This window comes from Elaeis guineensis, chromosome 6, assembly GCF_000442705.2.
Source record: "Elaeis guineensis isolate ETL-2024a chromosome 6, EG11, whole genome shotgun sequence".
Classification (NCBI taxonomy): domain Eukaryota; kingdom Viridiplantae; phylum Streptophyta; class Magnoliopsida; order Arecales; family Arecaceae; genus Elaeis; species Elaeis guineensis.
Window position 1 is genome coordinate 3,986,325 of NC_025998.2, and position 143,876 is coordinate 4,130,200.

Consider the following 143,876-nt stretch of genomic DNA (forward strand, 5'->3'; position numbering starts at 1 on the left):
TATATATATATATAATTACATCTCTTCTTATTATAACGGTTTGAAGAGAAAATACATGAAGGTTAATCCAAAACTTTGGTTGCCTTATTGCTCATCCGTTTCTACTTCCTTGCTGCCTTATTATGTGCCTAGTGGTTCTTGGTATCATTTCCAGCTCAGGGTTCAGGATTGTTTTGCAGATTATCAATATTTTATTCAAGCTTATCCAACTAAATATGATAGCTTTTCCTCGAGAAGACGGTTCAATATTTTCTGGTTTACTATCAAGACATCGCTGCACGGTTATTAAATTACTTCATATTTTGACGGTCTCAGTTTATTACTGTTGCTGCACAAACCTCAGGGAATCTGATGGCTCTGGGTGACTGCTTCCTTAGGTACCCCTTATGTTCCAAGGTTCCGCCACTTTTGGATGTTGGTTTTTTATGATGTTATCACGTAAAACCTTAGCTTTTAGGCCTGTATTGGTCTGCATTTCTATTTGTATTAAACTCTGTTATTCAACTCTCTTTATATAAATGAAGCTTGCTCTTTAGGAAAAAAAAAAAAAAAAAGTCATGGAGAGATGAGAATATTTATGCTTGGCTTGATTATCTAATTTTGTATGTAATGCGACCATATGGTACACTACCAATTGTTGAAACCAAATCATTGATGGTCTGCTTGAAATTACAAGATGACTCATCGAAGGGAAGCATAATTCCTGCAAGCTGATATAAGTGGCGCTATCTACCTTTTCTTTATATCGACCAACAAATCCACGAAGAATCCGTTCATGTTGCTTCTCTTTGGGATACCTGTATTTGTGGAGAGATGAGAGTACATATGCTTGACTTGGTTATCTAATTCTGTATACAAATGCGATCATGTAGTACATTTCCAATCGTTAAAACTGAATCATTGCTGGTTGCTTGAAATCACGAGGTGAGCCATCGAAGGAAAGCATCAGTCCTTTGAGCTATTATAAGTGCACCATCCACCTTTACTTTATATCGACCAACAAGTCTACCAAGAATCCGTTCGTGTTGCTTCACTTCGGGCATTTTTGTTGCACCCATCTTGTTACTTTTTGTTGGTGGATGTCTGATCAATGCGATGCAGCAGAAAAATAAAATAAAATAAAATAAAATAAAAAATAATTAATTATGTGGATCAATTCAAAAAGAGCTCGGGATATGTAATTTTATAATAAAATAAAATATTATAAAAAAAATCTCATCCTCAATTTTCCTACATCTAATTTCTTCCTCACAAAAATTTTTTCCTCACAAAAGTTCACTCTTTAGAAAAACTTCCTTGAACCCCTGAAATGATCGCTGTCTGCTGTCCAGGAGCCTCCCTGCTTATTCTTTTCATAGTGCCTCAGCATCTCTCTCTCCACGGGCTCTTTTCTCTGGTTTCTTCTCGAAGCCGTCCGTGCCACCGAGACCATCAAGCCACCACACCCTTTTTTGTACACAAACAGGGCCTTTATAGGCCTTAAATCCATGTTAGATTAGGGTTAGAAGTCCTAATCAAACCCAATTCAAGTTCTGGACTGTTGGATCATGATTAGGAATTACCCATGCTCTTCGATCGCATGTCAGTTCGTGAAATAGTATCGTGGACTGCGAAAATGCATGGAAAATATCCACGTAGTCCATGCGGCTTTCTGTGCACCACCTGGTCCATTGTGGATCGAGCTGCAAGCTCCCAACAATGCGCTTTGGCTTGGGCCCGCCCGCACGCGCTGACGCGCCTGAGCTTGGGCCGCATGCTGCACGATGGGCCGCACCGCTGTCGCTCCGCCAACCCGTCGTCGACTGCTAACGATCCTCCTCTGCTTCGGATTCTGTATCGATTTTTCTCGCGCATATCTTTTTCGTCCGAGCTTCATTTGAGGTGATCTTGGTCTCGTTGGACTCCGTTTTTCATCACGAATCTCGCTGTGGGCTCAATATGGATCGAATATCGAGGCATCAAATTCTAACACTTCTCCAAAAAGCTTGGGACAATGTTCCATGGCAAATTGCTTATAAAAAACTGGAAGAAATTTTTACCAAGAAAAAAAGATCATGCGGCAAATTAGCATATAATGATGGTTCTTTGTGTGGCTAAACCTCTGACCCTCTCTACGGTTCCTTCATCGTAGCCGCTGCTTCGAGGGCATTGGAAAATTTCAAAACTCATAAAAGGGAATAGCATTAATTCCTCTCTGCAGCTATTTAATCAAGATTTAAAGCCATCGAAGTCCACAAGATAAACCATATATTATATATCTAGATCAAGAATATGAATATGTAACAACGAAGAGTGAATTGACTATAGAAAGATGTGTTTGGTTAGGGAGAGTGGAGATTTGGAACTAGAGTGGGAATGAATGATTTTCATTCCAATCGTTTGGTTGGAAGGAGTCTCATTACGATTTCGATTTCAGAATGGAATGAAAATGATTCAATCTATATGGAACTCAATTCCTACTCTTCAAATTTCTATTTCAATTTCGATTTTGGTTACAAATTAAGCACTTCAGGAGATTAGATTATTTTGATTTTAATTCTAAGCCATTTCGATTACGAATCAAGTATCTTCAAATTCGTGACCAATATCATGATTTTTTTTTTTTTTTCTATTGAAAGGTGTTATCTTTTTTTCATAGGTGCATGACCGACTCTCCATGCTGATGTTGCACATTGCATCAGTGTTCCAATGGATGAGTGCTGGTTTGCATGCAGTGCTTATACAGATGCCGTGGGTGAGACCTTTGACTAATCAATTATGCATAATAAGAGTGTGAACTATTGGATTTGGATTGTATACTTCATGTGGAAGAATGGTTAGTTTTTTTTTTTTTTCATGACATCAACTACTTTATTGTATTTTGCATAGATTTTAAAATATTAATTTTTTTTTTTTCATACACTGCATAAATCTCGAAATATGTTACAATAGAAGATAAATCTTTTCTGAACCCGTGGACTATCAACCGCAAGGTAGGTAGTCACCCATAACTAATATTTACATGACTGCTACCTTCGAGAATTTTTTTTTTTTTTTTTTTTTTTTTTTTTTTTTTTTTTTTAAAGGAGCACGCGAACGGAGGGAAGACCTACCCCGTCAAGGTGGCGCGAGGTATGTTTGCAGCGCCCAAAAATTATTTATTTATTTTTTTAAAGGAAAGAGAACAAAAACCTATTCCCGATTGCTCCATTTTTGATGAAGGGAGAGTAGAGGTCTTAGGAGGAAGAGACAAAAGGAGGCTTTGGCGTGGGTACTTAATCTCCTTCTCCACCTATTCTCTCCATCGCAATTCTTATTCCCCTACTTTTCTACCCGCTTCGCCACGCTTGCAACGCCTCCGGCGTAGGAGATAGAGAGGTATAATATAAATTATAGATAGAGAGCGAGAGAGTTTCGCCGCCTCCACCGCTCATACATCTCTTGTGCTGTGTTCTCACTGAGCTCTCGGCTTCTCTTGCCGCCAAGATTCTTAAACTCTTTCTTCTTTTCTTCGCTTGATTCCAATAATCTTCTCCTTGTTCGTGGCTTTGCCGTAGAGAGAAAGTGTGTGAGAGAGAGGGGGCAAGAAGGGAGACAAGATGAAGTACGTGTTGGTGACTGGGGGAGTGGTGAGCGGGCTGGGAAAAGGGGTGACGGCTAGCAGCATTGGAGTCGTCCTCAAGGCGTGCGGCCTCCGTGTTACGTCCATCAAGATCGGTATTTGCCGTGTCTTTCTCTTAAAAGTCTCGTCCTTTCATGGTTCTTGGGTTCTTTTCTGGAAAAATGTGGAGTCTTTCTTTCCATTAAGATTCCTTTGCGGGTATAGAGGCCTCACCTTCCTTAAGATTGGTTTTTGTTTTATTTTTCTCTTTGAAACCTACATGCTCAATGACCCTTCTGCTCCTTTTTAAGAAAAGAATGCGTGTTCTTTCTAATGAGTTCGTTTTTACTGCTATAGAGGTTTCACCCCCATCAAGAATGGTTTTTGCCTGACCTTTCTCTTTGAAATTTATGTCTTGAATGACCTTTTTCTCTCTCTTTTCTCCAAGAAAAGAAAGAACCTTCCTTTCAAATTAGTTCTTTTTTAATGGGCAATATTAGTTTTAGTCTCACCCACTTCTTTTGTAATCTCTGTTGGAAATGATATATATATATATATATATATATATATATATATATATATATACACTTTTTATTTCTGTAGGGAATGTAATCTTTTTCGGGTACAGATATTATCTGTTTTCCGTCCTTTTTTTTTGCGATTCCTATTTCGGATTATCTTAAACTCTTCTTTATTGAGAGCAAAATGGTTTTTCTTTCTAATCAGGTCCTTTTGCAGTATGAAAGCCCTAAAAGGAGAAACTAGTTAGTTTTCGCCGAATAATCTCCTTTAATTGTTTAATGGAGCAGAACTTGCAAGTTTCTTTTTTGCAGATCAGATCTATCTTTTGTCGGGGCATTACAAATTTTGGTTTTTATTGCCACTGTCTTGGATTTGTACTCTTTAGGTTAAGAGGCGGTTTGTATTTTTTGGGATTTCCTTATATTTCACGTATACGTGGTGGCAGTGGTTCCGTGGAACTTGATGCTGCACAAGCCGAGGTGAAATATGGCATCCTTTTGATTTATTTCTTTTTAATAACCCTAGGTTTTGGCTTCTAATACTTTTTTTTTTTTTTTTGCCTTTTCCTCGCAAAAATCGTTGCTGTTACTTTTGTTTAGTTATTTTAATTTATACTTTGTCCACAAATTGGCATTTAGAGTGCCGCTTCTTTTAAAATTAGTTTAACTTAACCAAAGAAAAGAAGGGGCAAAAGTAGGCGGCTTTTTATCCATTTATTCTTCCATATGCGGAGGAATCTGCTGTTATGGTGCTTTGAATCATCTTTTGTCTCAGTGCTTGCCGCCGCCGCTTTTAGGTCCTTTTGCCTATCCTGACATGAATTGGAAGCAAACATTGGTTTTGATTTGTCTTAGACATAGCCGCTTAATTTGTTCAGTTATAGAAGTTCTTTTCTCAAGGTGATTAAAATAATTGTCCAATCTTCTTTTCCTACTGTTGTTCTGTTGATTAAGTTTTATATTCTTTATAATATAAAAACATATCTTCATTGATTCGTCAAATTGAATGGATTATGTGCTGAGATCATTATGCCTTTTCTATCTGTTGTGTCAATGTCCAAACCACTGTGGGTTGGTGAAGGACTATTACTTGTTTTCTTTTGTTTTGACGAGGATGACTGATGCTTGGTGTACATCAAACACATGCAGATCCATATCTGAACACTGATGCTGGAACGATGTCCCCATTTGAGCATGGGGAAGTGTTTGTTTTAGATGATGGCGGTGAGGTAAAGAATGCTTCTGAACCTTTCTATGTTCTTCCTTACTGTTTTAGATTTCTGAAGGTCTACTTCCCTTCCATTTTGTCATAGTCATATTAGTATTTGGCTGAAGATGTCTGTTGAATGTGATGTTTTGGAATCAATCATGGTTTGATGAGGATTACAATTTTTACCTTTCAGTTATGTGATTTTTCTTTTTTCAAACTCCCCAGAATAAAATTTTGGAATATAATCATTATCATTTAAAGTTTCTTAAAACTATGGGTTGATTGCTTGACTTTAAAAAAAAAGAAAGAAAAAATCAAACCCAATGGCTTGTAATTTAAACATTTTAGTTGCCTTAAAGCCATCCAAGTAAGCTTTTTCTCTTGCTTCATTCTTTCACCATGTTTGGGAAATTCTACGGTTTTGCCTGTTGGTAGTAAGGTTTCAGCTATGATGCATTGAAATTGTTGTGCCTTATGTGCTTTTTATATTGAAGGTGGACCTGGATCTTGGAAACTATGAAAGGTTTCTAGATATCAAATTGACTCGTGATAACAATATCACCACTGGCAAGATCTACCAGGTATTCAGTCAATCAGGCTTTCTAGATGTAGATATATTACATTTTAAAGTTACTCTGAAATCTGAAGTATGATGGACAATATAATCAGAAAATTTTGAGGTCAACTTTTTTTTTTTTTAATAAATTTTAAAATTTCAATTTAATGTCTAATCACTCTGGCCTTCCATTTTACTTTTGGGGGATCTGTTTCCATTTTCCTTTTTCTTGTCTTTGGTGATAGTATGTCCTTGACAAGGAGCGGAGGGGAGACTATCTTGGGAAAACAGTGCAGGTGTGATCATATGGCCAGCATCTTTTTTCTTGATCATTTTGTCAGTTGGATGGCTCATGTTTGTCTATATTTTTTTAAGAATTCTGAAGCTCTGTCATCATTTTCTTCTTAAGGTTGTGCCACACATCACAGATGCCATACAAGAGTGGATAGAACGCGTGGCAGTGATACCTGTGGATGGCAAAGAAGGACCTGCTGATGTTTGTGTCATAGAATTGGGTGGAACTATAGGTAAAATGAACTTATAAATTGCTGTTTGTTATAAACGAGAACTTATAAAACAAAATATTGGTGCTTTTGGAAATTACTGTTTTAAGAATTATAATTTGCATAATACTTCCCACAGTAGTGTGAGTATGTGGTGCAGGAGCCACAATCTATTCAAGGAATAATGACAATGGAATTCTGGATGCAGGGGATATCGAATCGATGCCATTTATCGAAGCATTGGGTCAATTTTCTTATCATGTAGGTGAGTAGACTGTGCAGGCACCTGTTAAAAGATGGTCGGTTTTAAAATCATCTTCCTTTATCATACCCTTTGTAACGAGATTTCTCCTTTTGGTTCCTGTTTCAGGTCCTGGTAATTTCTGTCTGGTTCATGTCAGTCTTGTGCCAGTTTTGAATGTAGTTGGTGAACAGGTAAGTTAATTTAAAATAGCTGTGCACTCTCTAGAAATTATAGGACTCAATTTATGTACTCTTTACTAAAAATTAGCTCATATAACCAGTCAATATCCAACTCTTCATCCTTTTAATGGGATATTCAGTTAGGATAATAATATTCTTTTATATCCTTGCAGAAAACAAAGCCAACCCAGCATAGTGTTCGTGGCCTAAGAGGACTTGGGTTGACACCAAATATTCTGGTTTGTCGCAGTGCTAAGGTCTCACTCCAATTTTTTCTTTCCTTCCTGCCCTTCCCTTTTTCTTTGTTTTGATTCTTTTGTGGCACTTTATGACTAGTCTGTTTGAATTCTTTGGACAGGTGCTGGATGAAAATGTAAAAGAAAAACTCTTACAATTTTGCCATGTCCCGGTATGGTAATCAGCTTAATAGTTGTTGTATACTTTCTGCAATTTATGTGTTTGGAGTAACCCCCATGTTAATCAATCAGCAACATATTTGCAGGCAGCAAATATCATTACTCTTAATGATGTTACAAATATATGGCACATTCCTTTACTATTAAGGGTAGAGTATATTTTCTTTTCAATATAGTGAACTCTTTGTTTTGCTGGGTGATAAAGCTTTTCCTAGTTTGTTCGATATCTCATTTTAAACACTTTTTTTCCCATAGGATCAGAAGGCGCATGAAGCTATTTTAAAAATACTGAACCTTCAAGGGTTTGTCCAATGCATTCAACCCATTTTATGTTATTTCTGTTAAAAGTCAGCATTCTGATTCATTCGTTCGGGATATCCAATCTGTATAAGGCACTAATAATTGCTTCGTTGTCTGGTTGCTTTATCTTTTATATTGATGTTTGTAGAGTTGCTCGACAGCCAAAATTGGAGGAATGGACGGATAGAGCTAAACTCTGTGATGCATTGCATGATCCTGTGAGTTGCTTCATTCTCTCTCTCTCTCTCTCACACGTGCCTGCTTGCTTGTTTATTTGCTTGAGGGTGGTGGTTGGTTTGGCTGGTGATTTATAATCTTTTCGGTAACTTTTCAGGTTAGGATTGCCATGGTTGGAAAGTACACTGGTCTTTCTGATTCTTATCTCTCTGTATGGAAGGTGATTGTACATGTCATTCACCAGTTCATATTCTTTCTCCTTTTATGTTGGTGAATTGATTGGCTCGAACTTAATCAGGCATGGTTTCCACTATTTATGTGCACTTGTCTTTATTCCATCTATTAAAGGATATGAATAGAGACTAGATTGGCCCTCTCTCTCTCTCTCTCTCACACGCGTGCACACACACACACACAGATGTTTTCCACTTTTTCCCCCTTCTAACCGACTAAAAGCAAAACTTAACTGTTGTGTGCTAGTACTGGCACATGCATGCTGTACTTTTAATGCTCAAGACTATCATTTCCTTTAGTATGAATTATGAGGGTGTTTGGTTCATAACCGAAATTGAAATGGGAATCGGAATGGCTTGGAATCAGAATCGGAATGGTCAAATCCTTCGAAGCATTTGGTTTGTGACCGAAATCGGAATCGGAATGAAAATTTGAATCTATAGAGAAAAGTAGGGATTGAGTTCTATATAGATTGAGTCATTCCCATTCCACTCTGGAATCGGAATCGGAATGGGACTCCTCCGAACCAAACGGTTGGAATGGGAGTCACTCATTCCGATTCCGATTTCAGACCCCCACTCCCCCCCAACCAAACATCCCCTATGAGTTCCAATACCTTGCATGATTATACTATACATGTGATGGATCTTGTATTATTTTATTTTAGTATTTTGTTGTATTGGGTGTTTTAAGTAGACTATTTTATCTACCTGCTTGGCTATCACATAGTACAACTGCATCATACATGCACCAACTCCAATGCTGCTCTGCTTAGGACCATTTTACTTCTATCCTTAGCTTTATAATAAGCTTTGTGCTGCACATGTTATTGATGTGCACATGAACCACCAGAAAATCTCCAGTATTCAGCCCGTCTCTGTCAGTTAATTTGGTCGACTGTTGGAGAATACACCTCATGCAAGTGCTGTATGTTTTATTGTATGTAACAGCTGTGTTTTCCCTGTACAGATTTGAGTTGCAGTAGATTCAATGCTTATTTTTCCAAAATAGCCTGGCCAATTGGCAATATGTTCTTGCTGGCATGCATGCGCACACTTGCAAATATGGTTGCCATTTTTTTTTCCGCACCATTTTTCCATGGTGCTTTTTATCCGCTATCTGTAATATCATTAAATCTTGTTTCTGTACTCCGAACCTTGTGTGATGGATCCTCAGTGAGTCTTGCACCTACTCCGATTCATGTTTCCATATAGTTTACCCATTTTGTCAGATAACATTTCTAAGTAGCTCATATTTATCAAATTAATTATAGCTGTTGATTCCTTGATTTGGATAAGTTATTTTAGAATTATTCTGCAAATGTTTATGAGAAGATTTTTAACAATCAAGCGCGCACCCCTCTGTCCCATGCCAAGCAGATGCACTGTGAAGTTCATTGGACATTCAACAAAAGTTGTGTTCATGCTGTAAACCTAGTTCGTGTCCTTTCTTCCCCTGTCTCGAGGCCTTACAACTGAGCAACTCCTTTTGATTTAGTTCCTTGACATTCTGAAATGATCTTTTGATGAGATTTTGTTTTTCAGTGTACTAGATTCAGATAGTAGAATTATAAATCTAGTTTCCAAGGATTCAATTTTGATTAGGTAGCTGCCAGCTCAAAGTACACCTAAATAATAAATTATCACATAATTACTCTTGTAGATGGTTAATTTTAGATGCACCAAGTATAAGAGGATGGGGGGCTATTCATCTGTGGATTTCATTTTGTCAAATCTAACTCCACTTCAAACTAGCAAGCCTCAATTCTTATGTACAAAATTGGCTTTATGGATTTAATGATGACTCATTGGAGTTTGAGGATGCATCACAACAAACTCAACCTGACATCAACCTTCCAAACTACTGCTGAATTATGGGCTAATGCAACTCTGTGCAAAAGGGGAGAGAGTTATGCCACAAAGCCTTTACCTTATTAATTACATAGTTTAACTTCATGCAGCTGGAAATGACCCTGCAAGGTTCTTCAACACCGGAAGACTCTGAGACAAAAAGGGTATGAAGTAAGGTTTGACATAGGGAACTTAGTTCATATCTTAGGCAAAAATTATAAGCTGTGATACTAAAAGCAAGATCTTACATTCTATGGTCTTTTCTCTTTTCACATTCTTAAACATTTTTCAATTTTCCTTCCCAAGGTTTGGCAAGGGGAGGGTATCAACAAGAAAACTGGGAAACAAAATCAAATTGTACAACATAATTGTAGCAAGAATCAATAGATGGGAGGTGCTTGTTGGCTATTCTTATTCCTTTTAGTATTATCGGCATTGTCCTTGATTTTTAACTATAAAAGTGCTTATTAGGCAACTAACTTACGCAGCCAAATAATTCCAAGTTGATTTAATTTCCAGAACAATTTGTGTTAGACCTTTAATAATAAAAGCACCCCATGCACCTAAGAACATAGCCTATCAATAGTGTTTTTTTTTTCCTTTTTCTTTTTCCTTTTGGTCCCAAGTCTTGGTTATACCTGCAATTTTTGGGAAAAAGAGAGAGGAGTGACGAAAAATAGAGGTTGCTGGATTTACTTTTTATTGAAGAATGAGATTATTAGGACTTATCATGTATATTAATTGTTTATGTTTTTGGTTCCTCTATGTTCACATACATAAAATGCAATATTGACTAAACATAAAAGTAAGGACGTATTGAATGCTGATATATCTCTTTTTTATGTGCTTTTGAGGTCAACATGAGTAGCTATCAGTTTATGCACACTCTTATGCATGAACAGGTGCATTTATTGATTTATCTGATATTTTCAGATGTTTTGCTTCTCGTAGTTCATATATGGTTGTTAATTTATTCTCTTCTGAACCTGGTTGCAGGCTCTTTTGCATGCTACAGTTGCTTGCCATAAGAAACTTGTGGTGGACTGGGTTCCATCCACCGATCTCGAAGACGATACTGCAAAAGAGGTCAGTCTATTACTTAAGCTCTTTCCTTTTAGTGTTCTGTATCAAAGATTAATAGATGTTTTCCTTATATAGGCACCTGATGCTTATAAAGCTGCTTGGAATCTATTGAAGGTGATCACTGTTTTTGTGGCACTTGTCTTGCATTCAAAATAACACAAATTATTAAGATTTCTTAACTATATCCAGTATTTGAATTAAGTCATGTGGCTTCGCTTTAGTCATCTGAATAATTTCTCAGTTCAGGGTGCAGATGGCATACTAGTTCCAGGAGGTTTTGGAGACAGAGGAGTGCAAGGGAAAATTCTTGCTGCGAAATATGCCCGTGAGAATAATGTTCCATACCTTGGCATTTGTCTGGGCATGCAAATTGCTGTGATTGAGTTTGCTCGTTCTGTTATGAACTTGCGGGATGCAAACAGCGCAGAGTTTGACCCTGATACAAGAACTCCATGTGTTGTTTTTATGCCGGAGGTAATTAATTTTGTGACCATCTTCTGCTGTTCTTGGTCAATATCTTTGCCCTACAAATCCTTGAAATGGCATTTGCAGGGCTCCAAAACTCACATGGGTGGGACGATGCGTCTTGGATCAAGGAGGACATATTTCCAGGTTACTGACTGCAAAGCTGCAAAGTTGTGAGCACCATCATATGCCCTGACCTTTAATCATTGTGTGATGTGTGATTTTGAAGTTCACCTATTGTTTTAATTGGGGTATTTGGTTCTTGATTTGCATCATTTCTTGGTTAGGTATGGCAATGTTAGCTACGTAGATGAACGACATCGACACAGATATGAGGTTTGTTTAATGAAGTTTCTTATTATAACAATAGGTCAATTTTGTTATGAGATTATTAAATTCTGTTAAGCTGCAGATGTCCCAGTGCTTGTCCTTATGTTATAATTTTTTTCTTTAATGATCATAATCATTAATTTGTTCACAGGTCAATCCTGATATGGTTCCAGAATTTGAAAGTGCTGGCCTTGCATTTGTTGGTAAGGACGAAACTGGAAAACGTATGGAGGTATGCACCTGCAAATCTTTATTCTTGAATTTTGTAATTTCTTTCTCACCCAAATTTCCAATGGTTATCTTTTATGTTGTATGTTGTTGCAGATTATTGAGCTGCCTGCCCATCCATACTTTGTAGGTGTCCAATTTCATCCAGAGTTCAAGTCCAGACCTGGACAACCCTCAGCACTTTTCTTAGGTAATGCTTCATTTCAAATGTTGTCAACTTTCTGTGATGCAATGTACTTATCTTGCTCTCTGATAGTGCAACCCACGAAATCCTGAAGAGTTCTTATCTGACTTGTTCTCTTATGCATTCTTTAACTTGCATTTAAGAAGTCTACCTATTCTTGGTCTAATGTTTTTCCTTTTCAGGTTAATGCCTGGTTGATATTTGTGTGTGTGTGTTTGTTTGTTTCTCATACTTTATGTGAATAAGCAATCCTAATCTTTAAAATGTTCTTGTTCCTAAATCCCCTTCTGCTCGTTTTTATTCTTTTTGCTTTGTCCTGTCTTCTGATATATAATTTGTGGCTTTTGTGAACATGTATTTCCAATTATGTGCTTGACGTTGATAGATGCACCACTAGTATCTTTTTCTCTGGTTGAGCAGTTGATCGTTGAAGATGCTTGGTCGGATGCTGCTTGTTTTTTTATCATTACTGCTGTGAGTGCCGTATTGGCTGGTTTGCTGCTTCCCATTTAGTAAGGCTGTTGCATATAATAGTACCATGTCTTGCTTAAGGATTCTAGGCAATAGTCTCAAATTTATTGAACCACTCGAGTCTTCTTCAAGGCATATTGCGGTTCCTGATACTCTCCATTTTGATCATGTCAAAAGGCAAGATGTGCTCTAAACATGCAGAATGAAGTTCATTGCCTTATGAATGCCTTAATACAGTTAGAATTTATTATGAGCCTTGGGTTCAGAGTTGTCTATGTAACAGTAACGAGTTGAGGCTGTGCATCACACATCCTGTTGAATATAACACATCTTTTCCCCTGATCTCAACATCTTATCAATCCCTTTTCCAACTGATCTGTTGGACCTGGTAATGATACCATGTAGACCTTTTTTTAAAATTTTGAATGATAATCTTTATGAGTTTTTTTCGTTGATGTGTAGCTTATAGTGCAATTTCTTTTTTCGTTGTTATTGATACACTAGGTTCCCTTTGTAAACACCTGACAACCTGTTACAGTTCTGTTTTTCATATGCATGCTTGCTTCTGAGTGTTGTTTCAAAGGTCCAGTGTGCATCTTTTTTCACAACTGATGTTATATTCTTTACATGCATTATTTTTGGTTATGCCTCTGTTCTGGGTTGCTGCAGATGAGTATCAGGACTTTTTTCAACTTAAAACTGCGAATATGTAGGATTACTAAATTTCATCTTATGGAACCATTGTTTCTTAAATACCTGTAATGGAATATTCTACAGGACTAATAGCAGCCTCATGTGGGCAATTGGATGCTTTGCTGCAAAATCCCAGCCACCTTAGCAAGCCCATCCCAGGAAGAATTTCAAGCAATGGTGTTTTCTTACCGAAGGTCTATCAAAATGGACATCAAAAAGGACATACACACATGCCTGCCAAGAGCCTGGTGAATGGAAACTACTATTCAAACGCTAATGGTGTGCATGTCTAATGCCGGCCAGTTGACATGGGTTTTGTGTTTTTTGCTCTCGTGGTTTTCTTGTCAAATTTGCTTCTTCTGGATTGGATTTGCCTGCAGTCAATCGAGAAGAGAAAGATTTAAACTCGAGAGACTGCTGCAAGAATTAAGCCTGTTCCAGGGTTTTAACAAGGAACAGTCTTGTATTTTCTTGCAAACAACTGGGTTTGAGGGTGTTTTTTTTTTTTGTTTCATCTCTTGATAGGTTGAGAAATGCTGGATCTTGTTGGTCGGGACTTTGCTACCTTAACATGTACATTGAGAAATACTTTATGCATTGTCTGCTTATATTTCCTGCTACAGACTTCTCTGACCTGTCAAATTGAATGGCTGCATTATATATGCGGATGATGATCACCAATCTGGAGTATTTCATGATTATTTTTCTTATGAAATAGGTTAGGGAGTTGGCTTAAACTCGAACCATTTATGGAACAGTTTGGGACTTCAGCTAATGAAAATTCTACAGTTGACTTTAGCTTCAGTTAGGGATGAATTGATACCCAAGAGGTGGTGGAGACCGGTTAGAGTGTGCCTCTGGTTGCATGTAAATTGTATCATTGGTAGAGTCAAATGGTCAAGGCTGCTATCCACTGGTTTTTTGTTTTGTTATAGCGACAAACAGTGCAATTTCAGTTTCAGAACATCACAAAAGCTACCCCACGGTTTAGAACCAATAGTATTTGTAGGCCAGCGATAACTTTAATCCTGTTTCATTCAGAGCCTTGGGTTGTCTGGGATCCAAACCTGCAGACCTGGTATGGGTTTCTCCTGGTATGAGTTGGTGTAGCTGCATACATGTTCATATATAAAGTCTTGTACTTGTACCCTATATAGTTTTGACAAAGATTGTTCTTGGTGAATTGCTTTGCTTCTCTTTTCCAAACGTTTCATTCTTTCTTTTTCTTGTCATGACAAATTGCCATCAATTTAATCTAGCTTTCAAGCATCATAGGACAACTGACTATCAGATTTTTTATTTGTTAAAGAAAGCCTTCAGGGACCATTAACTTTTCCATCAGTTCAAGAGAAAGACCACCAACACACGATCATTTATCGGTGATGCATGGAGATAATTCATGGATGGATATTTTTGAAGATGCCACCTTTATTAAATCACCATCCTATGGATTTTCCTCTTTTAAATTTTTCTTTCCCTCCACAAGATTACTGAATACAATATATGTGGTATCTTTAAGTCCTTGCAACCGAGATATAACCAGTTAAATTTATAGCCTTAAAACCCATGATAAAATTATACAGGAGAACTTTATAAATCCAGGGAAGTAAGAAGATGTTCCTTCACTGCTTACATGTCTAAATCAACTTTTTTTTTTCTCAATATTCCTCTTTGCTCGGGGCATTAAATAGATTATTTTTGAAGGGTTCATTCTTTAATAGATAAATATCATAAGAAAGTTGGTCAACTTTCGTATTGATTAACTTATTCATATTTTTGTATTTTTTAAGGGAGATAAGTTATTTTTTCATAAATAATATTTATCTATAAAATGATAAAAAATTTTATTTGAATGGCTAAATTATTTTTTCATCGATTAGTAAAGTATATATTTAATTTTATTTTTAAGATGTCTCATCTTCATTTCTAATATCTTCATCGTTCAATACTTAATAACTCAATCGCTGCTTTCTTCAAATTTAAAAAATATAAAAAAATATTATAAAAAATATGAATAAATTTTAGTAACTTATTTAAAAAAATAATAATATAAAAGAATATAACAATAGATTTCAAAATAATTTTTTCATATGTAAAAAAAATATAGATAAATTATTTTTTTATTTAAATATTATCTAAAAAATATTTACTTTCTGATAAATTTATTACCCATAAAGGAACGGACTCTAAAGAATAGGATGGGAGAGTGCGTACTCTGTAAGCTACCCTTCGCTGGCTTCATGGCAATAGCGTCGTCTTCCTTCTTTCCGACCAACATACTACTCTATGGCTTCGAATTCTCTTCTAAACCATCGACCGCTCTCATTCATCCAACCATCCAATCATTGAAGGAATAATCAACCATCGTCCTCACTTGGAAATTTCCAGGTGACGATAACAGCCATAACCCAAGAGGATTACGATTCATTTGACCAACCCAAGACCCACAGCAGCATTGATGGAGACGGAAGAAGAGAAGATAAATTGTGACTGGTTCATGTTGGCCGACCTCTCTGATCGTGTCATGGGGATTGATATCGACCAGATACTAAAGGTCAGCAAGAGCTAGGATGTCTTCGTCTCAGCCAAGGTTTCGGAGAGAACAATAAAAGTTAGAAAGATGATTTCGACGTGGCAGGTGAGCCTTGACCAACTCTGACAATACATGCCAGGACAATTGGTAGGAGATGGGTACAATCAACTTTAAACGGTTTTAGATACCAGTACCAGATGATCACAAATTTCTGGATACAAACTAGTAAGGACGAAGCATTGCAGGATAATGATACCTACCAACTTGGCATTCGAGAATAGTATCAGATAGCAGTCGCAAATGTGTATTATGAACTAGTTTATGAGATCTAGTCCCAAATAAAAAAACTAGTGGAGGGTGGATGGATTGATATATGGACGAGTTGAACTAAAACATGACGGCTTAAGTTTCTAAGTTGAATAAGATTCTGATATGCGTTCTTAATTCACAGTGATATGCGGCGGGCAAGTTCTCAGTATCAGCGAGGGCAAGAAAAAGAAAAATGTGAGATTCCAAAGGGTGACCAAGATAGATGCATAAGTACGCACGCACATGTGTATATATATATATACACACACAGTATCGGAGCCTCACATCAAAATTGGTAGGACAAAATAATAATTTATTAATAATTTTTAAATAAAATATTTTGTAATAAATAGTAAAATAAAGATATATATATATATATATCTAAAAATATTATAAAAATATCAATAAATATTTAATTTTATGTATAAACAAAGATAAGTAAATAATATTATTTTATGCAATCGCAAAATGATTTTGATTGTGTAAAAATCTCAATAATCTCTTCTATATTAAAAGTTGAAAAATAAATAAAGATTTAAATGATAAATAAACAACTATTTTTTAAAAAATAATTATTATTTTTAATAAAAAATTAATATATAAATTAATTATATGATTTTTTTTTTAATTGATGGACTCATAATGTATGTAAGACTAAAATTTTGAGAGAACCATCATATATATATATATATATATATATATATATATTATATATATATTATATATATATATATATATATATATATATATATATATAAAAGTAAAAAGTATTTTAAAATTTTTTTGGGAGTGGGGCAGTGGCACACCCCCCCCCCCCCCCCCCAACTCCGCTACTATATATTATATATATGGGTGTCGACGGCATACACACCTATGCATACAACCACATACACCAAACTACCAAATCTCCTTGGGTTTCATATATACCTTCTGCTTGGAACCAAGCTTGCATCGGTTCCATTCAAGCTGCCAGTGCTCGTACCGATGCAGCGCGAAACAGACCCTTTGGTGGTCGGTAGGGTCATTGGGGACGTGGTGGACCCGTTCATTAGGGGCATACCACTTAGGGCGACATATGGCTCAAGGGAGGTTACCAACGGAAGGGACTTCAGGCCATCGCAGGTCGTTAGCCAGCCCAGGGTCGAGGTTGGAGGCAATGATCTCAGAACATTCTACACCCTCGTAAGACCTTCACCAGATTTTTCTCTGGGGGATGTTCTCTCTCTCTCTCTCTCTCTCTCTCTCACATCCTGTAGTCTTAGTTTTTGCACTGCCAGTGCAACTCTCCTACCAACTGTCGTTCTATGCATATTAATTTGATTCAACGTCCATAAGATATGTTCCTTTCTTTTCATCGTCGTCTTTTTTCTTTTTTTCTTTTTTTTAAAGATCAATTTTACTGGATGCTGCAAAACAATGCAATCCTCGCACATTTTATCTGCTAATTAACCAGTGAGAGTACTAATATGATCTGGTGATAATGTCATTTAAGATAGCAGCAAGCAATTTTGAACACGTAATTTTAGAATAACGTGTAATGAGATGCCAACCAACATGTTTGGCTAGTCTTTTGGTAGTTCTACCAAAGACCTGGGATGGATCCTTCCTCTATCATGGTGGGTAAAGGTTTGAAAATAGGGAACACTGGGAGCTACTATTGAAGTATTGATGCAGGGCTCAAATTGCCGAGGAACCTTATCTATAACACACATTAAGAAGAAAGAAAGAAATGTCACGTGTGGTCTCTTTTGTTTTGCAAGCACTTGACAAAAAAGTTACAAGAGAATCTGGTTATGAATGGTGCAGGTCATGGTGGATCCTGATGCTCCAACTCCAAGTGATCCAAGGCTTCGGGAATATTTACACTGGTAAGCACTTGATGTCGACTTCTATGTTACATGGTTTTGTTTCCGAGGAATGGCCAAGGAAAATCGAGGTCCATCTCCTCGATTATCTGTCATTTTATTTGTTCTAATTGAAAATTTTATCCTTAATTAGGATCTTTTTAACATTGTTTTTATTTCTTAACATTTACTTTAAAACATAGCACAAAAATCAAGATAAAAAATTCTTGCTTTTATCATTTTCATTAACAAGAAATTAATGTTTCTTGTTATAACAAATAAAGTCTAACAGTGAATTTTAATAACACCCGATGAAAATGATTACTATAAATACTCTTTAGTAATAACTTCAAGACATATTTTATAAGATATTTAATGCTGTGGTGCTTTATCAAAAAATTTATTAAAAATTATTATATAGCAATAATATCTTATTAAATTTTTATACTATAATAATATCTTATAAGAACAATATTTTTTTATTAAATAAAACTTAATTGATGATATATATAATTTTTTTTCTAAAATATTAATTATTTATTAATGAAATAAATTTTAACACCTATGATACAGTCGCTTCCACCACACTATTGCTAAAATATTGCTGCCATCGCTACCCAGTTATATTTATATTTTTAAAAATAATATACTATCTTCAAATGAAAAATTTTGAAGTAGGATTTCTAATTTTTCCGGAAAATTGAAAAAAAAAAAAAAAAGGCTTTTCTTGGTTTGATGGCTATTTAGTGTCTGTACGTCTGACAGGCCTAGCCGTGTATAAAAACAGAGACTAGTTGTGTATAGAGTCAGGCCTAGCTGTGTGTTGGCACAACAATGGAAAGGAAAAGGAAAGAAGGGATCCAAGAGAGTTTCCTTGTATTGCCAGAACAAGAGGATATACATACGGTACCATGGCAACATATATATCTAGACAAGAAAAGCCTTCTTATACAAAAACTGTACTAATGGCTCTTCTTCCATGCCTCAGGCTAGTCACGGATATCCCGGCAACCACTGGGGCAACTTTTGGTGAGCTTTATTATTACTATAAAACAAGCCTGCCTTAAATCCAAGAAGAAACCTTCTCCATTGAAATGGTAATGCTCCATGGCCTGCCTTATCTCAGGACGAGAAGCCATGTGCTACGAGAGCCCGCGACCGACCATGGGGATCCACCGCTTCGTCTTCGTGCTGTTCGAGCAGCTCGGCCGCCAGACCGTGTACGCCCCCGCGTGGCGCCAGAACTTCCGTACCCGGGACTTTGCAGAGCTCTACAACCTCGGCTCTCCGGTCGCCGTCCTCTACTTCAATTGCCAGAGGGAGTCTGGCTCCGGTGGCAGACGCATGTACCTCTAAATCCTTTCATCGGATGATCACTAAATAATACTACCCCTGACCATCTACTAGCTAGTCTTCTATGAGTGTGGCATTCGCCCTGTATCACAGCTTTATAATGTCATTTATAGGGTGGAATAATATGTTAAACTATAATACCTTCAACTACCTTTTTTTTTTTTTGGGGTAACATCTACCTTTATCCTTTCCCATTAAAAAAAAAAAAAAAAAGAGAGTCTACCTTTAACTTCCTCGAATAGTATTAGAGTGTTTTTAGTACTTCGGTTTTTTTTTTTTTTTTTTTAATTAATTTCGCCAACACAGTACTTGCGGTTTGATATCGCTTTCGATATGAGCTCCTGCATGGCTTGGTGGGGCGGAAAAGCGAAGTCGATGGCCTTCGATTTTGCCCTGTGAAATCTGACCCACATGGCAATATGCTTTTGGCTGTAAAGAGAACAGCACGGTCGTAAAGTAGATGCCAAGGTTGGGGTGAAGCGGGACCACCCGGGCTTGCCGCAATAGTTCCCCAACACCTGAGACACAACCCAACCTTGGGAATGGAAGTGGACGAATATCCATTTAGATCCATTTTTATATTTAAAATTATTATAATTATAAATAAAAATTGAGTATTATATCCACATCTAACGAAGAAGAACATATATGGATATGAATAGATAACTACTTAATTCATATTCGAATATTTGATTGTATTCATAATTCTATTTAATTTTATCTAGCTGTTATTAGCTTTTAAGAAAGATAAACAATCATACTAAATTCTATTAACTTAATTTATCTTCTACTTAATAATATTTTTGATTCTATGATAGTAAAGTTTAACTATCTAATTTATATTCATACTTATATTTATACTTTCAGTATTTGATTCATATTCAAATCTATTTAAAATAAATATAGTTGTAATTTTTTATGTTTGGCTAGTGTCCATATCCATACTTGAATTTATCAAGCAAAACAAATATGTATATAAATATACTAGAATCTGATCTGTATTTGATTCAATTTCAGCACTACCAACTTGAGGCCAAAAGAGGTTCCATGTTCCATCTTAGTATGTGACAGGAATAATTCTTCTATCTTTCTTAAAATAATATATTATACCTTCATTATTTGCCCAGACTATACAATGGGCAACATGGGATTTCAGCATAAAATCTTTTAAGTCGGTCATGTTATATGCAATATGTAACAGTTATTTTTACTTTCTGTTTTCCATTCTTTTCCCTAAAAAAGCAAGAAAAGGGAAGGGGACAATAATGTGAGGTTAACAGCCAGACACAATTCAATTTAAGTCATAATTTTCACATAAGTATATAGTTCACAATTTGTGTTTGTGATGACATTGTTCATTAACTAGATAACTAACAAATGATACTTTAGGAATAACCTGGATGCTAGGATCAATTCGAACAAACCCGTCTTTCTCTGTATGAAGGTTCCAGGAAAAAAAAAAAATGCTATTTTTTGGTTGCCGTAGTGAAAAAATTCTCTTCGACAGCAGTACCTGTCGATTGCTCTATTCGTGCGAAGCAAGGGAAAATATGCACATGGCATCATGTCCAAGGAAATGCATGACATACATGGCAACCCACGCGGATAAGCAACCATGCACGCATTCAAGTACATGGTGCAAACTTTACCCAAAAAAGAGTACATGTTACTAACAACAACTCAGGGACCCCAACACCCACCTCTTATTTCTCAACAACAAATAAAAAAAAAAAGGGATAACAACGCCCACCTCGATCATAGATCCTTTGCTCAATTGTACATTTTCCGTTGTTCACTCATAGCAACACGCGAGGCCCTGTAGATTTCTTCAAAACATATGATCCTCTTCAAACACATACTTGAGAGCTAATTCACAAGGCTTCCAAGTTCTAACACAATAAATTATATATATATATATATAAGAACATGTAGAGAAGTTTAGATTTTTGTTTTCCCCCACAGAAAAAGCAAGACAACGGATGACCATAAGTCTGCAGCAAAATATTATGGTTAGAAGGACTAGTTTGCCAAAGTTCCTGCGTATAGATCCCCTCATTTTCCCTGGTAATGGTGCAGAGCGCCGTAGACTGCTCGCCGTCAGTTTGCCCCAGGCCGGATTCGAGAAAAGAGCAAAATGGAAGCCCCGAAATAACGTGGTCTTAAGCCCAGACGTACCCGAAGCTGGGTTTGGGTAAGACTCAGGCAGTCAGTGAAACCTCTTTCAGAGCATCCAAATGAGGTTGCAGCTTGAGAACTATACCTTAAGCTGATTCCCACGTGATGCTTAGACATGGTTCCGACACAGGGTCTCTAGCTGGATACGATTCTACGTCTGTCCGCAATGTATGGACTTTTACAACCTGGCAAGCATATGCTGAGACCATAAATTGATGAAGCCCAGAACCAAGGTCAGCTGTTACATGTCAAAGCTGGCAGAATACCGATTTGGTGATGAGCTTTTCAACAGAACTTTGTCAAGTTCAACTGGTCTTCTCTGTAAAAATTTTAGAAATAGGAATCTAACTCCCAAGAATCTGATGAAAAATCCAAGGAAGGAGAGATCAACTCACAATACGGCCTGTGATAATTCAAAGTAAGCTAATTCCGTCATATCAGTATGGAGTACAGAATTCTCAGAATGGTAATGGTGGATAAGAAAGTCCCTGCAACAAGGCAAGATCGAAGGACTCTATGCCGCCGCCTTGGAGTTAGCCAGGTGATGTAGCAAAAGCTAGTCTCCAGAATAGATTCCCCATCCAGAAAATATACCTATAAAAAAATGCATGTTTAGAGAAAGCGGTATTAAAATGAATAGAATTGTGTACGTTGTCATCCTTGAGACTGAGAGATGCGCTACAAGAAACGATAAGAAAATTTGAAATTCATGGATAAGCTACAGCTTTTTATAGAATTCAATAGGTGAAACAACTTAAATAAAGTGACATTTTCCAACACAATGAAATGGTGGAGCTAAATCTAATCACAAGTTAGAGGTTCACAAGTAAAGACAACACATCTGACTGCTGAGAAAACGTGAAAGAAAGACGGTGGAAGCCATTTTGCACATGTTAGCTTTCATATAGAGGACTTTGCATTACAATCCACTTAAATATTGGTTTTGCAAGAAAAGATCAGAATTCAGTTTTTTTTTTTTTCTCAGAATGATTCAAATTTAGAGTCTTTCCAATGATTTTGCTCTTGGATTTAGCACCAAATGCACCATAGTCTAAACAAATGAATGTTGGATACTCAAGATATGCGGATCAGGCATTCAATTAATGTGTTTTCGACATTTTAAATTTGTGTATTGCCGGTTTTGCACTTAGACGAAAAAAGGGTATCTTAGGAAACGAAGCTCTCACTACTATGAGATCTAGCAGGGTTAGCTGAATGCAGCCTTACCCTCATGTGTAGAGAGGTTATTTCCATGTTTCACACCTGTAAGACTTAAGACCTGGGAACAACAAGGGACTCCTAAATGTGTCTTGTTTGGCAAAAAAAAAAAAAAAATCAGGCCTTTTCTTGCAAAATCAATAACTAAGTTGATTTTTTAAGCAAAATTCATTTGTATATATAGTGTTATTCAGCAAAAACATATTTCCTTAAGGGGGAAATATACTATTGCTAACATAAAAAATTAGCAAGGGTTTCTCATGTATTTAATAAGTGTCATTCTGCAAATATAGCATATAATGTAGAAAGAACAAATAATACAAATAAATTGGCAAAACAACCATGATGCACGAGAATTTTCAGAAAATAGACATACAGCACTGTGACTTACCGGCATGCTATTTAGTAAACCCAAAGTTGCAGACACATGGAAGGTACAAGCCGAAACCTTCTCCAGCACATATGGTAAATATGCACTGAAAATAATTGATGCCCATCGAGGCTGATATGCTGATAATTGAATGGAATATGCCAATGAGGACACATCACCAACATATACAAAAGAACCTCCACATGAAGTTGATCCAGAAGAATCAGTAGATGATAAATTTCTTCTCTTCTGCAAGCATTCTGTGGAATATGGGCTTGAATAAGAGATCTCAACCCATGACAAGCCTGGTATCTGAACAGGTGCCATGCAAGATTCTTCCTGTTGCCATCGTACAAATAAATATGATTAGATATACTATCAAACCACACTAATGAAAAAGATAATAAAATAATTTTATGGTAGTTTGATAGGTGAGAAAAACCACCAATATTTATATATTGGAAAGAGACCAGGATGCATTTATGCTCAGAAATAGAGATAATAAAAATGAAAATATGCATTCACGAACCCATATGGTTCTTAAGGAAGTAATCGATTTTCATTTGAAAGATGCTTGATCCAATTACCAAGCAACCCGAAACAGTAAATTTTAAGATTTATGCCAGCTTGAAAAGTAAAAATACCTGGATGAGTTGGTCCTCAGGTGGTAATCTACATTACGTAAAAGTTTTCATACCTCTGAACATGCGCAATGGCTTCTATCATTTCCAGTCAGTTCCCATTCATCTCCACATTTTTTTAACTTGACAACATCTTGAGCAGTCAAGCACTGTCTATCTTCTACTTTGTTCTTGTCACCATCTCCATGGATGCTCCTAACTAACAAGCTTGAATTGAAGCAGGGTATGCTCACAAAAGCTGTAAGTCCATCAGGACAAGAAAACTTGTCATTTCTGCTATTTTCTACCCAAGAATTAGGTATGCAATATCCTTTTCTACCACTAACAGCCTGAGAATGTAGAGGCTCTTCCAGGTCGGTAAATTTAGGAAGTATTTGGGCATTAACTTGAGCCATCTTGTTCATCCATTCTTGAGGACTTTTGATGTTTGAACCATCCAACGATATAATGACATCATAAGGAGACAAATATCCAGATAGGGCAGATGTTTGGGCCACCCCCATAACCTGTTGCAACACAATGATTCAGAAACAAAAGAATATCAGTGGGAATCAAATTACTAATTATGAAGGGACTTACCATGGGGCCTTCATTGTGTATGTAAAGAGGATGCAACATCAGAGGAAGTAAGAACACTGTCAGCAAACAAACTGCACAAAACTAGAAACAAGACATACATAACCATTGCTGTTTTAAATATATAAGGCAGTGTCATGACAAAAGGCAAACTGATGCAACAAACTAGGAACATGTTCCCCATACATTTAAGTCATGACAACCGCATATGGTGCATTTTACCAGTTAATCTACCTATAACTACATCAAATCTGACAGGTATAACATAGCAGCTAGGATATTGGGTTAGAACTGACATACAGTTGCGGGAAATTTACATTAAAATATAACTCACCATTAAATTATGCCAGATCCCTGCACAATATATTCGAAGGGCGGCAAAATGAGGTAAACTCTGTAGCATATCATAGTTGAAAGCAACCAAGGCTCCAGGAAACAAGACTGCTAGGAATATGGCAATGTACTCTATTGGAAGGCCCTCACTGTTTGTTCTTGAAAATGCATATGGTAGCAATGAGAAACTAGCCATCAGAAGCTAAAAAAATTTATTGAACCGACAGTTCATAATGGACTCATTTTTACTTGTACAATCATGATGAGAGTCATTTATAAAGCATCAGAATCACCATTAAAAACTGAAAATTTAAGAGTGCACAAGCATATCACAAATATAGTATAATTCAGAGTGCTAATTTGTGTTTGTGGCATTCTACATTCAAACAAATATAAGTGCTTACAAGTTTATGTTAACATCATTTGCATCGTGCACTTCTCACAAGCTTGATCTAAATTAAGCTTCAACATCTTCTGCATTGCAAGATTAGAAGAATGAGTTGCATGTTAAGAGTGTTCAATATGATGCTTTCCTGCAATCTTCTATAATTCAAATGTTAAGCACTGTAGACGGTCAAAGCACACAAGATGGGCATGGCAGAGATAAGAATGTTGAGGTGTGTCAGCTAGACGAAGAGTATAATAGGAAGTACGGAAAACACATGGAGTGAGAATTAAGTTTTCCATGAAGTATAAATGAAGTACTCAGTTTTCATCCGAGGGTCCTGTAAGGGAAGGAAAAGAAGTTTAAGATAATACGAAGTAACAGATTCGGGAAAGATTGCAGTGGCATCAGCAGTAACCTAAGAGGATTGAAAGGCGAGAAGGTAAAAGAACTGATACAATATAATTAGGACAGTGATTGATGGTTGATGGCAATGGATGGTTACCAAGAATAAAAGATCCAAAATCCTTAATTATTACATAATAATTTCAATTAGTAAATGCTTGACAATCCACAAAATCCAAGGTTTGCTTCCATGCTAAGTGCAGGATATCTGAGGCTTGTCAGGATTACTGAACAGGCTTCAATTTGTTGCTTCACATGAAGCAGTTCATTACTCCTCAAGAACTACAAATTCTTATTAACAGATTCCATATTCTTTATGCGGACCAGCTTACCATTTTCAGCAATATAGTATCGTTTTTTGAGGAAAGTTAGGCAAAGAACTGCATAATACAACAACAAGAAAAACATCAAATGAAACTTCCCTTTGATGAGCATGGCTCTGTGATTATTCCATCTAATTTTCTCGAATCATCAGCATAATCCTAAGTCAAACCACTGCTATTTGAGAAATTACTTTCTGAATTCATCACACTCACATTTATATTTTACATTGCAGTATTTCTTTCATGCCTATGCAATCACTTGTAAGTGACAATTATATCATCAATATGTGAGAATCTTGCTTTAAAGGAGTGGTCCAAGGCCTCTTGCTGTTCATAATAATAGAGCTGATAGATCTGATGTGAACATGGTTCAAATCATAGTCCTCTTGGTTTCTTGTATTCTCGCTTGTTTACCTTCCTTTTGAAGACAAATCAGATTCTGGATACATTGACCTCATGGCCTTGTGTGGAGATAATTTATGGATTTAAATTAAAGCAACCATAGTTTGACATCATTTTCATGATTACCTGTATATTTGAAAACAATAAGGCTTTTCTTTGATGCATCCAGTTTTACAATCTAAATAATGATCTCAAGACACAGCAAATATGACACCCATCACTAGTAAAATATTTTCATCATGTAAAGCGGAAAGAAAGCTAAAATTTTGTACAGTTGTTATCCAAGATAAGTTGCAAATCAGGAGTTGCATCTGATGTTTACTAACAAAATTACAGCTTAAACCAGCGAGAATAAGCAGTATCTTGGTATCCTGCTTCTTTCAATAAAACAATATGTATCAAATGGCTGGAAGACTACACAATTAGTTAAAGGGATGGGAATGACCTTGCAGCAGCAACAGCATGTCCAAACTCATGTAGTGCAACAGACATCAGTGTTGAAACTATCATAATGCCAACATCCATTATTGATAAGCTCAATCCAGGTACCTATATAAGTGAAAATAAATAAATATTCCAGCATTTTTCAGACATGCAGACTCCATATTTTCAACTAATACTAACCAAACTGGAGAACCCAAACAACCAACTCACTGAAAGACCATTAATCCCCATATCTCTGCTTTGGAGATGATAAGGCCCAGCTGAACCCCAGAGTAGCATCTGCCAGTCATATAAAATAAATAGCAAGTGAATCAGGATTGCTTAATTTTGCCTCCAAAAATAACTGGTAATAGTTCATGACGTGAATTACCGAGGAAACTACATTGAACATGGATCATTAGACAAGGAACCAGTGAAAGTCACACTTTGAAGCAAGATAAGGATCCATATACACCATAATATTGGTATACCAAACTATAGAAGTTCTTTAAAAAGTCTTTATCAAAATAACACAATAAATTTGCAAAAGGGTGAAAGAGGTTTAGTTTGCATCGTGCTTCTTAGGTCATAGTTTGAACTATTAAAGGCTGTTAATAATAGGCCAGCCAATACAGGCTCTGGGACACAACCATTGACCTTGTGAGTCAGCTGGTGTTGTATGACACTTTGACCTAATAACAAACAATTTCAGTCTCCGGAACTATCAATATATTCTGCCATATGATGCTTTATCCAAAGCTTATTGGCAGTTCATTGATTCATTAACTTATGTATAACCCTGTTTTGAGTGCAGAAGGATGATGAGTCTTAGATCCGTAGAGAACATATAATTAAAGGGTTTACAGATAGTTGGTTTCAATGGTACATGAACTATGCAACAAATAAAAAAACCATCTCTAACCAATGAAACTCCAAGTAGAGCAATGAAACTGAAGGCAACTCCCACTGTGAACCAAACATGCAGAAATCTGTTGAATAAAAAATTGTGCAATCAGTAAAATCAACAGGCCAAGTTCTAAACGACAATGTAAAGTACTCAAAAGCTGCATGCAAGAGAATATGATAGCAAAAAGTAAACATAAGTAGAAAGAATGAATTGTTAGTGAAATTAGGTAATGTAATGTCATACAGCTTAATGAATAGACATAATAAAGTTGGCCGACCTCCTCTAGTGTAATGTTTGACTTGAATTCTTTTGCATAAAGAGTCAGGTATTGGAATGGAAAGATGTTGTGATCATGGCACAATCATATGAAATAACAAGGTGTTCTACAAGGTGTCATGAATTGTCCAAGAGTCCTGAGCATATGACACATCAAAAGACCTATAATATTAAGTGTGTAAATAATAATGGGTCAAAATTGTGCTAAGCAAAAAGATTGTCATAAGCCATAAACTTGCAAAGGATGAAAAGGGATAACCTAGACTCATAGATACTCTAACCATCACTAGGTTCAGAATTTATTAACAAGCAATCAATGAAAACCTTACATTATGCATCTCAAAACTGGTTTAGCAATATTTGATTTCCTGAAACTTTGAACCTCTGCTGGTCTTCACTTTTCCCCTCAAACCGGAGTTTTCCCAGATAAAACAGTAGAAGTGGGTGAGTAACCTATGATGTAGACAAACAGACAACATGATTTCATAGGGAAACATCAAGTGAATTTGTGGATGACAATGTCGAGTAAGGTGCTCTGACAAATTAGCTACTAAATAGTTAATGCTAGCTTTTCTTTCTTTCTCACTTCTTTTTCAGAACTTGAAACAAGCTTGTTCATTTTGCACAGGCCAAAACAACAATATATGAAGTATAGACCATATATATCACATCTAATATAAAGAATGAAAAATATGAAAGGAAAACAAGCCAGAAAAAATTTGCGAAGGTCAGTAACCTGGCATATCGGCGTCCGAAAGAGAATATATGTTCATTGAGGTTATATATCTTAAAATCACAATACCTGAAAATTAATGAGATTCAATTCAATAAGTTGCATAGAGAATATTGTGACAGAATAAAATATTAAGATGCAACTGCTCTAGTTTAGTAAGACTGAGGTAGCAATTTTACAGCCAAGGGATTAGCAAGTCACCCAATTGTTATAGGCAGTTGCCTATGTGACCGCCTAGTTGGTAGCAAGCCTCAAGACATTTTGGGAGAGAAAGAGGAAAATACCAGTACGAGATGGAGCTGGATGGATGGCTGATGTGCAATGGCAAGTGGGTCTGCACCTCTCTGCGTCTTCTCGCCCATCGGTTTGCCATTTTTAGGGTTCTTCTCGCTGGTGGGAGTAGATGGATGATTCCAAAAGCTTCCTGGGTGTGAAAGAGACAGAGTTTCTCTTTTTATGGATGATTAGGACTTTGTCCCTTGCTACTAGCGAAGTAATTTTAAGCACTACACTTTTGTGACCTAAGGAATCATAGAGTCAGAGCAATCCTAATTTCTATGCACGTTGGCTTTACAGCTCCCAATCAAGAACCTTGCAAGGATAGATAAAAGAATCAAGGTTAACTAATAACATGAAATAAGTATCCAACTTAAATGTCCAACTTCTAGGAAATTATTGATGCATCCAGATAGAGCAAGGATCCGCAATGGCAATAGTCACTGACCATTAAAGTTTAAAATTTTTAAATGAACACAAGCTAGTAACGACAAGTAGAGTTGGTTAGGCATTTCTTCAAACAGCGAGAATGCATCTTACGCTCCTCAAAGAAAGATAGAGCATGTGGTGAAAGATGGTATGGCATCTTGATTAACCGATGGCTGAGATAGAGCTAAAACAGAGAGAGACGATGTGCGCGTGAGGAGACGAGAACGAAGGTAGGAAAGGAAGGAAAGAACCACTGTGAGGGATGGATGGAGAAATTGGAGGAGAAATGCGAAAACCATAAGCCGGGAAAACTCATTAAGGACCGTTATGGTCTTACCAGGATCAGGAGGACGGCGAGGTTTTAACGTCGATTGGAGAGGCCCAACTCTCTGCCATAGAAATGGAGATGAGGAGAGCTGGTTATAGAGTAGTAGATTTATTTACTTCGGAAGAAGCTTATACGACAATATTTACTTCGTAACGGGTTTTCCGTAAAATTGGTGATGTTAAGTTGACTAATGTCGTCAATCTTCATGCCGATATTAGTTCATACAGGTGTGGGGGGTTGGTTATGTTGAAACGTGAAACTACGATGCACGTGACCTCACAACCCATGCCCTCGGCTCTACGTGCGCGAATGGAGACACGGTGCAGTTATGTGAGCAAATCAGCAGCGCGACGAGTTCACCGCATTGCATGGGCCCCACCGTAGAGACCAATCAACATTTAGCATACGGAGAGAACCACGTTTTATCAGCCGCAGACGATCACCCAGACTAGTTTTTAATCATATTTAACCCATCTTAAGCTATATTGGATCATCCCGCCTAAGTGGCGCTTACTCCCCTGCTGGCCTTTACCCTTTCGCTCTATTTTCTTGTTTCTGCTCGTCCCCCTCCTTTCTCTCAGAACCCTAGCTTTCGTCTCGCCTGGCTCTCGCCGTCAATGTCTAACCAGATCTATAACTATGGCTCGAGCTTCGGAGGAGGCGGTGGGGCCTCCTCCCTCTACTCGCGTCGCGCCACCAATTCCTACCTCTCCGACGGCGGTTCATCCAGGCTCTCCAGCGTGGACCCATTCGCCGCCGCGGACACGGTCATGTACTCCGATCGGATGTCATCTCTGTATTCGAAGGCGGGAGATGGATCCTTGAGGCTCCACGGCAGTGACATCGCCGGGTTCGGCGCCGCCGGGAGCTTCTCGGCGGCGGGCAAGATCGGCGGAGGCATCGGGACGGCGTCGTCGGCGGCGTTGTACGCGAGTTCGGCTTTGGATCCGTCCGCGATTGGTGGTGCAAAACGGTCTGTGGAAGGTTAGGTTTTCAATGCCCTTGCCCTTGGTTTTGTTGGATCGTTTTTGTGTTGTTTCTAAGAATGTTTTTTTTGAGGCATTGTGAAGTCTGATAGGCTTGTTGGTTTGAGATAACACTCGATGGCAAAAGGCCTATCATCTGGACTTGAATCAAGGAGTGGTGTTTTGGTGGTTATACTCTGGGATGATGCTGAGAGGATCTTTGAGATCGCTCTGAAAGTTTGGATGGTTTGAGATTAGTTTTTCTTTTTTCTTGAATAAGAGGGTTTTGACTACGAACTAGAAATGATGGCAAAAAGGGCTTCGCTGGCCTTATTTAATATCTCAACTAACAATAAGATTTTGTTATTTCACATTGATGGTAAAAGATTCATGATATTTGTTTCTAGGGTTTATTGATCTCATGCTTTTTTCAAGTACCTTTTAGGATTTTGCCTGTTATTTCTAACTCTCTTTGTCATTTGGTATTATCATATTAACTCGCTTTTTTTAAGTATGTTGATTCTCACTAACATGGCCTTTTCTTGAGCTTGCACTGCAAAATTCTTCTGGCCGGTACTCAACTTTTGTTTTGTGAGGATATTCTCAAGTAGCTTCAACAAATCTTCCATTTGTCCTGCTCATATCTGTGAGAGCAATTTTCACATTGTGAAAGGTCGCATTATTAAAAACAAAAACTTTAAATGTGTTCCACAAATTGTTTGTGGCAGATATGGTAAGAATATGTAGACACTGGGAATTATCATAAAAATATTGAAGGAAATATTTATTAGAAAAAAATTGCATTCTAATTAACTTATCCAATAAATGGTGCCAACTGCATCAAGTCACCAGTTGTTAAAAGAAGTTCACAAGGGCAACAGGTTGGTGAATGAAGAGTCAAATTAATGGTGATGGTATTCACATGACTACTAATGATTTGGGGTCTTCCTGGCACATTTTATTGATATTTTCGTGATTGTAAGAAGAGTATTCTCTAAATTATCTGATGTTAATTACGGTAGTCAAATAATATACATATTGTTTAATGAGGTAACATCATGGCTTTTAGGAAATCTGCTGCAGTTCTCAATCAACTAATGGGCTAATTGATTGGGAACTTCGGCAAAAACTTGTTTTTGCTGTTACTTGGTAAAGAAACAGAGTTCTATCAATCATCATATATGTATATGTATGCCCCCTACTCTCAACGCTGCCCCCCCCCCCCCCAACACACACACACACAAAAAAACCCCACCCCAACAAAAAAAAAAAAAAAAAAAGAAAAGAAAAAAGCACTACTTGCCATGAGCATCTGCAGGACTTCTTTGTAGGCAATCGTTTTAGTTTATTGCTCCTGGGGCATGCTTAGTATTGCTTGAAGGAAGTACTTTTTTGACTTTTAAAGTAGAACAAAAAAAAAAAGGATTTCTTTAAAATATAAATGTTTTGTAAGTTTTTTGAAAAGTATTTTTTGTAAGAAAAAGTCAGAAAAGCACTTTTAGGACAAGCTAAAAAGATGGGCTCTGTCTTCTCATTCTCCTGTTATAAAACGGAAGCAACATCAAGCATGCCCTAAGTAGCAGTATCTCATCTTATATATTACTAAGTGAATCTCCATTTCCTCCACCTTTGGATCTTAGGGTCCAAACAAGTATAAGATATTTTGGGCAACTGATGACCCAACCTGAGTACAAAGTCTTCTTACTTAGATTTAATCTGCTTCACATATTTTTTTTATGTAATTTACTATTATTGAAATCCAATTATGTACATACGTAATATGGTTGTTTTGGTTTGTTGGTATTTTATTATGTACAATAACAGTTTGATTACCTAGCTTGTATATTACTATGCTGTGAAACTACTGAATTAGTGTGATCGGTGACTGCACAACTACTAAAGTAGCATGATCAATGACTTTTAGATGGGTTGTTATTCTTTATATTTGAATCATATGTATATAGGACGATTTATTTTGTATCACTGTAGTCAGATCTTCTATGATATTCTGCATTCAGGTTCAGTACTATATTATTTATTTTCAACGTATGATTTTGTAATATAATCTATGTATACAGCAGTTTTATAATTTTTTTTGTATTATCTACATATAGCTCTCTACAATCAGAGCATTCTGGGAAGCCATAACACTATTGGGCAAAGTGATGCTTTATTTTCTTCAAATTCTTTGGTCAAACGCTCTAGACTTGAAACTGCAAGCAATCTTCCTATATATCCACAGCGACCAGGAGAGAAGGACTGTACTCACTATATGTTGACAAGAACATGTAAATTTGGAAATTCCTGCAAGTTCGACCATCCTATTTGGGTTCCTGAGGGTGGAATCCCAGACTGGAAAGAGGTGACCATCTATTAATGCTATTTCTATATAGTGGGTACTAGTTACATGGTTGATTTATTAGTATATAATAACGCCATAAATCATATTTAGTCTTTATTTTACATGGACCAATGCAATTTGGCTATTATTTTACACTATACTGGTAATCAAAAATTTGTCTGATCTTTATTTTATAAATTCTACTATGTTATGATTACAATATTTAAATTTCCAACATATTTTGCTCAAGAGGATACTGCTTAATATACATGAATATACGTATCTATTCGATAACTCATAATGCCTTTTTATAGCATTTTGTGTTGTGTCCTGGAAAGCTAACACTTTCGTAATTATTTTATAGTAACAATTTACTTTCATTCTGGAAAGAGTCTTTCAGGTTATTTTCAGCACCATAATACATAAGTGATAGACTAAATTTTGCTTGAGTAGAGAGTGGGTAGACTCTTAGCATGGGATTTGAACTTCTGTCCATGTCTGTTGTCATAAAATATATCTTGGATCTATTTATTAGTGCTGGCGAGCTTTGAACATCCTTTGCCCATTTGTTTCCTATAGAATACTATTTCATGGATGTATTTAGGAATAACTCTTCCGCATGCAGAATGCAGCCCACTACAAACTTCTAAATCTTTCATCTTAAGATTTTATGGAAGTGATAGGAAGAGATGTGAATCACTTTTTTTCAGAAATAATTCTGGCACAGTCAGGAGCACTCCTTTCCAAAATCATTCCTACGACATTGATTCATACAAGTTAGTGCAGGCTATTAGTTCTCATTTCAAAGCTGAATTTGAGGATATCAGCTTTTGTACTTTTTGGTAGTCATGATGCTCAAAAACTGGGTTAAAGTTTATCCACAAGTTAGCTCAGCTTGAGTTTATTAGCATAGGCACACGCACACACATATATGTTTTTGTGTGTGTGTGTGTAAAGAGCACCACTTGGGTTATCCATCTAGTGCGTAGTTCAGATGGGTTTAAATGTTTGTGTTAGTGGCTTTATATGTATGGTACAGACACAAGTATGAATTTAGAGAAATCATCTTTAGTTGTGAATTAATATTCTATTGGGAGACTTTTGAAAGCATAAAATGTATGCCTTGTTTTGCATTTTCTTGTTTGTGCTTGAAAGGTGGTAACTTGTACTAATATATGTTAGTCAACTCATGAGTTGGTCTGTGAAATGTGATTTGTCGAGTTAGAATTAGGAGACATTCACTATTATTATTCTCAAGTTTTCCATTCAATATCTTAATAACCATTTATATGATAGTATTTGTAATCAAGGTTTGCTGCAAAACCAACCCAACCCAAATTGGTGCAAAATCGGATTGGTTTGCTGGTTTGGTTTAGGACTCGGTCCAAATTGAGCAGAACATTCTACTTGGTATAACTTTGTTTGAGTTGGCCTGAGCCATCACATAAGCAAAAAGGAAGGAGAAGGCATCTTGATGCCTTTCTCCTATCTTTTCTGCTGAGAACATGACGGGAATTGTGGAAGGTGAGGAATATCAGGGGAGAAATTTTTTTGTGGTTTTGAACCCCAATCCAAGCTAAGATCTTACATGTTCCCCTTACAGTTATACCAAAACTTTGTATTTTGGCATGATTTTATGATATGTTGTATTTTGGTCCTGATTATAAATGAGATCTTGACATCTGTGAGTGGCATAGACACTCCATGAGGGACTAGATGTTGGTACATATTTGGTAATTCAATCTATTTGATATTTGCATTTTCAAGATAAAAACTATGAATTGTTAATTTTTGTTTATTATAATTGCATCGATCAAGCAATCATATGATCTTTGGGATCAATAAGAAATCAAGTAACATTGAAACAACCTTAAAATTCATATTTCCAAGATCTCTAAACCTGAAAATAATCATAACAACCAATAAAATAAAAAATAAAAAATGAAAAAATAGTGAATCAATATTGAAATTTTTGTAGTCCAAATGCTGATACGACACGAAACTGTACCATACCAATTCAGTACTGAAATTGCGATACTTGATTATATTTTTCAAGCAATTTCTGTACATTTAAGGAATAGTTTGCTTGTAAGTAGTGGCTGTCCTATGTTTCTATCAAATCAGACTTGCACCCCTATTTATTTTGCATAGATATGATCAAATATGCAATGAATAGCTAATAAATGATATGAAACTCATTGATATTCAATATTTTTTGGTCTAAATAAGTGAAAAGATTCGCAGTACTGTTACATACCACTCTGTATTAGGGGTACCATACCGTATTGATATGGAACTGACACTCGATGTGGGGTGCATACCGAGTGTTGATGTGTTGAACCAACCTTTTGGGTGTACCGACATTGTATTAACATGGTACCGGTTTATGCCAAGATTATGAACCTTGGATGAACCTGTCTAAAGTGGCTCATTTTGCAGTGAGGAAGTTTAATATCACAATTGTCAAGGAAAATGTTCCTCTACTTTTTTTGTGAACAAATAGATAAGTGAAGGTGGTGCAAGAAAAGTTATCTTTGAAAAAGATGCTAAAGATAAACAAAATTCTTATATTTTGGGACGTCTCATTCTTGTCTAAGCAATGCGTTAAGGTTTTAGACATTACTTTCTCAAGAATCATTTCCTAGTCCTTTGTTTTATTTTTCTTTTCTAATGCACCATCTTTTTTCATGAAAGGAACTATTGTTAAAGCCTAGTTTCGTGGACTAGCATGTATCGTTTACTTGAATGCTATTCTAATGTCGAAGAAGAGATGGAAAGAACACCTCATGAACTTTCCTCTATTTGGCAGCTGGAACAAGGACTGGTATGACTATAGACGAGGCTGCCGTTCAGGTGTCATAATTTAAAATTATGATGATATTAAACTATGAAATTTAATTTGTCACTGTATAATGTTTGTACTCCATCAAGTGGATAATGTGTATGGATTGCTAAATATGATGGGGTCATTCACACCTCATCGAAAGTGCCTGGTATTTCTTTTGAAGAATTCAAATCCACTGTGGTCGACATGTTAGGTTTTGCAGACTTTTGCATAATATAATAAGATTCTGGCAGATATGGTAATATACTTATGTTTTATTATATGAGGGGGGCAACCACTTTAAACTACAAGGCTTTTTAGATATTGGAATGCACTGGGTGCATGTACTTTCTATGGAGCTAGAAAGTCTGTTAGGCCTATCTGCTAGAAGCCTTTTTTTGGGATTATGGAAACTAAGAAGTTATACAATATCTAACTATATGTTCCAAGTTGGTCATATTGTTGATAAGATTTTTTTTTTTTTTTTAGGGTTCAGCTGGCTAGTTACTCTCTAATATTATTAATGGCATAATTGAAAGTTGTAGCTCTGAGTATTATATGTCTCATTATGTTACTGTTACAGGTATGTATCACCGGCATGGATCTACAGAAGATGAAAAAAGTGGATATTGATGGCTGTGCATACAAATTTAGAAGCTCTTATTAGATTATATGAATAATCTATATTTCTTATTTAGGTGACATTGTGTAAGCTATAATAAGCCCATGGCCTTGAATTGACCTGGTTTGACTCATTTCATGAAATACTCTGTTGCTACCAGAGTTTTAAAAAAATGCCAGTTTGTGGCTGTGGGGAAGGATGCGTTAGAAAAATATTTGAGTATATGTGGAGAGAGAAAGAGAGTGGGTGTTTAAAAAAATTACTTTTGCATATAAGGGCAGTTTGTTTTAATATTTACTAAAACCAATCTGTATAATATTTACTAAAACTTTTGGAGTTCAGATGTCTATTTGATATCCAAATCTAACAATATTCTACAACTAGAATGAAAGAGCTGGTAAACAATTTGTTCAAGCAATGAGTACTTAGTACTCATTGACAAACAAATTGTAACACCGATGACAGACACTTCTAAATAAATATGTCAAGTCTAAAACAAAACAATATTGTAACATGTCGATAGCATTCAGATTTATGGACCTAACAGCTTCATTAGAACTTCCCATGCCAGATTCCTTCAGACACCAGCATTAGAAACCTGTTTCATGTCCAGATCACATTATTTACCCTATATGTTTAAAGATGACCTCATTTTGTTAGACTGTAGTAAGCCAGGCCAGATTGCCAAATTTTTGAAGAATCTGGGCTATGAGCTCAAATTGCTGCTTTTTTTTTCCAATATTAAACAATAAACAGTATGATCTTCTGTCTCATTTTTAAAAACTTCTTTTTCCTATTTTTTGCAGGTCCCACTTGTCCCAACAAGTGAATCTCTTCCTGAGAGGCCAGGAGAACCTGAATGTCCTGTAAGGAGTTTGATTTATTCATATCCTTTTTGTTTGTGTTGCTTGTTCCATGAAGCCCTCTGTTTTTTTGTGTATAATTTGCATTATTGTTCCTGTGATATCTAGTATTACATGAAGACTCAAAAATGTAAATTTGGATCACGATGTAAGTTCAACCATCCGAAGGACATATTAAATGCATCTGCTGGTGAAGTCGGTGGAGAGGTAGGCTCCTGGTTTCTGCTTCATGCACCTACTGGTTTTCCATCCACCCCTACCCTCTTCCTCTTTCTTCTTTCTCCAAATTTATTTTATGGAACTGCAGGGGCCTGATAACTCAGTGTTACCAGAGAGGCCATCAGAGCCATTTTGTTCGGTGAGCTGTTCAGTTTTTTTGCATTCCTTTGTGGGATTACTTGTTTTCTTCTTGATGTAAACTTAAAATATTTTGCAGTTCTATATGAAGACTGGGAAATGTAAGTTTGGTCCAAATTGTAAATTTCATCATCCAAAGGATCTTCAGATACCACCAAATGGAGAAGATACTGGTAACACAGGGCAGGTGGAATCTGAGAAGGATGATGGTGCCGCAGGAGATCCAAAGCCAGCAAATGGGCATGTTCCAATCACCCCCGCTCTGTTGCATAATTCAAAGGGACTTCCTATACGACCGGTAAAATCATATAAATGTTTGTTGGCATTTGTCTGGTCATGTTAACATGTAAAGAAACTAATGATTCAAAACTGGCAGTTCCCTTATGGCCTTATCACATAGAATTAATTTTGAAGGAGTTTGTTTGGGATTCTATATAGCAATTGAAATTGCTTGCTTTTTTTTCTGAGAAAAAAGAGGGCGTTATGGCCCGTCCTGCTACCTGGATGTAGGTGAGATTTAATCCCACGTCATTGGGTACCACAACTCAATGACTTGATTAACAAAATTGTTTGCTTGTTTGGTCATAGCATTGCAGGCAACTATGTGATATCTGAATATTGTCTGAGCTCAGATGTTTTATATTCTGTTTATCTGGCAATTAGAAAATTTCTTCATATACCATCATTGTTCTGCTTTGCATCTCAGTAATTTCAGCAAAGAGATTTCTAGAAATGATTGCTATGTAATCCCAGTAATACGAGTCAGTTGATTTGCTTAACTAATTAAGATTAACTGTTTTTGACATGCATGCAGTAAATTACATTTGCTTAAGTAATTAAGATCAACTGTTTTTGATATGCATGCAGCAAATTACATTGTTTTACATCTTTTATTGTAGGGTGAAACAGATTGTCCATTTTACCTCAAAACTGGCAGGTAAAACTTTCTGCAGGATTACAAGTTTGACCGTTTAAGTCCCATTCTTTGTCTATGGTATTTAGGCATATTTCACAACCTTACTTTCTCTTTGTTATTCAGCTGCAAATATGGTGCTACTTGCCGATACAACCACCCTGACAGAAGTTGTATGTTATTTGTAGTTAATTGTTGCATGCATGTTGCTTTCTGGATTCAAAATGTTACTGAATTTTCAACATTTATCTTTATACCTTTTAATAGCAGTCATTTGGATGGGTGTCTTATGCAGCAATTAATCCACCATTGGCATCTGCTTTAGGTCAAGCTGTTATACCTTCTCCAGCAACTAATTTGCCTTTTGGAGTATTAAATCCAGCTGCTAGCCTTTTACAGAATATAAATCTGCAGTCAGCCCAAGCATCAGTAAGATAATGAAATAGAATAGCTATCATGATGATGATTAAATAGTGTTTTTGGATGCACTGTTATATGCCAAATTGCATATAATTAGCAGGTGTGCTTATACCCCTTTTGCTGATGCAGCTTGGAGTAGTTCCTACAATCTATCCGCAAAGGCCTGGAGAAATTGAATGTGATGTATGTTATCAATAGCCTCCTTTTCATGCTGGTCTACTTACTGCATCAAAGAGCCCATTTGACATTAGGACCAATTACAAGTGTAGCCAAGAATTTGTCTTTATATGCTGGTCTATTTATGGGATACTGATTTCTAAATTATCAATATGTTACTGAGATCCACATGCAACCATATCAGATGCTTTGGAGTATCTGCTACTTGTACGTCCCATGTTTATGTGCCCATATGTATAGCCATACACTGACTATTAGCAATAGCATTTTAACCTGTCTTAGCTATAACATAATATTTGTTGTCATGTTGGACAAAATCAAGTAGTAAACTCCTTGATAGTGCTTACAGCATAAGATTTTTCTCATCTTATTCAGATGGCTTTTCTATTTCATAGTATATAATGTCATTTTAGGATTCGACTACCTTGACCTTGTTCATCAAACCAGTAATCCTTCTGTGCCCATATTTATGTTGTCATGAGTTTCTCCCCCTCCTCCCTCCCTCTCTCTCATGCTTGTTTTGATAGCCATGTTAATATAACTAAGTCTCAAGGATGCCTGTTTGCTAAAACATTTTGATAATTGTTGTTTACAATTGAGGATGCAGTTCTATATGAAGACTGGACAATGCAAGTTTGGAGAAAGATGTAAATTTCACCATCCTATTGACCGGTCAGCACCGTCATCAGATGTAAAGCAGTCTCTTCAACAGAATGTCAAGCTTACCCTTGCAGGGCTGCCAAGGAGAGAGGTAACATGCCAAAACCATTTTACATTTGTTTAATAAGTTGTCTTTTGTTCATGGGATTAGAAGTTAATCCACTTAGGGTCCATTCTTTTGTGGGTAAAAATTTTATCTGGGAATCTATATTTTTCTATGTAAATATTTTCTAGGTAATATTTAGACGGGAAAATAATTTACTCATGTCCTTTAATGTATGGGAAAGTGGTTTTGAAATTTGTTACCTATATTCTTTTATGTTACTATTTTTCTAGGTAAGTTACTAAAATTTATCTATATTTCCCATAATATCCTTTATACTTTTTAAGTTTGGAGAAAGTGGATGACTAAGTTATTGAATATTGAATGATGGAGGCATTGGAAATCAAGATGGGGTATTTTAGGAGTAAAATTAAATAGCTATTTTACGGATCGAGGGGAAAATAAATTAGCCACCTCCTAAGTGGGTAAGATTTACCTTCCATTTCATGAGTAAATGTTATCCATGGAAAGTAATTTATCCATCTTGAAAAACGTGAGAAGATGGGTAAGTTGGTCAATAGGAAAGTTGACCAACATTCTCTTAATCATTGTATAAGTCTTTTTTCATGTTGATTCTGCCCATCGATTTTTTTCATGATGTGGTCTAATTTGGTACTTACGGTTTGTTTCAGCTTGCATGTCCTTTATGAATTTAAATGATCTGAATTCTGTTGTTTATTGTATCTGTATATGTGAGGATCCCTGATTTTGCATATTTTTAAGTACACTGCTGGGAGAATATAAGGCATATCATTATTGAATTTCTCACTGGCGCCACCCTTATACCTCACTTGGATCTCCAATGTAAATATTATTGCACCACCCAAGCTGGTACTTCTGAGTTGCTGTATATACAGTCCTGTCTTTTTGGCTGGAGCTGTGGGACACGGTAGTGAGTACTTGAATCAAGTTTTGGATGTCAAAATGGATATTTCTTTAGCTGTTGATCCAAAAAGTAGACTTACCCTGAAAGCCCGGTTATAAAAAGTCTGTTCACAGTCCGCTGCTGGGCTTCCATATTGGAGATTATGTACTCTATTGGATCATAATTTTGCTTTATCTAGCATTACCTAGAGCAAAATAGTTATTTCTCATCTTCCTAAAATTGACAGGATACAATGAAATTTGTTCAGCTATTGAAAGACCATAAGGTATCTCTGGCAATACCAAATCCAACCTCCAGGATGCCTCTCCATGTGTGCATTTATGAATTATTCATGTTGACTTTGTACAACTATTTCCATCTTATACTAACACACTCCACTTTGTCCAATCCTTGCTCTAAGAAAGAGAATAAGTGCACTTACCATAACTGGAAGTGTATATATCCAATTGCATTGACAATAAAATGAAAAACCTCAATCAAATTGGTGGCTCACATCCATGTATGCTACCTGTCACATGCATTGCATATGCTAGACTAGTTACATCCTAATGGTTCATCGAGTGCAAACATTGCAGCACTGTTGCAGAACTCTAATTTCATGTTCTGGTGTTGTTTATGCGTGAAAAAGAATGCCGTATGGTATTTTTTTGATACAGTTATTTGTTCTAATTGAAGTAATATTTTATCCTACGTGGTGAAAATCATATTAAAAAATCATATAGGAGTAGAAATTCATCAATGGCTCCTCAATGGTCCAGCTACATATTCAATTTAAGGTATGCAATACATTACCAAACCATGCGGTATTAAGCATACCATATCATATCGGTTCGGTGCCGGTATGCAGCATGGGGGCATACCGACACTGGGTATGCTGAACTTGCCCCCATACCGAGTGTACCGACACAACCGAGGTGGGGTACCTTGATTTAATACATTACAAGTTCCACTGTGAGATACAAATACTGTTCTGTAGAGAGGCATCGTTTTTTGTTATCGTTTGCAGTAACCCACATACTGTTAAAATAGCGAGGAGTTTAAACCACTAATCAAGAAACCACTGTTACTGCAGGGTGCTGTTATCTGTTCCTTCTACATGAAGACAGGCACATGCAAATTTGGTGCAACATGCAAGTTCGACCACCCACCCCCGGGAGAGGCCATAGCAATGGCAACTGGAAGTGGGACTGCAACTGGTGTCTCTGCTACTGACGGTGGGGAGAACAAGGCTGCTGCTGCACTGGCTGAGGGACTGCAGTAAGAGGACAATTTCCACATTGTGTGTGAGGGTAAACTTTTCCTTTGGGCGTCACTAGGTTTTAAGGATTGTCACATATTGAAGACAATGACTGCTTTGCTTGATTGTCTGATGAACTTGATTTACCTGCTGGCTGTTTTCAACCAGTATTCCTGCTTGATCGTTATAGTGTTGAGAGTGTCAATATTGGAGCATTAAAAGTCCAACTCATTCGTACTTGGAAGGCATGCAGCAAAACAATCCGTTCATCCTTTGCAGCTTCAGAAAGTTCATCCAAGAAAAACTTAATGCAACATATAACTCAGTGGTAATTGATGATTAAGAGTGTGAACGAAGAAGGCATTCAGCAAAACAATGTGGTAAATGATGAGAGGGCATAAATATAAGGTAACATATAAGTGGTCTGTCGTCAAAAAGTTCATCTAAGAAAACAATTGTATGGTGTCAAATCCTTTGCAGCTTGCATAAGTTTGCATAAATTGGAGGCGTCTCTGCATTTGCAGGGACTGGGAAGAAGCTGAAATGGAGCTTTGAAGATAATATCGACCTAAGAAACGTATTTGATGTATGCATTGCAAAATATGTTGGTTTTGGTTCAACTTCTGAAAGAGTGTTTGGAGGGAAAACTTTTAGGCTGTCTCGCTGCGTCCTACTTTATCCTCTCTGGTGATTTAGCTATTTCTCCTGTTTCCAATCGCTATCTTTCGTCCCTTTAGGGGTTATGGTGCGGTGACAACGATGCCAGAAGCAAGGGGTCGGGGATCTGATCGGTCCTTCTAAGCAATGATATTCTCCTCTATGATCGCGCAGGCGAGAGCCAATGCCTCTTCCCGCTAATGCGAACCCCTACCCGCTACCCGACGGGTGACTGGCCATAAATGCTCCACATGATTAAAAATCTTCTTTTTCCCTTCTCATGGCTCTCTAGACAATCTAAATCACCAAAAGTGAAATTATTATTATACTATATAATTCACGTTCATGAACTGCAACATTCTCCCTTAAGCCTTGAGAGAGGAAAAGGCGAGGGTACCTATAATAAAATAAGATATAAGGCTATCCTCACTTGGGAAAACTCACTGTGGCCCAGCACGCTTACCATTGTTCCGAGCTGATAACTGGTGGCTGGAAAGCAGCTATGGCTAAATAAATATCAAGTTCCTTTCTCTTTTTCCGGTAGAATCAAGTTCCATATTTATGTTGCCAGTTAATATACAGCACAAGTCCTTTGTAAGCAAACTCAAACTGTTATGGATCTCTAGCAAAAATATCCATGAAAAGAAGAGGCTCTGGCATGCAGTTCGTGGATATCACAGCATCCTACCGAGAAGAGGTCACTTACAAGAGTTCTCAAAGAACAATATACCAAACACCATCAGAGCATCAGACAATTGCACCGTCCACTTGGAGTAACAGACCAATTCAATGATGAAGTTACTGTCTGTAATTGGAAGAGAGGAAGTGCTGTTGAATAATTTCTGAAATTGCAGCAAAACGTTAAAGCAGAGAAAATTCTCTCCAAAATTTGATAGTTCAGCTTCATGAAACAATGAAGGCTGACGAACGCTTTTCTTATTCATTATCAAAAGTCTTAATCACACAATTGAAGAATCATTCTCTGCATTCCGGCCCTACTCACGCCTGCAACCAATACGGAGCAGCAGAAAATCAAACAACATTAGATGGGGATAGCATGAAGGCACACTCAAAAAAACACCAGAAGCAACAATCGTTTTGGTGACAAATGAAAAAATAGCATGCAAAAGTGACAAAAATCTGAGTTTGCTCAGTAGGATTTACAAATTTCATTTGCTCAGGAGTCTTGCTCTCAGCTCCTCTGCCACTGCATTGATGAACTCCTCAGTGTTCAGCCACTGGTCTCGAGTCACCCTGCAAGAGATGAAAAGGCTCACATAACATCATCTATTTTTGATGGTTTAAAATAGAAGAAAGCTGCCATTTTAGAAACAATAATAGTGACATGAGAGACAGATGGTACTTGGGCCCATGAATGAGGAGGGCAAGATCTTTGGTCATCTTTCCAGACTCCACAGTTCCAATGCAAGCAGCTTCCAGTTTCTTAGTAAAATCAAGTAGGCTAGGATTGCCATCTAGCTTTGCTCTGTTGAAAACCAAACATATTGTGGGATTCAGAATTTTCATCTAAATGACATCGGGCTGAAACCTAGGAAACCATGGTGCTCATGAAGTAGAATACTGTTATTTAATTGGGTGACTCTTAAAATATTGATATGCAGATAGTTTCTCTAGCACAGACAAACAAAACATGAAGACCTTACAAAGTCTTGAAATACATATTATGAAAAACATACAAACAAATTCTTGAAATACAAAGTAGGTAACAGAAATAAAAAAGAAATCTCTCCAGTTCGCGCTTGCAGCTACAACCACCACAATAATCAAAAAAAAAAGCCAAAGATACCTGTGTGCAAGCCCTCGTGACCAGGCAAAGATTGAAGCAATGCTATTTGTACTGGTTTCACCTCCTTTTTGGTGAACCCTAAAATGACGGGTTACTGTGCCATGTGCAGCTTCAGCTTCAATAGTTTTTCCATCAGGGCACACCTAAAAGAGATAAAAATTTCCATCATACTCTAGATTAGCATCACTTCACAAAAAACTAATCCTGAGCATGACGTGCTTCTGCATAATGACCACATAGAAGACATGAAATGTACAAATTGTCCAATTCATGGAAAGTTCGATATTATCGGGTTCATTATGTTTCAAAAGACCAATGCATCCGGATTACTTTGGGGATAATTTGGTTCACAAAAATAACTAACTCCATGAGATGCCCCCTGAACACAGAAGTCACCCCGCACAGATAAGACCATGAAAACCAGTAATCTGGAACTCTATCAGGGCTCAACTGAAATTGCTTCTTCAATCAAACAAACATTAGATATGAACAGCATAGACTATACAACAATGGCATCTGCATAGAGAAGACAGCAGTTTTGGAATAAAGACTTAAAATAGTAAACAGCTAAGGAATAACAAAAATCAGTGACAGAGAAGTTGCGATAAAAACTACCACGAAAGTTGATAACTATGCATTGATGTCCTGAATTCAGAATGCATGATTTCATTTCAACCAAAAAAAGGCAACCTGTTTTCTATTTTACAGTGCTCTAGAACCCTCAATACATTAAAGAAACACAGTTTGCAATCTATATTCTATAACTACCACGTGTGCTCTTCCTACCATGAATAGATTTAAATAAAACCAAGATCCATACAAAAATATAAAGACATATTTTCCACAGACAAGCAACCAGATTTGCTAGAAGGCTACATACCAGTACTGATGTCATCAGACCAAGGGATCCAAAACCTGGAAATACAGGGGAAAAGAATTTGGTGATTGAGACAAACTAATCCCTAGCTTTGGTTTTCAAAAGCCAACAGCAAATAGTTTATAAAAACTGCTTTTCACTTTTGCACTAAGAACACATTCTTTTTAAAACAAAAGTGCTTAATGTGATTATGATGGATGGTGAAAAAGTTCCAACCTTGAGCCAAGAAATCACTCTGTACATCTCCATCATAATTCTTGCAAGCCCATACATAGCCACCTTCACTCTTAAGTGCATAGGCAACCATGTCATCAATGAGGCGATGTTCATACCTGTTAAATATTGCATACCATAAGATACAAACTACAGGGATTTGAATGTACCAATAACACGAAGCATTTAGAGAGAGCTCACCAGATTCCTGCAGCCTCAAACTTGGATTTCCATTCAGCTTCATACACCTCTTGGAATATGTCCTTAAACCTGCAGGATGGAATAAATATGCAACAAAAATAGTGAGTACCAATAACTACTGCAGATTTAGAAGGTGATAAACAATAAGGCTAACAGTTGGATGATCCTTTGATAAACACAACAAGAGATGCTCGCTATGATCTGTACCTTCCATCATATTTTTTCAAAATAGTATTTTTGGTGCTAAGATAAAGTGGCCACTTCTTCTGGTAAGCAGTAGCCATTGAAGATTCAGCAAAGGCACGAAGTGACTGTACAGAACATGCAACAGAGAACAAATATCAGTAGTGACAAGATACAATTCAGTTAATATCATCAGTGAATAAAAGGTCACATGTTCACCTCATCAGTATTATACATGGATAAGGCAACTCCTCCAGCACCAGTGAAGTTGAACACCTCTAGTTCAACCTCCTCTTCTTTTCCCTCTGGAAGAGCACAAATAGGATAAAGAAGTTACTGAAAATAGTAGAGGGCAGTAAAAGAAGAATAGTCAAAGTGCCACAAAAATAACACTGTAAAATTCAATAAGCTGTGGCATTTTTTTCCCTCTCTTGAGACACCCCTTCATCATAATAATACATAACCCATAATTGCTCATACCAAAAACTAGTTTGAGCTTGCCAGGCCCTTTGATAACTGTATCAGTTGCTCGGTACTGATCACCAAATGCATGCCTTCCAATGCATATGGGCTTTGTCCATCCTGAGAACAATAAATACCAGGTTATGCAGGTGTATATGGTATGGTTACCCAAGTTTAAGACATGGCATCATATTCTACAATACCTGGAACGAGCCGTGGAATGTTTTTACAGATAATTGGCTCCCTAAACACCGTACCTGCAGCAAAGACAAGTGTTTAGACAAAAACATAGTTGCCCATGCACTAAGGACATTTAACATGCAATCATGCAAGATTGTCTAACCATTTAGGATGTTCCTGATTGTCCCATTTGGACTCTTCCACATGGATTTCAGGTTGAACTCCTTGACCCGAGCTTCATCTGTCATGTTTTAACAAGTTTTCCAACAAAAAATATTAGATGCAATCATGATTAATAAAATACATAATTATGCCATTGCTTCTGCATGTAGCATGATGTTAGAGATGTCAACTTTACCAGGAGTAATTGTTGCACATTTGATTGCTACATTATATCTGCAATCAAATAACACAACTTTGAGTCCAATGCGAAGACATAAAAACTATGAGAAGAGAGAAAGTCACAAGAATATAGGTTTGCTGACAACGTTAAAATGGTGAACAATTAAAACACCATCTGGTGCGGACACCAGAGCCATCAAAAATCGGCAACATAATTTAAGGCCATACTTGGATTTGTCCACGTCACCTTTGGAGCCACCATTCTCCACATGCCAAGAGAAGAAATATGCATGCCAGCATGTGCCGTGCTCATGCCAAGTTGTGTCAAGCATCAAGCACCCACATGGAGTTTCATTTCTTCCTTAGAATTCCTTAAGAGTTCTTGGCTACTTACTTATTTTGTTGAAGGCTGATTTCTTTCCTATGGTAGATTATAATGCTTTATTTTTTTGTGGAGGGTTGATTTCTTCCTTGTAAAGATAAGAGATTCCTAAACAAATAAGATCCTTAGAGTCCTATATAAATTCTTATATCTTTCATGAAAAAAAAAAATGAATGATTTTACAAACTCCACAAATACCTGTGTCAATCGCTCCGAAAGGGAGAGGGTGTGAGACCCAAAATCGCCCCACAAGGGGAGGGTGTGAGGCCCACTTTCTATCCTATTCCTTCTACTTAAGATTCAGTGTTCCTACGACTCTGATCGACTCCACTATCTACCCACGCAAGCCTATTCCGTCAAGAGAAGATCTGTCTCCTCCAGAATTTTCATCTGTCGTGCTGAGAGAAGGAGTGATTTCTTATTCTACAGATCATATGCTGTCAAGGACCTTCGTTCCTTAACAGTTGATCTTTGATTTTTTTTTTTAATCCGATGTTGGTAAAGACCTAGTTCTTTATCGATGGATCTGTTTGGTTAAAAGATTAAGAGCCCTAATCAGAGTAGTTTCTTAACTACCACGATCCGGATTCTTATCATCTTCTTGGATTTTCTTACAGGTTTAGTGTTTTATTTTCTCTCGTTCCATTCTTATTTCTTTTTTTGCATTTACTCGTGAGCATGTTTAATTTCTGCTATCTGTTTATGAAATTTTCTATTACTAATTGTTTACTGATCTCTCGAATGGCATTCGTCTGTATCATTTAGATTGATCTCGCTTTAGTCTCGTATCAATCAATCACGCCTCCTGAGCAGAGTATAGGCAACTATACTGTCTGTCCTGGGAATAATGAGCCCCTGACCGGACGTGATTTGTTGTTGATAAACAGAAGAGAGCTTGATTATTATGATTGATTTTCTTTTTTTAGGATTGTCCCGCATCAATTTGGTATCAGAGCCGGTTGATTAGGGCTTTAGTTTAAATTCAGCAATTTAAATTTTCGCAAGTTAAATTTTCGCACTCTAAATTTCATACTTTACTTTCAAGCATTTTAATTTTTATTGCACCTTATTTTTGCATCTTAGAGTTGCATGACCACTAGATCAGATACCTGGTACCAACATCCTACTTCCCCACCTAACACCAATATGGATCCCAATATAGCAGCCATCATTAATGCTCTGACTGAAAAGTTTGATGACATGAAAAATTTTATGAAAGCCATGGATGAGAGAATAGTGGTATTAGAAGAAGCTAGGCAGAAACAACCTGAACCTGAGTCTCCCCGACTACCTATAGGACAAAGAGGTAGGAATCTAGAACTTGATCGACCTATAGGGGCACGTCCGCACCATAACCAGTTCGATCAAGATGAGCATATTCTTAGGAATGTGAAAGTCGAAGCCCCAAGTTTTGATGGTTGTCTAGATCCGAGAGAGTACCTAGATTGGGAATCAGGTATGGACCACTATTTTGGATGGTACGAAATGTCTGAAGCAAAGAGAGTTAGGTTTGCTAGGATGAAATTGGTGAGGCAAGCCCGACTTTATTGGGAAAGTGTTGAGCGTCTTCTCAATCAGAGAAGACAAGATCCGATAGAAACCTGGGATGAGATGAAAGAAAAACTCAGAGAGAAGTACCTCCCCACCTCTTACTAACAATGACTTTTAGATCAATGGCAGAGGCTTACTCAAGGGAATAGATCAGTCACCGAGTATATCACGAGATTTGATGAATACCTCATGAGATGTGGAGTAGCCGAAGATAGAGTTGTTACCTTATCTAGATTTAGAGCTGGATTACGAGAGGATATTCAGCGTGAGCTCTTTCTGCGAAAGGTAACCACGTTGGAACAAGCTTATCAACTTGCCTTAGATTTTGAAAGATTTTCTACATATTCGACTCTCCGTCGTCCTGAACCCAACCGAGTAACCCCTTCTGGATCGAGACCTAATATTAATCAAACTCCTAGTAACGGACCTCCACTTACAAATCCTATTAGGAGAAAAGAAGATAAAGGAAAAGGAGCTATAGGAGAGTTATCAAAAGGAAGTAGTTCTCGATCTCATTGCTTCAAGTGCCATGGTTACGGTCACTTTGCTGCACAATGCCCCAACCGATCATTATTCGTAGAAGAATTAGAAGGAGAAACTCTAAAAAATATTGAGGAGGAAGTTTATGAAGCTGATCCAGATTTAGCCGAGCAATTTGAGAGTACTGAGGACATCCTAGGTTATGCCACACCTGAGTCAGACCTTAGACTTGGAGTCGTTAGGTATGTCCTAGCCCAAACTAAGGAAAGTGAAGACTGGCGTAGGACCTCTATTTTCCATACCTTCATAAAATTTGGCGATAAAATTTGTAAGGTGATCATTGATAGCGGTAGCTGTATCAACGCCATCTCCACCGACACGGTTAAGCGATTAGGATTAACTCCTGTAGATCATCCCAGTCCATATCGTGTGTCTTGGATTGATTCCTCCTCTATTCCCATCAAATTTAGATGCCGTGTGCCCATCCAGCTTCATTCCTATCAGGATCATGTGTGGTGCGATGTCTTACCCATGGAAGTCGGAAGTATCATATTAGGTCGGCCTTGGTGATAAACACTTAATTTAAGTCATTTAAAGCAGAAAATCATATTTAATTTATTTTATTTATTAAGAATTTGATGCTTCTTTTTATGTTTTACAGGAAAGATGATCGCCGATACAAAGAGTCCGATTCATAGATCAAAAAGACTCAAGTTTGAAAAAATTTGGATTTAAAATAAAATTAAAATAAAAGAAGGATGCATATGGTATTATAGAAAATGAAGATACTATGCAAGGAATCCAAAAGGATATAGATGTCATTGTGAAGAAACTTTTGTTTCTTTTTGGAATATAAAAATATTTCACGTGAATGCAAAGGTTCTGGGCGCATGAATTCAAAACAAAAGAAGAAAGGATCTGGGCGCGCGTTACGTGAATTCAAAAGAAGAAATACGTGAATTCAAAAGAAGAAAGCACGCGGGCAGGACGAGGCGCGTGGACGCGGGCAGGACGCGGCAAGGACGAGGCGCGGACGCGGCGAGGACGCGGGCACGGGTGCAGCATCGCGCGGGTGTGGGCGCACGTCAAACAAATACTTATTAAAGAAAAAAAATTAATATTTAGAAATATTTTAAAAAATTTATATTTTTTTAGTCCCACATCGGAAAATCATGTAAAACTCCTCCCTCCTAACACCTATAAAAAGACTTTTGTACTCCCATTGGAGGGGGAGCCCAGAAATTCTTCTAGAGCCTTGCATAGAGGGATAGAAAGGGACTACTTCATGAGCAGCTAGGCTAGTAGTCTCGGGAGTGGAGAAGAAATTTTGTAACGACACAGAGATGGTTTATTATTCTAAACTTTCCTGTATTTCTTTATATGCAATAAAGATTATGCTTTTTATTTAAATTGTCATGAGTTCTTTATTTGCTCCCTTTCATATGCTTTTATTTATGCTTTCTTGTTAGATTAATATTAGGAATAACTTTTACTTTCCGGAGACGCGCCGTGATCTACGGATACGGAGCGTGCCGAGGAAAGAAGAGTTGTTTACCTAGTACTTTCCGGAGATGCGCCGTGATCTACGGGTACGGAGCGTGCCGAGGAAAGACAGGTATTTTTTCTAAGATTAATCACATCTATTTAGTTAAAAAAGAGATACAACTCTGCTAGTGCAAATTAATTCAAAACTCCCAAGTTCTTTATTTTCTAAATACCATAATTTTAAGATAATTTATTTTCTAAATCAAAAATAACGTTTCTTTCTTTTATTTTGTAATCTCAACTTAGCCCAAGGTCCCTGAGGATACGATCTCGACTCATCCTACCTACGTAGTGAGTAAAGTTATTTTTGGTGCTATCAACGACTACGCATCAAATTTTGGCGCCGTTGCCGGGGATCTTGTTACGGTTGAATTAAAAAATTTAAAAAAAAAAATTTTTTTTTAAAAAATACTTTTCAGTTTTTATTTCTCATTTTAAATTTTTTTTCAGTGCTTTCTAGCTTGATAATCTTATTTGCATAATTACAGAATTACCTTGCATAACTAATTTACTACTTAGGAATTTTGCTGCTTAGAATAATTTGCTACTTTTTATAGCCTAGTGATTTATTGCTTTTTAGACTTAATCACTTAAATTTATTTTCTTGCAAAACAAAAAAAAAATTTAAAAAAAATATATAAAAAGTTAAAACTATAAATTAAAAAAAAAAGCCACTGACATTTCATAACACTTAACTAAAATAGCGTAACCTCAAATATAAAAATTTCTAACTTGATTGGACATCTTGTTTCTTTGCATTGCATTTCCATAATTAATCTTAAGGGCAATAACCCATTAACCAGATAAGATGGGATTTGATCACCCTTCCTTGGCCCACAAATCACCCCCTTGCATTTGCATAACCTAGACCTTAATCTAAAATCAACTAGACGTCAGCCCTAGGAATTTCGAGCTTAATAGGATAAGAAAGCTCTAGAGTTGAACCGAGTGCGGATTGGTTAATTGCTCGGTGTCTAAGGCAAGTGGTTAAAGAAAGTGGTTTTCAATTGGTTCCGTTGACTGACCTGGCCAACTCAGTTGGTGTCTAAGGAAAGCAACGAGCAGGGAACCTCCCACATCTTACGCTTACCTGGCTGAGTCAGTTAGTCAGTCTTGAGCTTGGAGTGCTCAAAGGCGGTCTTGAAAGTTAGGAGCTGTCTAGATCTAAGTTAACCTTAGGATAGAGAGTCTATGATTGTTTAAGTTGATTGCAATTAACATCTAAACATTAACTAATTTCTTCTTTTCATAGATTTAAGATTCTTAGGTTCTTCTCTTTAGATTTTCTTCATTCTTTTCTCACTTTATTATAAAAATATATATTATAAAAAGAAAAATTTTCTGTGTTTGCTCTACAGTATAATTGTAAGGTGTATGCTTGGCCGTAGATCGTTACGACCAAAAATCCAACCTTTTGATCCAGAAATAGAAAGAACCTTTAGAGCCAACAGACGTAAAAACATGGACCGAAATCAGGAGAATGATCCACCCAAGCAATTGAAGGAGTACTTTACTCCTTCTACATATACCTACTCTCCTTGTATTCAAGTACCCCCTGTGGAGGCCACTCAATATGAAATTAAATCCAGTATAATCCAAATGTTACCTTCATTTTATGGACTTAGTAATGAGGACCCTTATAAACATCTTGAAGAATTTCTTGAGATATGCTCAACTGTCAAAATTCACAACTTCTCCGATGATGCTCTTAGGTTGAAATTATTCCTTTTTCACTTAAGGACAAAGCCAAATACTGGCTACATACTTTGGATTCCATGACTATATCAACCTGGGACCAGCTGCAAGGAGAGTTTCTCAAGAAATATTTTCCCATAGGAAAAACTAATCAAATAAGGAAAGCCATAACTAGTTTTTCCCAATTAGATGGAGAAATGTTTCATGAAACATGGGAGAGATTAAAAGACCTTATTAGAAAATGTCCCCACCATGCTGTACCCAAGTGGCAGTTAATCCAATGTTTTTATGATGGGCTCTCTGAAAGACATCGACAAATGGTCGATGCATCATGCGGTGGGACATTTATGCTGAAAAGTGAGGATGAGGCATGGCAACTGTTTGAAATTTTAAGTGAAAATTCATTACATCATATGTCTGCCTCTATTAGAGATAAACCCATGTTAAACCCAAAAAGAGATGGAATATATGAAGTAGGAAATGCCATAGATATCCATCAAAAGGTAGATGAACTGTCCCAAAAATTAGATCGTCTTCTAAATACTGGACAATCCCCGATTCCACCTAATCCAATCCAAGAAGTTTGTGCATTGTGTGCAAGTCCGAACCATTTTGTTAGTGAATGTCCAGCCGCACCTCAATTTCCTGAGTTTGTGCACGAGCAGGTTCAGCAAGTCCAACAAGCTCACAGATCAGGAAACGATCCATATTCGAACACTTATAACCCCGGCTGGAGAAACCATCCAAATTTTTCCTGGAGACCACAACCAGTGGTTGGTCCTGCCACACCTCGACCTCAATATCAAGATCCAACATATAGGCATGGATCATACCATCAATTTCAAAATGCTCCTCAACCATCTACTACTGGTCACAGCTCAGCTTTTGAGGAAAAAGTTCTGAAAGCACTAGAACGATTAGAAGTCAACACTCAGATCCTTAACTCCCACACACAATCCATTGCTAAGTTAGAGACCCAAATAGGTCAACTAGCGACTGCATTCAGTAGGAGGAAGAAGGAAAATTACCTAGCCAACCCGAGAGCAACCCAAGAGGGCAATTTGTGATTGAGAGTTATAATACCCCAGAAGCTTTTTCTGAACATGCCAAATCAATCATGACTCTGAGAAGTGGGAAGGTCATTGAACACACTAGTAAAACCAATGAGACTAACCCTAAACCTCTAACCGAAGTCAAATCACCCAAAAACAAGGAGGACCTGAAAATAGAGAAGGAACCAACTGCACCGGAATCATCTTACTTGCCTAAAGCCCCATTTTCGGATGCCTGAAAGCCCCTATTCCTGCAGATAAGAAGGGAGAAAAACTCGATGAGATATTGGAATTGTTTAAGCAAGTCCAAATTAATCTTCCCCTTCTAGACGCAATCAAACAGGTCCCTGCTTATGCCAAATTTTTGAAGGATTTGTGTACCCAAAAACGTAAATCTAGATCACAAATCCCAAAGAAAGTACGTCTCACTGAACAGGCTAGTTCTGTCTTCCAGCATGCCACTCCTCCAAAGCTTAAGGACCGAGGAGCCCCCATCATTTCCTGTGTTATAGGAGATTATCACATTGAAAAAGCTCTTCTGGATTTAAGGGCAAGTGTGAATCTTTTACCTAGTTCGGTGTATGAACTTTTTGGATTTGGAGAACTGAAACCCACATCAGACACACTGCAGTTAGCCAACAGATCAATTAAGGAACCACGTGGAATGCTTGAGGATGTCTTGGTCAAGGTAGATGAGTTTTACTTTCCAGTTGATTTTCTGGTTCTCGATATGGAATTAAGTGGCAACCCCAGACAAATTCCCATTATCTTAGGACGACCCTTCCTAGCTACGGCGAATGCATGCATCAATTGTAGGACAGGAGTCATGGACGTATCGTTTGGGAATAAGAAACTGAGACTGAATGTGTTTGGTGCTTCCCAAAGACCATCAATGGATAGTTGCTTCGAAGTAGATACACTAGAAGACATTATAGAAGATGCAACACCCACAATTCTAGCACCTGACCCCTTAGATACTTGCTTGGCTCACTTTGGAGTGTATGACTTTAAGGGATATATGAAAGAAGTTAACATATTGTTGGATACACCACATGATAAAACCACTCCTCCATGGACAATCAAGTATGAGCCATTGCTCATCTTTTATTGGTTTTATTGCATATGACGTCTGGCTGAAGACGTAAAACTTAGCGCTTTTTGGGAGGCAACCCAAATTTCTTCTATTTTGTTTTAACTGATCATCATTTTTTTTAAAGAATAAAGGACCACTCTGTATGGAAGAGTCTGTTAATAAACTTGACGTCTGGCTGAAGACATAAAACTTAGCACTTGTTGGGAGGCAACCCAACGATTTCATATTTTTTACTTTACCGCAGCTGCAGGAATTTAGAACAAGAGCCTATTAATCAATGAAGCTATCTTCAACTTCCGAAGTAAAATTATCCCAGGTGCACTCTCTCCTTTTATTTTTTTTGCTTTCTTACTCCATTGAGGACAATGTAGATTAAGTTGGGGGGGAGAAATTAATCAAATCCTCGAGTATGGTCAGAAATAATTAGTTTTGTGTATTCAAATTTTATTTTGATTAAGAGTCAATTAGGCATCCTAATAAATGAATGATTAACGGTCAAGATAATTTTAGAGATACTGAGGAATAAATTATTAAGAAAACCCAATGAATGGTAGGGTTTGAACTAGACCAAATTTTAGGAGTGATTCTACAACCCTCTTCTTACTGATCTCAATAAAGAATTTGCTTCATGAGAAATTGGGTGGAAAGATCGAGGTATGCAAAAATTCTCCTTAAAAAAAAAAAAAAAAAAAAAAAAAGAAAGAAAAACAACATTGGTCTCCTACTGAGTAACCGGGCCCTTTCGCCTAAGTAAGCGTTGTGGTTCGCGTAAAAAGGTAGGCAATGTTATATATAAATAATAATAATAATATATATATATATATATATTAAGGGGACTAAATTGCAAGAAGATAATAAACCTCCTTCTCATTAAGTTAGAGGATTTAAAGAGTAAAGTGGGAAGTTGGTGAAAGAAAAGCTCTGAAATTTCTTTAGTTAATACTCAACCACTAATTGGGTCAAATTGATAATCCAATGAAATATCTCTTTAATGGTCTGACCAAGTATCATCTACCTTTTGGGATGCCTAACCTAATTTTTGATTCAAAACCGAGTCGGTACACAATGCTGATATATCTATTTTACTCGAGGACGAGCAAAATTCATGTTGGGGTGTGATAAACACTTAATTTAAGTCATTTAAAGCAGAAAATCATATTTAATTTATTTTATTTATTAAGAATTTGATGCTTTTTTTATGTTTTACGGAAAGATGATCGCCGATACAAAGAGTCCGATTCATAGATCAAAAAGACTCAAGTTTGAAGAAATTTGGATTTAAAATAAAATTAAAATAAAAGAAGGATGCATATGGTATTATAGAAAATGAAGATACTATGCAAGGAATCCAAAAGGATATAGATGTCATTGTGAAGAAACTTTTGTTTCTTTTTGGAATATAAAAATGTTTCACGTGAATGCAAAGGTTCTGGGCGCATGAATTCAAAACAAAAGAAGAAAGGATCTGGGCGCGCGTTACGTGAATTCAAAAGAAGAAATACGTGAATTCAAAAGAAGAAAGCACGCGGGCAGGACGAGGCGCGTGGACGCGGGCAGGACGAGGCGCGTGGATGCGGGCAGGACGCGGCAAGGACGAGGCGCGGACGCGGCAAGGACGAGGCGCGGACGCGGCGAGGACGCGGGCACGGGTGCAACATCGCGCGGGTGTGGGCGCACGTCAAACAAATACTTATTAAAGGAAAAAAATTAATATTTAGAAATATTTTAAAAGATTTATATTTTTTTAGTCCCACATCGGAAAATCATGTAAAACTCCTCCCTCCTAACACCTATAAAAAGACTTTTGTACTCCCATTGGAGGGGGAGCCCAAAAATTTTTCTAGAGCCTTGCATAGAGGGATAGAAAGGACTACTTCATGAGCAGCTAGGCTAGCAGTCTCGGGAGTGGAGAAGAAATTTTGTAACGACACAGAGATGGTTTATTGTTCTAAACTTTTCTGTATTTCTTTATATGCAATAAAGATTATGCTTTTTATTTAAATTGTCATGAGTTCTTTATTTGCTCCCTTTCATATGCTTTTATTTATGCTTTCTTGTTAGATTAATATTAGGAACAACTTTTACTTTCCGGAGACACGCCGTGATCTACGGATACGGAGCGTGTCGAGGAAAGAAGAGTTGTTTACCTAGTACTTTCCGGAGACGCGCCGTGATCTACGGGTACGGAGCGTGCCGAGGAAAGACAGATATTTTTTCTAAAATTAATCACATCTATTTAGTTAAAAAAGAGATACAACTCTGCTAGTGCAAATTAATTCAAAACTCCCAAGTTCTTTATTTTCTAATTACCTTAATTTTAAGATAATTTATTTTCTAAATCAAAAATAACGTTTCTTTCTTTTATTTTGTAATCTCAACTTAATCCAAGGTCCCTGAGGATACGATCTCAACTCATCCTACCTACGTAGTGAGTAAAGTTATTTTTGGTGCTATCAACGACTACGCATCAAATTTTGGCGCCGTTGCCGGGGATCTTGGTACGGTTGAATTAAAAAATTGAAAAAAAAAATTTTTTTTAAAAAAAAAAATACTTTTCATTTTTATTTCTCGTTTTAAATTTTTTTTCAGTGCTTTCTAGCTAGATAATCTTATTTGCATAATTACAGAATTACCTTGCATAACTAATTTACTACTTAGGAATTTTGCTGCTTAGAATAATTTGTTACTTTTTATAGCCTAGTGATTTATTGCTTTTTAGACTTAATCACTTAAATTTATTTTCTTGCAAAATAAAAAAAAAAATTTAAAAAAATATATAAAAAGTTAAAACTATAAATTAAAAAAAAAAAGCCACTGACATTTCATAACACTTAACTAAAATAGCGTAACCTCAAATATAAAAATTTCTAACTTGATTGGACACCTTGTTTCTTTGGATTGCATCTCCATAATTAATCTTAAGGGCAATAACCCATTAACCAGATAAGGTGGGATTTGATCACCCTTCCTTGACCCACAAATCACCCCCTTGCATTTGCATAACCTAGACCTTAATCTAAAATCAACTAGACGTCAGCCCTAGAAATTTCGAGCTCAATAGGATAAGAAAGCTCTAGAGTTGAACCGAGTGCGGATTGGTTAATTGCTCGGTGTCTAAGGCAAGTGGTTAAAGAAAGTGATTTTCAATTGGTTCCGTTGACTGACCTGGCCAACTCAGTTGGTGTCTAAGGAAAGCAACGAGCAGGGAACCTCCCACATCTTACGCTTACCTGGCCGAGTCAGTTAGTCAGTCTTGAGTTTGGAGTGCTCAAAGGCGGTTTTGAAAGTTAGGAGCTGTCTAGATCTAAGTTAACCTTAGGATAGAGAGTCTATGATTGTTTAAGTTGATTGCAATTAACATCTAAACATTAACTAATTTCTTCCTTTTCATAGATTTAAGATTCTTAGGTTCTTCTCTTTAGATTTTCTTCATTCTTTTCTCACTTTATTATAAAAATATATATTATAAAAAGAAAAATTTTTTGTGTTTGCTCTACAGTATAATTGTAAGGTGTATGCTTGGCCGTAGATCGTTACGACCAGAAATCCAACCTTTTGATCCAGAAATAGAAAGAACCTTTAGAGCCAACAGACGTAAAAACATGGACCAAAATCAGGAGAATGATCCACCCAAGCAATTGAAGGAGTACTTTACTCCTTCCACATATACCTACTCTCCTTGTATTCAAGTACCCCCTGTGGAGGCCACTCAATATGAAATTAAGTCCAGTATAATCCAAATGTTACCTTCATTTTATGGACTTAGTAATGAGGACCCTTATAAACATCTTAAAGAATTTCTTGAGATATGCTCAACTGTCAAAATTCACAACTTCTCCGATGATGCTCTTAGGTTGAAATTATTTCCTTTTTCACTTAAGGACAAAGCCAAATACTGGCTACATACTTTGGATTCCATGACTATATCAACCTGGGACCAGTTGCAAGGAGAGTTTCTCAAGAAATATTTTCCCATAGGAAAAACTAATCAAATAAGGAAAGCCATAACTAGTTTTTCCCAATTAGATGGAGAAATATTTCATGAAACATGGGAGAGATTAAAAGACCTTATTAGAAAATATCCCCACCATGCTGTACCCAAGTGGCAGTTAATCCAATGTTTTTATGATGGGCTCTCTGAAAGACATCGACAAATGGTCGATGCATCATGCGGTGGGACATTTATGCTGAAAAGTGAGGATGAGGCATGGCAACTGTTTGAAATTTTAAGTGAAAATTCATTACATCATATGTCTGCCTCTATTAGAGATAAACCCATGTTAAACCCAAAAAGAGGTGGAATATATGAAGTAGGAAATGCCATAGATATCCATCAAAAGGTAGATGAACTGTCCCAAAAATTAGATCGTCTTCTAAATACTAGACAATCCCCGATTCCACCTAATCCAATCCAAGAAGTTTGTGCATTGTGTGCAAGTCCGAACCATTTTGTTAGTGAATGCCCAGCCGTACCTCAATTTCCTGAGTTTGTGCACGAGCAGGTTCAGCAAGTCCAACAAGCTCGCAGACCAGGAAACGATCCATATTCGAACACTTATAACCCCGGCTGGAGAAACCATCCAAATTTTTCCTGGAGACCACAACCAGTGGTTGGTCCTGCCACACCTCGACCTCAATATCAAGATCCAACATATAGGCATGGATCATACCATCAATTTCAAAATGCTCCTCAACCATCTACTACTGGTCACAGCTCAGCTTTTGAGGAAAAAGTTCTGAAAGCACTAGAACGATTAGAAGTCAACACTCAGATCCTTAACTCCCACACACAATCCATTGCTAAGCTAGAGACCCAAATAGGTCAACTAGCGACTGCATTCAGTAGGAGGGAAGAAGGAAAATTACCTAGCCAACCCGAGAGCAACCCAAGAGGGCAATTTGTGATTGAGAGTTATAATACCCCAGAAGCTTTTTCTGAACATGCCAAATCAATCATGACTCTGAGAAGTGGGAAGGTCATTGAACACACTAGTAAAACCAATGAGACTAACCCTAAACCTCTAACCGAAGTCAAATCACCCAAAAACAAGGAGGACCTGAAAATAGAGAATGAACCAACTGCACCGGAATCATCTTACTTGCCTAAAGCCCCATTTTCGGAAGCCCTGAAAGCCCCTATTCCTGCAGATAAGAAGGGAGAAAAACTCGATGAGATATTGGAATTGTTTAAGCAAGTCCAAATTAATCTTCCCCTTCTAGACGCAATCAAACAGGTCCCTGCTTATGCCAAATTTTTGAAGGATTTGTGCACCCAAAAACGTAAATCTAGATCACAAATCCCAAAGAAAGTACGTCTCACTGAACAGGCTAGTTCTGTCTTCCAGCATGCCACTCCTCCAAAGCTTAAGGACCGAGGAGCCCCCATCATTTCCTGTGTTATAGGAGATTATCACATTGAAAAAGCTCTTCTGGATTTAGGGGCAAGTGTGAATCTTTTACCTAGTTCGGTGTATGAACTTTTTGGATTTGGAGAACTAAAACCACATCAGTCACACTGCAGTTAGCCGACAGATCAATTAAGGAACCACGTGGAATGCTTGAGGATATCTTGGTCAAGGTAGATGAGTTTTACTTTCCAGTTGATTTTCTGGTTCTCGATATGGAATTAAGTGGCAACCCCAGACAAATTCCCATTATCTTAGGACGACCTTCCTAACTACGGCGAATGCATGCATCAATTGTAGGACATGAGTCATGGACGTATCGTTTGGGAATAAGAAACTGAGACTGAATGTGTTTGGTGCTTCCCAAGGACCATCAATGGATAGTTGCTTCGAAGTAGATACACTAGAAGACATTATAGAAGATGTAACACCCACAATTCTAGCACCTGACCCCTTAGATACTTGCTTGGCTCACTTTGGAGTGTATGACTTTAAGGGATATATGAAAGAAGTTAACATATTGTTGGATACACCACATGATAAAACCACTCCTCAATGGACAATCAAGTATGAGCCATTGCTCATCTTTTATTGGTTTTATTGCATATGACGTCTGGCTGAAGACGTAAAACTTAGCGCTTTTTGGGAGGCAACCCAAATTTCTTCTATTTTGTTTTAACTGATCATCATTTTTTTTAAAGAATAAAGGACCACTCTGTATGGAAGAGTCTGTTAATAAACTTGACGTCTGGCTGAAGACATAAAACTTAGCGCTTGTTGGGAGGCAACCCAACGATTTCATATTTTTTACTTTACCGCAGCTGCAGGAATTTAGAACAAGAGCCTATTAATCAATGAAGCTATCTTCAACTTCCGAAGTAAAATTATCCCAGGTGCACTCTCTCCTTTTATTTTCTTTGCTTTCTTACTTCATTGAGGATAATGTAGATTAAGTTGGGGGGGGAAATTAATCAAATCCTCGAGTATGGTCAGAAATAATTAGTTTTGTGTATTCAAATTTTATTTTGATTAAGAGTCAATTAGGCATCCTAATAAATGAATGATTAACGGTCAAGATAATTTTAGAGATACTGAGGAATAAATTATTAAGAAAACCCAATGAATGGTAGGGTTTGAACTAGACCAAATTTTAGGAGTGATTCTACAACCCTCTTCTTACTGATCTCAATAAAGAATCTGCTTCATGAGAAATTGGGTGGAAAGATCGAGGTATGCAAAAATTCTCCTTAAAAAAAAAAAAAAAAAAAAAAAAAGAGAAAGAAAAACAACATTGGTCTCCTACTGAGTAACCGGGCCCTTTCGCCTAAGTAAGCGTTGTGGTTCGCTTAAAAAGGTAGGCAATGTTATATATAAAATAATAATAATAATAATAATATATATATATATATATATATATATATATTAAGGGGACTAAATTGCAAGAAGATAATAAACCTCCTTCCCATTAAGTTAGAGGATTTAAAGAGTAAAGTGGGAAGTTGGTGAAAGAAAAGCTCTGAAATTTCTTTAGTTAATACTCAACCACTAATTGGGTCAAATTGATAATCCAAAGAAATATCTCTTTAATGGTCTGACCAAGTATCATCTACCTTTTGGGATGCCTAACCTAATTTTTGATTCAAAACCGAGTCGGTACACAATGCTGATATATCTATTTTACTCGAGGACGAGCAAAATTCAAGTTGGGGGTGTGATAAACACTTAATTTAAGTCATTTAAAGCAGAAAATCATATTTAATTTATTTTATTTATTAAAAATTTGATGCTTCTTTTTATGTTTTACAGGAAAGATGATCGCCGATACAAAGAGTCCGATTCATAGATCAAAAAGACTCAAGTTTGAAAAAATTTGGATTTAAAATAAAATTAAAATAAAAGAAGAATGCATATGGTATTATAGAAAATGAAGATACTATGCAAGGAATCCAAAAGGATATAGATGTCATTATGAAGAAACTTTTATTTCTTTTTGGAATATAAAAATGTTTCACGTGAATGCAAAGGTTCTGGGCGCATGAATTCAAAACAAAAGAAGAAAGGATCTGGGCGCGCGTTACGGGAATTCAAAAGAAAAAATACGTGAATTCAAAAGAAGAAAGCACGCGGGCAGGATGAGGCGCGTGGATGCGGGCAGGACGAGGCGCGTGGACGCGGGCAGGACGCGGCAAGGACGAGGCACGGATGCGGCGAGGATGCGGGCACGGGTGCAGCATCGCGCGGGTGTGGGTGCACGTCAAACAAATACTTATTAAAGAAAAAAAATTAATATTTAGAAATATTTTAAAAGATTTGTATTTTTTTAGTCCCACATCGGAAAATCATGTAAAACTCCTCCCTCCTAACACCTATAAAAAGATTTTTGTACTCCCATTGGAGGGAGAGCCCAGAAATTCTTCTAGAGCCTTGCATAGAGGGATAGAAAGGGACTACTTCATGAGCAGCTAGGCTAGCAGTCTCGGAATTGGAGAAGAAATTTTGTAACGACACAGAGATGGTTTATTGTTCTAAACTTTCCTGTATTTCTTTATATGCAATAAAGATTATGCTTTTTATTTAAATTGTCATGAGTTCTTTATTTGCTCCCTTTCATATGCTTTTATTTATGCTTTCTTGTTAGATTAATATTAGGAACAACTTTTACTTTCCGGAGACGCGCCGTGATCTACGGATACGGAGCGTGCCGAGGAAAGAAGAGTTGTTTACCTAGTACTTTCTGGAAACGCGCCGTGATCTACAGGTACGGAGCGTGCCGAGGAAAGACAGGTATTTTTTCTAAGATTAATCACATCTATTTAGTTAAAAAAGAGATACAACTCTGCTAGTGCAAATTAATTCAAAACTCCCAAGTGCTTTATTTTTTAATTACCTTAATTTTAAGATAATTTATTTTTTAAATCAAAAACAACGTTTCTTTCTTTTATTTTGTAATCTCAACTTAGCCCAAGGTCCCTGAGGATACGATCTCGACTCATCCTACCTACGTAGTGAGTAGAGTTATTTTTGGTGCTATCAACGACTACGCATCACTTGGCTATTCGACAATGATGTTACGATTTATGGCCGTACTAACTCCTGTAGCTTTATTCATCAGGATAAGAAGATCACGATTAATCCTTCCCCACCTAAGGCTACTAATAGAAAGATAGACGATGGACCAAAAGAAAATCTTAAGAAGAGAAGCCTCAATCTGATAGGTGCTAAAGAATTAGAGATGACCATGAGTGAAGGATCACCAGTTTGGATGCTTGTTGCTAGAGAAGTTCGTGAGGATTCTAAGGTGGATTATCCTAAGGAAGTAGCTAGCCTTCTTACTGAGTTTCATGATGTCTTTCCTGAGGATCTTCCAAATTACTTACCGCCTATGAAAAACATTCAACATACCATTGATTTAGTTCCTGGATCTACCCTACCCAACTTACCCCACTATAAGTTGAACCCTAATGAGCATGCCGAAATACAAAGACAAGTTGGAGAGCTGATAAAAAAAGGATTTGTGAGGGAGAGTTTGAGCCCTTGCGCGGTTCCTGCACTACTGACTCCAAAGAAGGATGGTACATGGAAGATGTGCATAGATAGCCGTGCCATTAACAAGATCACCATTAAGTATCGCTTTCCCATCCCTAGGTTAGATGACATGTTAGATATGATGGCCGGATCCACTATCTTTTCTAAGATCGATCTTAAGAGTGGTTACCATCAAGTAAGGATTAGACCGGGAGATGAGTGAAAAACTGCTTTCAAGACAAAAAATGGTTTATATGAGTGGATGGTGATGCCATTTGGATTATCTAATGTCCCTAGTACCTTCATGAGGTTGATGACCCAAGTACTACGACCATTTATAGGAGTATTTGTAGTCGTATATTTTGATGATATTTTGATCTATAGTCGAACTAGGGAAGACCATTTAGATCACCTCCAAAGAGTGTGTCAAGTTCTTAAAACAGAAAGCTTGTATGCTAATCCTAAGAAGTGCGCTTTTATGACAGACCATATCATCTTTTTAGGTTTTGTTGTTACCCCCAATGGTGTATCTGCTGATCCTGAAAAGATTAGAGCAATAGTTGAGTGGCCGGTGCCCAAGAGTGTGCATGACGTGCGGAGTTTTCATGGATATCAACCTAGAAAATCAATAGACCTCATCTCACTACCCATGCATGCTAGGATTTTCGAATCTGCAGAGTCATTTGCACAGCATGTCAAGAGTCTGCATAAAGAGATCAGTAAAAAAATTAGTATGAGTAATAAAGTTTATAAATAGAATGCAGATTCTCATCGACGTGTTCAAGAGTTTGCAGAGGGAGACTATGTGATGGTTCGATTGAGGCCTGAACGGTTTCCCCCCGGAACCGTGAAGAAGTTACATGCCTGAGGAGCAGGTCCGTTTAAGATCATAAAGAAAATCGGATCCAATGCGTATGTTGTGGACCTACCTTCTGATTTTGGAATTAGCTCTACTTTTAACATTACAGATCTTGTCGCCTATAAAAAACCAACTCGGATACCTAGTGAGCCATTTGAGCCTGAACCAACCTTTGAGAGCGAACCTATCCCTGAATGTCCACCAGCTAAAATGTCAGCAAAACACGATCAGATTGAGAGAATTTTGGATGAGTAGATCCTTTCCACCCGGAGTCGAGGCTATCAGCGGTATCTGGCCAGATGGCGAAGTCGACCGGAGTCTGAAGATACCTGGATCACTCGAGAAGAGCTGCAATGCATTGATCCCGATCTACTTGAGCGTCACCAGAGCGGAATCGACCCACACTCGACAGGGTCGAGTTTTTCCCACCCCGGGAGAATTGGTGCGGACACCAGAGCCATCAAAAATCAGCAACATAATTTAAGGCCATACTTGGATTTGTCCACGTCACCTTTGGAGCCACCATTCTCCACATGCCAAGAGAAGAAATATGCATGCCAGCATGTGCCGTGCTCATGCCAAGTTGTGTCAAGCATCAAGCACCCACATGGAGTTTCATTTCTTCCTTAGAATTCCTTAAGAGTTCTTGGCTACTTACTTATTTTGTTGAAGGCTGATTTCTTTCCTATGGTAGATTATAATGCTTTACTTTTTTGTGGAGGGTTGATTTCTTCCTTGTAAAGATAAGAGATTCCTAAACAAATAGGACCCTTAGAGTCCTATATAAATCCTTGTATCTTTCATGAAAAAAAAATAATGAATGATTTTACAAATTTCACAAATACTTGTGTCAATCGCTCCGAAAGGAAGAAGATGTGAGACCCAAAATCGCCCCACAAGGGGAGGGTGTGAGGCCCACTTTCTATCCTATTTCTTCTACTTAAGATTCAGTGTTTCTACGACTCTGATCGACTCCACTATCTACCCACGCAAGCCTATTCCGTCAAGAGAAGATCTGTCTCCTCCAGAATTTTCATCTGTCGTGCTGAGAGAAGGAGTGATTTCTTATTCTACAGATCATATGCTGTCAAGGACCTTCGTTCCTTAACAGTTGATCTTTGATTTTTTTTTTTAATCCGATGTTGGTAAAGACCTAGTTCTTTATCGATGGATCTGTTTGGTTAAAAGATTAAGAGCCATAATCAGAGTAGTTTCTTAACTACCACAATCCGGATTCTTATCATCTTCTTGGATTTTCTCACGGGTTTAATGTTTTATTTTCTCTTGTTCCATTCTTATTTCTTTTTTTGCATTTACTCGTGAGCATGTTTAATTTCTGCTATCTGTTTATGAAATTTTTTATTACTAATTGTTTACTGATCTCTCGAATGGCATTCGTCTGTATCATTTAGATTGATCTCGCTTTAGTCTCGTATCAATCAATCACGCCTCCTGAGCAGAGTATAGGCAACTATACTGTCTGTCCTGGGAATAATGAGCCCCTGGCCGGACGTGATTTGTTGTTGATGAACAGAAGAGAGCTTGATTATTAGGATTGATTTTTTTTTTTTAGGATTGTCCCGCATCACCATCTTCAGCAACTCTATTTATATTATGACATAAAACAAGGGGAAAAACTCTAAAATATTGATGATCTAATACTAATTCATGATGAAACCAGTGAAATTGAATTTCTTGCATGCCAAAGTTTACATTTTAAGTGAAGAGCTGGAACAAATCAATGCCACAATCACTACCATCAGCAAGACAAAATGAAGTGATTACATCCATATGGAGAAAGGAAGTTCAATTTTTTGTCAATATGCATTAGTTTGAAAAGTATGGAGAGAAAAGTTTTAATTCAACAGTAGATGAAACGACTGAAAGTTTGATGCCTCCTAGCTTGAAAGACTTATGCTTACCTAAGAGTAGCTTCTGCACTCTCTACTGTAACTTTATCATCAGTTGCATCACGATGGGGAAGGCCTAAGTCAAAGTACTTTACATCCAAGTCCAGGAATGGAAAAATGAGCTGCAAGATTCATCAAAGTATCAGTTACAGTATAAATTAATGTTTAAAATAATTGTTACAACAAAAAAACGTCAGTATATCATTCAAGGACAAATGAATAGAGAAAAGGTGCAGAATGCAGAATACAGAATGGATAAAAAAAATTTAAAAAATAAAAATCATAGATCACCTTCTCTTTGATTGATTTCCAAATAACTCGAGTCATTTCATCCCCTGTATCACAGAAATAATAAACAGTGATGTCAGACTTAACTAAATATCTAGACAAAAACAAGCACATCAAATAATTGGACAGATAACAAAAGCATCATTCATCAGGATCTTCTAGGCCTCTTTCTTACTGATCAAAAGAAATAGCTTTGCATAGTAATGGTGATCAATGTTTTTCTTCCTGAAGGCATGTGCATGGTGTTCGTAGCATATCAACAGTTTGTTTAAATGCCATAACATTAGGGGTGGCAATCAAACGGGTGAGGTCACATACAAGTTAGGTCAGATGCAAGTTGGGTCAAAATTTTATCAACTCAAAGATGACCTATTTATTAAATGGGTTAAAAACTCAAGTTTGAAACCGACTTATTTATTAAACAGGTAATCCAACCTGACTCATATAACCCATTTATTAAACAGGTCAAGTCAGGTTATACATGTTAAACAGTTTAAACAAGTCAAATGGATCAGATTAAATAGGTCGGAAATAAATTAAGCAGATTTTAAACAGGTTAAATGAATTGGATTATCATCCGATCCATTTATTAAACAAGTCAAAATATGTTAAACGGATCAAAAGACTAAACCTGAATGCAATCCATTTAATAAACAGGTCTAGACAGATTGACTCTCTTATGACCCAAAACCATTTATGTCAGACCCAAACCTGCTCAGAGTAGGTCGTTCACAGGATGGATTGATAGGTTGGATCATAAATTTGCTAGCCTTACATAACATACATCATTATTTGTATCTTCCAAAGCAGTAATAAAAACAATAAAGTGTCAAATTCAATGATTGGCAGTTCTCCTGTTTTAGTAAAATCCTGAGGAAATTTATGTCAATCCAGAAAAAGAAAAGGCTAAAAAAAGAGATCAATGGTCCAATATACTATCAGACAACAAGGTTTAGGCGCCTGGAGTTTTTTTTTTTTTTTAAATGATGAAAAGCAAGTATGAAGATTTTAAAACTACCTTATATTGGTTCCTTTCATGTGCATCTTAATGTTATTGTTCATGTTGTTAACCACTTCAGTGATCTTGCTACTCTTACCATCAAATATTGACGTGAAGAGATGAACATATTAGTGAAATCACAGCAGGGAAGTGAATGGAAAACTGCCTTGTTCTCCTCGTACAAGTAAAAACCCAATTGATTCATGCAATGCTTTCTAGATTCCCTTTTTTTTTTTTTTTTGCTACGTGAGAGCCCACTCCAGATCAGCTACACAGTGAAATGTGGACCACACTGACTTGCTAACAATCCTCTCCCAACAGCAAGGCCACAAATGTCTTAAAGAATGATCATTTTACAGCCCCCTGTCTCCATTTTGCAAGAGAAGTCTCCTAAAAACTCATTCTCGCTTCCAATCGATCTTGATATCCATTTCCCGGACTAAAATCTATTACAGATCCAGCAGCCTAAACCCTTAACCCCGTATAGCCAATTGGAAAAGCAACTGAAAATTAGATGTCACAACCATAACCATATAAATCTGACTTCCGAAATCAAGTAACCAACCAAAAAAAAAACAGCTATTTGCGATCTCTCAACATCAGATCAACCCCTCCGAGTTTTTAAGATATCACATGAAACCTCAGTTCCGACTGTGGGAAAAAGTTTCAAGCGATACCTAGCGAGACAGACGGCTTAACAAAACACAGAGATCACGTATGCATTAGATTCAGTAAAAACCGCTAACCGAGATCGCTTATGAACCTTAGAATCAAACATCTAAAAAAAATTATAAAAAAAAGCCGATCAAAAACAAATAAGCCTGACAAAGCTACCACCATCCTACATCAGGCAAAAACCATAAAGTCAAACAAACACGAATAACATCGAAATACGAGAGAGCATGGATACGATGGCGAGTGATGCTGGAATCCGTGCATCAGGGAGTCTAACATGAATCGGATCGAAGAAAGAACGAGGGAAAAATGCAGTATATACGAAGAGGAGAAAAAAGAAAAAAAGAGTGAAGAAATTACGACAGGGAACGGTGAAGATGGGAGATGAAGGGAGAAATGAAGGGTTGCTGACCGTCCATTTCGACGATGGGGTTGGCGACCTTGACCTTATCAAACGCCATTTTCCCGAAGGTAGTGGTGCGGCGAGGGAGAGGAGAAGCCGAGATCGGAGTGGAAGGAAGATGGGAGCGCGACAAAATTATAAAAGTCTTAGCGCCGGAAAGGGCTGACCGGCTGAGTGGGGTCTGTTGCTTGAAAAAGCGTCGGAGCGGTTGAGGACTGACTTTTTAGTGAGATAGGCAACCGACAGGTGACGGTTTCTTTCATTATGTGCTGCACAGTGGTCTCTTCTGAATACCCTTGTTTTCTTTTTTTTTTTTTTTTTTGATAAACTTCTGAATACCCTTATTTATTGTTCGATTGAGAAACTCTTTGTGCACCGGTGCAATAACACCGCACCGCTCCTTTTCATTAGACCACGTAGCCATATTTTTTAATACAAATTAAATATATCAGTTATATAAATTAAATACATCAATTTTATCTTTTTAATTTAAAATTTAAAATGATAAAAAATTTATAAATTTTTTAATAAAAAAAATAATTTTTTTTCTTATGATTTTTTATTTTTAAGAAGTCATGATATGTCTTCAAGATATCGTAACAGATCACGGGAAGTCATAAATAGATTACGAAATATTATAATTTTTTTAAAATAGAAAAATATTTTTATTGTTTAAAATTTTAAATCAAAAAATAAAACTGTAAGTATTTAATAAGCATTGAAAAATGGAAGCTAAGTGGTCCAATAAGATAGTACGGTGTACTCCACATCAATTTTATTATACCACACATGGTGCACAACCATTTACACATGCGTCTGGCTTTGTTTTGTTCATTTTTAATTTTTTTGTTACGCAATTGGCTTGATCGGCCGCCTTCGTCTTTGGGCTTTGGTTTCTAGTGCAAGGCGCAAAATTTACACCATCCAAATGGAAAATTCTTTGTATACCATATACAGTGTAGAAAAAATACATCATTATATAGGATTGGATCATATAGTTATCATTTTTTAATATACATTTAATGTCTATAGTTTTGTTATAAATTATGATATCTTATGGAAAAATTATTACATCCCGTGCAAGAAATCATAATTTGAGCACAGGATATCATAATTTTTTCAGAAGATGAGAGGTATTTTCATCATTCAAAATTTTAAATAAAAAAAATAAAACTGCATACATTAAATATGTATTGGAAAGCGATAACTATGTGACCCAATTAGATTAGATAGTGCATTTTTTCTACACTAGGTGCGGTGTACAATGAATTTCTCCTGATCGAATATGTGGACACGATTGCAAAGGAATAAATTGGTGCGTTGCATGCGCATGTATGTCGAAAAAGACAAGTAAAGTTTATGTGATTAATGCCAGGGTGCATTTGGCTTGCGACCATTGTAGTGGATTGAAATTAGGGGTGGAAATGGATCAAAGCCAACCGATTCATGAGTGATCCCAATCTAATTTAATTTTTTGATTGAATTTTGATGTTAGATATAGATCCAACCCAATAAAAGATCGAGTCGAGTTAGATTAGATCTACAAAAAAAAATTTCGATCCAACAGATTATTTGGGCCAGATCAAGTCTATGTATAATCTAGTACCATTTTGATAAATTTGAATATGGATTAGGTTTGAATCAAGTCAGGTCATAAATAGCCCACCACATTTTGATTGTCATATTGCCAATTTTTATTAACTACACTAAATATATAATAACTAATATTATTTTTAAAATAAATTAAAATATAAAAATAATTTTAAATTTATTTTTATGTTAAAGATATTATTCATATAAGTTTTAAATCACAACATAGATACTCAAACTAATTCAGATTCGAATTTGATTAAGTCGGATTATAAAATAGAAAATCTAAAATTGATGCAGAAATTAAATAAATTAGATAGAATTGGATCAAGTACATTTGTGCAAAACAATATCAATTATCATAATTTATAGATATTTTATTAATCGAACTTAGGATATATTTGATTTATGATCCGAATTAAAATTATAATTAAAATTGATTGAAATAAAAAATGGCCATATCTCCTAATTTATTTGATTTGCAATTAGAATTGAAATAAGATTCTAACACTATAAAAAATAAAAATTAGATTTTGAAAGATTTAGATATCTCTATTCTCCCTTTGAATTGAGGTGAGAGTATAATTATTTTTAATCAAATGGTTAAAATGAAAGTGTCTCATTTCATCCTTAAAATCTAATTTTCTCGAATCAAATGTACCCTTAATACACGTGCGAAAAAGAGAATACCCACCTAGCTCCGCACCCGAAACAAAGGGTGCTTTGGTAATTTGAGGAGGACCGGCCGCCCATGCGTGCGTCTGCTCCACCTAACCTAACCAACTCCGCGACCGGCGACTCCACGTGAGATCACGTGGTTGGTCCACGCGCTGGATGCCAGTAAGGCAGTAACCTCCGCCACCTTCAAGTTCGGCGCACTAACTCCACCATGCCGCGGTGTGATCGAGGGCACTGTCCGTACGATCCAAATCGGTCGACAGGGAATTTTGCCCCAAGATACGGGTCTGATTGCGTTGTTGTCATCCGTCCGGAGCCAACGGACAAGATGGATTCTGCGGTTGCAGACGGAAAATATAGCTTGTTTTCATTGACGGAGCTTTTTCCTGTTCTTGAGGCGAGGCCGGCATGTGGGATATCCGGTAAATTCTGAGTATTTAGAAAATGTTGAGATATTACTAAACGCATGCAACGAATAGAAGAGGTTCGGAAGAAAGAAGTATCCAATAGAAGTATACATTTAACAATTATAACAACCAATGAAAATATATTTAATAAAATTTAATAAAGTATTATTGTGGGTTGCCATAAGTCGCATGCCAGGACATGCATGATATAAAAGGAATGATGATGTGAGGGATGGTGGTGGTTTGAAAAGAAATGTTCTGATGGGTTGATATGAGTTAATTGATTCAAGTTAGATTTTTTTCATTTTTTTTATATCTGTGTGAATTGATGCACGTTTCTTACTCCAAGTTTCACAATTTTTAAGGGCTTTTTCTTTACCCGTTGCATCTTACTTTTGGGGGAATACCAACCTTTTATGGCCGCATGGTATTGTATTTTCAAAGAAATTAGTAGATTTATATTCTTATTTATTTTTGGATAATGATCTTCTAAAAAAATTTATTTATTTTTTTATTTATTTTGTAGGTATAATTTTTCTGATTAAATAAGATTGCGAGATACTGCATGAAGATTACAACACTACAACAATATAAATAGTCCAAAATAGATCGTTTTAGACTAAACTAGCTAGCAATCAATAATTAAACTGGTTGATGCTCTTTTCTCTATAGAGAAAGCTCTAGTGATCACTTTAGACAAAGCATAAAATGAAAGGTTATTTTGATTCTTCAATCTTGCTCCTTGCAAAACTTATAAAACTTTGCACTACAATTATATAGTTCAATAATAATTATGAAAACAATCTTGTTTTAAAAGATCTATTTCTACCATTTCAAGTAAGCATATATATTATTCGTATTGTTGCCATACAAGATACTGTGAAAACTCATGTAGATATGTATTTAATTTATATAAATTATATATTAGAAAGACCTTATGTATTTATATAAAGTCAAAAAATTGCTATATAATTTTTGAGGGATGGGGCCTTCAATTGCGATAAATAATATAAAAGCAAACTTGCTTCACAACCTATGCGAAGAATTGAGGATAATGCAACACCGCAACATATGATTTTTTTAGGATATAAAGTTGAAGCTCTGGATTCCATATACCTAAAACGGTGTACCACAAAGTAGTGGGCAATATATTATTTGAAAAATTCATAATCAAGCAAATATTTAAGTGTTTTCTCTCTTTATGCATTCACCTGGTCTCTGCCACTGTCCTTTTCCAAAGCCCAGATGGATAACATGGTAACAGGACCTGCTATTAATAATTTTTTTTTTCTCACAATTGACACACAATTGTATGCTGCCTAGTGTCTATTCTTTGGTATTGTCTTTTTTTTTTTCCCTTTAATTTTTATAATAAGATGGAAGGATTATATTTATCGAGTGTAAATGCATCCAAAAATAAAACAAAATAAAATAAAATATCACCTACCATCGCTCTTCAATGGGCGGCCTGGAGACGTCCCAATTATGAACACGGTCTTACTCTCTTCATTGACAAGATGGTCCTCCTCCTCCTGAACCAGCTCCGACCTTCATAACACGGCTAGCTGGAATTTTATGTAGGGCCATCCATAGCCGCTATCCGGGCGCTGCATCATGTCCTTACCACGTTTCTAATTGACGCTCTCCCAGCCGTTCGTTTTCGCCGCTTCCCTACCCTCCCTGTTCTACCCTTCACGTTATTTCATACCTTGTACCCTTTATTCGCCGGAATGCAGCCATGGAAATCAAACATATTGTAGACCGACCACTTGACTCCCTTCGATTGGATGGTGGAGATCTAAAGGCATTATCAATAAAAAAATATATATAATAAAAGCATCATATAAGAACCTTTGCTATGAGGGGAGGGGTTGGGATTTGAAGGGATACTATAGATTCATGTCAGCAAATCACAAGCCTTCTTCTGTTGTTCGGTGTACGATCCATCTCACACAAGCCGGTCATCAGAATGATCTGCTTTGTTGCGGAGTTGCCAGGCCTGGAAACTAAACTTGCGTCTCCCAGATGCCAAAAAGCCATGGAAAGGAAATTGCGAAAAGAGCTAAATCCCTAGTCCAGGAGCCAGCCCTTTTCTCCCTCTTTTTAGCAAAACAAAGCCAGCCCATTTCTACCCTTCCCAAGCTCACCAGAGTTCTAGGTCCGCAGCAGGTAGCTGGCTTGTATAGAGTTTCTGGTAAAAATTTTGCAGGCTCATGCCCAGAGAAGAGCTGCGCTAGTCTCCATGCTCACATGCTTGCGAGCCAACCTTGTGTCGCTGGATTTCCATCCACAGTCTCACATACATCCGCAAGCAATTTGCCCAATAGACACTGCCAATGTTCTCCGGAGGCGTGCCAAGTCCGAGTTTGCTCGGTTGCCCAAGTTGCTTTAGAGAACACGATCTCTTGGTAGGTGCCCCATCACCATCGCTTGATCGAGAGAGAGAGAGAGAGAGAATTGTTTATAATTTCTTATAGATGCCCATGGGTTCTCACAGTAAAATGAGAACCTTCTTCAACGGTTTCTTCAGATCAATACTCAAAACACTTCCATATTCGGATCTCCCAATTTAATGTCCATCCACATCCCAACAACAACTCAAAACTAAAGCTCATCGGCAAGTACCTCCCAATTTCCACACACCAGGAATTCCCACATGGAAGGATGCCACTTGGGAGACTCATGAGGCTGGCTCGAATCACGTCAACAAGGTGGCTACGGTGCGAAAAAAGAGTCGCCGCCTGACTACCTTCCGTACTTCTCCCCGGATTTTAAAGCTAGACTAGATGGTGAGTTCCGGGGAAGCTCCATCCAAGATCTTTCCATGGTGGAACCCCTACCGGCGCCGCTGTCGGAGGATTCCGACCAGCATCGCAAGCTGGGAGTGAAAGTTTTACCCTCGAGACCACCATGGCTACCGTTCTTGTTTACCCAAAACCGATCTATGACATCTCCAATTCTCCTGGCTTCGTTCATTTCTCAAGCATCAATTCTTCGTTCGTAGCTTGTTCAATAGCTCTATTCGAAGAAAGATTTATGGAAACAAAAATTATCAACCGTGCACTCATCCAGAAATTGGCCTCTAAATCAAATTTCCACTCGTAAGACTGGATGTTCAGTGACATTTGGAACGAGTGGTGTCGTCTCCCACCGAAAAATAAATAAATAAATAAATAATTATCGAGTATCAAATTTTCAAAGAAGACGACATCCAGAATCACAATAGGAAAAGTACAAAAATCCACGAATCCTCTTCCGAGCAACCCAGATCTTGTGCAGCCTAAAAACTCTCCTTCCACGCTAAAAGTACCCCGAACCAGATGAAGCACCGAGTACAACTTGACCAGGGTTCGTATCTCCCATCACCGGTCTCCCTCTCCCCGATGGGTAACGAGATCGCCTTTCCCCACCATCCAAAAACGCATCCCATGAACACATGCTTTGCCCCGGACTTCTCTTAGGGCGAGCACCCATAGCGAAGAATTGGAAGATGGAAAGCAACCATCATGCGATCTTTGACGAATCCTAATCGCTCACGCAATCGAGAGATGAACACATAACATCAAAACATGGAAATTAACATGCACAGTTTATAGCTGCCATCGACATAAGCCCAACATATATCAAAGAAAAAATTCAAAAAAAATATATATATAACGGGCAGAATTTAAAATTCCGCTCCCATTTCTTTGGAGCAACCCAACTTTTTTCCTATAACTTTTCGTCTAAATGCTCTAGTGTCGAAAACAACCTAGATCAAAGAAAACTAGCAAATACGAATTGGATCGATGTTGAAGAACTTAAAGTGGTTAACGATGAACTCGAAGGGGACAATATATTCAAAGAGGCATCATCTCTACCCACCACCACCAACACCATCTCCATCATCACCTCCACCACCTCCTAGCTAACCAGAGCCCATTGACACACGAGGAAATATTACATAATAAAGACATGCATTACAGCCATTGCACAATGCTCGCCTTTCTCTTTTCCAATTCTCAACCTTGGAGACCATCACAAGCTACCTCGCCTTTGACTGGACCGTGCCAGAATTATAAAAAAAGGAATCCTTCCCACCCTCACGGAAACAACGCCACCGCCCATCTCTCTTTCTCCCTCTAAATTTCATCAGGAAAAAGTGCAGGTTACACCATATTTACATCCATAAATACGAAAAAAAAAAAAGCCTCCCCATCATCACATCAGAAAACTATAGAAGCCGACGCCAACAACAAAAAGAAAAAAAAGTACAAAAAAAAAAAAAAATGTAACGTCTATTTAATCTTAAATTTTCGATAGCAGTTGGGAGCCCATTAGAAGAACAGAGGTCTGACCACCCGATTTCAACCCCGCTCCGATAAGCTTTTGCGAGTCCTTGCCCCCAGTTCCCCCAAATCTCTTCATAAATTAGGGTTTCTTTGTTCGCTCCGTTCTTTCTTTCTTCAGCCCTCGGCGATTCCGAAGATTTGTTTTGGTCGATGTAGATCTCCGCGTCCTCGATCTCCATCGAATTCTGGGGTTTCTCCGCGGAATTTAGGGCTCCTCGTCGCCGGCGAGATGATCATAAAGCGGAGCCAGAGGGCGCAAATTCCGACGCTGAAGCGGTGCAATGTGGAGGGCGCTGCCCCCGGGGAGGACGACGGGGAGAGGCGGCGGAAGAGGCGGCGGGAGAATGTGTTCTTCCCGCTGGAGGTGCTTGGGGATGTCTCCGCGGCTGGAATCCCGATATTCCCCTTTGGCTTCCAGCGGCCGAGCGGGGACGTGCGAGAGCAGATAAGCAGCGCGGCCCTGGCGTCTTCTTGGTGCACCGAGGTCTCGTGCTGCTCGGGCGAGGTGGAGTCAGAGTCGAAGGATGGAAGGCGGAAGGAGAGGGATCGGCTGCGCAAGGTGGTGGCGCCACCGCCGCCCGCCCGGCCGCCGGTCGTCCGTACATCCCGAGGGCGCGCTCAGGTGCTGCCATCCAGGTTTAACGATTCCGTCCTCATTGACCCGTGGAAGAAGGAGAAACCCAAGGCGAAGCCGCTCGACCCCGATTTTGAGATCAAGACTGTCCTGGTGGAGCCTAGCAAAGAAAGTTTCAGATGTAAAGATTCCAACTTTAGCTCAGTTTTCCCCAATTCAATCAGATTGTTCCACGAAGAAGAACGGTATCGGGCATGCAGAAATTTGAAATTCAAGAAGTATACTTCTTCTCGTAGCACTCTGACGTCTCTTCATGAGAGTTTTGCCGGAGCTGAGGAGAGGTTGCCGCCGGTTGTTGATGTCGAGGATCCACTTGGTTATGATTATGATTCTGATCCAATGACGGTGGAAAGAAGGATGCTGAAGGAGAATGCGGAACGAAGGGAGGATTTGTATTGCCTGGAGGAATTTGTTCCGGGTGATATCGTTTGGGCTAAGTTAGGGAAGAAGTATCCTGCTTGGCCAGCGACCGTGGTTAATCAAATGCAGCAAGCTCCGGAGGCAGTTCTGAGGTCCTCCATTCCTGGAGCCATCTGCGTGATGTTCTTCGGTTACTCCGGAAATGGAAATGATAGGGTAAATTAAATCGAATTCCATCCATTTTCCTCTATACAATCCCACTCTCTAATGTTATGTGCTTCTATGCTTTTGACTTATTGATGCGTGCCATCTCGTCATCATCCTACCGTTGTTACTATTGTTATTGTAAATTAATTATGAGCATTTGTTGGGGAACAGGAGTACGCATGGGTGAAGGAGGGGATGATCTTTCCTTTTTTAGACCACGTAGACAGGTCGGTTTCGTGAATTGGAAATTTTTGACATATTTTGAGGTGCTTATGCTAAAACTTTGTTAGTTCCACTAGGTTTCAGGGGCAGACAGAATTGTATAACAGCAAGCCTAGCGAATTTCGGTTGGCTATAGAGGAGGCCTTCTTAGCTGAGCATGATTTCTTAGGAGTGCAGGTGGGTGGCATGGATGTGGCTGGGCAGCCTCCATATTATCAGTCCTTTCCAAGAGGGATCCAAGAGGCCACAGATTCGAACCATGATCAGGAGTGCCAATCAGTGATCCAGGTAAGTTGGTTGCAAATTAATTTATGATATTTTTGCTATTATTATATTGTGGGTGGAAGGTTTTTAGCGGCCACATTATGGCCTCCAAGAACATCATAGTCTGTCAGTAGAGAAGTTGTTGACAATGTTAGGATCAACACATTTTCTGTATACTCTTCAAGTGAATCTAGTGGACCATTAAGAGAATTCTTTGCTTAAAATTTGTTATCATATTTCTTAGTTTGCAACAGAAACGGATAGTCTGGTAGGACATTTGTTACAAAAACCTGCATTCTATATTTAAATTCTATAAGAACATCGGGACTTGTTTTACATATTCATCAACTAAGTACATGTGAAGTCTGAGTGTTAAGTTGAAAACACATAATCTAATTTATAATCATTTATATTATAGTGGGAATACTTGGCTGAGTGAGGCCCAATGCCAAGGTAGTGAAACCTGCATGTATTATCCCGCTCTCTCGAAATTATGTTTTACATGCATCTCAGAAATCCCCACATAATGAAGGAAAATGAAGGGGTGACACAGCAATTCAAGTGGGACTCTTTTTATTTTGTTTTATACCCTTCTTATTTTTTCTATGGAATTTGATATTGCAAGTCTGGTAAAGGAAGGAAGCTGAAGTGTCAGGGATTTTCTACATCACAGATGCCCGTCACTGGTGTATTTCATGTACAGCACAAGATATAAACTACCATAAAATCAGATACTGTCAATTTAAGGATACTTTTGTAAAGGGGAACATTACCATTAGATTTAGATCCACTATCTTTATCCTTGTTCATGTCCATCAGTCTATGCAACAGCTTCTGAAAAGCTGGAGTAGGCACCATTACCTTTTGCAACACTATATCTACATGGACTGAAATTAAGAGGCGTCTTGTAATATTTGTTCCTCTTTTAAGCACTCTGGCTTCTTTACAGTTCAAGGAACAATGTATCAATCTGCTTTCTGATCAGAGACTTTTTTTCTTTACCTCTTTTCCTTATTGAGGGTCGCTGTACTTTACCTAAGCATCTTTAATGATTTCTCCTCATCCTTATCATTGTTCAGAAAAACAAATGGAGTTACTGAATTGGTGGTGACTGCTAGATGACTCGAGTCCCCTTATACATTTTGCTATCATCTAGCAGATGGAAAGGGGTATACTAGGACATTTTGTCATGTCGCCTTCTATTGCGGTATGTTCATTTCCATGTAAGTGAACAGCCTGAACTGTTCTGGGGTGGGAACATTTACTTCTAGGCATTTGTTTTTCTGACATTCAGCCCAATGTGAGGAACTTGGTTTCCCACACAAGAAAAAAAAGGGCCTCCAAAGACCAAAGTGATTTAATGCCCTCCCACCGAGGTTTGGAAATCCAACCACAGACCTATAATGAGGATTTGTGGAGGACTCTTGAACATGAATGCAGTTCTTTGTGTTAGGTACGCTTTGTCTCAGTATCTTTACATCGTGTTTTGGAGAGTGACACAACAAAATAAATTCATTTAATGCAGTTATCAAAATAGTAGAAGTATAGGTATCATCTTACTTTGTGCTATGCATTGCTGTTGAAGTCTTGTTGCAGAGCATGCCATAACGTACTGCCGAAATCAGCAAATGATGATTAGATAAAATGGCATAATGTGGTTTGTGCTATATCAATACATGACCACTACAGCACAGTATTTTAAACCTTGCCTCCCTCTCACTTTCCCATTACAGGTGGGTCACTTAAGCAGTATTTAAATAATAATTATCATTAAAAAGAACTCAACAATTAATGCTCGATTTTTTTTTTTCCCACTTTGTACTGACTTCCTCCAAAACAAATAGAAGAACCCAACTTCAAACAGTAATAATACTTATGTGAAAATGAAGTCACCCTTAATTTTGCTCCTTTGCACATGATGCTGGAGGATTGATGTCAAATGATGCTAAGTGACCCTAATTGTATTTCTAGCAATTTACACACTGGACATATGACCCATCCTGAAAAATTTCTACATGCAAACATCTTTGTGAAGTTATAAGGCTTACAATTTACTTTTTGCAAGTTGAGTTATTATTTCAGTAATGCAATATAGCAATTTTGTTATGAGCTTATCCTATTTTTGGGTGATTGTTGTTCATATGCATGCTATGAAGTAACTTAATCTAAATCAAACTTTTTGAGAGGACCAGATGAGTTCATAATAGCCTGATTACTTTTGCTTCAGTTGTTCATAAGAAAAGAAATTCATCAGTTGAATATATTTTTTATGCTAGATGTTTTATTTTGTCTTCATAGATTTCTTTCTGGGGATCCTTCTGGTGCTACTTATAGAATATTCCATTCATCCAGAATTTTATGCACAGCAGCAATTTTAATCCTCTGATATATGGTTTCCCTGCTAATATAGAGTATATGCTGATATAAAACAAAGCTTCTCATGAGCTTTTTTTAATTCATTTCTTTTATATGTTTATTCATTCTCTAGGCTATGAATAAATCAGGAATACATTGCAAGAATTGTGGATTGAGCCTTCCAGTCAAAAGTGCAAAGAAAATGAAGCAGAACTCTGAACAATTAGTGTGTAGACATTGTGCTAAGGTTTGAACACGCCAGATCCATGGCTGCTTTAAATTTCTCTTTCTTTATATATGTATGTATGTATGTATGTATTCACCAAAGCTGATGTTGCCATAACCTTTCTTCTTGATCTTCTCATGTGCTTGTGGTTGCATCATTTGCTGTATTTGCAGCTTTTAAGTTCAAAACAGTATTGTGGAATATGCAAGAAGATTTGGCATCATAAAGATGGCAGGAAATGGGTAAGAGGATCTGTACACAACTGCAATTGTTGTTGACTTCTTATTTAAAGTAAGGCTTATATTCAATGTCTAATACTCGGGTCTGAATGTCAGGTTCATTGTTGTGGATGTCAAACTTGGGTTCATGCAGAATGTGATAAAGTATGCAGCAACCTTAAGGTTCAGCTTAATCTTGAAAGAATTATGTGTTGTTCATGATTTCCTGATATTATCGAATCGAGTTTAAGTGATGTTGACCGATAGAGTGTCTTTAATGTCAAAGGATCTGGAAGACTCTGATTATTTCTGCCCCGACTGCAAGGCAAGGTTAAATTTTGAATCATCAGATACAGAGAAGAAGCACTCAGAATTTAGGTATGCCTAAGTTCTTATTGAGTTGTTCCATATTTACAATTTATTATTTAGTGTCTCCCTCTATCTTAACCTTCTAAGCAGATGCTATAATGACAGTTGGCAAGATGCAAGATTCAATAAGATTACTGTTTTTTGTTTCGGCATGGAAGGGGTTTACCTACCAGAGCAACATGTGTAAGTATAGAAGCTTGCGAGTTTGACTAAAGGCAAAATTTGGTAAAAGTAGTCATTCTTACTACCTTATATTATTCAGTTTATCTGCTATTCCTCATATATTGTGTCTAGTGAAATAAATCATTAAAGAAGATGATCAATTTTGTTCTTTGTGAGGAAAGACATGGTTTTAACCAAAACAATCACCAAAAAATTGCTTTCTATTCATAATTGTTCTATAATGCAATATTTACTTCTACGGCATATAGAAGACTAAATAATCATAAGTTGTAACTGACTTTACTCAAAATGTCAGAGTTGGGCAATCAGATAGATTTGCTTGACAGAACTTATACACTAATTGTGACCACAACAATAACCAGCTGTTTTATCGTTGGATTTTTTTCTAAATTTTTCTTTGACTTCTAAAATCCACCCTAGCATGAGTGCAATGTGAATATAGTATTTGTTTCATATCTTTGTTGTATCTTTACAGTGTTTCTCAACATTCAAGAAGGCCTGTAAGAAAAGGGGCTCACTTTTTCTTAACTTGTTTGGAAAGATGATTCAAAGACCATTGAAGCTAGAACACCTTGATGGGAGCAATGAGTAGGAGGAGTAAGAAAGTTTGAAGGGGTTTTCGTTAACATCATATTTAGTTTTTTTGATTGGAAGATATACCCAAGATGATTTCAAATAAGGATCAGGGAGACCTTAGGGAACCTGAGTGAGCCAAAGGATCTTGGACAATATTTAGCTTTTGACTTGATGAAATAGTGAAATGAGTTTACTGATGCACAAGTGAAGGATTGCTGTGGTTATGATTACCACTCTCATACTAACAGTCATGATCTGTATTTGAGCTTGTGGTCTGGAATAGGTTGTTCTTTGTTGACTGTTACTTGAACAGAACCATGTTCTTCCCCTCATTTTTATCCTTCTAGACAAGGGAGAGTTTTGTAAAGCATTCCATTGATTTTGCTGAACGATGCATCAGTCAACCTGATCTTCATCCTTATCTTATTTTGGCCTTTTTCTCAAGCTCATGTTTTATATAGTCTGGTTGTTTATTGTTTTTCAGGTGTATGCTGATTATGCTAATTGAATTTTGTGAACATGGACAGAATCTCATGTCAATGCGGCTCTTGCAAGGGGCAGAAAAAGTTTATGCTTACTGAATGGGAGCGACATACTGGTTCTAAAACTAAAAACTGGAGGTCCAGTGTTAAAGTCAAGAGTACAATGAAGCCATTGGGAAAATGGGTTTGTATTTGATCAAGAATCTTTTATTTTTAAGCAATGATAAATTTTATTGTAGTCTGTTTCTTTTTGTGTAGCATATTCTGCTTGAACTTACTGAATTTATTCTGTTGATTATTTAAAACACTATTTCTTTATGAGTATTTTGATTATTCGAAATCAGAGCTCTGACTAGTGGCTGTACATAAGAATCTTATGTAAATCTCTTTAACACTTAGCATGCTTGTTTTTCTAATACTGGATGTGGTTCATGGGTTCAACAGTTTGGCTGCTGCATCACTCTGATTCACTTACATGTTAGGCATTTATCTTCAATACTTACTACATTCCATTTTGAATATATAGACTTCTGCTGCAATTAATGATGAAATAGATTAATGTTAAATCTTTGCTGTATGGTTTAACCATTATTGTTGCTAACTTGCAGGTAGAACGTTATCAGGCTACTGTGGTTTCTGCAAACAATTCTAAACGTCCATCTCCAAAAGTGAGGAAAGAAAAGCTACTTGCTTCCTTGCAAGGTAATTCCATTTCTGTAATATTATCTGTTCTTTGATGGATACCCCATTTGGCAATTGAAACCAATGTGCTAGTCCTTGAATTTATTATGATAAATATAGTGCTTATGCCTTATGGTTTTATTTTTGACAGAATCATATGACCCAGTATATGTTAGATGGACAACAGAACGATGTGCAATCTGCAGATGGGTTGAAGACTGGGATTACAATAAAATCATTATATGTAACAGGTATTTCACACAATCATGTGGATCCTAAACCTATTACTGAAGCACCTTACTGGATGCAGATTTAGTAATTTTTGCGGCCTGGAGGCCATGCTAAAATGAAAGTAAAAAAATATTAGTCATGAATAATTAACAATCAGTCACATAAATATCCAGGTGTCAAATAGCTGTCCACCAGGAATGCTATGGAGTGAGAGGCAAACAAGATTTCACATCTTGGGTTTGCCGTGCTTGTGAAACCCCAGAGCAAAAGCGGGAGTGCTGCCTTTGCCCTGTAAAAGGTATGGTCTCCATATTTTCTCAGAGATGCACTATTTGCTCGATTGTCATCCCTTGTGCTTCCTGATGAAGATTTTTACTAGTCATGTTACTGATTTACCTAAAGATCTCAATCTACAAGCTGAACAGTTCAATTGAATTGCTCTTCTAGTTTGCAAATTCAAAAATAGAATTTACTTTATCCTCGGCTAATAAGAGTATAGATAGTTTAAGACATTAAAATAAGGTCTTGAATTGTTAAACTAACTTCTTACTTTTTCTAGTTTTTTCCCCCTTTTCTGATGTGAAATTGGTGGTTGCTATTTATTAACGTTATAAGATAATCCAGATCTTAGTGATTTTATAATGTTTACCCTCAGGTGGTGCTTTAAAGCCGACAGACATTGATAAATTATGGGTCCATGTCACGTGTGCCTGGTTTCAGCCCCAAGTTTCTTTTGCAAGTGATGAAATAATGGAGCCTGCTGTTGGCATAGTGAACATTCCATCAGAGTCTTTTGTGAAGGTTAAGACGTCGTTATGAACAATAACATATTGAGAACTATGTGATGGACCTGAAATATCTCTGCTATTTTAAGATCTTTCTTCCAATTTGGAAACTGTTATTTTTTATATCATATTTTATAATATGCATAAAATTAGAGACTTAACTGATAAATTGTTTTTCCATGTGTCTCCAGGTTTGCGTCATATGTAAGCAAATGCATGGTTCTTGCACACAGTGTTTTAGGTGTTCCACTTATTATCATGCCATGTGTGCATCAAGAGCAGGATACCGCATGGAGGTAGATCATTGATAATAACAATAGCTTTGATTTCTTAATAGAGTTTGATTGAATTTATTAATCAGTAGCTTCTAGTATTGTTTAAAAATTCCCATCAGTTCTAATAAAATGGTTTGACTTTGATATGCTGTTGATGTATTGCAGTTGCACTGTTTAGAGAGAAACGGGAAACAGATAACGAAAATGGTTTCATATTGTGCGCATCACCGGTAAGCTTCTATTGTGGCAGTTACTAATAAAATTGTTTTATACTTCTTGATGCCTTCCTCTATTACCATTTGTTCCTTTGGAAATTGCTTGAGAAACAGTCCTGTGAACTTTAGACTTGAGAATTGGAAACAAAACCTGCCACCGAGCAAATTATCCCGTGTCTTGAATTGCGGTCTGTTTCTCAACTTTGAAAATATAAATTATGTCATGCTTAAATAGCAGTAGTCTAGCTAAACAAAATGTTAGAGAGCATGCCTTACGGATGCTAATTCCAATGTATGTCATATACCTGAATGCAGTAACATTTGTTATCATCAAGGTTAACAATGAGGGAGACCCCTTCTTTTATCATGTCTTGCTGTGTTATACTCAGAACCTGCTTCTTAAGACTTTTCCAAGAACTTGCATCAATTATTTTTTGATTGAGATAACTCAACTACGGAGTTTCTATTTTCTGTGCAGGGCTCCAAACCCAGATACAGTTTTAATCATACATACCAAATCAGGTGTATTCTCTTCCAAAAAGTTGCTCCACACTAATGAAAAGCAGAGCGGGTCAAGGCTGATCAGGAAAGACATCCCTAAAGTTCCAACCTTACTTTCTCAATATTCTGAAACCTCATCTGTTGCAAGGTGTCTAATCTATAAAAAAATAGAAACTAAGGTATGATAGACATAGAACATTATAACTGCCTTTGATGAAAATTTAGTGCTTATGCAATCAAATAATCAAGCATGGTTTATTTGGTGCTATCCTTGCAATCTGCTATGCTTAATAATGCTTGTCCCATGTCCAAGGCCTTCAAGCACTCTTCCTGGGATTGTGGGACTTAATATTCTGTCTGAATCTTGGCCTAACTGTCCTGAGAACGTTGATTGGACATGAAAATAGTGCATCTCCTCTAATGTAGCATCATTATAATGGCAGGAGAATTTCTTAAATACTGGTGTTTGTAGATTTTATGTAGTCCTCAAGCCTTTAGTTTGTTTTTGCTTCTAGTAGGGTATAGTAGTTGTTATTTAGTATATACAAATTTGATATGGACAGAGCTTCACATTTTGATTGCTTGTACCTTAAATTATCCAATCATCCATGATTGTAATAATTATATGGTAAATTATTGGTTTGATATATAACATTCAGTGCAGCTGGTGGTAACAATTTATGCTTTGTACGCCACAGTGCTGTCTGGATAGAAGTCATCTTTCAGCCATTGGATCTTTAGTCCTGGCCTCATTCTCATATTCTTTTTAGATTGCTAATCATTTCTGCTTCATGGAGATAAATTTCTTTCATGTAACACCATGTAGGCCTGTAAATCATTTCTTACTAACTTTTGTTTGCTATGTAGAGAACACAAGAAGAGGCCATTGCCCACCAAGTGATGGGGCATATTCATCATTCTTTGGATGCAATTAAATGCCTTAATAAACCTAGGGTACTTCTCTTGTTCTTCTTATGCTAGACAGATGCGCATGTTTATTTTTAGAACTCGATGCTACACAATTGGAAATTGATGAGATATGTTACATTCTTGTTAAAAAGGATGAGAAGGACCCCGAATCATTTTCTACATTCCGGGAGCGTCTTAAATATTTGCAGGTAATTGTTTATCGCATTATGTTGCCCTATGTTGTTGCATATTAATTTCAATATCCTCATCAGGTCTATTGTCTACGAATGCTTCTAGATGACCGAGAATAGCAGAGTTTGTTTTGGTAGATCTGGAATACATGGATGGGGTCTTTTTGCACGTAGGAACATTCAAGAAGGAGAAATGGTACTTCTTCAAACTATAATGTTCTCACTTATGTTTTTTTTTTCCTCCAAGAATTTTTATTTTGTCTGTCTAGATGTACCTGCTAATTCATCATTTTCTTCGATGGCTTCAGTATTCCCCATGTATGGTTACAGTTAGTGACAGAATGTATGGTTATGTAATGCATGATTTGCTGTCTAGATTGATAATCCACATCTTTTTTACAATATAAATGTCACCAAAATGTAAATTTTACAGTATGGTTATATTCCAGAATGCATGATGTGCCATTTAAATTGACAGTCCAGATCTTTGATTACAATATAAATATCAAATACAAATTTTACAAATTAATTTAATGCAGATATTATCTATGGACTACAATAAACTCTTTCTCTTGTTACTGAAAATTATTTATCGTGTGAGCACTTGTCGAACGGTAAGAAGACCCACAATATCTTATTTCTTGATTTCTAGGCATTTTGGTTGATGTAAAACATGATGAATAGGAATGTTGTCAATTTTGATGGTTAAACATGCATTTTGGCACCAAGGCATTTCTGTGACAGTCAGGCATTACAAGCATCAAAAACCGATGCGTACATATACACAAATACATCAATATATCTATGCAGGCATGCAGATATGTTAAATGGAGATATGTGACAATAATCAAGTAATAATTATTGATTAGGATATAACATGGATTCATGCAGAAAAATGTGTTGCATATCTTTTGTTCTAAGCCATCTATTATTAATTTGTTTGTGTGCTAGATCATGTGTCTTGTTAGTGTCTAGATTTTGGGAGGATAGCCCCCAAAAAAAGGCTAGAGCATCGCTTGTATAGAAATTGGTTATACAGGATGAAAGGAAAATCTTGTTTCAAAAGCAGATATGACAGTCTGAAACCTATCACTAGGTCATTGAATACCGCGGGGAGCAGGTCAGGCGCAGTGTTGCAGATTTGAGGGAGGCACGCTATCGGTTGGAAGGAAAAGATTGCTATGTGAGTCATCTTTCTGTGCTTATCCTTGATTTTGTTCTTATATTAATCTGCTGATGATAATCACAAGAAAACCAAGCCTGAATTAGGGCTTCCTTTTTCGTGAAATTTTCTTAATTCATGTACAATAGATCGACAAATTAGCAATAAGTACTACTGAAACTTTACAGATGCTCATGTATGATCTAGCTTTGGTAAATTTGTTTGGTTGTCTTGCTGGAAGGTCTTAACTCTTAAGGAACTCTTCTTTCCACCAAAAAAAAAGAAAAGAAATTCATTAATGCTAATATTCTGCGTGTTGAATTTTGTAAAATTGGCACCTGGAAACATATCAGAATTGTAGAATTGAAACTCAATGAAGATATTGGCTTTTGCAAAGGCTATGATCTGTAATGGAGTAGTTCTGATTACTTTTGTATATTAAGGACATACTTTACTCCAATATTGACCCGTATGTTTGGAGTTTGGACACCACCTTTATTTTATGCTAATTTCTGTAATCTGGTAGTATTAAATGTATATTTTCGTATGTCTGTGCTAACCTACAAATTTCTATGTAATAATGCTTCTGTTAGCTAATATTCTTGCGACCTATTTCAGCATATTTATATACGGACTTGACAGTTTGTCTTTTAATGCATCTGCGCTAACATATAAATTTCTATGTAATAATGCTTTTTGATAACAAATATTCATGCAGCCTATCTCAACATTTGTTTATACAGGCTTCTGCATTCTGATGTTCTAACTGATGCTTCTTTTAAAGGTTATCTATTTAAATCCATTCTAATAAGTGGATCAATAATTGCTACCTCAGGATTGAATCAATATATCTGCATTTGGTGTCCTTTTTTTTTTTCAAAAACTTTAGACCGAAGATGATCAGAAGTTTCAATTTTATTAACAATTTACTATGATGAAGCAACTGTGAACATGAATTCTAGCATGTGATAGAAATGTCAGATCAATGCTGCCCACTTACAGGGGTATTTAATACTGTCATCTATTTTTATACCCCTTCAGGGCTGCTCTCAAGGTGTCATTATAGCTAACTAGTGGGGATCTTTGAGTGTTGACATGTATAGGCAAAAAAACATGGAGTTTAGCATGTTTCATCGAATGCCTGAGATCTACGGCAGCCTTAGGCATCCATATGTTTAGTTCCAGCTCTCCACAAATAGGTTTTGCACACAACTACCTAACAAGTTAGAATCTCTGGATAGTCCATATCTTTCTTTATATTGAATTTTGACAAATAGAAAAGGGTCTTCTATAGATAAATACCTAGTGCTATTTTTGATTGTTTACAATGTGACAGAAAAGTTGGTCAAAGGGGAATATTTTTTTCCAGTAGTTGAGCAACGAAACAACATTTAGGAGAGAGATTGTTGGGCAAAAAATAATGGATGTTGACATATTAGTCCATTTGCAACCATCTGCAAATTAGTCCTTTTCCTGGTTAGCCCCCACCCCTCCTTTTCTCTTCATTTTTTGTGAATGGGGACAAAGTAGTCCCTTCCATCCATTTAGTGTTGTTCCTCTCCCTTTATGTATCTTCAATTTTTCCTTACCATTATAACACAAACTCCTTGAGTGATCCACATCTCAATTCCCCTTGTTTATGATGGCCATCAAAGTAGGATAAACCTAAGGTCGTACTTGCTATTTAACATAAAGAATTTAATGAACTTAGTTTGAAGTTAACCTGGAGAGCTTTGGGTTTTGGATGAAATTACAGATTTTGAATACAGGGCTTTGATATATGTATGACTGTAAACTCAGTTAGAAAAAGTGCTTGTACAAGTAACTAATTATTGGCCATGCCTAAGAATACATTTTCAATTACATGTTGTATCCTCCAGTTCTATGTGATCAAGAAATTTTAGTTTCATCTCATGTTGACTAAATCCTCATTAAAAGGAAGTTTTTTCTTAGATCCTTTATTTATGTGGTTGAGTCCTTTGCTTTGAAATATATGTTTGGTCAGTGTAAACCGAACCACTTGCGAACAATTTTTATTGAAGTTGTTAGGTACATTGTTTAGGGCGGGTGATTCTTAGGGTACTGGCTTTTTGATCTAGTCTATGTGTATTATCACACGTGCTTAGAGTGAGTAGTGGTATGCATGAGCAGAGCTGGGTTTTAATAAATGAAAAAAAAAAAATCTTTATTTATTCTGCCTTTCCTGTATCCCTATTCAAGATTTTTCTTTGTACTTGTACATTGAATTGGATTTGGATTAGTAATATGCAATCTTATGTTTTCTTTGTATGTTGCAGCTTTTCAAAATCAGTGAAGAAGTAGTGGTTGATGCTACAGATAAAGGGAATATAGCACGTTTAATTAATCATTCTGTAAGCAGTTATATTCAATAAAATTTCCTCATTTTCTTCTTACTGCTTATATGGAGAGTGCTGCCTATACTGATGAAATACTTATAATTCTTTATGCAGTGCATGCCCAATTGCTATGCAAGAATTATGAGTGTGGGTGATGATGAGAGCAGGATAGTTTTAATAGCTAAGACAAACGTTTCTGCTGGAGATGAGTTAACGTATTGTTATTTTCCGCTCCTCTCAAATTCTGATTTCACTTCTGTTGAATTTATTTGTCTTTTCTTTCACATGAGTTGAGGTTCATTAATGAGTTGAGGCTCATTACGTCACCAAGTCTTTGGTGGAATCTTGCATCAAACTTTTCTTAGTTCTCAAAGTGATGCATGATAAGGTAGAATTTATGAACAACCCAAAGGAAAATCTTTTCCCCATGGAAGGTTGCCTAGCCAATTTTCGAGGCTATGATGCCCAAATATTGACATGGACATTTATCTATTGTGGAATGAAGATACACACAACATCTATTGCATTTTTTAGGACATGGATATGGATACTGGTAACCTATGCAACAAATCTATTTGCTAAGTGAACGCAAATTTAAACAAAAGTACTTCGTGGTCATAAATTCATCTTGACTATATCGTTTCCAAAAAAACTGAATATTATGAAGTGCTTACTAAGTATATGCTTTCGTATCCATCGTTAGCTCTTTGACACAGAAATATCAAGCTTGTAGAAGTGTTTAGTTATCATAACATTTGAATTGGAGCCCACTATGACTTCAGTCTTGGACTCTGCTTACTTATGATGCTCACGTGGTCTTGTATCATCGTGATAAATGTGCTTAAATGGGATCATTGACTTGGGTTGCTTATGTTAAATTGAAAATCACCCTCAAAGTATGAAATATACTTTCTCCATACTGTATAATATAACAGCCAATCATTTTTTATTTAGCTATTGCTCTTCTTGAAATGGTCAAATACTGGCCTGGTATGGATCTACCAAACTCTTCTTGAAATGGTCAAATACTGGACTGGTATGGATCTACCAAAACTAGTACTGGTCAGTACTAAAAAGCATCAATCTATTCTATGCACCTATGATTGTAAATAGATGCCTATGTCACTGATTGGATCAAGCTTATTCTCAAGCTAATTTTTCTATATTCTGCTTGTGTACAGGTACGACTACTTGTTTGACCCTGATGAAGGTGATGAATATAAAGTTCCCTGTCTCTGCAAAGCCCCAAACTGTCGGAAATTTATGAATTAGGAAAATGTACATGCCCTCCTATTCCTTCACATGAAGCCTTCACAACCCACTTCCCACCTCCAGCTGCTCCTTTCTGTCAAGGTTCCAATCTTTCATATTCCATTTCCCATTTTTTATATCAATTGAAATTATTTAAAGGTTGAGGGTAACAAGGGCCACATTCTTCTCAAATTACATACCTTGGTGTATTAATTACAGCTGTTTAATCAATGCAGCATTTTTTTTTCCTCCTCGTAACTGGTCTTGTCTGATTGCTAAAACTAGCCGCCAATCCAATGGTCTGCATATGAACTTGCCTCGTAATGATGGAGAATTCTAACATCTGATTTATTTTATTACCTCTCTTGGAAGCGGAATTGATTCCCGTATGCCCGTCTTGATGGCTATCATTGATGGCTATCATGGGGCTACATCTGTTAAAAAATAGTGCCTTATTTTGTGCATTAGTGATTAAATTGCAGATAAACTTGATAATATACTTTGTTTGGTGTGAAACGTGACACGGTGACAGAGAGCTATTAGTTTTACCTCAAAAAAAAAAAAGAAAAAAAAAAAAAGAAAAAGAAGAAGAAGAAGAAAAAAGGACAGAGAGCTATTAGTTATCTGTTCAAATTCTTTGCTGGTTTGAGACATTGAAAGCAAGAGTGGTGGTGGGCACCAGGTTTGGAAACCAATTTGGGGAGGATACTTGATTTCTCAACTCTAATTTAGAATGTAAACGGTGATAAAACCCACTTACCATTGGATTCAATTGACGGGCATCTAGCAGCTCCAGGTTGCATGAGGATGATCTGACGGCCGTAATGTTATCTTCTTATATAAAATTCTGCTTTCTTTATTAGGGTTGGCGATAGAGGGTGCATGCTAGAGAGAGACTATGGGTTTTTGAGGTTTGAGAGCTTTTTATATAACAAAAGGTGTAGGTTTTCGCCATACAGGCTTTGTATCCGGGTCGGGTGATCTTTATTTTATCCTTGATAATGGCTCTCTTTGCCCTCTTGGTGGATGCTATCTTTGTATATCATATTTATTTATTTTAATTATATATACGATTAATGAGTGAAAATTTAAACGAGTTGGTATACAAGTTCATATAAAAATACATACGTTAAATATGGATCTATATTTTATTGGATGTGGGTTCACGATGTTTCTTACCTGAGCTCGGCTCAACTCGAATCGGCTTGACACAACCCATTGCCGTCAAGGATTCAGCAAGAGCAATATCATTTCCCAATCTCTAAACATCCTTAAAACACTAGACCAAGCAGCGCCATGACCTGCAGCCGGTGTCACTGGATCTATTGGAGACGGGACAAATACCTAGGTTAGCCAACTTATCTTTTTACCCACCTTCCAAAGCACATAAGACATGCTGAGAGAGACAAACACCCTTTTTAATTTCAAGAAAAGTAAAAAGTTTGAAAAGAATTTCTTGCTGGTTGGACTGGATTTTGAATAATATCTCAAACAAAAAAAAAAATCCAAGATATTCTGTTGATCCAGCAGAATTATGACCATCGTGCTGCGTCACCTTGTTTTTGATATGGGGATATGGGTGCCATGGACTGGTTTTTCCGCACCACTGCTCTGCATAAAAGGTCCAGCGTAGATCATCAATCACACATGCATTACCCCAGCATGATGGACCCCACTTCAAACCAAAGGGAAGGGTGCTAGCTTGTTTTTGCTTGCCCATTGCTCCACAGTCAACATACCACAGGCCTCGTAATATACTGTATTTCATCATGAATTTTCGTGTAGAATAATCTCTTTTTTCCCTTCATTTTCAATGTAAAACATGTTAGGAAATGCAACTATAACCATACTTTCTACCATGGATTTTGGACTACTCCAGAAAAAAAAAATCCTAGTGATCATACGTGACTCCAATATATAAAAGCCTGGGATCATGATGAGAGGGCAATAATGACGATAATCGTTTTTATGTTTTCAAACTTTCATATTGCAGGAGGTGGAACCCTGAACGAAATAAAGTGGCCTAGAAAATAGCTATAATTTGTTACATCCTGCAATCATAAAGCTATTAACTTTACCTCAAATAAAGCAAAATTCTCACCATGCCGTGACTTATGCTGTATACCCTTTCCATCTTCATGAAGCAGCCAAGTTCTCCAGCTCCAAACCAGGAAAAGGATATAATATCTAGAGAATGTGCACCAAAGGCAAAATCATAAAAGGAATGGATTAAAAATGTGCAAAAAAAAGAGTGGAAAATTTCTTATTAAGTTGGGGGCGCAGTACCTCAGCAGTGCTGAAGAAATCAGTGCCATCTTCTTCCCAGCAAGTCTTGCAGTTGAGACTTTTCAGGGCTAAGTTGAGGCCAAGAGACAGACAACAGAAAACGGATGAAACTAGAGAATAGGGAAAGCATCTCTTCTTTGATATGTTCTAGTTGCTTGCAGCTGTACAATGCCATGCCGGCAACAGAAGAACAAGGAAAAACAAAATGATGAATATGATTTAATGATATTTTTTTAAGACATATAACTAACAATAGTATAACGAACTATAAAAGGCATGAAGAGGAGCATAGCACAGGCAGATCAAAAACAGGCATAGAAGGGGCCATGACCCTGATGGCATTAGAAACCAAATAGAATGTCTCAATGTGTACTTCCAGGAGAATTATGTATCCGACTTAAATTTACCCTACATTCTGCATTTAAAGCCTCACAAGGAGGAGAGCCATTGGCAAAAACAGCAGTATCAGAATCAAAATTAGATTGTTGTTCCTTGGCATCACCAGCATGAACATCAGCATCAGTAATTGTGTTCTTTGCTACTTCCATGTCCCTAGCAGAACTGGCGCCACTGGCATCAGTAGTTATGTCCCCCATATCTTCCATGTTACTAGCAAAATTGGCACCAACAGAATCAGTAGTTGTGTTCTTTGCCTCTTTCATGATACCAGCAGAATCAGCACCATCAACATTTGCAGCCATGTTCTTTGTTTCTTCTATAACGCTTGGAGAATTGGCACCATTAGCAACACCAGCATCATCAAGCACATCCTTTAATTCATTTGCTGGGCCGTGTTTTCTGAACAGACAGGTAGTGATGCAGGGAAACTGACTTTTGATCTTCCATTCTGCTTCTTATACAGGGACATGGCTCTCTGCAAACCATCAATCAACATAAGAAATCAACCATCTAACAGCCATCAATTCATATGCCTTCAAAATAGTATGTCCAACATATTCTTTGAATCTAACACTTCAAAGCTTTTGAAGTGCCGGAAAAAAAAAAAAGCAGTCTACTGCAGACCACTCATTTACACATCATGTCATACTGACCAAGGTCCAAAAGTTTATCAGTTCAAAGATAATCAGCATACAGAATTCCAGTTTGGGTACTAGATCTAAATCTCATTTGACTTGAAACAAGGTAAATCTTAATCAAGGAAATGCTTTTTAAATGCGAAATGTGTTTTAGTTGTTATCAAAAGCCCAAAATTCCGTGCAATCAATACATTGTGCACAAAAGCTCAAAAAGTCCGCAAGCATTTAGCCAGCAAACAAGGCTTACATATGAAGGAACACCAAGAAAATAAAAAAAATGAAAAGAAAATTCCTGCATAACACTGACTTTTGACCATGTATATTTTTATTTGAAATGCAAATGGTAAACATTAGCTGACATACGCTTAAATTTAGCATAAAGTCTCAACCCTAAACATTACTATACCTGAAAAATAGCATCCTTTTTTGTGGGAAAGAGTGAGGTGAAGATGTGATTTGCACCTTGTCTTCTCACTCTAATATCTTCTTTATTATTCTGCAACAGAAAAATACATCATCATAAAAGGAAAGAAACATGATACATTACAGAAAAAAATGAGGATGATTTTGTTTCAAGCAATATACATATCTATTCAGTACCTGGGAGTGTTCATGCTTAGATTTATTGCATGGATCAGTTATCTCCAGTTTCCCCAGCAGAGACATGCACTTTTTGTACAACTCTGGATTGGCAAGATCAAGCGAGATGTCAATCCTGGACAGGTACTTGGCACAAAGGTTGGCATTATTGTCCCTGGTGTTTTTGAAGACTCAGGTATCTTCTTCTGTATAGTGTTTGGAGGACTTTCAACAGCATTTTTTGCCGAAGGTGTATCACTCGATTGCTTTGCATCAATACCTTCAGAAGGCAGATGTTCTTTTCTGGCTCGTTCACTGGATGGATGCTGGCTAGTTTGCCGAACCCAGGCTTCATCTGCAAGAGCATGTGTTGAAGGTTCTGGTTCCTTCTGAGATACAGGAAAATCCACATTGATGTTACCATGTTGTCCCTTCCACATATCAGCATTCATCTTCCACCCTCTGCTACCTACTATATGTCTATTCTGATCCCACTCTGGCCTCCCATATATATGGGATTCATCACCAAATACACCATTATTACCATCCCACACTTGCAAGTGAGGAGGGCATGATCCATCAACTGGATTATGCCACCCAAATGGGCGGCCATGGCCACTGAACCTGTCAGACACTTCATGCATATGATAAGAAACCCCAGTATGGCTCAATTCCATTGATGGTCTAACACCAAATAAAGGAGGACCAGGAAACTGCTGCATAGCTGGATGAAATCCAGCAGGAGGCGGACCATGTTGGAGGGGCATGAAACCATTGGCTATAGGAGAAGGCCAGGCTGGGCCACTTTTCCAAGCATTTCCATGACCTCTTCCCAAACCAATGTCACTGCTCCTTCTTTGACGGTTATAGGATTTACGATCACTAACCTGGACTCTATTATCTTCTTCATATGAGCCCAAAACTGGACTGTCAATCCCAAGCCTGACAGGTGGGGGAGGTAGGAGGTGATTAGGTGAACTGCTATAGAAGGGACCAGTTCGGTTAATGGATGATGAACCACCTGGAGTGGGCTCCCTATTGCAAATCTCAGTCTGAGATTGATCATCCATAATTGGTCCATCCAGAGGCAATTCTCTATCTCCATCTCTGGAACTGTAGCATTTTTGTCTTACTTCATTATCAAAACTTTGTCTGGCACTGGTTCTATCTGGATATCGTCTCTCACTAGTAGAAGGAGATTTTTCTCTTAACTTATTTGGTGAAGAATAAGCATCAGATCTTGGGTTCCTATCATACTGAGAAGCAGCAGCAGTTTCCATAAAATGGATGCGATCCTTTGATTTAAACTTATCAGATGAACGAGAATCAGAAACTTTCTCACAATCTCTGATAGCAGTTGGACAATCCCCTGTAGAAGCTGCACTACGGCGAATTCTCTCTTCAGATGGTGATTCTCTGCATGCAGAATCTGCTTGCTTTGATTTATGCCTGAAAATTAAAATAGAAATACAAATTATAAGTAATACATTATCAAGGGACTGTGAAGGTACATACATCCAGGCAACGACCATATGATATTATCAACTGCCAAGAAAATTACATTTTGGTAAAACAATTACTGACAACATGTATCAGGCAATGTTTACTAATAACAACAAATAGAGGAATTAAAATAATTTGTGACATCGGAAAAAAATCTAAGTGGACATGAGATAAATATAAAGTGGAATAATAAAAGGAAAGAAATCCATAAGAGAAACTTGTAAATGAAGGGTATCTACAACATCTGAACTTTCACCGGACAGTTCCTGGCCCACAAGGAAATCCAAAACATACGAGCACTTCTCTACCAGTCCTGACAAGGTAGGTGGCAAAAACATGAGCAACCCACCACCATCAGCACACAAGACCCATATATCTTCACTAAAAAATATGATCTCTCCGTTGCTTCAATGCCATTACCCCAAAAATTAAAGTTAGATCATTCCATAAATTTGATATCATGCAGATGTTGAAGCTGCTGGCATTTTGGTGCATCCTTACATAGACAGATACATATAGAAGCAGAATAGCTATATGACCTTCACACATCTTTTTGAAATCATGACTATTTCTCAAAGAGCAATGCTACAGTAACTGGAAGAATCACATGCAAAAGTCACTCAGCTGTCTTGCACCATTGACTTTGCTTCATCCTGTGGCATTCATGATGCCAAATCAAACGGAGCAGTACAGATACTACAAACCATCTGTCTTGCACCATTGAGTTACACTTTTGAGTTACCAAAGGATTTTTTTCCTAAAAACATAGTTTTTAAGATACAGGTTCCACATCTTTACAATATAACCATCAAAAAACTCAAATTGCAACCATACTTGTAATGGAAAAGATCCACAAAATATTGAGATAAGTATTTCTTGAGACCTATACTCCAGGTCAGGAGCAGTTATAATCCATAGTCAGGTTACAATTTTCTACAATATTATATACTGATCACATCATCTTTCAAGATAATCATGAATGTATAAGTAATCTATCCAACAGCAGCACTGTAAAAATTTGAAAAAGAAAAAAAAAAAAGGTAATGACCGATTTTACCACAAAATGTGATTGAACATCTTATTAATACAAGAAACAGATAAGGGGGAAGGGAAAATTATGGTACAGTGATTACCTCCAGCGGATGCTACTATCAAATACAAAGAATTGAGCAAAAGGGATGGAATAAGAGACATGAAAAGGTACCTGCTATGATCTTTGACAGCATAAGCACTGGAACTGGCAGAGCTCTTTGGTCGGTTATTATTTGTACTAGAATCAACCTTGATTGAATGTAGATGCTCTGACCTAGGTTTGTCGGTATGGGAATCAATTCTACTAGGAAAAAAATTATCTGCATCTTCATGTGGTTCCTTTGCATTTCGAGTCTTCAAATCACTATGTTCCTCATACCCCTCAGAGAACCTCTTCCTTCCCCTATTAAGCTTGGTGTCACGATCATCAACATAAGGGCTGCCATCAAGATCATTGTCCTGAAGCTTACTTTTTTTATAATGACTCTCAGAGGGCATGTTTTCATCTCTATAATGCTTATTGTCAGACCCCTCACCAATACGATCCCAGGAGCGCTCATCTTGGCGCTTGTCATCCCGGTGTTTTTGGTCCCTGTCAACATCAACCCTGTATTTATCTCTATACTTTCCATCTTCATGCCTTTCATCTTGGGAGCTTTTATTTTTAGTATGATCAGCTCTAGTAGATAGTCTCCTATCACTCCTATCATCACTTTCTCTGCCATCACCCATCCATTTATCTTTATCTTCGGAGTCATCTCTCCTTCTCCTAACATGTTTCCCAAGCTCCTTTTCAAAATCAGGATTCTGAAACTCATGCTGTACTTGCCATTCTGTTAAACCACACAGATGGAAGGTACTGGTTAATTCTAAAACTTACTGGATAGGGGAATGCATTATATTTTAGTAGCAAATTATAATAAAGGAATATGAAACAAATATACAGCACATTGACATGGTGCATTTATTGCAGGAATTTTCTAGCAGAAGAATCACAAATAAGTGAAACTAGAGTTTGTCACCACAGAGCATCATCCCATCTATTCGTCATCACTCACTGACTAAGAGATAGGAAATAGGAAAAGTAAACCATTGAATGATTTGAGTAACAAAACCATATTACACTAGTAAGAAACAAGTCACAATTCAGAAATCAACTTTACAATAATCAGTCTAGATAACTTAATTTCTGTTGAGGGCGCATTTGAATGACCACTAATGCTGATATGAGTGGCAGAAGAACAAAACTAAAAAGATGAATGAACTTGCTGCTAACGTAAAGGTGATCTCATGCCAAACAACAGCATTCCAAAATGATTGCTACATGCTTGAAAAAAAAATTATGAAGCAGCTGTGTGATTGCCTTTGTAAATAGTCCAAATACTAGAATTTGAGAAGGGAGAATTGAATTTCTTAAGATTACATGTTAAAAATAGAAAAAATGAAGTAGGCATCAGCAAAGACTATAAATTGAAAATGAACGGTCTTCGAGTAGATGATTTTGTAGATGACATGGAATTTCATCACAAAGTAAACTGGCTTCCATAAACCTACTTACACCTTCAAGGGTGTTATACAATGCAACAAGGGAAGAAGAATAAAGAGAAGTCTGAGGGAAAGAAGAAATGCAAACAAACCCTAGTATTTCCAAGATGCATGAATGGCAAACAAGCTAGCCTTATACCAACTAGTTAGGCTGGGAAAATAACCCATCAACTATAATCAGAAAACAAGGTCAAAGTCCGGAGTTTAAGTTATATGTTCCAATTCTATAGAGATCAAATTGTTTTTGAATTTTCACAAAGATGCAAGCTGCTGCTGCTGCTGCTGCTTATTCTATAGCCACTCCCTCAATTCTATTGATCCTCCCACTTTCTTCTTCAAATCCAGCCATTTACGGAGACCTATGGTCCTGGATTTCCAATCAATCTATTTCAATGGTTTCTCAGTTTCACTTTTCCGAGAATTCTCCCGCTTTCTTCTTCAATATCTAGCCATTTATGTATAGCTATGCTAACTGTGCACATTCAGGATTTCCAATCAATCTATTTCAATGGTTTTGCAGTTTCACATGTCCAAAAGTTCTCAACAGATCATGAGAAGAAACCTGCTCCAAACTTTTGAGGCACTTCATGAGAAACTGCACCAAGCTACAATGGAGAGTGACATCACGCACTAGTGGTTTAAGTTGTACCAATAACAATGTATCCCATCTCCTATGTCCAAGATTTGGGCAAGCACTTTCCACAATGGTTTTAACTGGTACAATTAAGAAGGTAGTTGGTCTCTATTTCCCTTCTTCTTCTTCTTCTTCTTTTTGAACACACACTCCCTGCACACCTATAGTTTTGAATAAATAGAAACAAGGAAATGCTTAAGAAATCCAGAGAGTAAAGACATACACAGTACAGCAAAAATGGAGTTGGGAGTCCATTTTTTGCACTGCTTTCCCCCAAGTTTTTCCGGCTAAAAGGTAAGTGCAGGCAGCAATCTTGAAAAATTAAGAAACCAATCATCAACGTAAAGAGATACAATTAAAACCTTCTCTGTCATGCTCAGCTTAAGTCATACAAATCTCTAAACTCTTCTCTTTCTAAACATTTTTTCCAAATTCCTTCTGCATAACCAAAATCCCACTCTATTGTTTGTTCTCATGGTAGTATCTCTCCTCATCTTTCTCTGCATCCTAGTATCCTCACTAACACTTCTCCACAACCGCTTGTGCCAGAGTGCCTTATTGAAACTGTCCAGACTCTCACACCTAAATCCCACCCACATTTGCAATACTCCAAATGACAAATACATTTCGCTCTTTAACCTCCACAACCCCTTTTACACAAAATGGTTCCATGAAAGTGCTACAACACCCAGTCAAAACTTTTGCAATGAAACTCTCAGAAAATTCAAGTGACATCATCTGCAAGAATACTATACAATCAACGATAAAAGCAACAAGACATAAGCCTTCAAGCCCAAAACTATTTTACCTTTCATTTCACAAGCATTCTCCTTCACCTCCTCTATATGCAAACTCTTTATCAAGTTCAACACCCAATCCCACATCAAAATTATTGCCCTCCAAATTTGGTACACACTCTTTTACCTAATCCCAAAGGAAACAAATTGACTTACGAAATTTTCATTCACCCTCTAAAATATATCCATCCATAACTCTCCTTATATTATTGGTCACCTTCTCAAGTATGGGTATTTCTTTAACTAAAGCCAAATTCTTCCACATCCTTATCCTCAAGCCATTGCCTCATTTTATGCGCCTCAATGTCCTCCACCTTGATATATATATAAACTCCTCAGTAGTCCTCACCATCCTCCTATATCACAGTAATCTTTCAAGTAAATCTCATTGATGTCCTCAAAATGAATAGTTGAGGCTTTGCTCTTCTACATTTAATTCTTAATAATCATGCTAACAGAACACCTTCTTCATGATCCTCCAACTACCTTTTAATCCAATTTTCAAGCATCATGTGTTCCAACCAACCTATAAAATCCAAATAGCTTCAGTCCCCAAATGTTTCAGTGATGCTAATCATATATGGACTAGTGAACATCCAGGCAAACCATTTGGAAGAGCAAAAATGAAGTGAGCCTTGTTCTGTCACAAGAAACTTCTGGATCTTTTATGTGATCCAACACCCACAAACTACTTTCTGCAAGTTGCGGAAGCTTGCTATCAATTAGCTTGATTTCTTGGGCTCAAATCCATACCTTCTTCAATCAAATACTCCATATTCCTTCTTTTATGCATTCATAATCACACTAAAGTTTCTTTGATGGAGTGGAAACATTCCGCCATCTCAATTTTGCCGTACATGCAGCTCAACCTATCAAGCATTTGACCATAAGCATAGCTCCATGCCTCACTAGTTTCATCCTTAACTTTAACTCCCTAAATTCTAGAGAGAAATCTACCATTAATTGTTATATTATCGAAAGCCTCCTGGACATGCACATCTCAACAAAAATCTCCCAGCAATATCACCAGATCCTGCCTCACAAAATCCTTTCTATATGTCGTTCTCAAAAATTCAACATATCACGTTGACTCAGTTCCCTTGGCCCAGTATAATAATACCTCCATAAGCTTTTGTAATCTATGCTCGACAATTTTACAACAACATACTACTGGTAAATTGATTAGATCAAGGATGAGATAACTTAATAAGATAGACATAAGAGGAAAATTAAAAAGAAAAAAGTATTGTATTTGCATGGAAAATATATCATCTAATTAGACTTTCTTGATTTTGTTTATCCAGCCAATTGTCTGGCCTTCTTAGTTTCTTGCAAGATTCATTAGGCTGGAATTTTAGGGATTTTTTTTTCTTTTTTTTTTTTCTAGTGTTCATGCATCAGTTGGTGGTGGTTATCATATGCAGGTCACCATCACAATCCTGCATATCTAGGTTGCTTAAGCATTGTATGGAGCTGATTAAACCCACAGCAAACTCGGCATGCTTGACAATTACATATAGATCCCAAACATTGTTGTCAAGATCTTAAGATCCATGATCCAGCAAAATGACCCTCAATGATCACATCAGCTCCTCGGATTGGGATTAGTATGCATTGCAAGATCGAGATTTGGATCATCCATCCAGATAGCGGATCGGACAGTCCTTTGGAAGGTAAGATCCAGATCTGTGCCATGACTTTACAAACTAAAGCTTTTAGTATATCCATCTTTTAAAAATGATTAATTTCTTTGATTTTAACAGTGACCAATTCATCATTGATAAACTTCCAAAACATCATATCAGCACGCTCCTTTAAAATTTCAATTAAGAGTGAAGAAAAAATAGATTTAGTTGTTTTGGAAGAGAAGACCTATAGTTATCACTTTTACCATTTCAAAAATTTGATTTCTTCTACAATTTCTTGCCTCAGAGGAGAATTGAGATCAATAAGCCTATGTGTATGCATATTTTTGGGTCAAATAACTCATATTAAGATATTCCACCAACTCGTATGGTGAAATATAACTATATTGATTAAGAAAACACAATGTTTGTTTCTTAGACATGATATTTATGAGCTTATGGTTGTTGGAAGCTTTCTACGACATTATATGATGCATGCTTACTCATTGTTCATTAAATCACAAGTTAAATATGCTTCTTATTTTCATGTTGTTCCACATTTATTTTTTGTGTTACAAGAAATCAGAAAGAGTATTACAATTTGCAATCCCATTCATGATTTAATCCGATTCACCTTTCTCTATGATTTATGATATGATCCTAACCTTAACAGTGTGGTCCAAAATGTAGAAGAAAACCTCCAGCAAAAGTTGCTAGCAGTTTTCATCAATGATCAAATCCAACCCAATAGACAAAAAAAACAATTTAGTCTAGCCTACGAACTTCATGATCTTAATTTGACAGGCCTCACTAGACACATAGGTCTACTTCAAGGCTAACTAGTATATAGACGACAAGACCTAACCTAATTCTTAGCCTACAAAATGGACATCCACCATCACCCTTGTGCATATTGTGAACTTCTTCTCCACTAAAAACAATCCATTAGCATAAGTCTACCCTTGTCTCCCAACCAGTTTTGGAATAAACCTCAATCTCTTAACTCTATCACTAGAATTATAAAACTAGCTTATCAGTAACACACTCGAGCTCAAACTTACACCAAATTTTCCACCAACATAGAAACTCCCAATACAATAGATTCTTACAATTGATGCCTGCATATTAGCTGAAATCAAAAGTTACAAATCATTACCTAGTCTCCTAGAGAGAATTGGTACAAAATATCCTAAGCAGCATGCTAAATGAAAACCTCTGAATACATTTTACCGTAGTGATGATAGTCATGATCTCAAACTCATATTCAAAGATTAGTCCATGGAAAAGGCTTGACTACCTACCATGCCAACACAAATGTTGTATTTCAAATGTTATGTTGATAAGCACGTTAAGGAAAAAGGATGGCCTTCATATGAGATCCTTACACCACATACCAAATAAGATGCCCACGTGATTGATGCCAAGGTCCTTAAAGTCGCACCCTTAAGAAGTTTTATTTTCTCCAGCAAGGATTTTGACTAAGATGTTTAACAAACCAGCCAACCTGGCAAGTTGATTATATGATGGCTTCAGTCCAAGCAAAGAACAAATTCCACCAAAACCAAACCCGACATATCAGTAATACTTCCAATATCCTTTGTCTTTCTCTAACTGAATGCACCTTTCCCTTCTATTTTTCATCAAGGTTTCCCTCTACATTCAAAGCATCTTAACAAAACCTACTATATCAATACATTAACATTAACGAATTGGTCTTGAATTCTAACCATCCTAGTTTTACAATAGATCCACCCTATGCTCATGGATCCTCTCCAGTAATAACACTAAGTCTTGTTTTGCACTTATTTTTTCATTTTAGCTCTGATAGTATCCAACTTTCACATGACATCTTAAAGTTGCAGCTCCACTTCAATTACCAAACTTTGATGCCATCAGAAACATCCTTTTCTACTTCCATTCTCCTCCAAATAGACAAATAAATCCGGAATCGATCTGCTTGTGAATATTGCCATGGACTCAAAAGTACATCATGAACCCCTCAAATATTTCCTTCATGGATTATACACGAAGCTTACCCAGCTTCCCCAACAACATTCACCATGTGTAAACAAAGCCCTCCATTGGTTACTTTAGGTCCAATCTTTTTTTTAAAAAAAATACAAAAAGGGCTTGTAATATATGCACGCACTCTTCAAGAACACAGCTTGCATTTGCAGCCAAGAAAGATCTTATCAACAAGCCTGAAACTGATAACACATCCTGATGCCTGCCATATCAAAACAAAAATGTGGGCATGAAACCTCCATTGCATGAACGGATCTTTGATTCACCCTTGGGTTTGACAATTTGATTGCTCCAATGACAAATAGTGATATTAAGCTTTTTTTTTTTTTTTAATTTACCTTGTTTGCCACCCTGTAAAAGAATAATGTATCCTTTATAGAAAAATCAACAGGAAAAGTTGCTGTCACAGGCAGAAGATTATGAATCTTAAATCTAACAGTAATAATTTACAAAACCCTGAATTATGTATGGATACACAAGATTTTACATAATATTTTCAAGAATCAGTTTTTGTCATATCTTAAGCTTATATGAAGCAAATTCATAACAAAATGGTACATCGGGCGTTATGTGTTATGGTTAAACTAACTGAAACTGTTCAATTAGAATAAATTGATATCAAATGCCTAGATTAAGCAGTAAACAGCAAAACAATGTAAGTGAACATGACAAGTATAGACAAAGTGTGTGCACAACATAAATTCTCATTGACTTTTTGCAGGCAGCTCTGCAAAATCATCATATCTCTGATCGTCCAAGTATATCCAATGCAATAAGGAACAGAACTGATAATAGATAAGCAATAATAATAAGGAGAAGAAGAATAAAGGCTAAAGTTATTGGGCACATTACCACTGTTTTCTATATCCTTCTTTGCTGCATGTTCTTCTACTGTACTGCCTGTTTTAGAGCTATGCTTCCTACTTACCACATCATCAGACCTTGCATGCCTGGAATCTTGGGTCTTCTTATCCCTGTTAGATGCCCGTTCTCTACCCCTGTCCTTTGTTTCCTTATACTGACTATCACTCTCTCTCCAGCTTGAATCCTTCTCTGGCCTCCACTTGACCGAATCAATCTTCTCTCCACTCTCCCCATTCCTCCCACTTGAACCTTCACGCCTTCTACTCGACCTGCCCTTTGAATCAGACGCCGATAGCTTTGACTTTGAGCTTTTATTCAAGTCCACCGGCCCAAATTCCTCCTCTTTGGACTTCTTATCAACTACAAGATCATCATCCCCTCCCCCATTCCACCGATCAGAAACCGCCACGTCCTCCTCCCGTTCCTTCCTTTTCCTTCCATGCTCCCCCGAGATATCACCATTGATGGAACCCATCAAATCTTTCCCCTGAGACGAATGCGAGGATTTCCGCCTCTCCAGCTCCAGATCTCTAGAAACCCTAACTCCCGAGCTGGCGGCAGGCTCTTCCTCCCTCGGCTTCCTCTCTCTCGAGTTCTCATCCTCATCAGAGTCAGACCGATCCCTCTCGTCCTTGTGCTTGTGCGACCTGTGGGATCTGTGCCGAGAGCTCCGAGGCATCTCCAAGAAACCCTCAAAACCCTAATTCCAGACTCCAAATCAGGAATCCAAAAGAACTAAGAAACACTCCTACAAGCCAACCAAATCCCTTCACGAAACCACCGGCTCGCCGATCTCCGCCTCGAATCAGACGATCCGACTAGAGAACTCGAAATCTAAAGCGAACACCACGAAGAACAGAGAAGCGCTAGACGGATGCCTGAAACGGACTACGAGATCGTAGAAGGAAGAGCGTGTCCTTCTCCGGAGCGGAGCGGGGATCAATCTCAGAGGCGGACGCGGGGCAGAGAGATAGATGAGGCGGCGGCTGCGGCGGCGGCGGCGGCCAAGAAGCGGAGAAGGAGGGTGGGGGGGTGTGGAAGGGGAATGAGCAAGGGGGCAATCGCGGGAGGGATGATGGATGGGTCCGAGAAGAGTCGCCCCCGTCCCCTTTTTTGAGGTTAATGTGACTCAACGCCTCTTCTATGAAGAGCCCCATGTCCTGGATTCTTTCCATCTGGTCCAAAATGCCCTAATCACTTTCTAAGTCACTGTCCACTGGGCGCGCCTTAGAGCTTTCCGTTCCTCGGGCGTTGACGTGTCCAGCAGAATCTATTGGACCTTGAATGCGCATCGTGAGGGATGATGTGTCGGATAACAAAGGCCCGGCTTGCTTTGGACCTAAGCTCATGGCCGGGGGGAAGAGTGGGAAGTGGAAGCTGGGGCTTCTTTATTGTGTCGGGGTGGTCCGGTGTGTAGGCCTCACAAGCCACAATGGTTAAAAGGTTGGACAGCCCCTTTCGACCTTTTCATTAGGTTCTTACGTGTCAGGCGCAAATGTCTAGTCAAAAGGATGAAGATTACTGAGCGCAAATGCCCCGAGGAATCATAGGTACGGATCAGATCTTTTAGACGTATGTTTTGCACCATATAGTGTTGTACAGTTTTGGTTAACCAAATATTTTTATTTATTTATTTTTTTTAGATAAGATGACGTACTCATGTGTCGTGAGTATAAACATAGCTAAAAAGATCAAAAAAAAATCTTAAAATATCTGTAGTACCTCAACCATTTCGATCCACGTAACTCCCCTGATGTGCTCTGCCACAAAGAAATCCATCCAATCGGCCACACTGTTGGTCTTCCGATAGATGTCTCTGACCTCAATTGAGGAGTAATCTCGAACAAGCACCAGATGTCGCTGAGAAGAGGATGAACAGCTCCATCTCTAGGCTACTTTTGTAACCAATTGATGATCGTGCTGAATCCCCCTCCACTATCAGTCTCTCCACTTGCAACCACAACCTTGCAAAGGATATACTAGCTCAGACAGTTCGCAGCTCCGTTGTTGAAATAGTGCTGTCGGGAAGGTAATTAACGTCAGCTCCCATAAGTTTGAAATCAGGACTGCAGATCACAAAGCCCACATTGCCTTTGGGCTTCTCACTCTGCCATCAAAGTTGACTTTCAGGAAACTCGGAGGTGGAGGCTCCCAAGTAATAAACACCATATGGATCGCTGCCTAGAGTGGTCGGAGAGTCCCAGGTATCTTAAGTGATTAAGATCGAACTAGTCGATACCACATGCATAACCTCTCTAGCCTGCACCATTGCCCTCTCCAGGATAAACCCATTGGTTGCCAAGACGCTTCGAAGATTCTTCTATTCCTGACTAGCCACATATGATAAGCAATATAAACCGCTCTGATCTCCATCCCTTTAGAGGAGTCAGACTTCCAACTTTGTCGTAGCCCCTCCAAGAAGCCATGAGATGGCTCTATAGAGGAGCTAGCCACCCGAGAGAGACACACCAAAGTCCATACCTACTGAGCTATGGGATATAGAAACAAGATATGGTCCATCATCTCCTTATCTATACAATGCTCGAACAGATTGGAGGGAGATCCATACCCCTAACTCGCAACACTACCCTGGTTGGAAGTTGGCCCTAGGCTACCTTCCAGAGGAAGAAATGCACCCTTGGGTGGACATGAAGCTTCCAGATCCACATCCCATCTATCCTCCTGATCGCTTCCCTCTTGAACTCCTCATAGAGGTTTCTTGTCACCGCCCTTGACATGCAAGTAGAACTCCAAATTCTGACATCCCATCCACAAAAAAATAGGAACAACAATGGTTAGCACCCTCTCTGCTAGAGTCGGCCCAAAGAGCTAGGAGACACACATCAACACACCATCCTCCCCTCTAGCTGGAATAGATTTGCAACCCACATTGAGCCGGCAATCTCCATGCTGATATGGGTCGGTCAACTATCCACCGACAAGTCAACAAGCCATGGGTTATACGTAAAGTCGATGTCCTGCACGTTCCCCATAATCCACCTAACATGGTCTAGAACCACCTGGGCCTGCAAGCAGATCTCCTTCCACATAAAGGTAGGGTTGGCAATTCGTGTTCATAGGTCATAAATGGTCATGTTGACCTGGAGGTATAACACAGATTAGCTCAACCTGAACACGACCTATTTAATTAAAAGGATCGATCTGTGGAACACAAACATGATATGAACATATACGGATTGACATGACACGATCTGTCTGACACGATTAATAATTGTATTGATGTACAGATCAAACGAGTACATGATCCGCCTAATGATCCATTTAACTATTTGACTTATTTATAAAATTTAACTAAAATAATAAAAATTTAGTCAAAAAATTAAAATAATATAAAAATAATTTAGTTACTTACTATGCTAATTCACAACTCTGAATTTCATCGTTGTTTGTTTTAGGTTAGGATTATAATTTTTTGATTTTCCTCATTTGCACTTAAGTAATCTTAAAATAAACATGTTAAATATATTTAAACGTATCGTATAACCTTTTAACTAGTTTTAACCCATTTAGTTAAACGGATCAAAATGGGTTATATAGGTCAACCCGCTCAAGACATGAATTTATCGTGTCATAAACGAATCAATCCGTTTATGATCCAAACTCATTTATTCCAAATCTGAACCCATCTAAGTACGTGTTGTATCGTGTCCGTATCAACGGATCTTATCGAAAATTGCCAGCCCTACATAAAGGAGTCCCTCCTATCAGGTCGAGTATCAGTATCAATAGTCCAAGAGTCGTATCTGTCTCTTATCACCTCACTCCAAATATAGTCTGACTGAAGCAAGAATCGAGCAGCATACCGAGCAATCAGGGCCTTATGCCTCGCCATAAGGGATTGAATGCCCAATCCCCATCCTTGATCATTGGTAGACTACATCCCAGCCAGCAGATGAACTCAACCACCATCCCAGTGAGATCCCCATAAGAAGTGCCTGAACTGCTACTTGTTCTTCATCGCCATCGCTTTCAAGAGGATGGTATTGGACATCATATAGACTAGGACCGAGCTAAACATCGATCTAATCAGAGCAACTCTACCTATCATGGATAAGCATCTAGTCTGCTAACCCTTCAATTATCCTCGAATCGACTTCTCCATCCGGGAGCACTCAGCTCTCCAAAGTCTCCGGCCTGTGATGGGCACTCCCAAGTAGTGATGGGCTCCTCTCTGCTCAGCTATCACTAGTCGCTCTCTAATATCCTACTTCAACGGGGCCTTGATCTTTGGACTGAAGTAAATGGACGATTTGAACAAATTCACTTTCTACTCAATAGCAGTGCAATATCTCTTCAGAATCCTCCTGAAGAAGTCAGCATTCCAAATAGACGTCTGACCCATCAAAAGACAATCATTTGTAAACAAAAGGTGTGAGATCTGTTAGATGTATGCCCTAAAAATCAATATGATAGATACATTGTAATAATTTTAGAATATATTTTTATACTTAAATAATTAATTTATCAATAAAGTGGATAATTTTTATCCATTCCTGTGTTATGTGTTCAAGAATCGTCCAAAGAATTAATAACTTAAAGATGCATATTTTAAAAAATTTAGATTTGAGATATGTATAATTAATTCCTCAATTACTCCTAATCAATAGATCATCATGGAGACGGTGATTGATCCGGTTAGATATTGCATGGATTGCTTTCTTCGGGATAGATGAGTCTCGAGTCTATAGTGTAGAGACACTGAGCGAGAGTGCAGATGGTTGTTGGAGAATATCGATATTGAATATGACCATACGAGAGATCACATGGATGTCTACTCATTGGTCAGTATCTTTTTGATGTTGTAGTGGTATGAGTGGTTCCTTGATCTGTGATGTCTCGACTGCTCACAGTGAGATTGCTATAGTTTAACTACAGATAAACATGATCTCCTAGCCATTTGGATCTTTGTAGTATATGTTGGCTCCAGTAAGTTCATTGTAGGAGTAGGATGTATATTTATAAGAGATCTATCAATCTTAGTAGATAAGGAGTAGTCCTATAGGATTTGAGAAGTCAATTCATAAGTTTATGGCCATAGCAAGATGATTGATGAAAAGAGTTTGCATGAGTATCACATTTGGACTTGAGCTAATTAAATCTTTTATATAATGGATGTTGGAGTTTGACGAGTTTTCATAATCTCTATTTTGTCAGAACTCACGATAGATGAACTAAATCACACAGTAACTACACCTAGGAGTTCTATTTTCTATTCTGCTAGATTACCATCACATGCTGTAAGGCATCACTAGTGAATTCTGAGAACTCATTAGAATCATTCTGGATCAATAATCCTTATTGGGTGTGAGTTAGAATTATTTCAGACTATCGAAAGGTGTTTCGATGATACTATGATGGAAATCATAGTATGTTTCATTACTAGACAGAACTGAACCTATGGGATCATACACAGAAAAGGTTCTTGACTGATCAAATGTTGAGTTACGATTATGAATCTAATAAGATTTAATTATCAATATAATTGATAATGCAAAAGTTGTAATTAACTAATTCGCTGAATGTTAGTAAATTGTAGGAGGATCAAGTAGCAATTGAATTACTGTCTGGCTCAATCTGATTGAGTTATAGGGTTCAAATCAGATCTAATTGAATTATATTCAATTTGGTTTGGTTTGGATTTGATTAGATCAATCTTAATTGGATTATGAGATAACCCAATTACATAAGAAGATCAATTCCTAGTTTTACTAGAACTTGATTCAATCAATTTTCTAATTAGATTAGCATTTAATTCAGATTTAATTGAGTTCCTAATTAGACTAAAAATTACCTTAATTAGGGTGCTACTTAATCCTAAATTGGTTAGGATTTAAATCAGATTTAAATCAGTCCTTAAGAAATTCCAGTTGGACTGGGATTCTATCTCCTTGCGCCATCCCATGTTCACGCTTAGAAAAGGATCGCCCTCTTGGTTTTTGCGCCACAAAAACACCACGCCAAAGCCCTTACATGCCCTCTCTTATCTCTTTTTTGGATTAGGATCAGATCAGATTTGATTTAAATTTAAATTAGTTTAAATTTAAATTAAAATTGGAGTCGTAGTTTGATAAGGTGATTGACCTTGTCAAAATCTAGTCTTAAAGATTGAAGAAGATCCTAATCAACCATCAAAGAAGCGATCTCTGCAAAGGAGCTAGTACTCCGAGGAGATCAAAGAGCCTCTAATCAAATTAGACCTCGTATGGATATCTGTAGAAGTCGAACATGTGCACGGCTATATCAAAATCCGAGATATCCTCAGATCCGGATCTGAAGGAGTTCAGCAATTCAAATATATGATTCGATCATAAAATTATTTTATTTTCTGAAATCAGATACCCTTAATCTTGTTTATTATCATATGAACTAGATCCATAGGTATTTGATTTAGATCTATGCATGTGTAGGATTAAATCTGATTTAATCTAGTCTTTCGCTGTTTGTTTTTCAAAATTATTTTAAAATCTGCATGCAAAATACCTAAAATTCGACAAGATCAGCCCAGCTCCTGGGGCAGGCACATAGGGGTCCAAAGCCTACTCCAAGATAGCTGGTCGCAAAGTCTTGATGGAGTGTCAGTGCAAAGAATGAAGAGGTATGGAGATAGAGGATAACCTTGATATAGGTCACTGTAGAGTAAAGGTAGGCCATCATGATACCATTGACCAATATAGCAAAGGAAGATGACCCCACATAGCTTGTGATCCACTTGATCTAGTGCTGGTGGAAGCCAAAGCTCTCCAATTATGACCAAGGAACTGTGAACTCATTCGATCATAAACCCTCTCCATATCAAGCTTGATGATCATGAGACATTGTTGGGCCAATGTTCTCTGAAGATCTTGTCAAAACTCTTATGCAATCATCACTAGAGCCGTCAAAATGGATCATGACCCATGGACCGATTCGTTTAAGCCCTTAAAATAGTAGGGTTGGGCTAGTATTTTGGTAGCCCATTTAACAAAAGAGCTTCTTAGCACGGCTCGTTTATGGCCTGGCTTGTGAAAGGCTAGCCCATCTCATCCGTGGATCAGTCCGTTTATTAAAAAAAAAGAGACATACAATTACACAAATTGTTAAATGTTAAAAAAAAGTTTAATATTAAAGTCAGTTACGTGACTGACTTTTTATTAAACCCTCCATCTTTTTTTCCCAACGTCCTAATTAAAAACTACCTAAAATATTCTAATTAAGAATAGGGACTGAATTTTAATGGTTGGACTCAATGTTATTTGAACAATATTTATTATTTGTTGGTTTCTTTGATTTTGTAGAGTTTAATTAGTTTGTAATTTTTTTTTTTGAAAAATGAAGAATATAATATTATTACAAATTTTTTGAAGTTATTTCATATTTACTTTTGATGTTTTAAAATTTGATATAGGATTGGTTTTATTTATTTATTTGATGAGGTATTATATTTGAAAATTTTATAATTTTATAATTTTTATAATTATTTTAATTTTTTGATAAGTTATAAGGACCGATCTATTTAGGCCCTTCACTTATAAGGGCTAAGGTAGGACTGCCTATTGTGTGGTGCATTTATCAAAAGGATATTTTGGCCCGGCCCTAATGGGTCCACCTCGTGAAGGGCCAGCCCTCCACGGGCCGAGCCGGTCCATTTTGACGGCTTTAATCATCATATTATCTGAGATTTGCGACCTCCAATAAATGATCCCTACTCAACATTGATCAATCGAGAGAGGGTTGGCTTCATTTTTCTAACCATGATCTGTGCACAAATCTTGTATGGAGTGATGCATAAGTTGATGGGTCTAAAATGACTCGGCTCTGAGATATTTTGCCTTTTAGGATTTTTTTTTTATGGATAAAAAATTTATCCAAGAATTTATATTTTTTTGATAAATATTTTTCAAACAATATTTTGATAGAAAAATAATTTATCCATGTTCTTTTATACATTGAAAAATGACTCAAGAATCTATTACCCATATTTTTTTGCATTACTAATTTCCTAAGTTGCCAAGATCTATTCATATTTCTCATAATACCCTTTATTATATAAATTTTATTATATATAATACTATAATATAACATATTATATGATAATATATTTATTATTATTATATTTATTATAATATATTAAAAATATTATATTATATGAATATCTTATATTAATATAATATAATATGACATATATTATATAATATTATTATATATTATATTATATTATATATATATTATTATATATAAAATATCATATATTATAATATTATTATGTAAATATTATTATATATAATAGTATAGTATAATATAATATAATTCTATTAGAATATATTAATATATAATAATATATTGTATGATTATAGTTTTATGTGTTATTATTATAATATTATATTATAATAATTTATTATAATATTATAAGATAATATTCTATCTTATATTAAAATATAATATAATAATTATATTATATTATACTATATTAAAATATAATATACATATTATATTTTAATAATATATTATATTATCTAATATAAATATTATTATATATTATATTATGTTATATTATTCTTATGATATAATATATTATAATATAATAATATTATTATTGTTATAAAGTTAAAGATATATTAAGAATAAATTAAAAAGATTATTTTTTTGATTGATGGAAAAAATGATTTAGCTATCTTATAGATGGATAAGATTTTCTTCCATTTTATGAGTAAATGCTATCCATGGATAAGTAATTTACCCATCTTGAAAAATATTAAAATATGGATAAGTTAGTCAATGAAAAAATTAATCAATTTTTTCATGATATTTACTCATAAAAGAACAGGCCCTTAGGGATAAGAGCAATAAAAGTGCGCTTTCATGCTTTCGGCATTGATCCTAATAGAAGAAGAACTGGATAGCCTCGACAATCTCCTCCTGAACAATCACCCAGTATTGCTTGGAGAAGAGAGTGAAAAACCATCCAGATCGGGGCCTTATCCTCTGCCATGGAGTACAATACCCTCTGAACTTGCTCCGCCAAAATTGGACCTGTCAAAACATCATTCATTTGGGTCAAAGCCCGATCAACCAAAGAAGAATGGTATAGAGCTCACCTCTACCCAGTTTGTCAGTCCATCACCCCTAGAAGAAGTGGAGCATCTCCTATGATCTCCTCCTCCCCTCCATCCAGGTCCTCATGACATCTTGCAGTATCTTGGTCTATTTTCGTTATCTACGGATGATTGTCGACTGATGAAAAAATTTGATGTTCCTATCTCCTTCTCTGATCCACTGAATTTTATACTTCTACCAACATAAGATCTCCTATTGGGTGAATGATGCATGGGTAACTTGTTCTGGAGCATTGCTAGATCCTCTTCAGCAAGCCCTCCCTCTTGGTCCTCTCTTCACTGAAGCTAAGCAATAACGACCTCTATGTCCTCCAGCCTCCTGAAGATATAACCAACCTCCACTCGATTCCAACTCTAGAGCCTGCATCTCATCAACTAGAGTCTACAAGTGACTCAATACATCACATTGCCCTAGAAAAGCATCCTCCAAACCTCCCTTATAATATCTCAGGAGCATAGGTAGCAAAGCCAAAATTTTTCGAACCAGAAAGGACTTTGATAGGAGATATCAATATCTATGGAGATGAGCACGAGGCTATGATCTGATACAATCCTGGGGACATGATATAACTAATAGCTCGAGAATATTTGGATCTAGCATACGGTGAGAAGGCCTTATCAATCCGCTCCAAAACTCTCAATATCCCTTATCTGTTGTTGCACAATTTGACCTGGGCTCATAGAATCCCAAATGCACCAATCCATTATTCCAGATGAAATCTCAAAACTTCTTTGACTCTATGTTATCAGTGAAGGATCTTCCTCCCTCTTCTCTCGAGCGCTATCAATGCAGTTGAAATCACCCACCATTAGAAAGGGAACATCTTGCTCAATCAGCCTTACCACTTCATTCCATACTACCCATCTTTTCCTATACTCAGTGCTCGTATAAACATTGAATAAAAGCCAGATAGATCCATATTGCTTTCTAAGATCACAATGACTACATGCTGGGTACAGCTATGAAATGCATTAATATTGGTTAATCCCTCTCTCTAAATCACAATGATTCCCCTAGCAAGCCCATAGGATTTGATAGCATGAACCCCAGGTTGTCGGGAATCTGCATTTAACTCTAGTGAGGCTATTCTCCATGAGCCGAGTCTTCAAAAGTATATATAAATCCAAACTGTGCTTGTACACCAATCTTCTAAAGGTGGACATAAAAGAGGGCTTGCCCATCCCCCAAGTATTCTACATTAGGATCTGTATGAATACATCAATGATGGGACACGGGCACCACTACCCTCAGTGCAACATCTTCCATCTTAAAATGCATATCTATCATGATTTTTAGAAAATAAAAAAGCTCTTCTACTCATGTGCTACCATAGCCATCCATCTCCATGATGAATGAAATGGTAGCTGTTGTGCCAAAAATACTCCTGACTCGGATAGATCAGTCACCTCTTCTATATTTGTGAGGTATTATCCGTTTCGATCTCTGGCATAAGAATTTCATATAAACTATATATTCTTTTGACTCACAATCGATATGGGACTAAAGATGCCGCCCTACGCCTCCCAATTCGGCCCACAATATTAGCCTCCAAAGCTAGGAGGAGTGTGTGCATGGGTAGGAAGTATTTTCCACATATGGTGTTAATGTTGCGGTCAAGGATCTTGAATGGGTCAATCTCCGCTCCTATATATATAAGGTATCATCCGCTTGGGCCTCTGGCACATGGCACGGGATTTTATGATTTTCTATTTAAAAAGCATCTCACATGAAAAAAAATATCCTATTCCATATAAATCATATTCTCCTTTGACTAACCATTGGGACTAAAAATATCGTTCCCCACAATAGTAGCCATCCAAAGCTGTCTAAATTTCTTGTTCAATTGCTTCCAGCATCAGCGCCAAAGTCATGCGCAGCCTTACTACAAGATTGGTGCTCCTTGAAATCTGCGCATTAAGTCCTCAGCCAAAGTAGCTCCTAGGAGAAACTATTACTTGGTGGAAGAGGGTTGCTTACATGAAGGAGCCTCCTTCCAATCTCCCGATAGTAAAACTTGCTGCGGATGAAATTGATGTATCAATAAGTATTGAAATCAAGTACTGATTCCACCGAGGGCGTGCTTTCAAGAGGTTCAAACTCAGCTCCTGTCTGAGATGTTTGACATGTCCGAACTCATTTGTGGGACTTACATGCAAAGCACACCGAAATAGAGGAAAGTAAGGGAAGAGGGAGAAGGAGATGGAGAGGGAGGGAGGTGGTTTGGAAGGGGAACAGAGAGAGAAAGAGAGGCCGGCCCCATCAATTGGAGCTTCGAGAGCTTTAGATCTGGCCATGGAATCTAAGAAGGGAGAGACCAGATCCATTTATGCGTAGGTCTTCTATCAGTCTAATTCGGTACATCTTATATAATCCCAAATCCACTTAGACGACTGCATGATTCGTTAAATTATATTCTCACCAGCAGGTTCACGTGTAATTTTTTTGTTCATGAGTGATCCATCTAATAGCTCGCTACCTCAAACGACCACCCAATTGGAACATTATTGTTTTCCTCTGGGTATTCGACTGAAGGCCTTCACGAACTTTTACCGTAAAAAATAGTTCTATATAACAACAATCCATTAGAAATACTTTTAGGAAAGAAGAGTTGGCATTGCGATTCAGACTACTCCTGGCGAACAGACAGGGAAATGGACCAAGACCGTATAAGAGGGGGACAATGGACCGAGACGGTATAAGAGGTTTGGCGTCCTTGCAAGCTAGGGAAGACGGAAATGCCTGATGCTGCAAATGTACACACAAAGTCCCAAAGCTTTGATTTTAACAATGTGATGTCGCTTCAGCTGCAGAAGGACGAGGTCCAGTGCAATTCATTCGATATAATCTTCACGGCAGACTAACGCCATGCTTACCCATGTAATTCACTCACTATCATCGTAAACGCATGCTGTGAAAACCAAATGACCGCTAAAACATTAAAAAGAGGGAACAAAGTTTTGTTGTTTTTAACGCAGCCGCCAAGCAGCAGAACATAATTAACACGGATTCTAACCCGGCCCCTCACCTGAAGCATTCTCCAAGCATTTGGCGCGGCCACACTCACTGGCTAATCAAGCACATCTGCACATGTTAGACCCGCTAATTGATAGAACTTTTTGTTTCACGGAATTTGAAAAAGCTTCCCATTAGCACGAACAACACACGCAACTATGAGCCTGATCAGCAAACACTAAACATACTGCATACTAGGATTATAGTGCGTTTTAACTCTCAGTTAAAATTAAAATCTTTGGCACACAGTCAAAGGTTGCTTTAAAATTGCAGTCTGAAAGCCACTCAAGACATTAGAAGATTTAAAAGTACATAGATTCCCTAATTTCATACAAAACCCACGCAGCTAAAAATGGGAATATCCCCAGTTGCCCTGTTTCCCAAAGCACAAACAGGGAATAACAAGCAATGCCTGACATAACTACAGCAGAACCCTCCATCTTGCGCAAGCTTTCAACAGCACTACAGAAATTTAAGATGCAAGAGTTAGCCTCATATTATTAATGAATACAAAAGAAACGTGGGAAAATATTGAAACTTAGTATCACAGGGAGCATAATACCTCTGTTAGATGAGGCCTTGGCGTTGCAGGTCAGTGTATGTTTTCTTATTATAGATGTTACCTTCCCTGTCTTCGTACTCTTCTTCAAGGTCTGGACGCCACTTGATCAATCCTTGTCGTTCTTGGATTTTCTCCCACAGATCCTTTGCTTCCTGCTCTCATATGAATCAGTATGGTTGGGAGTTCATGCATTGAAAACATTTTAAAAGGCTGCTTAATTTTACTCTATAAGCACAAAGTAAATTCTGAAACAAACAATAAATGTCAGCTTTCATATAAGCACAAAGTAAATTCTGAAACTCAAAAATACCCCTTAACAGTCCTGAACTATTTTCTTGCCAAAACCATGGACAAGAGCGAGCTCGGTCAAATGATGCTTCCTTAGGTTGTCTGGGTTGAGGATAGATCGGGCACCCATCTAAACTGCTTGGCTAGGGAATTGATGGGCCTTGGCTTGACTTGATCCAATGGCAATAATGCATTAAATGTCACTGATGGCAAGCATTCAGATGATTGACCTTAAACAAGCGGTACAAAGGCCTATATGGTAGTGGTCAAGTCATGACAAATTTTAATAAAGTTCATTAGTTGGGTGATATAGGTGATATTTTTTTCTTTTTGGCTGTGCATGAGTCAGGTGAATTAGTGATATTAGCTGGAAATTTAGAAAGTTAAAAATAAAAAAAATAAAAAAAAAAACTATTGCTTGACAATATTAGTTATCATAAAAGTATCTTTATGGCCAAAGTTGCATTTAAATATCCACAGGCTAAAGGGTTCCCATACTTTCAATTTACAAGCATGCCAAACTATTCAAGACCGCGAGATCAATCATAACACAATTTATTGTTTAATAAACTTGCAGAAAAAGAAAAATCCATACCTGAATGGATGTAATTTCGTTGAAGTTCTTAGTGTTAGGTATATTTAGGCAACGCATTCCATGCTGGTGCCGCCATTCCTTGAAATGACGCTCAAACGCCCTCCGTCCCCAATAACTATAATTCCCACATATTTCACACTTGAATTCCTGAAAAAAGGATGATACAGACATAAAACAGCTAGTGAATTAGAACTAAGTATGGTTATGCACCATTTGATAAAATTACAATGACTGCAGGACACTCCAATCTATGAATTGATTCTCAAGCTCCTTTGAAAGGAAAACACGAAAGAAAAAAAACAAAACAAAACTTGTATCTTTAAAAAAAAAAATTGTATTTGACCATATTCATGAACTCATAATAACATCCATGGAGTAATATATAGAAGCACAGACATATCATCAAATGCAAAGCTAATAATTGAGCTCCATATGATTGCCATTATATGATGCAAAAGGGATCGATGCAACAGAACTTTTAAGTTACATGATGTAAACTGCCAATGATGCCACACCTTGAGAATCAGAATAAAGAACATGAAAAATACTAAAGCAATACAGAAATCTCAAACAAACAAAAAAAAGTCATACAACTGATATGCAACTTTTTTGACTGGTTCCATGACTTTCTGCATACTGAACCGTACATTGTATCAGCGGATGGATTTGCTGAGATAAAAGATAATTGACAAGCGGTCCACCATTTAGACAGATTTGCCAGTAGTACTGCCTCTAAATAAAATTGCAAACATCATATATATATACACATATACATACATACGTGCACACATACATACACACACATATGTGTATGTATGTATCTGCTATTTCTGCGTGCGTGTGTTCTCAATATGATCCATGACAGAGAATTCATAAAACAGCAATAAACTCAAATTGGCAAGATAAATTACTAAATCAAGGTATATCTGCTATTTGAAAGGTTGTGCACTCCATGCAGTTGAGGGAACATACCTGGCCAAGACCATGAAGCTTGTAAAGCCAGTAGGGTATAGGCTTGCCATCCCAACCCATAGGCAACTTTAGAGGATTGTAAATTTGCTGCTCTTCATCATCACTCTCAGTATCAGCTTGTATTTCTTCCTGCTTGACACAGCAACAGCAGATTAACAAAACTTCTTAATGACGACAATTAAGAAGTCAGTATTACAAGTAGTTAATGCAAAGTTTAAAAATGAAAAGGGAATACATGGAATGTTGTTAAAGTCTGACAAAGTAATTATGGATACCAGAACTTAAGAGACATTCAGAAAATATATGAAGAATCCACATCTGTACAAAATGTTGTATCGAAATACATTGCTAAAGAATATAGAGTTCACTTGGAGATGATAACCCAATGGAATGTCGAAAATCTATTTTCATAAGAAAATCTAATGCTGTATTTCGTTGTCATGGTGGCCTCTGAAAGGTTTTGAAAATTTAGTAGGACAAAAGGACACATGCTAAGACCTAAATGTCTAGTCAAAAAACTAAACCTTCACAAATTCTGTAACTTGTCTGAAGCAAATTTAGCACAACAAAGAATCAGCTTTACATTTATTTTCCAATCTTTAACAACTATATGACAGGTTTTCTAATTTCTAGACAATGGCAGTGCCCCTATTTTTTTCAGAATATTTAAGCAGCATGAAACTATCATATCAAAAAAAAACACATCAAGTTGTTTCTGCATCTTGCAAAACTGGGTACAAGGCAGAGAGCAGAAAGACCATCTCAGCAAGCAAATGATTTTTAGAGAAACTGTTGCAGTAATCAAAGAAGGCTTGCCATGTTATATCACTCAGAGTGCTACATAATAAAGGAAGTGCACAGATATTAGAGCGTTAATATAGCAGAAATTAGAGCGTTCATATAAATGTGTGGTAAAACTAGGAAAAATAAAATAAAAAAAAATGAATATTGGAGGAGCCATAGGAACTGAAAAAATGAAGGACTAAGTAATGAAAAACCGATTGAGATGGTATATGACATGTATGGCAAAGACTGAGGATGCATCAATAAGGAGAAGCTGAAAAACTAGCTTGTATTTAAGGTGGCAAGAAAAAGGAGGGGAAGGCATATGGTGACATGAATGGAGTTTGTGAGAAAGGATATGGAGAAACTTGGAATAACATCAGAGGTGGCTCTAAATATGAATACTTGGCGAATGAGAACGCATAAACACGAATCAAAATAATTGGAAAAAGGCTAAATGGTTATGGTTATCGCTGTTGCAGCAATCACAGAAACGTATAATACTGCATAGGTATAAATTATGGACTTCTGAACATTTGTTATCTCTACCACAATTGCTGAAAGACTCAAATGCTCAAAATTCATACAAAGAACACATTATATAAGGAAAGCATATTTGAGGAACAAATTACCAGAAGAATAGAAATTCAGTCATAGCCTTCAAAATCATCCCCAATTTTTAACTTTTAATGCAGTCACTGGAACATTTCAAATGATATTACAGAAAAGGAGTTGAAGATAAGTAAAAGGTGGAGTGGCAGTAAGGTATACCTCCTAACAACATAGTGGTTAGCTTTAACTAATGGACACTAACTTGTTCATGCAAAAGATGCATGAAGGACAATATATTTTAATGGCCAATCATGAAACAAGATTTCACTGAAAAAGTGGACTCGTTAGATCTGGCAAATCCTTAGCAAACACAGGTATCGTATATAATGGAGAAAATGTGAAGCCTAAGCATTAATTTACAGCAAAAAAAAAAAAAACATTCTTCAAATGCATAAAAAAAAAAGGGGTCTGAGGAATCACAAAACTACACAAGTTACATGCCAAGCCTCAATCAATATGCTAATTGCATATAACAATTGCCATGGTGTCCTTTTAAAATGAATTATAACTAACAATTAACAAATGACCAATTAAGCTAACAGATTACATCATGAAAATTCATTCCATTGTAAAATATGCATAGAGTTTAAATGCTTCAATAATCATCATTATCAGCTAAGACAGCAAATATACAGTAAGCAAGTGGATATTTACCTCTTCACGTTCAGCCTCCATTTCCTCATAAGTCAAAGCTTGTTTCTTTATGACATTTTCCTTTGTCTGTATGATTGTCTGTGTAAAGAGGAAAGAAGTCATGACAACCACATAGAAAAGGTGCAATTCAGAATTTCTACATAATTATATGTTATGTGTAATCTGGCACATGGATGCACACGTATATGTCTGCATGTGTGATGGAAAGAGAGGGAGAAGAGAAAGAAGAGAGAATAAAAGAGATATCAACATTTTGATTCACTTACTTTAAGTGCCATTGTTAAATCTAATCGTACAATAAAATTTATATTACAAACAATGCTTTTTGGGGTAAAAATTGATAATAGTGATCTCTTATCTCCCAGCATTAAACATTGTTGAAAGTTACAACATAATGCATTGCCTTCAGCTATTATTCAAGTTTATTTTTCCAAATATCATAAACATTCCATTTACTCAATAAAACATAATTTGACAGATTATCTTACACATCAGTTCAAGAAGAAGTTAAGGCTTGCTCTAATAGCAATAAGCATTAAGAATAACTTTCAAATCTTTCAATGCACAAAGAGAGAATAATTCAGATAAGGTACACTAAACCAGCTTTACAGCTATACCAACTGCATCAGAAACAAACCTCTTTTAGCAATTCGCATAACCGTTGCATCTTTGCCTCTACTAAAGCAATTTCCTTCTTAGAGTTGGTCTCTTCTGCAACTCCATTTTGCTCTGAACCACGTGAACCTTTTGCAAAATGTTTTCTGTCTAATTGCTCCAAGGGTGTGTACTGCACAACATATATAAAAAAAAGAGCATATTTAACAAGACAAGGACATCAGGCTATATTTGACTACATGGTTCACAAGTAAACACTGATCTATGCTTAACAGTTACCAAAATATAAAATGTGCAAAAATAATGAACCACTTTAGCATAACAGAGAATTCTAAAATTCTTGAGGTCTGCTTCCTAGTAATAATGAATGTTCAATAACTTGAGTTTCAAGAAGCTGAAATTGTAGCAGCGTTAGCTATTATGGGTGCAAATGCCCAGTCAGCAATTGCAGCTTGACCTACCAAAGTTCAACTTGAAACATTTCTGCTGTGCTTTAAAGTAACATAACTTGTGATTTTGTAGTTGACCAGAATATGGGAAAAATTACTGACTTAGATTTGACAGGGATCACTTGTCAAAGTAAGACTCATTAATCCTCTCCTTGAGTCTCACTTTGAGCCATTGTTTACAGAAGACAGCTACACCTTATCTCCCAAATACTTACTACAGAACTTTACCGAAAACAATGCACAGCCACAGCACATGAACTGACACATTACTACTTAGAACTAGAGATTCACTTGCTCATCTGTATGTTGGTTGTGTATACAAAATACTTATTTATTGATTTTCCAAACAGCTCAGCCTTTCCATCATGGATGTGGATTTTCAGTTAAAAAATACAGCAAAATTCATGCAGTAGAATAAGAAGCTTCTAATATCTTTCCTGTTGAACAGCTTTGCAGAAATACTGACAGAAGGCAACTATGCCCCAAAGAAAAAGGGTAACTAAATGGAGTTCATTAATGTCTGACACTGGAAAGAAAAATAAGAAGCCTAATAGATCTGTTAATCATAACCATGATAACTTGCAAACAAATTATTCTCCACCTAAATGAACAACATAATCATGGCAAGATAGGGCAGTGCATTCAAAGCAAAAACTATGAACCCAGATGCGAAATCACTTATACAAGTAGTGAACAGAGTTTATGCATAATTACTTTTGTCAAAAAAAGGCGCTCTGCACGCTGCTGAAGAGTACCACCAGTTTTCAATCCACGAGCAGCTAAGGCCTAGCAAACAATTTCCTTTATCAATAAAAACAAAGAACATAACAGGACAAAAATAACAAGAACGATCACCATAACCGCCATGAAACATTTAAGATAATAATAAATATGAAAGAATAATTGGTAAAGCACCTATTTTTGAACCATGGTATACCATCCAATGCTTTGCCCTACTAGTCTAAGACTCACTGGTACTGAGATTTTAAACAGTAAACAAGGCGAGGGAAAGAACTGAAACCTCTTTCAATTTTTCGGGGCCCACTTCCATAAGTTCTTCCACAGTACTGTAATAATCAAGATCAATCACAGATTCTTGTGATGAAACATGCCCATTTTCCATCCCCTTGTTTTCCCATCCAAGTACCTTACCATCAGCCCACTGCTCTTCAAACTCCACCTCCACCTGTGACAAACAAAAAGGTATTTCATCTGGCAAATAAGATAGAATATTTTCCAGATATGCTAAAAGCATGCAACCTGTAGTATTTGTTCCTTCATTTAATGCACACACTATTCACTAATCCTTCAAACCTCAAAAACCATGATGTGTTTAGCTATTACTTAATCAACTTCACCATCGTAAATAAATCTACAATAGCTCGCCTCTTAATGAGAGAAGAGAGGGGGTGGGGTAGGGGATGGAAGGAGGGAGGGAGGAGAGGAGAGAGAACAAAAACTGACTGATTTGATATATGTTCATATCCAAGTTAACGAGGCACTAAAATACAAATTCAACTAAGGGATCATGGTGTTTGAATTTCGGTCACATAAAATATAAAGAGTCAAAGAAAGCACAAGAAAAATATCATACTGACTTTTTCATGTACATACATACATACATACATGTGTGTGTGTGTGTGCATGCATGTGCATACACACACGGCTCATGGAATCAAACGAGCAAGTGACCATATCTACAGAATTCTATATGTCCTATTATGACTCCTATGGTAGCGTTTGGTCAACCAAATGAGATCATCACACTGATCTAAGAGCATCGATGATCTAAATTATGTAGTGATTTGATCCTTAGTAATCTAAGATTACGGCGTTTGGTAGGCCATGGTCCACAGATTAAAGATCCCTCAGGTATCCATGAGTAACATGTTTGGTCTTCCACAGGAATCCAAGATTACTGGCCATATAATACTAAACCTACCAAGGATATATTCCATAAAAATATATTTATTAATAATATAAAACATGTTATAATAAAATATTAATATATTCATTAATATCTTAATAATTAATATATTCTATAAAAATATATTTATTAGTCCTATAAATTATTAATCCTAAAAAAATATATTAATTGTTATTATAGAATTAATATTTTTATTTACACTTATAATATATTATTTACTAATATGAATATTTATTTTGATTAGAAAAATAAGGCAAATAGAAGTAATATATTAAATACTTTTATTATATAAATATAAAGTGCAATAAGATATTTCTACTCTAATTTAAAATTATCATTGAATCATAATATGACAATAATATTATTAATAATACATTATAATGTAATATATATTTATTATAATATATATAATAAATATCATATAATATTAATATAATATAATATCAGAAATATAATATAATATCAGATATTTAATATTGATATAATATATTAACGGTATATTGATATACAAATTTTTTGGCTAATTTGAGAGATATTTTTTTCTTTAAATTTCAGCCCAACATCACTGCTTGAGGGTGATCTTGGATTTCCGACGTTAAGGACGGATATCCCATTACTGAGTTGGACAGTAATTTGAAAAGTGAAAGTGATTTGGGATCACTGCCACATAGAAGTACCATGGTGCAATCAAATGCGGTTATTTCATCACCTCCATCCAATCACCCTTGATCTCAGATGGATCACCCATACCAAACACCCCCTACCTGGCTCAGTTAACAGAAGCAAGTCTAATACAGCTCCAAGGAAGTCGGTCATAAAAAAATGATATGATAAAAACTTTGAAGGAAGGTGCAGGTACAGGTTCCTTGGAGATTCAAAGGAAGTATGCCACCGTGAAAGGAAGATTTCTGTTAAAACGACTCAGAAAATCTTATACAAGGACAAGATGGTTACGTGCATGGAATCTACGTTAGGTTACATAGAAATACAGGAACTGGACCTTCAGCCAGCCCCATAGGATACAAACCCAAACAGCTTTTCAGAGCACTTCGTGAATCTAGCAAATGACAGGTGAACCTGAATATGTAGGAGTAGAAAAATTGCAGAAAGAAATAATGGAAGCAAAACCTTTGTAAATATTCTCCCAAAGTCTTGCAGGGGCTGTGTACGCTCCATAAATGAAATCAGATATTCCAGAACATTCTCCAAATATTCTCTATATTGCCTGCAATGCACAATAAAAGTGGTGATGAGATATATATGCACAGTGAATGGAAGATCATTAAAAGAGATGTTATTTTAATAATGCCTAGCAATTAAACTAAATAACCACCACCATCCCCCCCCCAGCAGCTCTTTCCCTTTTTTTCAATCCTCTTATTCGGGAACAGGCACCGATACACCCACCCAGCTGCCCAAAGAAGCAACTGCATTGCATGATTTTAATATGCTGGATCAGGAAGGCAAAAAAAGAACCCACCCTCCTCCCACTCTCTTTCAATCCTCGTATGCAGGTGCAAGCACAGATACACCCACCCAGCCACCCAAAAAAGCAACTGCGCTACATGATAAAAAGCTTAACATGCAGGATCAGGAAAAAAAAAAAAAAAGAAAAGGGAAGAAAACTAGTACCAATTTAAACCTGGCAGAACATAACATGATAAGAAAGGTAGAAGGCAACAACCTATTCAAGCTCATCTACTTTTGCAAGTCAAAGCAGAAGCTATTTTCAGCATTATACATCTTGTCACAGTAAAGGATCACTGCTTTAGATATCCTTTAATTGACTATAAATCTTACCTGGTCAACTTCAGATTGCGAGGAATTTTGTGGGTCTGAAAAAATGTCTCCAAGAAAGCAGAGTATTCCATAGGCTCTCCAAATTTTGAGTTGATGTACTTGTTGTATAATTCATGCATGTCCAGGTACCGACCAAAAGCTTCCTATCAACAAATTTAAAAGAATGATGAAAGGAGTTGCTACTTTATGCAAAAAGAGTATTATAGATTGGCAGAAAATTCAGAGACATTGCAAGGAATTCTTAGGATTTCCTTAACTTTTGGAAGGCATATCCATGCATCTGCCAACACATACTACACAAAAAGCAGTAACAAGCTTTGTTGGAATCACCAGTGTGACCAGATAGTGCACATGTTATTTAATAAAATATGTGCATTGATTAGGTAGGTTTTTGCGTAGATGAACTACTTCCTATATCTTACCATGCATCCCAGCATGATCTTATACGTAGATTCATAAAATCCTGCAGAAATTAAAATACATGTATCACAACAGAGATCCACTTAATTGACATCACCATTGCTGTAAACAAAGTAATAAACAGAAAATTTCAGAGTCAACCAAAAGCACATACCAAGTCAACAAAAAGGGGTGAGGAAAAGGAAAACTGATCAAGGACCAAGCTTTGTTCCCTCAAAATCAATAAAAAAACTGAAGTAGAAGTTTGTGGACACTTTGATCAATTATAATCTATTTACTATTTTATCTCTGTGCTATAAATTTTACAGAAAGTACAATCTTTTACCTGCACCAACTCAACCAGACTTACAGACTCTAGATGTTCCCAGTCCAGTAAATTCAACCTTAACATTAATCTAAAAGACCATATGTTTATGCAACATATCTCAGCAAAATTCCACACTGAAAAAAAATTAAAGCATCTTGCAACCTTTACTTGCATTCCTAGTTTGCTACTTATGGAAGAGGAAGAACATGTTCTTTTCTCCCGATTCCAAATGAAGTCAATTGGGCACCAAGACACATACAAGCAAATCTTGACCAAAAAAATGGATGAAAGATATAGCAATCATGCAGAGGCAAAGAACTTGGAGGATAATCAGTAAGTGGGTCCACTAATGATCATTTTGTTTTGGCTTTGGTTTGGGAAGAGGTGAGGGAATTGGACTGTGTACAAATTCAACTCTTGATTCTAAGTAAATAACATGATATCATTGATTCATTCTACCAAAAGTCACAAACAAACAAAAGTCATCTATCCTTGAACTCCTTAGAAGAACCCATCTAGGCAACCAAAAAAATAAAACACTCTTGAATTAATGTAAAGAATGTAATACAAGACTGCTGAGAAATATCCAAGGAAAAAAGCCATCAAAACATTTAATTCGAATTCTAACATGGGAATTAATTCGGATTATTTTTACTATATTTAATGATGCTACCCTCAAAGCCTCATGCCAATAAATTCACTACCATATAAATCTGCCCATGTACTTTGATCAAAGTACAACAACAAAAATATGTCCTTTCAACCTATGAAATTGCATTAACATATCAATCCTCCCCTCTAGTATGTTACAAAGTATATCAGGTGTCATGTAGGTATTTTATCATCCCAAAGCATGCCATGTTCAATTACTCGTGATATGCCATACTGTGGAGGTTTTCTTGGTATTTAAAAGATGAGAAGGCTCTTAATGTTGTTTTCATGACTCCCCAGAGTATGGTAAAAGACTACTTAATTCATCATGTTGGGACTGTAACTGCTTTATCGAACAAACCTATCAGAAAATCGATCACTGCATCACACAAACGTAATCTGACCATGATGAGTTTGAGCTTTTGTTGCATATAATTTTCTTACAGCTAAACAACTACGACAAGAAAATGTTATAGCAATTTCTAGTAGTTGATTCAGGTCTATGACAAAAATGATTGCAGAAATACCATATAGAGAGACAATCTTCAAGAAATATCTTCCAATCCCTTAACCAGGTATATGTGGTACAAGATGAGCAGAGAAAATTAATCTATGTAACATCCTTTGATATGCACAGTAATAGGTACCAGGCAATCCATGCTAAAGCTATCCCTGCTATATGAACAATGGGATGAAAATCCCAAGACATTACAACATAACTACCTTATAAATAAAAACTGAAAGATAGGAAAATACCTCTCCGCTGAATTCAATTTGTGGTTCTTCCTTCAGTAACTCTTCAAATTCTTCATTCGCATCAACCACGCGTGCAGCTGGATGTCGCCTATGGTAGTCACGGATCTGTGCCGTTAAAGATGCAGTACAGTGTGAGACAATCTAAAAAGAGATATCCATGAAAAAATGCATATTCTTATTAAACTAATGCAATAATCGAACAAGTTTGCTTTCCTTCTATATCTAAGCGCATGTTTTGTCTTGCTTAAAAAAGGCACTCTTTAACTTTTAAAGCATAAAAGGTGCTCAAAGAAAACATGTTTGGTAACAATACTGAAAAGTGCTTCTAGAAGAAGAAGAAGAAAAAAAAGAAGGTTTGAATGAATGCATCTATGAGGGCAAGTTGCTAAATCAAGCTGATGAGTATAGGACAAATCTTTTTTCCTTTGGGGCTTCATTGGTAAAAGAAAATCTTGAGAGAATTTATATTTTCCATATTTTTATCAGGTTTTTCAGGGGAATTTCTCCAATCAAAAATAAAGAATACCTATTAAATATCAAGTGAATGACAACTGAAAAAAACATTCAAAAGATTATATGTGTTACATATTTTCATCATAATATCATGGCAATAAGGTAAACCCTTAACAACGATAAGTGTATTCCAATATAACTACATAATAATAAAGAAATGTTCATCATATGTATCATCAGAGTAAATCTTTGGCCCCCTCCCTAGGAAGGTACCAAAATAGCTCCAAATCCCCCATTGTCTATGCTGAAAGCTATTTTTTTAAAATCAAAATAAGAACCACTGTCAATGCAGAGTATTTTCCTGCAGTACTGTCAGTGTTTACAAGAAGATTTCAATTATTCAAAAACCATCAATAAATAATTTAAAAAGGGATTGCAATTCTCCAGAATTTTTTTCCTTAGAGAAGTCTAGATAAAAACCTTTAACGATGTGAGACCTCTCTTATTTCTAACCATACTTGCTGATTACTTGTATGTTTTGATAGAAAATCTTTACCTCCTTCAAACGGTCATAGAAAGCAGGAAAAGGATTGTTCTGGCCACCCACTCCCAGCGCCCCAATCTCATCTCTCCTCGCATTGTCTTTGTCCTCATATATCTCGACCTTGAAGAATTTTTCCAGATAAAACAAAAAGAATCAGAAAAGAAACGATAGAAGAAGGTTGAATAAATCAAGTAGGGCAAGAAGATTACAAGCTTGTCGGTGGTGGTCCTGATGAGATCAATCATGTGCCGGACGCGGTGGTTCTGGAAGAGCCGCTCCCGATTGTTGGCCGGTTCCCTCTGGAGTTCCTTCACGACAAGACGCTCGAGCCGCTCCACGTCCTCGTGGGCGGCCCGAGTCACCTCGAGAAGGGTCGAAGACATCCCCTCCCAACTCGGATCGCTCGCTGGAGGGGAGGAATGGTAGATGAGATGAGGAACGAGCGGCCCGGCCTCGTCACCGGAGCGCCTAGGGTTTTCTCTCCAAGTTGCAGTAGAGGGGAATAACGCTGCCAGGGATTAGGGTAAGAAGCCTTCATACATCAAGTCGTTAACCGACCTTACATACATGAGGAGATTGCGTATTGAAGTCGGCAAACAAAGGGAGTCTTTATATGCAGTCGGCACTATATTTCCTGACTTGTTTTGAAGCTAATGCTTCACTGCTGCACCCAAGCAATGGACCTCGGGGATGTTTATGTTTGGTAGCATGCAAACCTAATAGGATTACATATAATTTTATAACAGATAATCAAATTATATTATTGATTTCATTATTTTTACAAGGAATGCTGCATCACATGTAATGCAGCATTACCTCAAAAAAAAAAAATTAATCTGATTGTTTAGGGGGAGATGACATGTGATTACATGTAATCTTACAATCCCATTTTGTAGAATATCTTGTCAAATTTGAAGCATAGTCATCCAATCAGAGCATAGTCGTAAATCATTCTGTCGAATCGAAACATAGTTGTAGATCATTCCATCGAATCAAAATATACTCGTAGATCATTCCATCAAATTGGAATATAGTTGATCAAAGAAAGTTTTATTTTGGATCATTTGACCCTTAGTCAGTTGGGTTAAAACTGACTAACTACATCTTTATCTGCTTTGGCCTACGTGCATACCATAGCTTATACACTTGCAGTCTTTGGATCGTAGCTGGTACGCTCGCGGTTGTCAGATCTTATGGCTTATCAAATTATTTTGCTTTTTTATTAATTGGATGTTAGTCGAATAATATTTTATCGGATACTAGCTGACAATGCAATTGTTTGGTTGGATGTCAAGCGACCATGTTGTTCAGTAAATTACTAAGTATTTGAACTATTCAGCGTAAAATTGTAGAAAAGAAAATCTTTAATTCAAAAGGTAATCTTATTGATAGTACATCTGTAGATTCTCGAAATTCAAGATCCGAAAAATTTTTGTATCATCTAAGTTCTCAATTTTGCATGCTCCTGATCGTAAAACTGCTGAGATTTTATAAGGACCCTCCTAATTCGAAGATAATTTTTTTTGCTCAGTCGGTTTGGAGACTTTGACTTTTCTAAGGACTAGATCTCCCAATCTAAAAATTTTAAGCTTGACTTGGGAGTTGTAGTATCAAGCCATCATTTGTTGATGAAAGCCATCCTTAGTTAAACTTATCTCCGAATTTCGTCGAGCAAATCCAGATCAGCTTGTCGTTTGTCCGTTGATATTTAAAGAAGCTTTTCGAGTCGAGTCGTCTACCCCTCAAAGTTTCGATCTTGTTGAGATCATATTGATCATGCCGCCATAGGTTGAGCGTGACTTTCTTCCTCGGGATGCAGTTGTGGTTGAGGATCAAAAGGCAACTGCACAGGTCGATTTTGTTGAAAAATATGATCTAAAGTCAATCATTTGATGATTGCGCTAATTATAAATATAAATAAATTGATCAATAATAAAAATTATTTGACCTTTTTTATCATAAGGTTACATCTTCTAACGAACTCCTATATTGTGATGAAGTCCATAGGATTACTTTGATCGATAAAAGAAGATTTATCATAGAGTCCTTAAATTAGTTCGCGACCAAAAGATACGCTATTACTAGGACGATAGCAATATCAAATGTAGGTCATTGTGTGCTATATGTGTTGGTTGTCCTCGTAATTAAATAGTGTGGAGATATTGGTATGGTATACCGGTGAGATGTAGGAGTACATCATCACTGAATGTGATCAATTGCGGAGCACTCTGCTGTCAATGATAGCTTGTGAAGGATATGGGTATAAGTGCCCCTCGGATCTGAGATCATCATGGTAACTTACAAGCAACTCACTGTATTTTAGTACTGGACTAACTGAGTTTCTAATTCAGTAATGAAAGATTTCTGGGTGTAATCAAGTACTTGTCAAGTCGGTGCGTGAGTCAAGATGGGATTGATCCTTCTGAATTAGTAGGAGTTAATGTATCAATATATTTCAATTTAGCAAAATCTAGATCCGGATAATCCATGTGATAGATTTTAAAAATTAAAATACAATATGGATGACTTATCTAGGATTGACAGTGAAATCCTAGATCATTCTCGAGTATTAGGATCAAAGAGATGAATTATACAGTAACCATACGCCAATAGATTCTTTAATGTTGCTTCGCCATCATTCGACCTATTCAGACGTCGGGTCATCAAAAAATTTCTGACTGATCATGTGGCTGATCAATGTTTGAGAATCGTTCATGGACTTAATCGATAATTCGATTGATGATTAACCTTATGTAAAAATTACAATAAATTTATTCACCAAGTGTTAGTGAATTAATAAAAGATTAATTAGTAATTAGATTGTTGATTAACTCAATTTGATTGAGCAAAGAGGATTAAATAAAATTTAATTGAATTAGATTCAATTAGATTTGATCCGATTAGGTTATAAAATGATCTAATCGTTAAGGGAGAAATATTTCTGATTTGATCAGAACTTTTAGTTCAATCAATTCTTAATTTGATTGAAATTTGATTAAAAATTTATGAATCTAATTAGATTAAATTTCATATATATCACTATTTCTAAAAGATGTAGTAATATCAAGTCCTTCTTTACTACTTTATTCTATGCGATTTTCAATTTTTTCTATGTTGGTCATCTCTCATAATTTTTGAATAGGTAGTTCAGTTCAAATACCCTACTCTCAGGGAGACTAAAAAACTAGGGTCGGAATGGGCTCCGATCGGGCTAAGGCCATCGGGCTGAGCCGACTTAGGATCAGGCTACGAGCTAGATCCAAAAGAGTTCAAATTGGATTTAGGCTTAAATATAGAGCACATTTATCTTCCGAGTTTAACCTAGGTATGTTATTGGTTGGCTCAGACCCAAGCCCAAACATGACCTAGAATGAGCCCAAATTCAGCTCTGAATCCAAGCTCGAATCCATTTATTTTTGTATACAATTGTTTGGAGAGAATGATGAGGAAGTAAAGTACAAATTTGAATAGATTTAGCTGAGAAAGATGTATCATGTATCATTTTCTCATGTTATAAGAGAGAGTCTAGTTTTTGGCTAGCCCATCCACTTGTGAAGTAACATGATGAAATATTAAAATTCAATCGGTTCATGCTAGACCTATTTTTAGCCCAAATTGGTAATTCAAGCTGGCCCAATCAGGTTTGGGTTTGACACGGCCCTAGATTATCCAAGAATTTTTGGGTCTAAGCCCAAACCGAAGCCCGGAGAGAAATTTCAGGCCTTGTTTGAGTAGGGTCATGGCCCGGCCCGGCCTAGTCCACTTCCAACCCTATAAAAGCATGACATGCCCTCTTTCCTTCTTTATAATGCTGTTAGTTTTAAATTATCATTGCATCTCTATTCACTTATGAGCATTATTCTTTTTATTAGCATGAATGGAAGAGTGGATTCATTACATTAATTCTTATAAATGTTTGTTGTGTAGATAATGTTTTACTACTTTTTTTTTTTCGAAAATCCAACCCTAGTGAAAATTAACCATATCTTATGAAAGCATGACATGCCCTCTTTCCTTCTTTATAATGCTGTTAGTTTTAAATTATCATTGCATGGCTATTCACTTATGAGCATTATTCTTTTTATTAGCATGAATGGAAGAGTGGTTTCATTACATTAATTCTTATAAATGTTTGTTGTGTGGATAATGTTTTACTACTTTTTTTTTGTTTTTTTTTTCGAAAATCCAGAGGGGAAGGGTGTCTCGCCGGAGGTTCATTCTATTAGCAATCTTAATGTATGCATAAGTAGTTATAATATGTACAGGTGGGTGGGCAATGTTTTTCCACTACTTGTTGTTGCTATATTGGATCATGTCATTACAATATATTGTTTTCTAGACAGTGTTCTGTTTCATAGGATTGAGAATGACAAAGTGGAGAGCTATACGATCACCCAAAGCTTCAATACGCAAGAGAATTGGACAAGGCTCTAAAAGTACACATCATGGAATCTGAAATGGATGCCTTACTGGTTTGTCGGCAATACCGATTTCCAGCCTCTTTCTACAATGGATACTTCTCATGCGGATGTTCCAGTCATTGGATCGTTGTATGCAAAATAGTCTGCTGACTGGAAGAACTGATCAGTTTAACTTGAAACAATCTGTTGACTGTAAAAGTTGATGTAACAGAATACTTCTTGCTGACTTGCATATAGAATAGTGCAAGTTTTTGCCATTTGGTGTACAGTTGTTACACAGGGTACTGATGAATGTTTTATTGATTTATCAGCTTGTATAACCAGACAAACTACAGGATGAAGAAACATTTATCATTACTTGTATGCTGTTATTCTCATGTTGTTTCTATATTTCAGGTTTATGTTCAACACAAGTAGCAACTTGTATTGGCATAAAGCTGCATTCTATTTGATCTATTATGATCATGATTCTGATTGGTAAGAGGAAATGTATGCCACAAAAATCTTAGTTGATGCCAATTTTTATGCGCAGACTTTGGTGTTTATTTGTATACTAAGATTTATTATCTTTAATATTTTATTTTCTTTTTCATGATAATATCTATTTACTTTTTAAATTTCTTTCATGTGCGGATGATTTAATCCCTTCGTTGGAGATTTTTTTTTTTTGAGAGGTAATTTATTATGGTTTTTATAAGATCATGTGTTACAAAAAATACTACCTATTCCAAATTTCCATCCTCACTGGCTTATAACTTCGTGTGATGCATGAGATGCAACTTTTTTAAAAAAAATATTTTATTTTATTTATCTATTCTATTGTATCCATTCGATATGCATTTCAAAGATAATTAAAAAAATAAAAATTATATTTGTGCATAGCATGGATTATAAGTTGTCAGACAAATCTTGTGAAGATCTAACAACTCCGATTCCACAAAGCTCCTTCCTAAATCTATCATTTTTTATTATTTTTATATTTAGTCATTTTTAAATCCTTCCATCTCTCCATCTCCTTCTCCTTCGGATCTCTCCTCCTATATCCTCCAACCTTTTCAATGGTAGAGCCAATAATGTTGTCCGTAGGCTACCACTGTCATTAATGGCCGGAGCATCTTCGAGTTCGGAATGGAGTGAAAATATATCAATGTATGGGACTTAATCATGAAAATACCTCCGACAATCACATTTCTATATTTGCTTATTTCACTCCCCCGGTCTAAGTAAAAGATCTCATGATAACCAAAAGAAATAGCAAACCCTTGCATGGGTTCAAATATATGGAAAAACAAACCACTAAATCAACCTAACAAATAATATGACAAAATAAATTTTAAGAAAACAAAACAAAATAAAAAATTATAAATTTTTATTTATCAGATAAAGAATCAAATTCAATAAATATCTTGGAAAATAAATATTGGTAGATGAACGTGCATAGCCACTTGCAAAGAATAGATAATTTTAAACTACTCTATTTTTTTTAAAAAAAATAATATTAAATTAGTGATATTTTTTTCATTGTTACCATTTGGATAGAGCATAATCTAGTATAATCACCTATTCAACTAAACCTATGTCATGATTGTCTCTTATGACTTCGAATAATATTTATAATTATTAACTTATAACTACATATCTGGAAAATCATATGAACACAGCTTGCAACCGTATAATAAGCTTTATGATAGTATTTTTTCAAACTCCATCATGTCACTATGCACTTATATGTGTACATAGAAATTAGTTTTCACGTACTCTATTAAAGGAATGAATTAACCATAATATCTGAAAAGGTTAAAGTCGAGTTTGTTTATAAAATTAGAATTATCCATCTCACATAAATAAGTAGATACATTTATATACATATACACTCACAAACATTTGCATTTGTATGTGTATCTTGGAAATAGTTTGCAAGTACTTTGTTAAGACAATGCATCAACCATGGTATTAGAAAAAATTAATTCTAATCTATTGATAAAAGTTAGCACTATCTCTCTCATATTAGTGAATGCATCACTATTGTATCACTGGTCTAAGTTAAGAGCGTCGGATATTCTTGTGATAGGGGTATGGTTTTTATATATCTTCTTTACGTTAGTAAATAACATAGTAGACATGCTTGTTAGAATTGAGGTGCGACAACATTTTTGGTGGAGATCATTGCTAAAATCTTTAATGTTTATATATATATATTTTTTCGCTAAACTGTATCATCCTTATCATTTGTCAGAAACAATTAAACTCAACCATTATAAACTAAATTAGTATGTTTGTCTCTGTTAATTTGTTGCAGCCGTTATTATAACGGAGAAATCTAAAATTCACCAAGGTGCATTTGAGGCCCAATAACCCATCAACAACAAATTAATCAGTGCAATAAAGAAGTTCATAAACAATTAGCAATCTGTGAGCGCAGCAGGTTAACCAAAAACTGTATAGATAATAGCCAACCACCAACCTTTCTAATTGCCTCCATAAATGTCTCACTGAATTCCTTCAGATGTTAGCATGACTATTTAGGCTCCTCCTCCTCTATGCCTGCTCTGGTGGCGCACCTCCATCAAAGTCCAACTACTATCGTGTATGGAGTAAAAAATAGGAAAAATAAAGCATTGATATAGTTGGGTAGAACCAAAAAGAATAACCCAGCACCCATCCAGCTCACAAACAACAGACTACAAAATCCCAAGCAATGCGTTAACCAACACAAGCGACTATATTATTAAATTCTAAAAAACTAATAACATAGTCAACATAAAATAGTTATAAGTCCATGGATCATTTAATCAAGGTACAACTGATCCAAAGTAACTGAACTGAAGCACAAGGTTATTCGTTCACCAAGACCCTTCTAAAATTCAGATACCAAAGATAGGGACTCACCTCTTACCGAAAAAAGAAGAAAGGGACTCACCAACTGCAATGTGGGTCTGCTAACATATTCCTCTGCAGGCCACGAGTGTTTTCGACGTAGAAAAAGACGGACACTCACCATCCTTAACCCCCTTTTAAAATCAAGACAAAGGACAAAATTTTCCACCAAGACCACGACTACACAACTCCATGGAGGAAAAAAAAATTTTTTTTTCCTCCAAATTGGTAAAATTTCCAGCAGGCCCGGATGGATCAAAATGGATCAAAGAACATCACTAGACGCATCAAATATTATCAAATCTCCAGCCAACTCAATCTCCAAAACTTCTTCTCCGCTCCAAGAACTTTCTCAGCATCATTTACGGCCCTGAGCAAAGGCGAAATTTCAGCAAATTCACAATCTACTGAACCCTTTCAATGATGCCAATCATCAAATCACCTACGGAACTCTACAAAAACCATTGTGCTATGGATAGGAAAATTCTTTCCTCGAATAAAGCCGATGCGCAGGAAAGATGAGCCTGATTCGACTTTGATGATCACCGATCCAACCTGATATGATATTTGCCGGCTAGAGAAAATAACAAACTATCTCTCCAAATAAGATAAAAAATTATAAGTGTATCATGCTCAATAAGACAAGGCTAACCACTTGATTCTTCTCCTCCTCATGGCACCTCAGCTTCTGCCTATAAAGAGATCCACAGGGAACCCCCAAGGCATGGAAAAACTTCTCTCACAAAATGCTCACCCCTTCCCATCTATTCCAACGATCTGATTTGAGCATCGGAGAATCTCTACTAGAGCCAACTTTAATTAGAGACTTATCTTACAAGTCCTACCGTCACTGAATTACAGTCGCCGCCCAGCTCCCGCCAACCCGATCTAGGACAAATTTCTGCCGCAACACATTAGATTTCTTGAGGTTGGTAGATCACCAAGATCCTCCGGGATGCATCAAATTCTGAGATAGAACTACCGATCAAACGCAAAAAGAAAAAAATCTCAAAGAAAATGCCCTATTCTGGCTCCAAAGATCAAGGGAAGCACAGAATCGATCTAGATGCCCTCGATCGCCTTGAAAGCCCCCAGATCATTCTAAGCCATGCTGAAACCCTAAATCTCCTGCCTGGTTGTTTGTGGGGCGACAAAGAAAACGATGTGGCTTGATATTGCCCTTCCATAAGAATGAATAAGGTCAGTCTCTACTGTTCTTGAACTCCCCAACTTGAGGGATGATGCCGAGAATGCCATGTGGATGAATGTACTTCCGCATGCGAAGTAAGCCTGATTGTTTATGGGGCGATGAAGAAAATGATGCGGCCCGATATCGTCCTTCCACAGAAATGAATAAGGTCAGTCTTTCTACTATCTTAATCTCCCCAGCCTGAAAGATGACGCAGAGAATGCCATATGGATGAATGCACTTTGGCACACGAAGTAGCAGATGGAGGCCTCTATATTATTGCGACATGACAGACGGTGGCTCTGCCAACATAGAGACCTCCATTTTAAGCATGCTCAGGATCAAAAAAATTTTAATAGATAAATATCAGAGGTTTCATTATTTGAACAGGTATTTCTTAGTCCTTTTTAAATGTTACTATTTTTATAACTTTTGATCTTCATTGATGTTTGGACTATGGAATACTGAACAACTAGTTTCCTTAACTTTCACCCATATTTCGACGCTAATATTACCGATGAGATTGAGCTAATGTTGCTGTTATGGTTAGATTTCATTTTTCATGTCTACATTTCATATGCTTATTTTTTGATTGCAAAGGGAGGAGACTCACCCTGATTATATTTATTGATATAGGTAGAACAGTTGTACAAAGATATTGGGTTTAGCAAAGATGGTTTCACCAGTGATACCCTGTTGAAAGACCTGAAATGGTTTAAAGTTTTCAGAAACAGAAAACAGAAGGCATAATTTTCAGATCTATAATGGAGCATAGCAGATTTTACTAAGGTTAGGGCACAGTTGAGAGTATCAGTTGGAACTTGCCTTCAAATCTCTATACTGCTGTTGTGTCACCTTGTCTGTTTAGTTTATCTATTCACCAGTGTTCTAATTAATTTCTTAATTTTGTTTATGTTCGGTCACTCAATATCAGGATCTGATATTGCACGTCTTCTTATCGCCTTGCAGCCACATTGGTGATGTATGTGATGACGTTGCTACCCCTCAATGTCTCCATAGCCGTCCACATCTTTAGAGTGTCTTTGATGTCTTCTGTGAGCTTAATGGGTGCCTTAGCTTCCTTCTTGAAAATTCGTCAGTTCCTTTCAAACCAAATATTCCAAATTATTGCAGAAGTTAGACCAGGCCATTCTGTTCGTTGCTTCATTCCTTGTGTTCCTTTCTCGTTTAGGACCCAAACTTCTTCTGTGCTGCCAATTGTTATTGGTAATTCTGCTATGTCACAAAAGAAATTCCAAACCATCCTGGCAAAGATACAATCTACAAAGATATGTATTGCCGTTTCTTCTCCACATCTACAAAGAATGAACTCCGAAGATTCCTCTCACTTTTGCTTTGTTAGATTGTCTGCCGTTAATATTTTGTTTTGATACACCAGCCAATTGAATATTCAAATTTTTAGAGGTACGTAGCAGCAACTTCCAATTAATCTTTGCAAAATGTTCAATGATCCCTCCTTTTGAAAAAAACCGGTAGGCATTCTTCACAGAAAATATCTTGTTTGTGGCCCAGTTCCACTCAATTTTATCTTTTTTCGTATTCAAATGAATATCCAGCAAGTAATGGAGACGTCTTCTTGAAATGACCATATTTCCTAAATTTCTTTCAGGGTGCATGCTAACTGCTTCCACTGATGCCTCTGGTTTGTTATTTAGAAAGAATTCTAGTGGATATGTCGAATATAGTGGGCTGTCTATGTGCCATTTATCCCTCCAAAATGATATTTCTGTTCCATTGCCCAACCGAAAACTGATGCTCTGAAAAAAACCATTTTTTGCAGCTTCATCACGTCTCGCCATGATTCCGATGTTGTTTTTACTGTTGAGGGATTTGGTTTGCAGTATAAATCATGTACAATCTTCCTCCACAGCCTTTGCTTGTCTGTGGTATAAATCATGGCGTTTTGTTATAGTACTTCATTAATATTATTTTATTATAAAAAATATTTAAGGCATTATACTATCATCATTTTTTATATTTTATTTTTTAAAAAATAATTTTTAACTATTTTTTAATTTTTCTTCTACTTCTTCTTCGTTGCTTCTCTTGGCCGCCGCCCATTGCCCGCGCTCCCGACAGCCGCACATCGCCCCCCATCTTCCTCTTCTACTCATCTCCCCGTCGCCGCCTGCCCCCTCCGATGGCACCATCTGCAATTTTTTCGTGCCCATCCCATTTCTTGGCGCCACCCGCAGCACCTCTGCGTCCCTCTACCCACAGGGATGTCAATAAAATAGAATTGATGCGGATATTGAAAAACTGAAATCAAAATTGAATGATTTTTGGAATGAAAAATTATAACTATCACCGGCAAAAAATGCAAAACCAAAACAGAAACTGAAGAATCTTTTAATTTTTTTTTATTTTAAAATATTGATATATAAATAATTAAATTAAAGAAATTATGCATAATTTTCATAATATAATTTAATAAATATAAAAGATATGAAGAATATCAAATATCAAGTATGTTGAGCCTCGGTTAAGGCTTCATTTTCGATGTCAGGTACGGTTTGCATCGCCAAATCATCAAGATCATCATTGAAACTGGATAATTTTAAATTTTTAAATCCCTCATTAAAACTAGCTCTATTTAATTTCGATTAAAATCATCTTTAATTTGAGAATAGAATATTCAGAAAGTTGAGAAGATTTGTATGGAGTGGCCCAAGATGCATGTAGGAGCAAGATCCAAATGCACTCCTTTTCCATTTTTGTCCGGGCGCAACAAAAAGAAGACTATGCCCGAAAGGATACGCACGTTGCTTTGCATTCTCCAAAACGACCAAAGGATATCGTCACATCATGTCGTCTCATTCTGAACCAGGATGCAGAACTAGAACACAGAAGCGCGTCTTTCTGCGAGCGGACGGTCGGTCAGCGGCACCACCTGATTCTAAATCTTATCCCGGGTACCTAGTCTTGAAAAACTCGCAGATAAATTTTATACGCCTATCCGGAAGTGACATCGAACCGTCCGAAAGGGTCGTTCGTGGCCCGATCCCTTTTGCTGCCGCTCCCCTAAACATCCACGGATCCGCACGTGTTCCCAAGATGCGCCCGCGGCGTACTCATGTGGCCCGATCTGTTTTGCTGCACCAGTCCTGGAACATCCACGCGTCCGCACATGTTCCCGATGCGTGACCCACCCGATTACCCCGATGCGTGACCCACCCGATTACCATCCAAAGGCGCAACGAAGCCGCTGATCTCCCAAAGGAAACGTTAACCGGAGAAAGACGGCGGGCGGAGGGGAACGAGGGAACGCAGTTAAGAGAGGTGGAGAGTACCCCACCCTACTGTGTCGGTGCTCCCATCGGATGCGTCACCAGTTTATTTAAGAGCAAGAAGGTCCCATACATAAGCGCAAGAGGGTCCGTCGTCCTCCTGGATACCGGTAGGTGGGAAGAGGTGTTGCTTGGCGGAGATGAGGTATCTTATAGAGGTGGAGAAGGGAAGGGAGGCCGCCGACGGCCGGCCCTCCGTTGGCTCTACCTACCGGAGCGTCTTTGCCAAGGACGGCTTCCCGCCGCCCGTTCCCGGCCTCGACTGTTGCTGGGATGTCTTCCGGTATTTTAGCAACTATCGTAGTTTATATTCTTTTTTTTTTTCTTTTATCCTTCGAAGTCTCTACGTTAATTTCGTCTCCGATGGTCATAAATCTTGCTGATCAAGAACCCCGATTCTTCTGTTTTCTTTCTTTTGTTGTCGATTTTTTTGTCGGATCTTGTTTTTTTTCTTGTTCCTCCTCTGTTTCTCTGGAACGGTTCCATCTTTTTTGAGCAGTTCTTCTTGTAAACAGTTTATATTAAACAAATTCTTTAAATTGTTGATGCTGCGGTCATCAGATCAGGATTTTTTCAAGTCAAATCTTGTCGTTCTTTGTTTTCCCTCTTTTTCTGAACAATATGTTGCAATCTGTGACTCAGTATGAGTGTCGAGAGGTTCCCTGACAACCCAATGCTCGGCCGTCGTGAAATTGTTGATGGGAAGGTGAGTCATCCCTTGATGTTATCATTAATGCTCGATATTTATTTCTTTTTGACTTTTTGTTCGATTGATTCCCTTGTATCCTCTTTTTTTTTTCAGCCCGGTAAATATGTCTGGATGACCTACAAAGAAGTATATGACATCGTGACGAAAGTAGGGGCTTCGATACGGAGTCTTGGAGTTGAGCAGGTAAAACTAAGATGCATGTTATTTAGTTCAGTGGATGTTTAGTTAGGTGTCCAGAACATAGATATTATGATCTTTTAAAAACATAAACGATTTGAACGAGCACATGGGTTGGTTTGTTTTCATGCTTGAGCAAAAATCATGCTGCTTTCCCCGTTGGCCGTTCAGGAAAGGAATTATGTGTTATTTGATATTCCAATTTATCTGGGACATGGATGGGGTTATGTATGCAGGGAACGTAGAGTGATGGAATATTGGGATTATTGTTTGTCACCTAATGTGAAATTTCAGCCATAAATTAATACTGGTGAAATTCCCTGTTTATGTATCTGAGATATTGAGACTTCAATTATGTTCATAGTATGGTTGAGAAAAAGTTATCTACCCTTTCCGGTCATTAAATCTTCATGTCCACACACCCCGCATTGTATTTTTCCTGAGTTCTAAAGTTTTTGTGGTGTCAACCTATTTTTATGTTTAAAGTTCACTGATTTAGTCCAATAGTGAAATTCTGAGCCTTTGCAAATCCCAGGAGTGGATCGACTAACTGGGTATTTCTTTTTTTTGCTTTCATTTCAACAGTTGTCAAAGATATCAGTAAAAACATGTTTGTGTTGATCAATTCTGGAATTAATCAGTTGATCTTTTTTTTTTTTTGCTCCTTGACAGGGTGGCCGTTGTGGTATCTATGGTTCTAACTGTCCTGAGTGGGTCATCAGTATGGAGGTACAATGTACTTTACATTCATTCCTCTTATTCTAAAGCTTTTAAGAAAGCCTTGGATCCTGTTAATTTAACCACCAATACCGAACATCAGGCTTCATGTTCGTTAACCATTATTTTGCAAAAAAAATAATATTTCTATTGAATCTTGAGTATTTTAATTGCCATTTCAACAAATGAATTTATTCTGTGTCCCTTTGTAGTTTTTGTTGTAAACAGAAATATTCCTTATTTCCTTACATGTGTTGTAGTGATTACTTTTTTTTTTTTTCCCCTTATGTATCTGTATGGCCTCTGCAGGCTTGCAATGCTCATGGGATCTATTGTGTTCCCTTATATGATACTCTTGGTATGTAGCCGTCTCTTTCTTTAGTTGATTTTTCGTTAATATACTAAAACAATTATTTTGAAAACATAATTACATCCAGCCAACATGATTCAGCAATTTTGTGATGAGGTTGCATGCACCTCTTCTTGTGACAGGATGCATGCTAATCAGTCACAATAGTTTAAGTGCCTTTTACCCTGGATTATGACAGTGGGCGGGAACTAGTTATAGAATCTAAATTCATGCAATCGTTTCGTGATTAATGCTGTACACCAGCTCGTGTTGCTTGTCTTGGCTGTAGGTGCTGGAGCAGTAGAATTCATTTTATGTCATGCAGAGGTTCGGATTGCTTTTGCAGAAGAGAAAAAGATTGGAGAGGTAACCTATGTTCAAAGTTTGGTTATGAAATGTCAGCTTTGCATGCATCACTTGGATAATAATATTCTTTTGACTGAGGAATTCTGGATTATAACTACTCTGGGAACACAAAAATATGCATACTGATAGTCAGAATGGTACAATGAAATCCTTAACATAACATGGAAGCATATTGGGCTAAGGCATTTTAACTCTGGTTTAAATTGTCAGTTTCATTTACCCTGAATCCATACAAGTATCACTAGTCTCATAACTATCATCTATATGACCCTTACAGCTGTATCTGAGTGCTCTATTTGGGACTGGTTATCAGTTTGACGCTGAGCATTTTGCCTGTGTATGAACATCGACACAGTTCCCGATATCTAAACTTGTCATCTTCCTTATTTATTTAGACATTTTCCAAGTTTTGTATGTTTCGAAGATTTGCTCCCTAGTTGGGTAAACTCAAGTTTTGTGGCCTCCCTCTGCCTCAAGTTTCATGTCAGGCCCCTCTCTTATTTAAACTTCGGTAACACAGAATCTTGTATACAAAAAAGTTGGAATAGTACAAAGAAGTCCATGCATATTGGCCTAAGGCATTTTAACTCTGGTTAAAATGATCAGTGTAATTTACCTTGAATCCATATAAATAACACTAGTCTCATAACTATTGTCTATACCAGCCTTCCACCTGTATCTGAGTGCTCTATTTGGGATTGGTTTTCAGTTTGACACCGACCATTTTATATGTCTCTCAACATTAACACCATTCCCAATATTTGACCTGGTCATTATCCTTATTCATTTAGACATTTTCCAAGTTTGGGATGTTTCAAAGAGTTGCACCCTAGCTGAATAAACTCAATTTTTGACTTATAAGGTAGGTGTCCCTGTGCCTAAGGTTTCATGACAGACCCCTCTCTAATCTAAACTTCTTTGCTAGGATTCTGGCCCCATTTTACTGGCTAGTGGTTGTTAAAATCTACTCAATTTTTTGATTGAACCTCATCATTGACTTCTTCTTCATAGTTAACCTCATTTAAATTGAAAAGGTTTAGATCATA

General features: G+C 37.0%; 9 protein-coding genes and 2 non-coding genes across 30 annotated transcripts in view; 5 read left to right on the forward strand and 6 right to left on the reverse strand.

Moving 5' to 3' along the window:
* The first annotated feature begins 3,168 nt into the window (after positions 1-3,168).
* On the forward strand, positions 3,169-13,844 carry LOC105047585 (uncharacterized). 6 transcript variants are annotated; one of them, XM_073258944.1, is made up of 23 exons: positions 3,169-3,357; positions 3,537-3,696; positions 5,251-5,330; positions 5,806-5,892; positions 6,113-6,163; positions 6,277-6,394; positions 6,531-6,635; positions 6,741-6,805; positions 6,967-7,050; positions 7,152-7,202; positions 7,296-7,358; positions 7,465-7,511; positions 7,658-7,727; positions 7,844-7,906; positions 10,625-10,672; positions 10,767-10,856; positions 10,929-10,967; positions 11,100-11,327; positions 11,406-11,491; positions 11,606-11,654; positions 11,800-11,880; positions 11,973-12,066; positions 13,309-13,844. In XM_073258944.1, the coding sequence occupies exons 2-23, from the start codon at positions 3,579-3,581 to the stop codon at positions 13,515-13,517; spliced, it is 1,926 nt and encodes a 641-aa protein (XP_073115045.1). In that variant the 5' UTR covers positions 3,169-3,357; positions 3,537-3,578; the 3' UTR covers positions 13,518-13,844. The 6 variants fall into 6 exon arrangements, with proteins under 6 accessions (XP_073115045.1, XP_073115044.1, XP_073115046.1 ...); XM_073258943.1 differs by having other exon boundaries at positions 3,181-3,696; XM_073258945.1 differs by having other exon boundaries at positions 3,183-3,696; positions 6,579-6,635.
* Positions 13,845-16,992: 3,148 nt separating this feature from the next.
* Positions 16,993-19,390, forward strand: LOC105037463 (protein VERNALIZATION 3-like). The gene is made up of 4 exons (XM_010913125.2): positions 16,993-17,248; positions 17,873-17,934; positions 18,899-18,939; positions 19,037-19,390. The coding sequence occupies exons 1-4, from the start codon at positions 17,051-17,053 to the stop codon at positions 19,264-19,266; spliced, it is 531 nt and encodes a 176-aa protein (XP_010911427.1). The 5' UTR covers positions 16,993-17,050; the 3' UTR covers positions 19,267-19,390.
* A 1,479-nt stretch (positions 19,391-20,869) lies between these two features.
* Positions 20,870-29,621, reverse strand: LOC105047584 (membrane-bound transcription factor site-2 protease homolog). 8 transcript variants are annotated; one of them, XR_012141985.1, is made up of 12 exons: positions 29,473-29,621; positions 28,715-29,021; positions 28,434-28,499; positions 27,437-27,503; positions 26,716-26,814; positions 26,537-26,640; positions 24,578-24,734; positions 24,247-24,327; positions 23,724-24,173; positions 23,048-23,365; positions 21,524-22,032; positions 20,870-21,444 (listed from the first exon to the last, which is right to left on the reverse strand). XR_012141985.1 is itself a non-coding variant. In XM_019851069.2 (12 exons), exons 2-11 carry the CDS (start codon positions 28,801-28,803, stop codon positions 21,871-21,873), a joined length of 1,593 nt encoding a protein of 530 aa, XP_019706628.1. In that variant the 5' UTR covers positions 28,804-29,021; positions 29,473-29,621; the 3' UTR covers positions 20,870-21,757; positions 21,834-21,870. The 8 variants fall into 8 exon arrangements, 7 of the variants coding, with proteins under 7 accessions (XP_019706628.1, XP_019706627.1, XP_073115050.1 ...); XM_019851069.2 differs by having other exon boundaries at positions 20,870-21,757; positions 21,834-22,032; XM_019851068.2 differs by having other exon boundaries at positions 20,870-22,032; positions 28,715-28,854.
* A 340-nt stretch (positions 29,622-29,961) lies between these two features.
* On the forward strand, positions 29,962-42,018 carry LOC105047583 (zinc finger CCCH domain-containing protein 8). Of its 2 annotated transcripts, none has more exons than XM_010926568.4 (12): positions 29,962-30,447; positions 32,543-32,790; positions 37,022-37,081; positions 37,187-37,285; positions 37,386-37,436; positions 37,515-37,733; positions 38,335-38,372; positions 38,475-38,521; positions 38,644-38,777; positions 38,898-38,951; positions 39,553-39,696; positions 41,667-42,018. In XM_010926568.4, exons 1-12 carry the CDS (start codon positions 30,081-30,083, stop codon positions 41,853-41,855), a joined length of 1,650 nt encoding a protein of 549 aa, XP_010924870.1. In that variant the 5' UTR covers positions 29,962-30,080; the 3' UTR covers positions 41,856-42,018. The 2 variants fall into 2 exon arrangements, with proteins under 2 accessions (XP_010924870.1, XP_010924871.1); XM_010926569.4 differs by having other exon boundaries at positions 38,674-38,777.
* Positions 42,019-43,020: 1,002 nt separating this feature from the next.
* Positions 43,021-68,779, reverse strand: LOC105047582 (isocitrate dehydrogenase [NADP]). Its single transcript, XM_010926564.3, has 16 exons — positions 68,626-68,779; positions 66,542-66,585; positions 66,263-66,372; positions 46,770-46,807; positions 46,575-46,652; positions 46,435-46,488; positions 46,250-46,351; positions 45,989-46,074; positions 45,794-45,897; positions 45,587-45,655; positions 45,389-45,504; positions 45,176-45,210; positions 44,296-44,438; positions 43,852-43,974; positions 43,653-43,742; positions 43,021-43,493 (listed from the first exon to the last, which is right to left on the reverse strand). Exons 1-15 carry the CDS (start codon positions 68,672-68,674, stop codon positions 43,658-43,660), a joined length of 1,236 nt encoding a protein of 411 aa, XP_010924866.1. The 5' UTR covers positions 68,675-68,779; the 3' UTR covers positions 43,021-43,493; positions 43,653-43,657.
* Positions 52,559-52,664, reverse strand: LOC140859009 (small nucleolar RNA R71). The gene has a single exon (XR_012142409.1). It is a non-coding gene; the product is annotated as a small nucleolar RNA R71 (small nucleolar RNA).
* LOC140858880 (small nucleolar RNA R71) lies at positions 58,541-58,646 on the reverse strand. The gene has a single exon (XR_012142285.1). It is a non-coding gene; the product is annotated as a small nucleolar RNA R71 (small nucleolar RNA).
* Positions 68,780-75,168: 6,389 nt separating the features above from the next.
* On the forward strand, positions 75,169-90,529 carry LOC105047581 (histone-lysine N-methyltransferase ATX4). Of its 5 annotated transcripts, none has more exons than XM_010926560.4 (23): positions 75,178-76,832; positions 76,995-77,050; positions 77,123-77,333; positions 79,798-79,911; positions 80,064-80,132; positions 80,226-80,291; positions 80,395-80,486; positions 80,568-80,660; positions 81,764-81,902; positions 82,327-82,420; positions 82,551-82,650; positions 82,804-82,928; positions 83,286-83,431; positions 83,607-83,711; positions 83,856-83,920; positions 84,384-84,585; positions 85,274-85,360; positions 85,468-85,524; positions 85,613-85,702; positions 86,603-86,689; positions 88,966-89,040; positions 89,140-89,240; positions 90,207-90,529. In XM_010926560.4, exons 1-23 carry the CDS (start codon positions 75,852-75,854, stop codon positions 90,295-90,297), a joined length of 3,246 nt encoding a protein of 1,081 aa, XP_010924862.2. In that variant the 5' UTR covers positions 75,178-75,851; the 3' UTR covers positions 90,298-90,529. The 5 variants fall into 5 exon arrangements, 4 of the variants coding, with proteins under 4 accessions (XP_010924862.2, XP_029121118.2, XP_029121119.2 ...); XM_029265285.2 differs by having other exon boundaries at positions 80,226-80,273; XM_029265286.2 differs by having other exon boundaries at positions 75,179-76,832; positions 80,226-80,273; positions 80,583-80,660.
* A 2,344-nt stretch (positions 90,530-92,873) lies between these two features.
* On the reverse strand, positions 92,874-105,314 carry LOC105047580 (uncharacterized). The gene is given in 7 exon segments (XM_010926559.4): positions 92,874-93,349; positions 93,352-93,436; positions 94,006-94,095; positions 94,200-94,354; positions 94,357-95,627; positions 96,886-97,546; positions 104,192-105,314. Coding segments are annotated over 7 exon segments (3,378 nt in total). The 5' UTR covers positions 104,883-105,314; the 3' UTR covers positions 92,874-92,924.
* Positions 105,315-116,535: 11,221 nt separating this feature from the next.
* On the reverse strand, positions 116,536-129,230 carry LOC140858408 (splicing factor SF3a60 homolog). Its single transcript, XM_073258951.1, has 13 exons — positions 128,927-129,230; positions 128,730-128,837; positions 127,721-127,825; positions 125,587-125,729; positions 124,915-125,011; positions 122,881-123,045; positions 122,574-122,645; positions 121,433-121,582; positions 120,796-120,873; positions 118,747-118,875; positions 117,775-117,921; positions 116,892-117,043; positions 116,536-116,791 (listed from the first exon to the last, which is right to left on the reverse strand). Exons 1-12 carry the CDS (start codon positions 129,098-129,100, stop codon positions 116,897-116,899), a joined length of 1,515 nt encoding a protein of 504 aa, XP_073115052.1. The 5' UTR covers positions 129,101-129,230; the 3' UTR covers positions 116,536-116,791; positions 116,892-116,896.
* An 11,169-nt stretch (positions 129,231-140,399) lies between these two features.
* Positions 140,400-143,876, forward strand: part of LOC105036494 (long chain acyl-CoA synthetase 4) — a 16,249-nt gene continuing 12,772 nt past the window's right edge. Inside the window, exons 1-6 of one of the 3 annotated variants that reach the window (XM_073258953.1) lie at positions 140,400-140,795; positions 141,155-141,218; positions 141,315-141,404; positions 142,071-142,127; positions 142,425-142,473; positions 142,754-142,830. In XM_073258953.1, the coding sequence (XP_073115054.1) occupies positions 140,653-140,795; positions 141,155-141,218; positions 141,315-141,404; positions 142,071-142,127; positions 142,425-142,473; positions 142,754-142,830 (480 nt within the window). In that variant the 5' untranslated portion in view covers positions 140,400-140,652. Of the gene's footprint in view, positions 140,796-141,154; positions 141,405-142,070; positions 142,128-142,424; positions 142,474-142,753; positions 142,831-143,876 lie in introns of all 3 variants that reach the window. The other 2 variants (XM_073258954.1, XM_073258952.1) reach the window with 2 other exon arrangements.

What these genes read in the sequence shown, in the direction of transcription:
- LOC105047585 (XM_073258944.1), top strand. Translation starts at nt 3,579, where the DNA reads ATGAAGTACGTGTTGGTGACTGGGGGAGTGGTGAGCGGGCTGGGAAAA. An exon ending in TGTTACGTCCATCAAGATCG is followed by an intron (nt 3,697 to 5,250) that starts GTATTTGCCGTG and finishes AAACACATGCAG; the next exon opens with ATCCATATCTGAACACTGAT. An exon ending in CTTATCTCTCTGTATGGAAG is followed by an intron (nt 7,907 to 10,624) that starts GTGATTGTACAT and finishes TGTGCTTTTGAG; the next exon opens with GTCAACATGAGTAGCTATCA.
- LOC105037463 (XM_010913125.2), top strand. Translation starts at nt 17,051, where the DNA reads ATGCAGCGCGAAACAGACCCTTTGGTGGTCGGTAGGGTCATTGGGGAC. An exon ending in TCAGAACATTCTACACCCTC is followed by an intron (nt 17,249 to 17,872) that starts GTAAGACCTTCA and finishes TGAATGGTGCAG; the next exon opens with GTCATGGTGGATCCTGATGC. An exon ending in CTTCGGGAATATTTACACTG is followed by an intron (nt 17,935 to 18,898) that starts GTAAGCACTTGA and finishes TCCATGCCTCAG; the next exon opens with GCTAGTCACGGATATCCCGG.
- LOC105047584 (XM_019851068.2), bottom strand. Translation starts at nt 28,803, where the DNA reads ATGGCAAACCGATGGGCGAGAAGACGCAGAGAGGTGCAGACCCACTTG. An exon ending in CTCTACTTGGAGTTTCATTG is followed by an intron (nt 26,815 to 27,436) that starts GTTAGAGATGGT and finishes TATGACTGGCAG; the next exon opens with ATGCTACTCTGGGGTTCAGC. An exon ending in GCCATTGCGCATGTTCAGAG is followed by an intron (nt 23,366 to 23,723) that starts GTATGAAAACTT and finishes CGATGGCAACAG; the next exon opens with GAAGAATCTTGCATGGCACC.
- LOC105047583 (XM_010926568.4), top strand. Translation starts at nt 30,081, where the DNA reads ATGTCTAACCAGATCTATAACTATGGCTCGAGCTTCGGAGGAGGCGGT. An exon ending in TGCAAAACGGTCTGTGGAAG is followed by an intron (nt 30,448 to 32,542) that starts GTTAGGTTTTCA and finishes ATCTACATATAG; the next exon opens with CTCTCTACAATCAGAGCATT. An exon ending in CAGGAGAACCTGAATGTCCT is followed by an intron (nt 37,082 to 37,186) that starts GTAAGGAGTTTG and finishes TGTGATATCTAG; the next exon opens with TATTACATGAAGACTCAAAA.
- LOC105047582 (XM_010926564.3), bottom strand. Translation starts at nt 68,674, where the DNA reads ATGGCGTTTGATAAGGTCAAGGTCGCCAACCCCATCGTCGAAATGGAC. An exon ending in AATCAGGAACATCCTAAATG is followed by an intron (nt 46,489 to 46,574) that starts GTTAGACAATCT and finishes TCTTTGCTGCAG; the next exon opens with GTACGGTGTTTAGGGAGCCA. An exon ending in TCACGAGGGCTTGCACACAG is followed by an intron (nt 43,975 to 44,295) that starts GTATCTTTGGCT and finishes GGTTTTCAACAG; the next exon opens with AGCAAAGCTAGATGGCAATC.
- LOC105047581 (XM_010926560.4), top strand. Translation starts at nt 75,852, where the DNA reads ATGATCATAAAGCGGAGCCAGAGGGCGCAAATTCCGACGCTGAAGCGG. An exon ending in TGAAGCCATTGGGAAAATGG is followed by an intron (nt 81,903 to 82,326) that starts GTTTGTATTTGA and finishes GCTAACTTGCAG; the next exon opens with GTAGAACGTTATCAGGCTAC. An exon ending in AATGCCTTAATAAACCTAGG is followed by an intron (nt 85,361 to 85,467) that starts GTACTTCTCTTG and finishes CTTGTTAAAAAG; the next exon opens with GATGAGAAGGACCCCGAATC.
- LOC140858408 (XM_073258951.1), bottom strand. Translation starts at nt 129,100, where the DNA reads ATGTCTTCGACCCTTCTCGAGGTGACTCGGGCCGCCCACGAGGACGTG. An exon ending in TTGGGAGAATATTTACAAAG is followed by an intron (nt 123,046 to 124,914) that starts GTTTTGCTTCCA and finishes TGTTTGTCACAG; the next exon opens with GTGGAGGTGGAGTTTGAAGA. An exon ending in ACGAAATTACATCCATTCAG is followed by an intron (nt 117,044 to 117,774) that starts GTATGGATTTTT and finishes ATATGAGAGCAG; the next exon opens with GAAGCAAAGGATCTGTGGGA.